This window comes from Adiantum capillus-veneris, chromosome 1 (genome assembly GCF_014529385.1).
Source record: "Adiantum capillus-veneris isolate H3 chromosome 1, ASM1452938v2, whole genome shotgun sequence".
Lineage (NCBI taxonomy): Eukaryota > Viridiplantae > Streptophyta > Polypodiopsida > Polypodiales > Pteridaceae > Adiantum > Adiantum capillus-veneris.
The window spans coordinates 97,905,203-98,049,381 of NC_140931.1; the positions used below are offsets into that span (position 1 = coordinate 97,905,203).

Sequence of the window (144,179 nt, forward strand, 5' to 3'; positions counted from 1 at the left end):
GAATATGGTCCATTTTCCTGTAATGAATAATATGTACTCCATAATTGCTCAAAAAACCCAATCATTATACTATTACTTCTCGACAAGCAACCAGCTGTCTTCCAAAAACTTGACCATATATCTTTACAGAACTACCTAATTAAGACCTGCATATGATCGGGTAAGCATGACCCAGTTTTAAATACATATCCCTCGGTTCACCCACAACAACAAAAATAATTTCTAATCAGATTATGTCTTAAAGACTGCAACCACAAAACTCCTCCTACCAAAGTGTTACACTTATGTTAAAAAAGACTTCCGGACTTTTATGCGACTTCATGCAATGCCTATCATTAGAAACCATCAAAGTCCAGCAATATACACCACCATTACTTTTCTCTATATGCATTCCCATTTGTTGCTTAGGTAGTAGTGCAAATCTGAAAAGCAACCAAGCAACCTTAGTATCATCCTTTTTATTTAATTATGACAATTGATCAAGCATGTGTATTCCCATCAACAATCCTGCAACTGGTTTTCGCAACCCTTTCTTTTAAATTCATATTTTATGTTGTTTTTTAAGACCAGCTAATCCTGTCATATTATATCCAATAAGCAAGCACTATTGTATGTTCCATCTCCCATTCCTTAGACCTTTACTATATTATATTTTCGGATCAGAAACTATAATTTCTAAAGGATATCCCAAGTTCAGTTGATCAAGTACAGGTTAATAAGTTACCTATCAGATGTAAGCATACATTATTGGGGAATATGAGAAGAGGGCATATATATCTTTTCAAAGACACTCAGAGTTCTTTAGGCATTACCCATAAGATGAGCAAGTAAAGACCAGTACTTTGCTTAGTAACCCTATACATTATGGTTTAGTCATGCAAAGTGGTCCTACAAGTGGTTTTTATTATACAAAGTTGCACCTTATACACCATAATAAGAACAATATATGAAATCCTTTAAGCTCAACAAACCAACTTTTCAAAAGTGGTATAACCTCAGCTTGGTAAGGAAAAATCATAAGAGCAACCAAACTTAAGCTCCTACCAACTTGCTTGTAGTAATCTAATAAGCAAGATAAAATAACGGCCCTGTTTTAAGTTAGAAGTTACTAAGCTTGTAAAAAGTCATGCAAAACCAGCAAAAGGAATGCCTTATTAGTTAGAGAGGCAAAAAGAGCATAAAACAATTCAGCAGTGGGCAGAAACCCGAGAGCAAAAACTAGACAAATAATTATATGCAGACAAAAGTCCAATGCCAAAATCCACCATCTACTTCTCCAAAAGCACCTACAATAAAAAAACAAAACAAGTAATCTAAACTAACATAATATGGCGGAAGGGGGAGCCCTCTACACGTGTCAAAATCTGCAACATGAAGGCTAAACTCCAAAACTAAAAGAAGCCCATGTGCACACGATAAAGAGGGAGAGAGAAAGAGAGAGAGGCTGCCGAAGGCGGCCGGCCGTACTAGTGATAAGATAAGCACTAGGTAACAATGAGATAGCACACCATCCATTGCTTAGATCAATACAATATCCTCTGTTATGAACAAGTAACCCATAGTGCTAACAAAGAAGGCGGTAGCGGTTTTAGTGTCAACCAAAAATGAGAAGAGGAACCACTGATTCAATTCAGTATAGCCAACTTAAATCAACTCAACTTTGCCAACTTATAATATCCCAAGTAAATAGTATGACACACCTATATCTGAGTAGTAACCATATTCATCCTAGGCATACTAAAAAATCATTGGATTTTTATCAGAAGCAAAAGCATCACATACCAACTTCACCTATAAAAGATTTTTATGAGAGTAAGACCTTAGCAATGATTACTTATTCAAGTTGTCAATAATCAATATCAATAAAAAAACAAAGAATTATATTGTATTCAGTCAAACTATCAATTAGTTTCCAATCTGATGTATGAATTCATGACCATTATATCACCCACAAAAAAAATCAGAAGCACATATGAGAAGAACCTGTGTGTTTAGGCAACATGGTAGAGCCCTTTTCAATTCAAGCTAAATATTCAGTTAATAAGCATATCTAGTGAAGGAAAAGAAACCTGATACGAGGAAGCTATCTTAGCAAGTTCCATATAAGCAGGGGGATTGATATTCTCAGAGTCTCAACAATTGCTACTTTACCACATCTCTCTCTCTCTCTCTCTCTCTCTCTCTCTCTCTCTCTCTCTCTCTCTCTCTCTCTCTCTCTCTCTCTCAAGAAAAACAAAAACCAAAAATTGTAACCAAGCTAAGTGAGGGATGAAGAATCCCTCACCTTGTATATTAAAGGAGAAAGCTCCTCGATCTTTCTAGCATTGTAGTACCCCAATCATGCCAAAATCCAATCAGTAACAGTATGTGCGAGAAAGAACCTGCAAACATAACGAACCCAAGTAGTATAGCCATCAAGGTTATTACAAGGGGAAACCCGCAAGTCTAACCCATAACAACAAGCATTGAATGCATGTGTGTGTGTGTGTGTGTGTGTGTGTGTAGCATTGAATCCTGAACCAGGTGTGGAAAGCAAATTAGATCAGTCATCACTTTTAGGACACCAATCGACAGTGCTAAGGGGTGGGAAAGAAGGTAAGTGGCCAAGCAATGCCCACCAAGCAGACGAAATAGGGGCACAAGCAGACGAACTAGGGGGACAACTAGGCAAGAGACCACTGCAACGAGGGCGTAGGATGCAGCAGAACGGATGCTCACTTTTTTCCAGGAAACGAGAACTCACATTGTATCCTTTATTACTATTTTTAAGTAAGGGAAGGTCCCACTACGGTTAGATTGTGAGGCAAGGAGTACCATTCAAGGAGGTCACAAGTCTTATAAGACCAATCCCACTAGAGGTACCAATGTGCAAGATAAAAACCCTTGGTAATCATCCACAAGCCAATAAATCCATTAGCTCAATAAGCAAAACAGATTCAGCTTAATAGTAACCATCAACTCCATGCCAGATCCATCAATATAGGAAATTGAAAGATAATTATCCACGATAGGGAGAAGAAAGAAGACAAGCCCAGATTCACAATTGAGGCAAGTGCAAGGTAAAGACACATGGTCATCCTTAAGATGATATAACCATCTACTCCATTAAGCTTAGCATAAGCCAATTGCAAGGAAAAGATTATTGGTAATTGCCTGCAAGACAATATACTAATCAAATTCATCATGCACAATATAAGCAAGCCACTAAAAATTGTTGAAAGATAGCAAGCTGAAGCCACTTTTTAGCACAAGACCAATGCTAGAAGAGCGAGAATTTATTAGTATGCAAACACTAGTATCATGCTTGAGCCAAATTAAGCCAAGGCCGAGATTTTTTTTTCAAACCATAAAACGTAGCAGAGCATATTCTGGGATTTTTAATAGTCTAGTAAGTTTTTGTAGAGCTAAATAGTTTTAGATGGGGAAAAGTATGATCAAAGGAATTCAAGGTCACTCCTTCGAGAGGAAGGAAGTGCCAAGTAGAGACTTATAGTAATCACTGATCATTATCTAAAGAGGACATTAAAAGGCAAGGGTTATGGTGAACATCCCGATAAATAAATTTATCAACTTCATCATGCATATCATGAGCCAAAATCACTCATTGAAGAAGTGCAAAGTCACTACCCAAAGTAACCCTCCCCCAGACAATAAAGCCATCAGCTCTACCAGTAGCTCAAGTGTAAGTGTGTGTGTAGCTAGATGTATCACTCACAGTCGGATGAAGTGACCAAGTGTGTGTGTGTGTGTGTGTGTGTGTGCAAGATTGACTCCACTAACATGTTTCTTCTACCTCCATGTAGTAAAAGAGGAATAATCACTGAGTAGAAACCAAATTCTCATGCTAGCTATCTTGTGCATATTCCCAAACAACACATGTGTGTGTGCGTTGTGCATGCATGCACGCATATCGCACCCCCTCTCTCTCTACTTCAAGGATCTTTGGCTTGCTTATGATGTTAAGCTTCACATTATTGATGCCTATGACATGAAAGGAAGAGTGCACAATTTATACTTGCCATGAATTAAACTCTTCACGTGGAGATTGACAAAAGGAGATTAATATAAGAGCAGCAAAGAATAGACTTTTTTTTTTTACTTTTCAAAATTATAATGTCCAACGTGTGAATAGCTTGTGAATATCTATTAAATTTTTAAAAAAACTTTTATGATGGAATGAAGTAAAAATCTTCTTTTTGGCGTGTCCCAAAGGGTGAGGCCTTAGTGATGCCTCCCCTTTTTACTAATGAAAAAGAGGTGGTTATTTTTTTTTAAATGTAAAGTTTTTGATTGGTTAGAAAAGATAGAGGATGATGTCATGGCTCGCCACAAGCATGGCAAGTTCTTGTAATTTTTTGAGATGATTAATTTAATTCACTCACAATTGTGAGTTTTGCAAAAAAAAAAAAGATAGAGGATACTCATTACAAGAACAAAGGAATATATTCACATCGGAATAGAATCATAGAAATGAGTCATTAGGCATACTTTAATTCTATAATTGCAGGCTGAAAGGTGCGCATAGAGGCGTGGGGGGAAGACCAAGGTTGAGGGTACACGGAGCGATTGGGAGAGAGAAGAAGGACAACCATCGATGATTGCAGAGATTGCATGGACCACTACAAGAAGGAGGCCACATGGGTCATAATGGAGATGCGATGTCTGGCCTGAAGGCCACACTGTTCAACCTTCATATTAATAAGCGCAAAGGACTGAGAGGCCCGAGGGCCATTTCAAAGTTCATTGATTGCCTAGATCTACCACAATTGTGAATACAAATTAAGATGGTTACAATTCACTTCATTGGTGACGGATCATGGAGGTCCAAGGATCGTCCAAGGATCTCTCACTCTGTGTCTCTCTCAAATCCTCTTGATCTTTTCAACATGAAAACGGAACAATGCAATCACTGTAAAGGTGACCATCATGGGCCGTTGCGAGGATGCCTTGGGCTGGGCATGCCCTCTTTTGCATCTCTGTGAGCTCATGGTTTCTTGCCTATGATTACTGGACCTTTAAAGGCGTTTTCTATCGAGCAATGAGCATACCATAGTAGGTGGACATACCACAAGGCATGGGTGTTACGTCTCTTAATTGAGGTGGTCGTCGTTGTGAGGAGCTGCATTTTCAATGCCCCCCATATAACCTATGTAAAGCAACCAACACAATCAACCAAAACAACATAAACTACAGAGAAGTGAGGTTTTTGCCTTATAAAAAGAGAGTTTATCAGGTCACCCACATGTACAGATACTAACGAAGGGTGCTTGATTGTTGTATCTCTACTCTACCATCCACAAAGGGCTATGAAACTATACATGTCCAACCGAGGCCCGTTGTGGACGGGGATGCAAATTTAACAAATGAAAGGCTGGTAAGGTCTAAGTATAATAGTGGGTAGGGCTAGAACATTGCATGATATTGTTTCTTGATGAGGCTTTAACAAATGAAAGGTTGGTGATCTAAGTATAATTGTGGGTAGGCCTGGAAATTTGCATGATACTGTCTCTCAATGACGCTTTTGTTAAAGAATTGGTGATTCGAGTGGGTTTAATTAACTATCCCAACTTGGCAAGTTGATGCTAGGGTCTCTCTCTCTCTTTCTCTATCTCTCTTAGACCAGCCATCGAGTGTACTACCCTTCCATCAAAGTGAGCTAACCCATCAAAGCAACATTTTCTGTGGCAGGTTTACTTTCACCCTTATGGCAATCTAAGGGTCCTTATCATGCACGATTGTTAAACCCTTATGTGTATGCATGTGAGAGAGAGAGAGAGAGAGAGAGAGAGAGAGAGAGAAGGGGGGGGGGGGGGGGGGGGGGGGGGGGGAGGTCATAGAAACAATCCTAAGAGACTTCAATGCCCTCTCTAACCTCAAAAAAAGAAGTTGCTAATGAAGTTCCTTACCAAAAAGCTGTGTTTTGGACTCCAATGTTTATAAGATATGCACAAACAATGGTAGATCTAGGAAAGATACCTTGAGCTCAACAAAACACTAGACTTAAATTTTATGTAACGAGACTATGGTAGCTGAGTACATTTACAACGGAAACAAAATGGATCATTGTATGCCATAAGGGTAAAAATTAGTAGTGTCTACAATCAAGGGGTAAATGATAGAATATGGGAGGGCAATGGGTCATCCCGCATCGAACGTATGAGTCTGGCTATACACGTGTACTTGCATTTACATAATCGAGACCTGCCAAAAGTGATGGGAGCATGTGGACAAAAGCATGTGCTGATACAAGATGATACCACGGTCTTAACTCATTACATCACAATGGATGATACAAGATGTGCAAGGGCCATCTTTAATAGGGTGAGAAATATCATCTTTTACAACAATATATGAAGCACGATAGACAATATAATGCTAGATATTATGATGACTAATATGCCGCTAGATATTAGGACAACTTAAGGGGTTGCCAAAAAAAAAAAAAGATTAGAAGTTTAGATGAGAGAGAGACACACAAAATAAGATGTTGTAACTTGTAGAGTAGATGAGATTGTGTGCAAGAAAATATTAATGTTCTATCAATTTAGAAGAGAGGCACACGTGTGTGTGTGTGTGTGTGTGTGTGTGTGAGAGAGAGAGAGAGAGAGAGAGCTCATTTGAGCACTAGATCTATTTTAAAGGATCATTATCTATACACATACTATTTTAATAATGGATGACTTCCTGTACATATTCTTGAGACTAGAATCATGGAGGATAGAGCAACCTAAAAGGCAGAGAGCCATGGTTATAATGGCTAAGTCCCCCCCCCCCCCCCCCCCCCCTTCCTCTCAGCACTAAAGGGCACGGGAGAAAAGAGATGGGATCCGCGGTGGGGGTCCAAAGGGGGAATCTCGAGGCGGATGGATGGTGGAAAAAAAGGGCGTCGATAGCAAGCTCGGAGACTCGAACCCGCACGATCGCAATGAGAGCCCAATGCTTTAACCGCTACACCCGCGACGGGGAAGTTGACATATGGGCAAACCAAATAATGATAAATAAACTCGGACAACTCCCCCTGCTTGTCCAAGTTTACCTTTTCGTGTCCTAGTTTACCTCAGCATCCTACGGTTGCGCGCGTCTCGATCGTCGTGTCTTGACTTTGTTGCCGTGGATCCCATCGCTTGAGCTTCAAAAATTTCCCGTGCCCTTTAGTGCTGAGGCTCCCCCCCCCCCCCAAGAGAGAGAGAGCGAGCTCAACCATAAATAGTAACTAGTACGGCCGGCCGTCTTCGGCGGCCTCTCTCTCTCCCCCTCTCTCTCTCTTTATCGCGTGCAAAGGGGCTTTTTTTATAGTTTTGGACTTTTTAACCTTCAGGTCGCAGATTACAACACATGTAAAGGGCTCCCCCTTCTGCCAGTATGTCCCTACAATTTTGCTTTCATTACTTTTGGTAGAATCTATGGAGATTCTTGCATCCCTTGGAGGAGAAAAAGGGCAGACAAGGCACGTGTGTGGCGAGAGAGAGAGAGAGAGAGAGAGAGAGAGAGAGAGAGAGAGAGAGAGAGAGAGAGAGAGAGAGAATCATTCAGATTTTTTTCTAATCACGAGATTTGCAGCATCGTGCAACTGCTGTGGATAGCCCAGTGTGGCAGGTCAGGTGAGCCTGGCGAACGCAGGTGGCAAGGATTCATGCGCAATGGAGGTTGCGACCAGGCGCAACAAGCTGAGGCAGGGAAAGGACCCGGAGGTGTAGGGATGAGATGGTATGTACTGCAGAGGACGACAAGCAGGGTCCGAGTCTGCTGTGCGTTCGTCTGAAGGTGGGAGAGAGAGAGAGAGAGAGAGAGAGAGAGAGAGAGAGAGAGAGAGAGAGAGAGAGAGTTGTAGGCTATATATATATTATATATATATATATATATATATATATATATATATATATATATATATATATATATATATATATATATATAGAGAGAGAGAGAGAGAGAGAGAGAGAGAGAGAGAGAGAGAGAGAGAGAGAGAGGATCTCCCGTGGGCAAACCAAGGGCAGACCCAAGTTGGTAGCAGTCTTTGTGAGAGCCCGTCGATGAGCAAAGAACCCCGGCTTGCTTCTTTAGAGAAGGAGGACAACAGAAGGCGAAGATGAGCACAAGCTGGCAATCAAGAGAGCCATACGACTGTCAACCTAAAGAAGGTAGATAACAATGGCTAGTGGTGGGAGAGGACATCTCGTGCGAACGATCGCTTGGGTGATGCGAAGCTCAGAAAAGTTTAAGGCAGATGGAATCTTCATGATAAATTAATGAATGAAGTTCAATCGACCCAGCATGAAGGCGTCACTAATTATTGAGTTTGTAAAAGGTTTTCTAGGAATTGAAAATAATAATGAATTATAAATAACTCTAGAGGCAAGCCTCATGATTTTATCATTTGTTTTGGGAAAAAAATAAAACTTCTCTCAAAGTGCTCGGCTTCACGCCTTCACGGGATAGTTTTCTTCATCAAAAGTATAACTTACTTTTCCTTTGATAAACAAGAGTTTGCATTTTATGTTGTCACTCAAAAGGCAATCTATTTTCCACTCCAATGACCTTCTTTTTCACACGCTCGACCTTCATTTACTAACCAACCTTCACAAGAAGGTTTGGATAAATTCTCACAAGAATTCCCACATTGTGACTTACCTCAACATCATGAGCTTTTGTGAGGGAGACACCGTATACCTAGCTAGGTACGATTGGGGGCAGAGGATTGTCGGCCCGATGGAAGGGATGGTGGTCCCCTGCCCCCAATCGTACCTAGTTAAGTATACGATGCCTCTCGAGCAGAAGCTCGTGATGTTATGCATTGTATGAAAAACACTAATTTCCCACATGAGAAATTTTCTAAATCTTCTTGTGCTTAGATCAACGCACAAAGTTATAGTCATGTCTTTAGACACAAAGAATGTGTTTTCAACTTAATAGATTTGATCACATTCTAACAATGTACTTTGTGTGTGTGTGTGTGAGAGAGAGAGAGAGAGAGAGAGAGAGAGAGAACGAACCACACACCATAGTAAGAGAAGAGAGGTTTTTGGGGGGTGGGGGGGGGGGGGTGGTATATGTAGGACGAGCATGTTTGTCTATTTTCAAGCACATTGTTATAGATTGAAAAATTAGAATGATTCAATGTTCTTTATATTTTTAGAGGTTTAAAAGGAAGCTTTCACTTTGTAGAGCACATAAACCTTTTAAAAGTCTTTAATACTTGTTTAAATCACCCAAAGAAAATCTATTATATATAATTAACTAAATCATTTTGATAAAACTTGCTCGATTTTTTCTTTGCTTGGAAAATCTTGCTCGGCTTTTGGCGGAGCTCTCGTTTTCTATCTCTCTCATTGGCCAAAATAGCTTTGAGAAGCGGCCTTGCCACTCAAATCATTTCAAACTCTCCCTCTCTCTCATTGGCAAGGAGGCCTTGACGAACAAAGCCATCTTGAATAATTTGAATCCCTCTCTCTGTCTAATTGGCAAGGAGGCATTGACGAGCAAAGCCATCTTGACTAACTTGAATGATCAATAGGCCACATTAGCTTTGAGAAAATGATTAGCTTTGCTGGAAGCGCCCTTGCCACTCAAATCATTCAAAAGCATTGTTCACGTTGCAGCCTCTCCCCTCCCCCTCTCTCTGTCTCTCATCGGCAAGGAGGCATTGACGAGCAAGCCATCTTGCGTAATTTACACTATTGTTCTTGTATAGCCCAAGCATGGTCTGGTTGGACGAGTACATGCAATGCCTGTCAAGCTTGATGACCGCTGGAGTCACCCACATGCGTACCCTTTTGCAATCATCTTCAAAGGAAGGCGGCCGCTCTGTGCTGGATGACAACTACCTCGCCATCACTGCCATTGTCACTGTGAGCTCAAAGATCTTCTCTTGCTTTTCTTGTTTATTCTTGTGCGGGGCTTAGACGACATCGTTGCAGTTCCCTTCCTTGTAGGTTTCGGCAGCTATGCTCCCTTTTAACCCCTGCATTTTTGCGTACTCCCTTTTCTGTCCAGGTTCTTTACCAGTTTTCCTTCTTCCTCATCGCTGCTGGCTGCAAGTTTGATAAAGTGACCGATTTTGCAGGTGAGACTACCTCTTGGCTGTCATTTGCTTCTTAAGCTTCAGTGGTTTTTCTTTGGGCTGTTAAGTTTCTGGCTAGCGTTTTATTCCATGTAGGTCATCATTATGCGTCCTCAACCTGTTTTTGGGTCGCCAAGTTTCTTCTCTTTGCGCAGGCTGTCGCGAGTCTCACCAAGTTTTTGTTCACAAGAATTATGGGCGTCCCACTTTGGGCTGATTTGTCACTATTTTGCCCCTCGACCCCCATGTTGCAACAGAAGTCTGTGTGCATGAGAGCACAAGGAGGGACAGCGGGAGAGAGAGCAGAAAGAGTAGAGAAGCAAGAGGCTCCACAAGTCGAAGTTCAGGAAGGACTAGAAGAGATGTAGAATGAGCTAGAAGAAAAACTGAAAAGGCTAGGGATGGTGAATGGGATCTTTGAGTGCGACGAGGCTATGGGCTGATCTACTATTGCCGATGTTGGCGATGGGCTGAAAACTGAAGAACGCTGGTTGATTTGAGGCTGAATCTGAAAACACTGGCTAATCTGTCTTGGGCTAAAAACTGAAAACGCTAGTACTGATGGCTAGATCTCTGATGGTGCATCGAGGTTATGGCTTAAAACTAAAAACTCTAGTGCCAATGGGTTGACTTGGTGCAAACACGCAAGAGATGCTAGGGTACTGCGGGTACTGAGGGTATTGACTTATGCGTGAGAAATGACCCCTAGGGTCACTTATATAGGGAATTAAAGCTGGGTCGGTCAATGCAACTAAAAATCCCACGGATTCCTTAAAATGCCACTTATTAATGAGTTAATAAACTCACTCATAGGAGGTGCTTCACACGCAGATAACAACATAGACTACATATTAATGCAATTGTATGGGAACACTCCCCAATGCTTACACCTAGCAGACTCATATTGTGCTCATGTGCAATCAAGGGGTATGCAACTATCTACAGTGCCTGGACATGCACGTCTTGCGTACAGGCTCACAAGGGTGATAAAACACTCTCTAGGCCATCCTAAATTCTAGAAATAGTTAGCTTGTTGACATGCACATAGGATTAGAGTGCACGTGACACTCATACACCTTACTACACAGATCTAGTACATGCACAAAGACGAGAGTGACTGAACGTTTACATCAAATTCACATCAGTATCTTTGTTGATGAAAATCATGATCATTGTATTTTATTTAGTAGTCACCTCCAGACCTTGTTGATCTCTTCACAGATGTCTTAATGTACTAAATCTCGTACTATCACATTCATATCACCCGTCAGGTGAAAGAGATAAAATGTTGCAATCTGCTAATGCTTGTGCTGTGATTGTTTTAATAGCCTCCGTGATTTTCGAAAATTAGGGTTTGCAAGAATTTTAGGGTTTTTGGCAGAAATTAGGGTTTTTGCTGTCCGTAGCCACGTCATCACTTTGTGACAGTGCCCACTCTCCAGACCTCGTATGCGTCTGCTCGTTGACCCCCACCAGAGTCATGAGTTCTTTCACCTCTTCCTCGACATTATCTTGGTCTCTGAGGCCACATATCCTTACGTGTAAGTCCCGCACACATCTCCTTTGCTCCTCTTCTAGTGTCAAGTTGATGATGGTTGGTGTGGGGGTGGGGTTATTTCCTTGCCTTTCCCTTTCTTGACAATCTCGATCCATTTTTCGGCCTTTTCTGCTTTTTGTTGGGTCTTTGTGATGACATCTACCCACGAGGTCGTCATTTCTTTTTGTTGCTCCCCACCTTCTTTGATGGCCCGTACTTGTTTCTTAATCGTGTTAAGCTCTTCAATTACTGAGGATTGAAGCTCTCCCTCTTCGAGGACATTCTGCGATCGCACCTCTACAAGCTCTTTCTTGAGTAGTGCGATTTCCTCATCTTGAGAGAGAGAGAGAGAGAGAGAGAGAGAGAGAGAGAGAGAGAGAGAGAGAGATTTTATTGTCGTCCTCGGAGGTCAAATATGACCTATGGGACCAAAGTTACATGTGATGTAGTATGTGTATGGCTGATGAGTGACTCTCGATGCTCCAAAATTGTAGTGATGAGAGTGGCAATGGAGAGCCCACACTCTGGCTGGGAGAGGAAAGTGTGTAGGTCTAAGTTATGGCTGAAAATGTGAGAGAAGCAAGTTCGGATGTGATCAAAAGCTGAGCACTCTAATAGTGTGTGGTACTCAGACTCTCGAACTTGCAGTGAGCATAATGTGCACAATCGATTTGACTCTTCTCCATTGCCCCAACGCCCTATCTCGCATCGAAGGAAATGGGAGCTAAGCCGAATTGCTGCGATAGTGCGTATCGCAGACAAGGGAATAGACTCAAGCATGTAAGTGTGAGTACGGTTTCCTCTCTCAGCGAAGAACATGGTTTTGTAGTTGGGGGCAGTATAGGTGGTGTAATGTATGAAGCGTGATACACCGGATTTCTCCCAAGCCGTAATACATTGGCGTTGTAGAAAAGCTTCATTCACTTGAGAGTCAATTGAAGCATCATGTAGCAAGTGTAATGCATCCCATCTTCCAAACCACTTCTTTATGTCTTGCATCCATCCCGTGCTCAAGATCTTGCTTTTATGCGTCTTTTGAACTTTTTTGCTTGCTTCCCATGCAATTGTAGGAAGTCAATGTGAGGGGTTTTGACGCATCTTTATCATGTACTCCACAACCCTTTCCATGCCCATAACCTCAATTGGAAGAGATCCCGACTCAAGAAGTAGGAGCATATATGGTGTTTGTGTCTTAACTTGGAGAAAGTTTGTAAGAAAACGCTTTTGGACATTCTCAAACTCTTTCCAAGTAGACTTTGAGATGCTCCCGCCCCACATTTCAACTCCATAACGAAGAACCGATGTCACCAATGCATCAAAAAGATACTTCTTGAGAACCAAACACTTGATGTTTCCCGCATTACACATGTTCTCAAATGCATAATATGCTCTCTTTCCCGCTTCCAAACGACGCATAGCACATTCATGCCACTTGTGATTGGATGGAACCTCAAGGCCAAGGTACTTAAAGCTCTCAACAACTTCAAGTGTCTCGTTGTTGTACACAATGCATGGCTTCTCCTTATGGTTGGTTTTCACAAGCATAACCTTTGTTTTGGATTCATTTACAATCAGCCCACTATGCAAGCAAAAGTTCTCAAGGACAACCATAAGCTTTTGTGCATCTTCTAAAGTGTGTGCTAGAAGCACTACATTATCCGCATACAACAAAAGCATGATTACCGCATTGCAAATAGTGACCTCTTCAATGCCTTCTTCTTGCATAAAGTCAAGTACCATTTGTTCCAATTGATCGATGCATAGACCAAAGAGAGTTGGTGACAATGGACATCCTTGTTTAACCCCAATAGTGCTTACAAAAATTTCTGAAATTTCTCTTTCCATGCGTAATTGACAAATCACCTTCTCATAGATTCGAAAAACCGCAAGCATAAACTCACTTGGCACTTGGAGTTCTTCCATCCTTCTCCACAAATTGTTACGTGGAATCATATCAAAGGGTTTCTTAAAGTCCACAAAACAACAATACAATCGCTTGCCTTTCAACCGACTTTCCTCCATGAGAACACGAAGAGTGACAAGATGATCAATGGTGCTATGGCATCGACGAAAACCCGCTTGTCCCTTTGTACGCTTGTCATTCTCTTCAGCCCAATCACTCAATTTCATCTCCATTATGCACCCAAACAACTTTGCCATAAGAGACCCAATCATTATAGTCCGGTAGTTGCTTACATTCTTTACATCCCCTCCTTTATGCAAAGGCTTAACCCAATTAGTACTCCAATGATAAGGCATACCATGTTGAAGTGCAAGGTTGAACATATCACACATCCACTCATGGGTAAAATCTCCCGTCCATTTGATCATCTCCGGCTTGATACCTTGAAGATCTGCCGCTTTGCGAGTGGCCAACTTTTCAAGCCCATCGCATACATCCTCAATAGTAAAAAAAGACGGCATACATGGGAGTGAACAATAAAATGGCATTTTTTCAGTATTTGCTTGCTCATATAATTGCCTACAATGTGTATACATATCCACTAGACTCAAGTTACCAAAATTCTCAACCCGCTTGACTCTCAAGTTTCTCCAAAATCTTCCACATGCATGTGCCTTTTCTTGGACTTGAAATTCTTGTTACTTTACTTCCCATCTTCTTCTCTTCTTTTGAATCAATGCCTTGTATGTATGCAAATGACTTTGATAGTTGTCTTTGTCCATAGTTGCATCAAGCTTTATCAAGGACTTTCGAGCATCTTGACATTCTTTATCAAACCACCTTTTGCGTGATCTATCTTTGTTGATACCATGAAGATGCTTTATGGCAAAGCATTCTTCCGCACAAGAACACATAGCTTTCTTGAAAGCTTCCCATTTAGTTTCCAATGGTGCATCACATTGAAGCTTTGTCATCCATAATTTTTGCTCAACCATTTCAATGTACATTGATGCCCGTTTGAAATCCATACATATTGATAACTTCTCTTTCCTTTAGCTGAGATTATTATGCTTAGTTGCTTCTCCACATGAAAGGTCAATACATAAGGTGCGATGGTCAGATTCCGGGGTCCTTTGACCAAACATAAAACTCTTTATGCGATACATGATGGCTTCAGAGAGTAGCATATAGTCAATCACACTATCCCCATTATGTCTCCTACATGTAAATCCATTGGTTCCACTCCACAAAGATACACCATTGGCAATGAGCATACCCGTGCTATTACACATGTGTAAAAGTAACTTTCCATAGTGATCCGGCTCTTTCTTATCCATTGAAGTACGATCATATAAGTGAACTTCCTCCAACTCCCTTGAAATATATGGCATATCAAATTGTTGAGTATCATGTTGCAATGTTTTTGTGCGAGCATTCATATCCCCAAATACAATAACATCACCTTCACCTTTGAAATAAGCAATGTCCTCTTCCAAATCAGAAAATGGTTGATCTCTATCCATGCAAGCATAAAAGGGAGAATCATGATGAGGAATGTAGCAACCGGCTACAAAAATGGGTGCTCTTTTTGGTGTCATAATTTTCAGTCATACATAACGTTTGTACTTGTCATCTTTCACAATTGATACAAAATCTTCCAATTCTTTCTTAACCATACATGCTAACCCTCCTTGTCCTCTTCGTTGCTTGAGATTCTTTGACCACATCAATGAATGTACATTGTAATCCTCCAAGCCGTTAATCCTTTGTGTATCATGCTCCCAAGTTTCAACAAGAAGTATAACATCGGCTTTGCTTGTTAGTTCATCAATGCCAACCCCCGCATTCCATGGGTATCCATTACAATTCCAAAAGCATATTTTCAATTGTAACTCGGTCTCATAGGTCACACATCCCTATTTGCTTGAGAGACTTGCCTCCTCCTTGGGCACATTTTCTTCATGAGAGATCTCCTTGTTTTTATTATTCTTTTCCTCATATGCCTTGCGACGCATATTTTGTTGCTTAATAGTGCGATCTTCACATACAAAACATTTTGTATCCCTCAAATAGATCCAACTATTATCAAGGATAATCTTTCGCTTGGTCTCATCCGGCATGGTGCATACAATTGGCCGTTCTCCCGAGCGAGGAGCTCCTTGCTTCCCCACTCTATGTGCTCCATAGACCATAACTCCGGACATGCCAAAGTGGGTTTTGAAGAAATCTTCAATAACAATGGCAAGAGAAGGAGGTGTCTCTAACTTCTCTTCGGGAATTCCACGAATAACAATGTTTTTGGAACGTCGCTCCCGTTCCTTCAACTCCTCCACATCCACATTCTCAACATTCTTTGTTTGAACCATAGCTTGCATGAGTGAGGAATTAGAAACCACATTGCTACCACATACATCAACCCAAGACTTGTTTGTGCATACATTTTTCATGTCGCATACATCCCGGCTCATAGTGTCAAATTTCTCTTCAGGAAGGAATAGCTTATCTTCTTCTGATCGTGATGCTCTTAGGAATTTTCGTCGTGATTTTATAATCTCTTACATAGATAAGTGCTCTAATAACTTTGTTGTTACATGCAGAAAGTTCTATTTAGACAAATGGATGTGAAGACCGCCTTTCTTCACAGGGATTTTGAGAAAGATGTTTACATGAAGCAACTTGGTGAAGTAAACTCTAAGACTTACAATGGTTGTGATATTTCGATGCAAGAGGTTATCTTGAAATATCAAGATTTTTGTAAGTCTTTTGGTTTCAAGTGCAAGCCTAAATTACCTTTTTTATATACAGTTTGGAAGTTCCACAAGAACCCTATAAAGCCTAGATTTATAGTTGCTTCTTGCAACACCTCTTTGACCGAGGTTTTCCAATGGCTTCGTTATTGTTTCAAAGCCATTTTACCGAGTGTAAATCAATTGTGGAAAAATTTGCTAAAGGAAGCAGATGTACCTATCGATTCAAGTTGGATTTTAAATGATTCAGTAGGTGTGATTCTTGTTATAAAGTTTTTGAACTCTTCAAGAAGCCTTAGGGAGAAATCTTCTCCTTAATGTCTCCAAACTTTTGACTTTACAACTCTATATACGAAGCTAAATTTGGAGGACCTTAAATTCAGAGTCAAGTTTCTTATTTCAAAAGTTTTTGCGTACAAGCTTGAGAAGGATAGGTACAAGGCATTGCTAGTAGAAAAGTCAGCCTTGAACTTTGACTTCTTGTGGTTAACAAGTAAGAATGTAGATGTAGACAAAGGAAAAAAGAGATTCACCAGGATTGTAGGTGACATTGACATCATATCTTGGTTTGCTTCATTATGGCTGAGTCTGCCCTTGATCTCCGGAGTCATGACAGAAACTCAATACGTTGAACTTTGTGTTGATGTATGCTCATGTGTGTGTGTCTGTGTGGTGTTGTGTTTGGGAGCATATGTTAGTACCTAGTTCTACACCCACTATTGGGCACTGACGACGTTAGTGGGGATGTCGTGGTATTTAGTCAATACTATGCATGATGAAGCTGATGGTTATATTGTCTTGTGGGTGACTACCATGGGTCTATACCTTGCACTTTCCTTTATGGGTGAATCTGGGCTTATCCTGGATTCATCTAGGTATGATTCTCTTTTGGACAATTTATATATAACCGTCGGTGATCCTCTTTTCAAGCAAACAATTGGTATCCCTATGGGCACCAATTGTGTTGTTTTTCTTGCTAATTTCTATCTTTTTACTTATGAGTTTGATTTTATGGAGCATCTTGTCCTTGCTAACACTTGCCCAATATTTTTACACAAGTTATGCAGTGTAAGACGCTTTGTAAATAATCTTTTTGTTCCCGACGTTCCTTCTTTTCAAGATTTTATGTACTTGAGTTCGAGTTTTGTGGGTGGAGGAATTTATCCCAAGGAGTTTTGTGAACTTAACTGTACCACAAATAATAGTGATGTTGTGCCTTTTTAGACCTTAAGATTTTTGAGACTCCCTTGGGATTAGAGGTAGATATCTATGATAAGCGCCTTGAATCAGAATATGTCAATCTAAATATCATCCGTATGCCTCACATCTCTTCAAACATTTCTCTTTTAGCTAAGTACGGTGTCATTTGCTCTGAGTTATTTAGATTTTCTCGTCTTTGTTCTAGTAAATCTGCTTTTGTTGTTCAATCGTGCCATCTTATTTCTTTACTCGTTGAGAAAGGATACTTGTTCAAAAGAATCATGAAAAACGTTCGTTCATTTTTGCATCGTAGTAAGTTTATTTTTAGTGTTTCTACCTTTGGAATGTTTAAGATAATCAATAGTAAATTCAATAAAAGTGGGGAACTTAAAAGCCCACTTATTGTTTGACTTAGCAACACACTATTTTGTTGTTTTGATCTCTAGCGCTTCTAGTATTTTTACTCTAGCTTAACAAATGCTAGCCTTCATCATGGTTGAGTATGCCCATCACCTCCGGAGGGTGATAGAAACTCAGCTCGTTGATTTTGTAGAGTACGTTCAAAGCATGAATGACCTCTTTACAAACTTGCACTACTCTTGGGCACTGACGACGTGAGTAGGGATGTCATAGCTGTTGTCCAAGCTATGCGTGATAAAGGTGATAATCTTATTCTTCCTATTTGGACAAGCAACAAAGTTGAGGTCACATTTTGTCAAGTTTGGATCTTTGTACTTCTTTGGTTATTTGCAGCCTCTTCTTTGTAGGTTTGAAGTAGTATTCATTTTTTTATTTCGTATTTAGCTTACGTTAGGACTTAAGAATATCTTCCTTTAGAAGTTATTGTGTGAAGTTTGATTTCTAGGATTAAGGTTTTAAGATGTCTTTTCCTTTTTTGTTTAAAGTTGAGTACTTGTTTTAAGTTTTAGCCAAGTAAGCTGCGTCAACTTATTTTACGCATCACTCTTCTAAAAACATTTTTACGTTAATAACGTTCTGTTTTATCTAGTTTTGTTTCATAGCAAATAAAGTGATTTACCTTTTTTTGTTCTCTTTTCTTTTTTTGAGTCCCTTGCTTTTATAGTTTTATGAGTACTTTATTACCTCTTAGAATTCGTGAGTTCAGACTATTCTGAACTTATGAAGTCATATTACTTTCTTTTGATATTCGATTTGTTTTTCAAGACTTAACCAACCGCCTATTATTCCTTGAGCAGATTTTTCATTAGGTATCAACATAGGGTCTTTTTGAGTTTTCGGCTTTTCTTTATTATCATTAGTAGGTGAAGAGTTATGTGCTTTAGATGTAGTGGAAGATTGAGAAGGAGAGGTGTTGTGGTTGCTACCATTCTATTGATTTTGTTGGCTCTGAGGGGCACTTGACTTGTTCTTCTGCGGCTTACCTTTGTTGTGCTTCATTTCTTGTGCAAGAGCAATTTTGACGGCGTCATTGTAGTCCTTAGGATGAAAACGTGCACATTGTATTTGGTGTATTCGTTCAAACCAAAGAGGAAAGCCTCCTTGCGATCAAAGCTACCCGGAATGGGAACGGGGACCTCCGAAACGTTTTCGGAACGCGTCCCCCCCACCCCCCCCCCCCAAAAAAGCGGAACGGGAACGGGGGCCGGAATGGTAAGCTTAGAATATGCTTAAATTAGGTTGGATTTAACCCATATGTTAGTAGAGAGCCATCCACACCCATTAGTTCAAGTAGAATCCTATTTAGGCATGCTTTGCAATGATTCTTCAGTCTTAAGGCTTACATGCGATTGCGCACTACACACAACACATGAATTGGGATCATCCTTCACAAAAGCATCTTGATTCTTCATAGATAGAACATCAACTCAAAGTTGAATAGAGTCCAGACTCCACACAAAAGCTTGGAGCAAAAAGATGATAGATCATAAAGATGGCTTACAAGGCCAGCCAAGGCGCTACAAAAAGATATGTAGAGGCAAGAGTGCTAAATAACAAGTGTAAGAGTCACTAGGTGACATGTCAAGATTCAATCACTCATGTGGTAGTGCAATACAATACAAAAAGGGGGGCAAAGCCGGCGGCCACAAAGGAAACAAATATCAACAATCTGTAGTGGAGTCCTTGCGTCGTGCATATCATCCCAATCCTCCTGCATAGGCTCATCCTCATGCGTAGATCCTCCTGTCTCTCCAAGCACCTTGCCTCTGCCTTTGCCTCCGTCTCCCAATGTAGAAAAGGATCTGTCACTTTGGATGCTGACTTGCAAAGCATTCTTAAGTTTGCAATGACAAAAATAAGTTTATTGGCTTTCTCCACTCCAAGTCGGTTTCTCTTTCTAGATGCAATGTGGCTATATACACTCCAGAATTGCTCCAAGCAAGAGGAGCTAACCGCTTGGTTGAGAATGCGGACGGCAAGTCGCTGAAGAGTAGGACCATCTGAACCATTTTCTTGCCACCACAAGACGAAGGAAATCTGGGTGCGATCAATTTGGGCATAGGTTGTTCCAAATGATCCTCGCATATCCTTGTAAAATGCAAGTTGATCCTTGATTTTGCGCTGCTTGTCACGATCAGGGTGAAGTTTCTTCAAGATGGTGTTCTGATGTGTGTTCGAATGATGCTCCTACCCTGCACCCTGGAACTCTGGGTCCAACACAAAAGCTGCACCATGAAGAGGTGAACTATAGGCATTCCACCTGCTACTGCAAAGGTCTTTGATTTCTTCGAGCCTATCTGGGTCCTTTTCAAGATCTTCAAGTGCCTCGACCATAGACCTTGCCAATGCAAGGTTGCATACCATCCATCACTCTAAGCAAGTGGATGATTGGTTTCACCATTTTGTCAATAGTCTTTAGAGACTCTCAGAACTCAAGATCCTCTACCTTCCCTGTACAAATGATCCTTGCGACTTTACTTGCATGGAAAGTCTCAGGAAACTCTGTACTGATGAAGAGTTGCCGCACTGCACTCAAAGTGGCTTACCATTAAATAGTTATAGGCGAAGCGGGTCTCACAATACTTTATAAGCACTTTGCCCCCGACCGCTTCAAGAACTCGGCTCGAAGTATGTTGTGTTGTTGATGAAAGCAACCACTTTGGACGTGGATGCAATGAGAGGCTCTATTCAAGGTAGTTTGCCGAAATCCTTCAAGAGGTTATTAAGGCATGTGCCATGCAAAAGGACACGGTGATGTGAGGATAAGCGCTTTTTAGAATAGCTCCGGCTGCCCTGTTTGATGCCTCCCCATCGGTGACTAGACCTATCTCAAGGTCCGACCAATGGTCTCTATGGCGGAGGCCCACTCACCTGCAAGGACATCTATTGATTTTCTTGTCTTCGTGGCGTCATGGGAGTCGGCAAAATACATCTCCCCTTTGGAATAGACAACAATGCCATGGATGGACCTCCTCCTAGTGTCGCTCCAACCATCCGCAATGAGGGTCACCCCATACTTCGTCCATTGCCTCTTCATGTTGAGGGTTGCCATCTTCACAACGGCCTTCTCTCTATCGAGTAGAGTAGTGCAGAGGGCCTCGGAAGAGGGTGGCACATAGCGTGCCCCATACTCTCCAATCCTCGTGCACAAGGTCTTGAAGTACTCCGACCTACACAGTGCACACAAGAGGTATTAGGATTTTCTATTTAGATGAGAATGAGAATCGAGATGATTGATTGTGAGAAAATGATAGTAAGTCTTACCGAGCCTTTATGAAGGGGATGTGATCTTGATAGAAAAAACGGGCAACACTTGCATCCACATCCTCCTTCTGTTTTGGATCCCAAGTGGTATGTAGGGTGCGTTGGTGAGATTTGGGAGTGGAGACCGGAGTAGTAGTAGGCATTGAAAATGCCGATTGAAATGATGTCGCTGCCGTCTCCATCGTTGCCGCATTACTTTCACCACAGACTGATGAAGAAGGTGTAGAAGAGGGAGAAACCAAGTCGTTGGGGTCGATTGCGGGACGCTTTGGCCTTGCCGCTTCTTTCTCTTCTTTGTTGGCTTTGATGGGTGGCATCCTTGGCTTCAAATACCGTCAACAATTGCTTATTGACTGCCTTGCATATTGCTACTTGTTGTCCCTCTAGCTTAAGGAGGTGAGCACGGACTTTGGTTGTGCCGGATTGTCGTTCAAAGCCATGTAGTTTGCACTTCCATGCACGTCCACCACCGGCCTTTCCCAACACTCGAGAATGCTCTTCGCCCCACCATTAAGCTTCATCCTCCTTCTTCTTCGCACCCAAGGGCACACGTTCACTTGATGCGGAAGCTTGGGCCATGAGACTCGAGAGAGGGAGGGAGCTTGAGAGAGAGAGAGAGAGAGAGAGAGAGAGAGAGAGAGAGAGAGAGAGAGAGAGAGAGAGAGAGAGAGAGAGAGAGAGAAAGAAAGAAAGAAAAGAAAGAAAGATTTTTAACGTCTATGTCAGGCCGAAATCGGCCTATGAGACAAATCAAATGTACATGGCGTGTATGTCATCCGTCTATCGGAAAGACAAATGAAACAAAACTGATACAAAACTGAACTGAATGTAGGTAATGGAGTATCTGAGGAGGGATGGGGCTCTATCTCTAGGGGTATATGCATGTCTATATGCTCAAGGTAGTACAATCATGAGAATGCATCAAGCTCTCTAGCTCCATCCTGTACAAATGGGGGGATGTAAGATGTGGTACATGGGCGGGGCTGGTGCCAAGGCTACCCGGATGGAAGCTGTCGGGTCGGCCCTCATCTGAGCTACTCGCTCCTCAATGGCACGGCGCTCCCGGGCTCGGATCTCCTCGATCTGTCGGTGGTGGGAGCTCACGCCCCTGTAGCCTGTGACTCGTGGTCGTCGTCTAGCTCGGTTCACCTCCGCCTGTGGGAGTGTCACTCCTCTCTGAGTATCTGGTGAGGTAGGGGTGGCAATCCTCTGAAAGAAGTCTGTGAGCTGCGACTGTCTCCCCTCTGTCTGTGTATCTGTGCGTGGCTGTAGTAGTGTGTCCCGATGGCTCTGTATCTCTAGTAAGAAATGTCCGAGCTGTCTCTGATCTCGAGAGTCCATGATCTCTCGGAGAGTGGGCTGTCCTCTGAATAAGGCCTCATACCTGCCTCTGATCTCAGTGTATGCTCTGCATCTACATACAAAGTGCTCCTCACTCTCCACCTCCTCTGTGCAGGCTCTGCAGACTCGCTCCTCCCTGGGAACACCAGTATGTCTCCCGATCTCAATCTCTAACCTGTGTGAAGCCACTCTCAGCTGACCAATCGCCACCCGTGAGCTATGTGGCATATATGTGTCCATATAGCGTGGTCTCTGTATGAACCCCCCAGACAATATGGTGAGAAACTGGTCTCTGTAATCTGACATCCTCGTCCCCAAGCCAGGTGACTCCCAGACTCTCCTAGTGTATAGCTGCCACAGATCCTGTCTCAATACCAAGTTTCTCTCACTACGAGAGAGGTGAACAGATGGTGAGTGGGGGTCGTACTGGAATGGTGGTAGGCTCTCCATGTCAAGACCGTGTCCCTCAAACCATGCTCTGACCTGTGAGTACCAAGCTCTCGCATGCCCACTCTCTGATAGCTGTATAGCTGCCTCAAATGCTCTACGAGTGAGTCTGTCAGGAGGTAGCTCTCTCATCCTCTGGATGAAGCAGACTGTCTGGAATAATGCCTCTACAACCATAGGTGGTGTGGCGAGCTCGGCTCTAATAATGTCATGTGGCACTGTCTTCTTGCTGCGGAGCAAGCGTGAGATCATACATACCTGTGGTCTCTCAAGCTGTGTCCACTGGTCATCTGTCAATCTTGGTGCCCATACTGCCGCCGAGTACATCAGGGCCGGGGTGACTAAGGTGTCAAAAAGCCAGCCCTTCGTGCGGGGCTCCTGAAAGTGTGCCTGGTGGCATCTCCGCTCTAGCATGGTCAGAGCTGCATATCCTCGGGTGAGCCTGTCAGCAGCAGCCTGCCTCATAGTGAAGGGTCCTGGTAGGCTGGTGAATGTGATGCCAAGATAGACATAGGAGGTGACTACATCAACCTGTCCTCCTGCTGCTGTGAAGGTGGCAGCGCTCCTCACTGCACTGGATGTGTGAAAGATCATGACCTTGGTTTTGCCAAGGTTCACAGTCAACCCCTTGTGTGTGCTGAAATCGTCCAAAGCCTCAAGATGGCGTTGCAAGCCCTCGGGTGACTCTGAAATCAACACAATATCATCAGCATATAACATGATGTGGACCGGAGTACCTGCCAAGTCGCTCCCCTCTCCCCCTGCTCGTAGTATGTAGTCGGAGATCTCATCGATGTAGAGCCCAAAGAGTGTCGGGGAGAGTGGGCATCCTTGCTTAACACCAATGGTGCTAGCAATGGTCTTTGAAAAGCCGCCTGGGCAACGAACTCGACCCGTCACCCTCTCGTAGAGAGTATATATGGCCCAAATCATCTCTGTCGGTACCCCAATGCTGTGAAGGCGCTGGAAGAGTCTCTCGCGTGGGACTGTGTCAAAGGCCTTGCGGAAATCCACAAAGCAGCAGTAAAGCCTCTTCTTCCGCGCCTTTGCCCCATCAATGAGGCAGCGCAGAACGAAGATGTGGTCAGTGGTGGAGAAAGCTCGTATGAAACCTGCCTGGCCTGGAGCTCGTAAACCCTCGGTCTCTGCGTAGCAGCTAAGCTGTGCCTCAAGTACTGCTCCATATAGCTTGGCCATCGTGTGGCCAATCATGATAGTCCTGTAGTTCCCTGGGTCCAGGGTGTCGCCAGATTTGTGGATAGGCACTATGGTGTGCTGTGTCCACTCCTCTGGGAAGCCCTCCCCTATAGCCCGGTTGAAGACATGTGCAATCAACAGGGCTATAGTGGAGGCCGCATAAATGATGTGCTCACTCTGTAATCCAGTGTGGTCAGCTGATCGTCTGTGCTGCATGCGGCGTATGGTCCTCTCTACCATCTCTGCTGTAAAGAAGGAGGAGCACGTGGGGCGTGGCTCATGTGGCTGTGGGATAGGAGGCTGCCCTGGCACCTCATAGAGGCGCTCTGCATAATCATGCCATATCTGTGGATCCTCAATAGCTGTGGTCGGACGTGGCTCGCGCAGGGTGCGCCATGCCGTCGCGCTATCTATGCTCATGAATAGGCGGTATAGCTCAAGCTCCTGTGCCTCTTCGAATGCTCGCCGCTTTTGGCGTGTCAGCGTCTTCATATCTCGTCTGGCCTCTCTCTCTGTGATCTCTCCTAAGGCTCGCCGTGCACGGAGGCGTCGGTATAACTCTCTGCACTCATCATCATACCAGCGGTTCTGAGGCATAGTCCCGGGGGGGGGAGTGCGTCCTGTGTGAGTGGTGTGTGGAAAAGAGCTAATAGCTGAAGTGTGGAGAACGGAAGAGATATGTGATGTGAGAACTGAGAGTGGTGTGGATGGGTGGAGGAGGCATAGGCCATGCTCGACCTCGGCTGAGTAAAGAGAGGCTAGCTCAGGTGTGAAATGGATGGTGGTGTGTGGAGTGTGTGCTGTGGAGCTATGTGGGATGGTATCTCCGGTGATGGAGAAAGAGAGGTATGTGTGGTCGGCTCCGATGGGTATGGGTGGAATGGTGAAGGATGTGATAAGGTGTGTAGCCTCCCTGGGTCCCAGAATATAGTCGACTGTACTCCCCCCTCCCTCTGTAACTCCATGTGGCATACAAGTCAGGCCCCCTGAGGTGGGCCACTGGGCCATCCCGTTATAAATAACGAGACGGTGCTGAGAGCCAAGTCGAAGTAGGTGTCGTCCGTAGGCTGTGACTGGAGCTCTGTCTGCTGTATCTCTCATAGTAGCCTCCTCATCTAGAGTGTGTAGTGCCTCTGGGTCCTCGTGGTCATATGTTTCACACTGCTCACTGCGCGTACGAGCATTGAAGTCTCCCATAAGGAAGACTTCACCCAGTGTGGAGTACTCCATAATCTCCTCCGTGAGGCATGCGTACGGTGACTCCTGCTCAATAGGGGCGAATCTGGAGCCTGTGGGAGCAAAGTAGCAAAGGGCAATGTAGACGATCCTGTCTCGTGAGAGCTCGAGGCGAATCCACATGTATCGGGCCGGTGGGTCCCGGGCAACAATCTGTAGTCTGCTGTGAAGCCCCTGTCTAAAGAGTATAGCCACTCCTCCTGAACCGCGAGTGGTGTGCTGGCGCATACATCCCCGATGTAGAGACTCCCATTGGAAACCATGTATCCGTGGTAACCCTCTCTCTGGGCTCTCGTGTGTCTCTGTAAGTAGAATGATGTCTCGACCTCTCATCACCTCCTCAAGTCTCTCTGGGTGTGTCCATAGGTCTCCATTGCAATTCCAAACCGTGACATGAATCTCCTCGTGTGTCCCACAGGCCGCGAGTCCCTATGCGATGGTCTTGCCATCAATGATAACCCTACCATCTCGATATACTGCCTTCTTCCCTTCTTTGCGGGCCTGGTGGACTCTAGGCATGCACGTGCGGCGGTGATCTTGTTGCATCTTTGTGAGGTCATCATCAAGATAAATCGGGGGGCCTTCTAGCCCTCTCAAGATGACCCTCTTTCGGAGGAAAGAAGTTCGAGACTCCTCGGAGGCGAATTGGAGGATGAGAGCTCTCTTCTTTGGATCTTTACCGGCTCTCCAAACTTTGGAGAAAGGGATCTCTTCTTCCTTGTATCCCACTTTCTTGCACAAGGCTTTCCCATCGCTCTCGGGTGTGGACCCTTCTTCTTCTTTGATGCCGGTCACTCACACATTGAGACGGCGAGCTTGTCGCATTTTCTCCTCCTCGATGGTTGTGTGTACGATGAGTACCTCATCTTTTTGGGCTTCCTCTCTTGCTACCTTCTTGATATTCTTTTTGACCACTTCGACCCATCCTTCTTTGGTGGCTTCTAATTTGTCCTCAATGCTTGCGGTGAGGGCTTTGGTGATCTCCTCCTTGAGGGCTTCCTTAGCCTCCTCTTTAATCTCTCCTTCCTCGGGGGTGAGGGATGTGATGGAAGCATGAAGGAGGTCGATTTGTGCCTTCATCTCTTCTTGCTCTTTCCTCCATCTCTCCCTCTCCTTCTCGTTCTCCCGTGCCCTTCTCTCCTCCTCTTTGAGGTTTTGGATTTCCGCTCTCATGTCCTCTTTTTCTTCGTTCCATAGCTTGATGAAGGTGGCTTTCTCCTCCCTCCATATCTCTCTCTCCATCCACCATTCTTTCATGTCCTTCTCCAATTGTGCAAGCCTCTTGTTCGTGAGCATGAAGGTTGTCTTCATTGTCGATTTCGGCGTCTTGATGATGGGGGAAGACATAGTTGTATTCGGAGCTACCCTCTCTTCATATTGTGAAGAAGAGGGGAGAAGGGGGGGGAGTACGTGTATGTATGCGTGTATGTGTGTAGTGTGTGTGTGGGTATGTATCCGTGTGTGTGTGTGTGTGTGTGTGTGTGTGTGAGAGAGAGAGAGAGAGAGAGAGAGAGAGAGAGAGAGAGCGGGGGGGTGGAGTGGTTGCGGCATGGAGCTTGAAATTTGAGCCTTGAGCAAAAGAGGGAGAGACTTGAAGCTTGCGGGCTTGACTCTTGAGCCTTGAGGCCCAAGAGAGAGGGGGAGAGACCGTGGACGAGACTCGAGAGAGGATGGAGAGAGCTCCAAGACTCAACCTTGAGCCTTGAAGGCTTCAGGCCCAAGGCATGCGGAGAGACTCGAGAAGAGGCTTGAGGGAGAGGCTAGAGCATGTGAGGCTTGAGGCTTGAGCGACGTTGCGGCGAGCCTTGGGGTTTGAGGTTGAGAGCTTGAAGCCTCGAGGGACTGATGAGCTTTCAAGGAGGCCTTGAGCCATTATATAGGATAGTCCCCCCCTCCCTCCCTCCCCCCCAAAACGTTAAAAAACGCTACCCCTTAACGGCCCAAATTTTTTAAAAACCAGTCAGAAATTTAAATTAAAAAACTGCCGTTCCGGCCAGCCCGTCGTTCCGCGTTTCAAATGCTCATTCCGGCCCCGTTCCGACTGCCCGTTACGGTTATGCTTCCGGCGGAACACCGTTCCGTTCCCGTACACGTTTCGGGTGCCTGGCTGGGGTGCGAACGCGTTCGAAGAACGGAAAGGGCCCGTTTCGGTCGTTCCCTGTTACTCTGCTTGCGATCCTCATCCGACTTACACAAGTGAGCACCAATCTGCAAAATATGGTTAGAAAAAGATATAACGGGAGTCCTATTCCTCTTGAGGCCTCGCAAATTCTTTTTCAACCGATCAAGTTAATGCGGTGGCATAAAGCGAGCCTTGAGCTTGTCTTGGAAGTTGACCCAACTATAAGATAGTGGTCCGCTATCGTTGCATGCTCAAGCTGTGCGGTCAACTATGTCTCTTGCCAGGCTTGATACTAATAAATGGCATCACGCGACAAATACATGGTAGCAATCAAAACTTTACTGTTACTGCTTTTCTTGGTAGTAGCAAAGTAATCGTTAAATTGATACAATCGAAGCACAAGAACGGGGCAAAAGCCCATCCTCTATTCTTTCTTTTCTGCTTTTGATTGAGAGAGTGAGAAGAACTACTCTCTGAATACTGAGAGGATTTTCCCTCTGCTGTGAGATTTTGGGAAGCTCTTGGAAGCGAGAGTCCATCTTCCAGAAAACCCAACGGAAGCTCTCGAAAGTGAGAGTCTACCTTCCGCTAATTGTGTCCCTTTATGGATAATCATTTTTGCCATAAAAACAAGGGAGAAACACGCAAAATGCATGCACACATGCTTGCTGTAATTTTCTGCATATAACTTGAAAATGTTAACTGAGCACGTTCCAATGCCAAAATAGAGACCTTTTTCACGATGGAATCGCACCAAACTTTGTGTACGCGTAGTGTAGGTAGAGAAGAACTAGATTCTATAAGTACTTTGCTGAAATTCACCCTAAAAGAGATGATTAGGGGCTGAAAACAGAGAATTTATAGCCACCACACTCTACGAAGAGAGTGCCTGTTGCAACTCTTGCGATGAATCTTCACCAAAAACTGGCTATGGCTATGAGAACCCTTGTTCTAGACAATGGGAGCACGAGGCCACCACATATGTCGCAAGGGATTGCTCTCAAGCTTTCATGGAGGGCTCCAATGCGTAGAGCACTGTAAGGTGCAGCGGAATGAATGTTTGAACTTTGCTCAAGATGAGTGCTTTGAACTGTGCTCAAGGTTCCTTTTGTTCTTATGGAAGAGAGAGCCTTCCGTTCTTAATGAGAGAGTGCAATGATCACTAACAAAGTGAATGGACACTGTGCATGAGAATGTATGAGACTGAGAGATAGAGAAGAGAATACGACACCAGAGACGTTGTAAAACCCTCCTCTGAAGGCCCCACTCTCTATGGCGAGAGCGGTCTACTTATGATTGCACGAATCTCTATAATTGCTTGGACTTGCCGACGATGATGAGGACGACAAGACGGGCTGAAATCTGAAAATGCTAATGGCTGAAATCTGCAAATCTTTATCTGCTGAATCCTGACTTTGTGTCGGTGACGATGTCGATGACAATGATGCGACGATGATGCGCTGAAAACGCAGATGCTGAAATCCGCGTTTTCCGGGCTGAAACTGTAAACCTTGCAGAAACTGACCGTGCGGCGAGGAACTGCTGCGGGAAGGTGAGATATGCGAGGTTCAGGACTTGATCTGCGGTGTCTAAGGGCTGAAAACTGAAAACGCTGGTGGTTCTTGATGTTCCGTCGCGATGATCTGCAAAAACGCTGAGGTTGTGATGCAAACCAAAAACGCTAGAGCTGAAAATCTGCTACTGTTGCCGGCTGTCCCGCAAATGCAAAACGCTAGGCTGATTTGATGTGTCGTGTTGATGCCGGGCTGATATGCTGTGCACAAATCGCCAAGGCTAAGGTTGTGATGCAAACCAAAAACGCTAGGGCTGAAAATCTGCTGCTGTCGCCGGTTGTCCTGCAAATGCAAAACGCTAGGCTGATTTGATGTGTCGTGTTGACGCCGGGCTGATCTGTTGTGCACAAATCGCCAAGGCTGGTCTTGTAGATGAAAAACTCTAGGGTTGTCATGCTGATGCAGAAAACGCTAGGCCTCTTGGGTTCTGCTAAGAAGTTGCCTGTTGAGCGAGTGCTCCTTCTGCCTCTTCTGCCAGAAAGTGCTAGCGCTAGGTTTTTATTTATACAAACTTAGCAAAATTGCCCTACCTACTTTCCAACAAAAGTCATTAAAAAATAATAAGTGAAAAATGTCAAAAATAGGGAAAATAGGTCTATGCACTGTAAGAATGCTACTGATGGGAATCTGATGGTCATGCTGTGTGCAACTAGAGGATATGCATCTAATCTAAGTGTCTGGACATGCACGGTCTGCGAACAAACTCACAAAAGTGCCAGATCACTTTCTATTCTAGACTGACTTGACGGAACTGAACCCTAATCATGTTGTAGTTTGTCCACGGACACATAGGGTTGGATGTGTCACGTGACATCCCCTCCTTTTCAAAGTGAGGTACTGGTACCGAACTGTATGGCGTCGAGGGAGATCGCCAATAGCATCCAGAATCCTGGAATGGACTCCTCGCCGGCCCACTCTGATGTGTGGGTCGTGCGATACTTGAACTTCATAAAGGTCTGCAACGCTTGCTTCTCTGGGCCGCGCCGAAAGCGACACAAAGTCTTCTGAGTCTCCTTCAATGCTTCAACTTTGTCTATGGACGTAGGTCCATCTTCTTCAAGAATCTCCGAGGCTGAAAATTCCTGAAAGTACTTTCAACACAAAAACATGAACATATCCATTCAATGTAAAGTGAGTGGAAAAAATCTTGTCTTCCTCAAAGACTGTGCATGCAATGTAGATGAACAATTAGACGGAGTGCCAACCCATTCATCCAAGACATGCAAACAATGAGATGGAATCTTTTCTTTCTGATCTAAATCAATCAACTGTGGCAATTCACAATAGAAATGCACATGCTTGGTGCTCATACTTTCTTGTGCTCTTTCTACAAATGTGTCATGCCAAGGAAGAGACATGGGATGTGACTTCCTTGAATGCATACTTTTCAGCTTTTCATGAAAAATCCGCATACATTTGTGCTCATTCATGAGTGAAACATGCTCAACGTACAATATGTCATGCCTAGCAAAAGGGATCACATAAGGACGCTGACTAAAATACATGAAACGATCATGAATGAAACACTCGTACAATGCGTGCTGACTAATCGTGCGAACACATAATACTTCCCGTGGAGGTTCTTTGGATCTAGGATCGAGAGCCAAGATCGGTTCTTCCTGAGGGGGTTCTTTGGACCTCAACTCGAGAGCCAAGATCGGTTCTTCGTGATTGATCGAATCTGTAATGGGGTTAGCTTCACTAGAAAAAGTATCAACTAACACATCATCCTTGTGAACAATCACATCATCCTTATCTAGCAAATCATCATGCTTGTGAGAAATCACATCTTGATCATGCAAATCGGCATGCATGTGAGAAATCACATCTGGATCATCATGCAAATCATCATGCATGTGAGAAACCACATCTTGATCATCATGCAAATCATCATGCTTGTCATTGTCATCCAAATCATCATGCTCATCATTATCATTCAAATCATCATGCTTATCATCATGCAAATCCTGTGTGTCATGCTTTGGAAAAGAAGAGACTGAGAGAGTCTCCTTCTCCTGAATCTCTTGCATCTGTACCTGCACTTGAGAAAAGAGTCGCAACAACTCTTGCATGTGTCGTGCTTGCTCATACTCACGCTCTATGGCTGCCTTTCTTTCTGCTTCTCTTTCTGCGTGTCTGCGATCAAATTCTGCCATTCTTTCTACTCTTCTTGCTTCGCGTTCTAACTTCCTAACCATAAACATCTGCTCCAACTCCTCCATAGGAGTTAGTGCAATCCTTGGCGTAGATGGGGAAGGGGGAGGGTCGGAAAAACCTCCTGGTGGGAAAAATTCTTCTTCGTCTCTCTCATGCTCATCACCTCCAAGCGAAGTATCCATTCCGCTTCGGGTGATGACCATGCACTGTGATCTTTGGTTCTTAAGTTCACGAGGAACTTAGGTTCTTGGGGGTCTTGGGTTCTTGGGTTCTTGAGGGTCTTCTTTTGCTTGCAATCTGTGTTAGAGAAGGATCTTCTCTTCACCCGAGTTCTGCTCTTTTCCGCGGGCGCACCCCTTGGCGGCCTTGCGCTCACACCAAGGTTGCTTTTTCCCACCTCACGTCGATTGACCGGCCGCTAAGTGCACGGTCTGCTCCCAATGAGTGAAAAGAGGCACAAGGGGAGGATGGACAAGCCCTTCTTTCCTGGGATTCCTGTCACTCTTCAAAAACACGATTAGGAATCGACACGCCCAAGCGAACTTGGGTTCGTGTGACCTCAACAAGCAAAAAAAATCTTGTGGTTCTTGTGGTTCTTTCCTTGAGTGATACAGAACATTGCCAAAGCTCTGATACCAATGTAAGGTGCAGCGGAATGAATGTTTGAACTCTGCTCAAGATGAGTGCTCCGAACTGTGCTCAAGGTTCCTTTTGTTCTTATGGAAGGGAGAACCTTTTGTTCTTAATGAGAGAGTGCAATGATCACTAACAAAGTGAATGGACACTGTGCATGAGAGTGTATGAGACTGAGAGATAGAGAAGAGAATACGACACCAGAGACGTCGTAAAACCCTCCTCCGAAGGCCCCACTCTCTATGGCGAGAGCGGTCTACTTATGATTGCACAAATCTCTACAATGCTTGGACTTGCCGACGACGTCGACGATGACGAGACGGGCTGAAATCTGAAAATGCTAATAGCTGAAATCTGCAAATCTTTATCTGTTGAATCTTGACTCTATGTGGGTGACGATGTCGATGACGACGATGCGACGCAGATGCTGAAATCCGCGTTTTCCGGGCTGAAACTATAAACCTTGCGGAAACTGACTGTCACAAAACGGGAGCGTACACGAGCACTTAGAAAATCTGAAAATTATAATGCTTTGCAAACATGAGAGAAGGGAGAAGATCGACACAGTATCGGGGACCAGAAGATGGGCTGGTTCCCCCCCCCCCGTTAAGAGTATTCTTTTATTCAGGGAGAATTCGTATACAAGCACGAGAACCCGAGGAAACCCCTCTGTTCTGTAATCTTAGACCCGAAGGTCTTGCTTTCCCGTAAAGGGCTTGGGCACAAGGCCGTTCCTTCCCGTAAGGGACTTAGGCACAAAGCCGTACTTTCCCGTAAGGGACTTAGGCGTGAAGCCGTACTTCCCCGTGAAGGGCCTTCCCGTAAGACGGGAGATTCCTGCAAACAAACCACACAAACACGCGACAACAATTCGTATGGCGAATCCACAATAGATACCTGTCGCTCTTGCGCGGGAAAAGCGACTTCCGTGCTTCGTAGTCTCGCGATCTCTTGCGGCAGAGTCTTCTCTTGCTGATGTTGGTACCTCCCGTGAGTGAGGGCATGTGGTGCTTTTATAGCTCCCTGGCCACGGCACGAATAACTGCTCGCGTAGAGATCGCGGCCGGTTGTTTTTTTTTTTTTTAAAACCCGAAATAGGGAGAGAGAATTCGCTGGCTGGTTTTGTTGCTTTATCTCCTAAGTGGCTGCCCACTTATTAAGTGGGCGGCCGGCATATTTTAAAATTGGTCTGAACCTGCCCAAAAACTCAATAAAACCTTATAAGTTAAAACCAATGCATTTAACAACACTTCCCAGGCGTCCCTGGATGCAACCACATGCACAAATGCAATGCAAACATAGATTCCTCGCGGGAAAGCGTATGCCTTCCCGCGATTGTTCCTGCTTTTCGTAAAAAGCTTCATTGAACCCATCTTTATTTTTGTGCTTGCGTTCTTACGCGTATTTTCTTACTCAGTTCGGATTTCCTCCTTAGACCCTTAGTGTGTCCCCTTACCGATGAACCTGTCGCCCATCTTGTGACTCATCAGGGACCACCATTACCTGGTCTTCTCCCACCGAACTAACAGGCCAACTCCTTCACGGTGCTTCTTGTCACCCATCGTATGACACACCAGAGTTGTCTGTTTCCTGTTGGTTTTTCTTACAGATCTGTGATTCCTTAACTTATTAGTTAACTTGTGCACATTTCTTATTAAAGTCCTAATTCTAGAAAATAGAAATTAGAAACAAATTAGTCAAATTAGTTTCCGGCCTTGTGCCCAAGCCCTTTACGGGAAAGCACGACCTTCGGGTCTAAGATTACAGAACGGAGGGTTTCCTCGGGTTCTCGTGCTTGTATACGAATTCTCCCTGAATAAAAGAATACTCTTAACGGGGGGGGGACCAGCCCATCTTCTGGTCCTCAATACTGTGTCGATCTTCTCCCTTCTCTCATGTTTGCAAAGTATTATAATTTTCAGATTTTCTAAGTGCTCGTGTACGCTCCCGTTTTGTGACAATGGTATCAGAGCATGGTCTCCTCTCTTTCTCTGTAAAGGAGGACGACTCTGGGAAGATACGGGAAGAAGCCATGACAAGCCAAGAGAGAAGTAAGCAGGCGGAAACCTAAGTCCTGCAGGAAAAGCTCGCAGAGTTGGAAATTTTTTTTTCTCTCTGCAAGAAGGCGACACAAGACTTGGGATTCTCTGAGAAGGCGACAAGAGCATGATGCTCAAGAAACTAGAGAATGTGAGAAGCGGAATGCTCAAGATACTTGAGAACCGAGAAGATATCCATGGACATCAATCGAGAACCATAGCCAAGAAATCCCGTCATTTCGGGAAGGATATGAAGAAGGTCTCTATACCTAGGAACACTCCAGTCAAGCTTGATACTTTTGACGGAAGGGAAGATGTCCTGAAAGCTACTGCTTTTATTCGACGGTTTGAAGTTGCCTTTGCGAACGACAATTTTTGAGAAGTGTCGAAGGTGAGGCATGTGACCAAACACCTCCAGGGGATTGCAAGTACTTGGTGGTATACCAAAGCTCTGCAAGGAACTTACAACAACAATTCAAGGCTGAATTCTCCGACAAATTTTTTTCCTCTACGCTTTGAGGAGGGCATTCAAGAAGATTGGGATTGGTTTGCCCAATAGGAACACGAGCGAGTCAAAGCAAGTAGTGGTTCACTCTTGCCAAGGTAGGTCCATTCTTGATCCTCTCTGAGGAAGGAAAGATGAACAAATTTAACGAAGGACTTTTGCCCGAATTTTGTAAACCCATCTGCAAGATACTTTGTAGTAGATGGTGGAGTCAGCAATAAAAGCTGAAAGTGTACACCTTGATGTACATAAAATACAATCCCCGTAGTGGGACGAGAACCATTGAACACAGAAACAACGAATTTTTGTTACCTCTCCTTGAAGGATACATTACCATCCGGAGAAAGTTTGGAGTAACAGAACTCAATCTAACTCCTGAATTTTTGACCCTCAAACTTTAAGTGAGAGGGCAGATCTTTGATCAAAGTTAAATCTTTGAGGAACTCATAAAATGCGTATTGCTTTTATGCACGACATATGCACGTGTCTAACCAGGACAATCACTCTCAAGTGTTGAGTCGGAACATTGTTTTATACGATGAACTGCTTTGCTTAACCATCGGGAAGGCCCATGATTGATCTGGTATCCGGTAGTTCTCCAACAAATTGCCTGCTAGTGCGGGTAGGAAATTATGAAGGAACCATTCTGAGCTTTCAAGCAAAGAACAACTTTTATCAAGCTTAAGTACCTTACAAACCAACACTCCCTACCCGGTAAGGGAAGACCAATCTTTGCAAGGAAGAGATGTTGCTGCAGATTTCAGCCGTAAAGAAGACGTTGCCGATGATGCCCATGGCTGCCCCCAGTGTACCAGATGTCGTCAAGACCCAGTGCGCGAGTTCCCTTGCGAAGAAGTGCCTACGGAGCGTGTTTTCATCGCAACAAGCTGCTGTTTTTCTCTGTTTTCAGCCCATAAACGTCGTAGACAGGGCTGATTTACGAGAAGGAACCCGAGAACACACCTCTTTTGTGTGTAGGATTGGAAGAGAGGATTTTCTATGCAGAGATCTCTTCCGGGGAATTGCTTTTTCGAGAACCGAGTTGCGTTACGAGCGTCGTGACTTTGAAGGTACGATTTTTATGTTATGATCTCTAAGTATTTGATTGCAGGTGTACTTCCTCTTCGTGAGGGAGTAGGAGCAGAGGAAGGCATGCGCCTCTGCAGGATAAAAGTGCTCTGAGGAACTAGAGCCAGATCAGCCCAAGGGTTTCGTACCCAAGTTCAGGAAGCAGATCCACGGATTGAAGAGAGGTAGACTCTCAAGATGTGATCCGGAAGTTGAAATTCCTAAGGAAAGGACTTCGTGTCCAAGAAAGCGGAGTTACTCTACAGGAACAGGACTCTGGAAACAGAGTCGGAAAAGCGTTGCAGGGATGCCATGCCCTGAGTAGGACGGCAGAAAGGAAGGAACCATTCCGAGATTCCAAGCAAAGAAAAGCTTTCATTAAGCTTGAATACTCTTTAAGCCCACACCCCCTATCCGGTCAGGGAGGACATGGTAGTGCTTTTCGCACAAATGAATGAACACTCTCTTTATGAGAGAAGGAACAAGCGACGACTACGGCCTGTGCTCGAGGAATCCAAGGATTGAAATCCTAGTTATTTAATGAGCGGGTTTTGCTCTAAGATCGAGCCAAGGGATCGTCAAGTTGAGCGTCTTCGCTCTAAGGATCTTACGAAGGGAAGGTAATTTCCCAGGTTCACCAAAACTCTAACACAGCTTAAGAATTATGTACACCTTTGGGTACACCTTTGGGTACATGGATAACACACGAAGATGCAGACCTATGCCAAGGAACTGGACGAGAGTTTGTTATACTCTCTTGAGCGCCTTTTTATGCGCAAGGATATTCCGACACGAGAATTAGATGTCTTCGGTAGAAGGATTCTCTACAGAGAAGAGGTTTTCTGATGGTCGTTGATTATTGAGTACGCTATGTGCTTTTATTATTACAGTAGCAACTTTTGGTTGCGGTATATGTTTCTCCATGAGCAGGTCAAGTAGCATTTACACGCTGCTGGAATAAATTCGAACTATTATGTTCGTAAGAGTAAAATTTGCCAACCATTTTAAAATGGTCAGAATTACCTTAACCACATATGGGAGAACATCCTTGAGATCCAAAGCGGGTTCACCCTTAAGTGGGCCAAGTTTGAACTTATGTTCATAGAATGGTATGGCTAGAATTTTATATGCCTAAGATTTTGCGAGGAATCCTAGATGCTTGCAAGGATGGCCTTTGCAAGGAAGAGACGCTAGTAGGCGTCACGAGAACGCTGCTAGTGGTAATAACTTATAGGAGGAAAAGATTGGAAGGAAGTGCCGCCGTGCACAAGGAATCTTCGGATTGGAACCGCTCGCCTACGTTGAGCGACGGCCCGAAACAAGAACCTTCTTTAAGGTGATCGAAGACCTTGTTTGTGAAGGAAGATATCGAAATTAATACTCTTATGATTTGGGCATTCCCTATGTGGGAGGACACAAGAGGTTTAATACCCTCTGGACTAACAGCGCAGGATTATGCGCAAGGACAGATGCCTAGATTGATTTCTAGGAGGATTATTCTTCTCGGGATTGAGAAGGTGGAATTGAGTTAACAGATTCTCGGATAAGGAAACTTCCAATCTGTTGGAAAGACGCGAATGACGAGTTCTTACATGGCTCGTAAGTTTGATGAATGGTGAAGGATATCCTCGAGGTACTAGAGGAAGGACATGACCGGTAAGGTAAGTATTGAATTCTTGAATTTTATTTAAATTAATTTTTAAGCTCTCTTTTGAGAAAGGATTAGCTCAACTCACCATTGAGTAAGATTTGGAATCTTTCCGGTTTCTCCCCGGCAGTTGAGTTAGACCTCTACAGTTGAGGACAACTGTTTATAAGTGAGAGGGATGAAACTAATTTGACTATTTTGTTTCTAATTTCTATTTTCTAGAATTAGGACTTTAATAAGAAATGTGCACAAGTTAACTAATAAGTTAAGGGATCACAGATCTGTAAGAAAAACCATCAGGAAAAGGAAACGGACAACTCTGGTGTGTCATACGATGGGTGACAAGAAGCACCGTGAAGGAGTTGGCCTGTTAGTTCGGTGGGAGAAGACCAGGTAATGGTGGTCCCTGATGAATCACAAGATGGGTGACAGGTTCATCGGTAAGGGGACACACTAAGGGTCTAAGACGGAAATTCGAACTGAGTAAGAAAATACGCGTAAGAACGCAAGCACAAGAATAAAGATAGGTTCAATGAAGCTTTTTACGAAAAGCAGGAACAATCGCGGGAAGGCATACGCTTTCCCGCGAGGAATCTATGTTTGCATTGCATTTGTGCATGTGGTTGCATCCAGGGACGCCTGGGAAGTGTTGTTAAATGCATTGGTTTTAACTTATAAGGTTTTATTGAGTTTTTGGGCAGGTTCAGACCAATTTTAAAATATGCCGGCCGCCCACTTAATAAGTGGGCAGCCACTTAGGAGATAAAGCAACAAAACCAGCCAGCGAATTCTCTCTCCCTATTTCGGTTTTTTTTTTTTTTAATAACGGCCGCAATCTCTGCGCGAGCAGTTATTCGTGCCGTGGCCAGGGAGCTATAAAAGCACCACCTGCCCTCACTCACGGGAGGTACCAACATCAGCAAGAGAAGACTCTGCCACAAGAGATCGCGAGACTACGAAGCACGGAAGTCGCTTTTCCCGCGCAAGAGCGACAGGTATCTATTGTGGATTCGCCATACGAATTGTTGTCGCGTGTTTGTGTGGTTTGTTTTGCAGGAATCTCCCGTCTTACAGGAAGGCTCTTCACGGGAAGTACGGCTTCACGCCTAAGTCCCTTACAGGAAAGTACGGCTTCACGCCTAAGTCCCTTACGGGAAAGTACGGCTTTGTGCCTAAGTCCCTTACGGAAAGGAACGGCCTTGTGCCCAAGCCCTTTACGGGAAAGCACGACCTTCCGGTCTAAGATTACACAACGGAGGGGTTTCCTCGGGTTCTCGTGCTTGTATACGAATTCTCCCTGAATAAAAGAATACTCTTAACGGGGGGGGGGACAAGCCCATCTTCTGGTCCCCAATACTGTGTCGATCTTCTCCCTTCTCTCATGTTTGCAAAGTATTATAATTTTCAGATTTTCAAGTGCTCGTGTACGCTCCCGTTTTCTAAGTGCGGTGAGGAACTGTTGCGGGAAGGTGAGATCTGCGAGGTTCGGGACTTGATCTGCGGTGTCTAAGGGCTGAAAAATGAAAACGTTGGTGGTTCTTGATGTTCCGTCGCGATGATCTGCAAAAACGTTGAGGTTGTGATGCAAACCAAAAATGCTAGGGCTGAAAATCTGCTGCTATCGCCGGTTGTCCTGCAAATGCAAAACGCTAGGCCGATCTGCTGTGTCGTGTTGACGCTGGGCTGATCTGCTATGCACAAATCGCCAAGGCTGGTCTTGTAGATGAAAAACGCTAGGGTTGTCCTGCTGATGCAGAAAACGCTAGGCCTCTTGGGTTCTGCTGAGAAGTTGCCTGTTGAGCGAGTGCTCCTGTTGCCTCTTCTGCCAGAAAGTGCTAGCGCTATGTTTTTATTTATACAAACTTAGCAAAATTGCCCTACCTACTTTCTAACAAAAGTCACTTAAAAATAATAAGTGAAAAATGTCAAAAATAGAAAAAATAGGTCTATGCACTGTAAAAATGGTACTGATGGGAATCTGATGGTCATGTTGTGTGCAACTAGAGGATATGCATCTAATCTAAGTGTCTGGACATGCACGGTCTGCGAACAGACTCACAAAAGTGTCAGATCGCTTCCTATTCTAGACTGACTTGACGGAACTGAACAGGAAGCATGCTGTAACTTGTCCACGGACACATAGGGTTGGATGTGTCACGTGACAAGCACACTCACAATAGGGGGGGTAGGAGCACTGCCAACACTAAGAAGAGGGGGAGAGGCTGCTCTCTTACAGACTCCAGCAAGAAGGGGGTGCTAGAAGAGAAGAGAGGGTGAGAGTGAGAGTGAGAGTGAGAGAGTCACTTTGCATTGGTAAGTGTGGCAAGTGACACACTTACTTAATAACTTAAAAACTATTCAACTTTCACATTTTAAAAGTCCTTAAGTTATTAATAAAATGTGCAAATTAACTCACAACTACACACATGGATACTGCTAATAAAAGCGTTAGCTGCTCCCCAGTACAATGCCGTACCGGCACTGCTCTTGCATTACTTGTTCGCACTTATCAGACCACTCGGTCCGGCACAAACAATTTAAAATATTTTAACTGACTTATCCTAAGGCCGTATAAATAATTCAGGCCTTAGGGTTACTGTTCTAAGAACCCCATCTCATTCCTGTGCTTGCATTGACGCGCGTAATTTTCTGAGCTTGAAATCTGAGGCTACTATCTACCCCTTCATTGAAGACCCGATTTCCCAATCACTAGGGCTTCAGGGTATTTTGTGCTAGGGTCTCCTTGAGGTGCTCTTGCCCAAATTTGGGCGCACCTAAGGCCCTAGAACTGCTAGTTCTATTATGATGTGCACACAACTAATTAGATAATTTATTTTCTCGTAAATAAATTAATTATTTACAGAGTCTGACATTGTTACAGAGTCATCATCTCTACCTGGTATACATGAGGACTCGGCGACCTCCTTGAGTGGATCTCTCTTCGAAGAGAGCGCACGCATGACCAAGTCTTGCATGCGTTATTCTCGGAGCGCCTCACACTCTTGCTCCATAGTTGCCCACTTTTCTTCTTTCGCTATGCGTTGAGCTTCGCGTGCCTGTTGACGCTCTAGTTCCATAGCTATCTTTTGCTCTTCAACAGCTACATGTTGAGCTTTGCGTTCCCTTTCGACAACGGCCTATTGAGCCTCCTTTTCCCTTTAAAGCCACAACTTTGTTCGAGGTTCCTAAAACTGGACCTGCAGACACATCTTCTCCAATCCTCCCAGGCTGCATAAGCTCTCGTCAATCTAGTCTCTATTGCTCTCCTTAATGAGAACGCCGGTCCATTGACGACTACCCCAAGATAGGTGTATGCGTTTGTATACTCCACCATCTCCTGGCATATGTAAAAGTGGGTGCTGACCTATTGACCCACTGTGGTGTGGTGTTAAACACCATAATCTTGGTTTTCCCAAGGTTAACAGACAATCCGCTATCGTGGGCAAATGTGAACAAAGCATCTAAATGATGCCGCATCCTCTCCGGGGAGTCGGAAATCAACACAGTATCAGCATATAACAATAGTGGGATCCATGTCCCTGCCAAGTGAGCTCCTCTATCACCATTCCTTTTCAATGTAGTCAGCAACCTCATCCACATACATGCCAAATAGTGTAGGAGATAGCGGGCAACCCTGTTTCACCCCAATAGTGGAGTGAACCAAATCAGAAATCCCGTATGGAGTATATATGTGCCCCACTACTAACTTTTATAGAGCCATGATCCCCTATATCAACTCTTCTGTTGCAGTCTGCGCATCAATCTAGCTCTGGGCATTGTATCGAAGGCTTTGCGGAAGTCCACAAAGCAACAATAGATTCGTCTCCCACGTGATCTCCCCTCCTCAATAATGGTTCTGAGTGTAAGAATATGATCAAGAGTAGAGACACCTCTCCTGAAACCCGCCTGTCCTGCTGCCCGTACACCCTCTCTCTCTGCCCATCTACTCAATTGTTGCTCAAGGATGGATGCGCACAACCGTGCCAATGTGTGTCCAATCATGATAGCCCAGGCTCCACATGGTCCCCTGTCTTGGAGATAAGTACGATTGTGGACAAACTCCAAGTATGAGGTAGGCCCTCGCACATGGCACGGTTGAACATCACTGCTAGAAGCTCTGCAAGAAAATCTTTGGCCTGTTTAAAATGCTAGCAGAGTTCCTAGAGCTTGTACTTTGTGGAAGCAACATAAAGAAATACTGAAAGGGACGCCAGGGTTTGGAGCCAGCGCCATCTAGGAGTGGAAATCCTCCGCTCTCTCTCTCTCTCTCTCTCTCTCTCTCTCTCTCTGAGTTACACAGGCATAGAGAAACTTTATTGAGGAGAGCTGAAGATAGACAACCCCAGAGACAAATCACAGATTTCTTTACACTAGATATTGTACACCCAGAAGAACAGACAGAGGAGCAGCCAACAGTGGAGAGGTCTACCCGCACTACTGGCATTCTCATAGACTGAGCATTGGAGCTAGGGAGATCTAGACGACCCCGATGGAGAAGAGGAGCTACACAGTTTCGAAGGAGGCTACAACAAAGGATTCAAGCCATACTTATTCGTCGTCCAGAGTGCATATGAAGATGGATCTCTACTTCCCCTCCCATATTGTCTTCACATTGTACTGCTTAGTTCACACATTTCACGCCTTTCACCTTTCACTCCTGTCAGCTTAGTTTAGGATTCCGCAGTATTTATATTTTGTTATCCTAGTTTAATTTATTTTGTTAATCTGACTTTACACCGCATTGTAACTTTTTGGTCTCATAGATCACTTTGGCCTTTTGAAGACGTTAATATAACATTTCATTTCATTTCTCTCTCTCTCTCGTTTAGTTCAGTTGTTTTGAAGTGCTAGAAGTCTGTTCATGTCCGTTCTTTTTAGTTGGCATGTGGTGTTGTCTTGTTACAATGGTATTTGAGCTTCAGGCGTGTGCTTTTCCGAAAGCATACTAGTCCATCAAGAACAAAGCCATCTCTATAGGATGACCCTCTTGCTTTTAATCATTCTGCTCTATTAACTTGGCACTAATGGCACATAGTCACATAATCTTGTACGTCTTTATGCAAGTGTGGCCAGTAGAATTGACGATGCACAAGTGCAAGTGTTTTCAGTTTTCAGCCCCTAGCCTTGCAGATCCAAGCACCCATAGCCAGATCCCATCAGCATCTTAGCATCTAGGACCATTGTATTAGCATTTGTGCAATCTAAAGCAAATACCTCTCTAGCAATAGAGAGGAGGGCCCTTGGAGGGGGGTTGGGACCCCATTGTTCGTTAGTCTTCTCTCTCTCTCTCTCTTCACTCATAGAACCTTCACTCGCAGCATCTCTCTCTTCTCTCTCTAGTCTTTTGCACATCTCATGGAGTAAAAGAAACTCTCTCATGAATTATTACCATAAATCACTTCCACTACACATTACAAGAGCTCCATCCCCAACCCTCCTCAATATGTCAACCGTCACTAAGATAATCACTATTGTAATTGTTATGTTTTCATGATGTTTAGAAGCTTTTTTGTTCTTTTATCATGGATTCACTGCTGCTCGTTTCAGAAAAGCAACATTTTAATACAGTAGATGTTAGGGAGAGTTCTTGGAGGAGAAAGCGACCACCACATTAGGAGTGTGGCCCTAGGTGTGCCTAGTAATCTCTCTAGGGTTTTCTAGCAATGAATCTTAGGGTTGGTACATGAGAGGAGTAAACAAGTTTGGCTACTATAGGAAACCCTATCTCAACCCTCCTCAAGATGCCATCTGTCTCTTAGCCAATCACTATTTTGTATTTTTTTGTGTTGGGGGGGCGAGGGGGTAGCAGTAGGTGTCTATTCTCGTGGATATACTGCTGCTTGTTTGACAAATACAACATTTTGACAGAATATGTGTTAGGGAGACTTCTTGAAGGAGAAAGTGACAACCACATTAGGAGTGTGGCCCTAGGTGTGCGTAGTAATCGCTCTAGGGTTTTCTAGTAACAGATCTGAGGGTTGCTACATGAGAGGAGCAGTAGAAAATTTTGGCTATTATAGGAAACCCTATCACAAATGACCCTTTGCAATTAAAGAAAGGGTTTTCAACTGCAAGATTTTAAGAATATATGAATAAAATGCATTGCGAAAGCAATTGTTTAGCATGGAATTGCGCAGCCAGATCAAAGATGGATGCTGGATACTGTCATGACTGCCTTATTATGTGATTGCATGATCTTCTACAGCATTGGAGGTCTGTGGGATTATCTTATGCTTTGTTAATCAAAGTCTAAAATGTACCGAATCGTAATGCGCTCACAGCATGATTACTACATGACTATGTAAATGCTTGGTGAGTGAAAGTGGACAATGCACCAACACAGATAATTTATTGCCCATGTGGATTATTTGCTTTGTGGGTAGCCAAGGTAGGCAACAATGTTGTGACTTGTGACAGGCTGCAGACTTCAAAGGTTGCCCCTTGCGTAGATAAATGGGCTGTGCCATTGCAGATACCCATGCACACAGTGAAAGGGATTTGAATAATCCGGATTTAGTGCGGGCTAGTTGCATGATGAATTGGCGAATGTTAGTTAGATTAATAACAGACCATTGTGAATAAGAATGCTGTAACTTTTAACTGGTACAGTTCGGATAAGCTATCGTATTTCTTGTCTTGTTGATGCAACAGGAAGCACCAATTTTGTAATTTTAGCTCTCCTCACAGCAATTTTACACAACACATGGTATTTTCGACAGGTATGACACTGCAAGATTACATGTTTGCTTGTTATTCTCAACATGTATGAGCTGTAAGATTACATGTTTGCTTGTTGTTATTTTCAAGCGTTTGCATTCACATAGCTTGCTTTCTTTTTTCTGAAATGCTGTAAAAGAATCACTTTCTTGTGTGTACATAGCTCCATGCATCATTTCTGAATGTTCCAAGCTGTATGATGTTTTTTTTTCTAACGAAAAGGTAATAAAAGAATGATCAACCCTAGAATGTTATTACTGGAGGTTTCTACCATGTAATACTACTTATACTGAGTGGGTAATGCAAGGTCTTCTTGCTGAGGATAAAACAATGCTAGATACAAGAGATAATTTTGTATTATTGGCTTCTCTATTACACTAATATTTGCTGTCTAATGCACTTCTTATCAGATTGTTTTGACAGTCTTGGTTGGGATTTGGGGTGTTCGATTGGCCCTCTTTCTGCTGTTTCGGTAGGTTTAAAACTCTTTGATTCCTCCATCTATTTGTGCAGTATAGCCTTTTGAATGTTGAAGCTTGCAAATTGATTATGTTGGATATGACTGAGTTAAGAAAGCTTGACTAAGTAATCCCATGCTGGTCCAATATCCCTAGTAACAACATGCTTTCAAAGCATGTTTTCCTTCATGTGATAGGATGCACTCTGATGCTTGGTGCTCTTAAACTCTTAAAAAGGTTGGGACTTTGTTGGATTTTCTCTAATGATTGCCCCCCCCCCCCCCCAAACATTTAAAAAAAAAAAGAAAAAGAAAAAAAAAACGATGCACATGCATATACATTGTACGTATGTAAATATATTTACTTCTTTAATTATATCTTAGTGTTGGGGGAGGATAATAATGGCGAGTCGATGGTTGCCAATCGGCTGGTATTCAAATTTACATATGAAGTCAAGAGAAAATGCAGAAGTTTGAAGATACTTCCAGCTATGTGAAGCCTTTAGAAATGTTGGCATATTGTCAATAAATAGCTTGTCTCTTTGAACTGCTCAGGATTTTGCAGTGGGGTGAGGACCGGCGATTTGATGATAAACGAGAGAATCTTTTGAAGTTTGCTGCTTTCTGGATTATACAGGTGCTGTCCTCTTTGCACTGATTTTATGTATATTCTGCATGTCCCTTGATGCCGATAGATTGGTTTAATATGCTGGCACTGATTGTAATCCTTCTTCCATTTGGGAGTGTGTACGATCAGGCTGTTTGGGTCTGGACTGTGAGCCTTCCGGTCACAATAGTGAATGCAAGCGATAGAAACCCAGATATTCAGGCAGCGGATATAGTTGGTTGGGTTCTATGGTTTGTGGGAGCTCTAACTGAAGCAGTGGCAGACCAGCAAAAACTGGCATTCAAGAACAATCCTGCAAACAAAGGGAAATGGTGTGATGCAGGACTTTGGGGATTTACTAGACATCCAAACTACTTTGGTGAGGTGAGCCAAAAATGATTTAAATACCTTATAATGCAAGTGGCTATCTTTAAAAAAATTCCAAACTTCATGAATTTATGTACTTGGTCATGTTGTATTTTCAAGGGAATGCAAGCTGCTTGAAGTTATAAGGCAATGCACGTGGACATCATTAGTGTTAAAAAGTATATCTGTTTCCAACCTGTGTGTATAAGGTCATTGTTCCAGGTATACTCATGGTCTACTGTTCCGTAGTGCTTTAGGAGTACCTTTTTGCAATTCTAAGGAGTACTGCAGTCATGGTAGTATGCTGTTAGCTACTTAAAAATACCACAAGCTCTTCTAAGTCAGTGGTGTCTGTTATTTAAAGTGGCTATCTGTGGGTATTGGGCGTAGATTGGTATCTCTTCTTTAAATATCACAAGCTGTATCTTTTTTCACAAACATATGCGTGTGTTGGGAAATGGGGGCGAGGCTGTCCAAAAGAAATTTGCCGTTGATAAAGAGTTGCCCATTTCTGCTTCTTTGCAGCTCTATGCTTGGAGTAGTCCAGAAAGGAGGGGGGGAGGGAGGAGTTTATTAGTTTGGGCCATGAATGGGTGTGGTCAGATGTCCTCTCAGCCCACATTGCTTCCACCTCCTGTCAAAAAGTGTGAATAGTGATGAGACTCCGTCAAATTAGTGTGCCCGGCCATTGCTACATGAAAATTCGAATTTAATGTTTTGGATGCTGAAAGCTACTGGCCTTTTGAAGACGTTAATATAACATTTCATTTCATTTCATTTTGTCGTAAAAAAATGCACACACAGTACTACAAAGCCTACTGACTTCTATGCAGATACTTCTATGGTGGGGTATATTTATTGCGGCGACTCCTGTTCTGAAGGGAGGTCAATGGGCTGTTATTGCTGGGCCTATATTCATTACAGCTGTTCTGCTGTTTCTCAGTGGCATCCCCTTGCTCGAGGTAAGTACTTTTGCTACTGTCTTGCCATATCCTTTTGTTTTCTCATTTTGATAATCCTTCATGCAATAATGTATGTGGTGTTTTAACTCTCTGTAGGCATCTGCAGACAAGCGGTATGGTGGTTTGGCTGAGTACAGAAGATACAAAACACGGACAAGGTAGCTCATTTGAAAGTTGACTCAGAGCTGAGTGGTCCTTTTAATGTGCTGTTAAAACGGTGTCTGTCGATAGTTAAGTCGTGAACAAATGTTGAAGATAGTGTCAAGGGGTGCAATGAGGATCTTTTTTCCCTGGCATCAAGAAAGAGAGAGATGCACTCAGCCGGATGGCAAGAGAGTGCAATGAGGATGATTTGGGAATAAGCTCTGCAGTAGTGATGAGCAGACCTTGACGCTAAAAGACCAGTTTTGATGGGGCAGTGCCTGCTCGGGAGGTTAGCTTCACCCTCTGCCTCCCCCCCTCACCAGCACATTCTGCACCCCACAGCCCACCGGCACCCCACAGCCTGTTGTCGGCAGTATCCAGCCTCCAGTACACACCTCACAGCCCGGCCATCAAGATTCAGCCCTCTGTCGGCAATATCCAGCCCCAGTCTTCACTTTAAGCCCCAAGGTGAAGATGTTCACCCCCGGGACACCGATGACTCGCCCACACAAGACCTTCCTTGCTGTGGCAGCCAGGAAGCTCTTGTGTGCAGATGATAGATTCTGCTGGAAGACATTGCAGTAAAGTCATGGGGAATGCAGAAGTTTATACAGAGCTGCAAGATTCAAAGCGGAGCCGAGCAAAAACTTTGATGAGGCTTATTGGTGGTGTGCTCCTCTTACTGTCGTCTGTGTTTCCCTTTTTCAAACTTATATCTAGGCTTCTATTGCTGTCTGCAAACAGCAAGAGAGTGCAGCAGCAATGAGCTGGTCTTTGAATTTGAGACCGAACCCATGAGAGAGGCTAGATATGGGAATGTACTGGACAGAAGACAAACCTTCTTAGACCCTGGACCATTGAGAACCAGAAAGATGAAACACAATGTCTATTAACAGATCTCTGTAGTTCCAAGGATTGGGATAAAAGGCTTTCAAGGTTTTTGGTCATAACATATCTTAGAAACCAAGTGCACCACCACCAAATTACAGGTGATTGTTGGCTGGAAGCATGCTCAGCAGTTTAGAGGGCAAAACCTCATTTCTTTCCTGCTCAATCACAGGCCCTGGGGACACATAGCTTTGCAAAACAAGTATAAATTGACTCCAGTTCTATAGAAGTAATCTGAGCCCACAGGGGTCATTGGAGCAGAATTTGCAAAATTTGACATTGCCATCAGACTCAAAAGGGTGGATTTACCCCAGGAGTTTTGGAACCAAAATCCTGAAATTTTCAGTTCTTTGTCTGTCTTGGTGGGTGGTCGATTTTTGATTAGTATATGCGTGATGTATTTAATGAAAATCTGATCACATAGGAGCTGAGTAAAAATATAAAAGGGAAATGACTCTTTACAAATTTGTTGTTTTGAGCCCAGTATATGAAAATCTTAAGTTTTGCTTTGTGTGTTTTTCAGCCCTCTTGTACCACTTCCTCCGTCAGTATATGGGAATCTTCCAAGCTGGGTCAAGAAGTTCTTGCTTCTTGAGCTTCCCCTCTACAACAGCAAACTTACTGGTGAGGAGACTGTGCAACAGTGATATACAGAAATCCACTCAATGACTCCCAGCGTATGCTATTCAGACTCTTAACCCTGCCAACCAGACTAGCATAATTTGTGTGATTATTTCTCCTCTTTCAAATCACTGCATCACCGAAGTGCTGCATTGTGGGTTTGGCAGATTGATGCTGGAAAAGCAGAAGTTTGGTATGTGAGGATAAGGCATCGCTTCTGCATTCAGGAACTCGTTGGTGGCAGCAACCAAAACTCATTTTGTTCGAATGTTGTACAGAAGTCGGTTGTATGTGTGGCTGAAACATTTTCAGTGTAAGAATTCTTGATGTACTAATAGATGTGGATAGATTCTATGTGTTATTGAATGGGTTCAGTCTTCGACTATTTGCGATGCTTGTTTCTTTATAGATATTTGAGTGATACCTTATATGTTTGGACTGTGGATGTAATTTTAGATAGGTAGCTCATTTCATTTTCTTCATTGTATGTCTAAGTGATTTGGTCCACATAGGCCTTTTAGGGACGTTAATACACTCTTTCTTTCGTTCTTTTAGGCAAACTTCTCATTTTGTCTCCTCTACTTTCTTTGACTTTTCATATCCTTCATCAACTTTTAACCTTCCATCTCCTCTACACTCTTGACTTTCCATATCCTTTACACTCTTGACCTTTCACATCCTTGAGTCCATCGATCTTCTTGACAAGACTTGGCACTTCCCATAGTATTGTTCTTCTAAGTTTTGAGACTGTCTCATTCTCTTGTAAAGAATTTTTCAATATAAATGAATCGGGGGCACCTACCGGCCTTTTAAGAGATGTCAAGACACTCTTTTCTTTCTTTCTTATAGGCCTCGTTGTGTTAAAACTCATCCTCTTGTGTTGTAAAGTTTGCTTGATTTGGTGTTGGACCTTTTTGAGCTCTTGACAGCACCAACAAAGATCTGCATACAGCTTTTATAAACTCTGCAATGAGGATTATGCTGAACGTCTGTTACAAATTCGTAACTCCTGTCACCGTCTTGTGAAGTGCATATCAATGAAGAAGGTGGCCACAGTTTCATGTGGCTATGTACTTACTGTTAGCTTTGTGTCTTTTTTTTTCTTTTTTTGGGTGACCAGTTGGTTGCAGCACTTGAAAGAATCGATTCCTTGGTCACGTTTTTAAAGGGCAAATTAGTCAAAAAACGAAGATTTATGCGGTGGTATTCTTTATGATTTGTAACTAAAAATGCCTAATTTTTTTACCTCGGGAATCAAGGTCCAATGGAATTACAACTAGGGATTTTCATTTTCAATCCGGAAATTTACACTACAAACCGGGATATGGGAACACTGGTAGGTTGAAAGGCATCTTGTACAGTTGAAAAGGTGTTGAAGCTCCCTAAGCCATTTCTTAGCCGCTAAGTAACAAATTTCTGCTCGCTGTAATTATCTGACTGGCCACATCGGTGCCTGTAATTTCTGTGGCTGTAATTGTTTGACTCTTCCAACTGTCCTCTGGTCAAAGGCCATTGCTGGCACCCCTCCCCCCGGCGCTTGACGGGGTAGGGAATGGTCATTTAGTGACCATTCCCCATAATGTTGACAACCACATGGCGACCAGCGGAGGCCAGGAACCATGTGGGAGTCCACAATATGGGGAATGGTTACTAAATGATCATTCCCGGTCGTCAAGGGTCGTGAGGAGGGGGGCCATGAGAGGTGTGAAGTTACCCACCAAGCTCGGAATCGCTGTGTCTCCTAACAAACTTTCCGCCGGGAGCCATGTGGTCGTCAACATTATGGGGAAATGATCACTAAATGACCATTCCCTACCCCGTCAAGGGGTCGGGAGGAGGAGGGCCATGAGAGGCGTGAAGTTACCCGCCAAGCTCGGAATGGCCGTGTCTCCTAACAAACTCTGCAGCTTGCTCGCCACGGTAGTCGATGACGTCTAACCCACCTACTGCCGCTGCTTGAACTGCTCGTAAACCACGTTGCTGCTTCCTGCTGCACGTTTTCGTACTGCACAGCATGTTGCATCGTCATATTATTGCTACTACCATTATTGCAGCTGGAGCTCATCGCTAGCGGGGCTGCCATTGTCGTGATCGCGGAGCTTGTGGCACCACTCATGTTGCTACCATAGCTGGTGCTTAAAGGTAGCATCAGAGCGGCTGCTGATGGAGTGTAGAGATCTGTTGCATTGCAAGGTTATTTGATGTGAGATCAAGAGCCACTGTGGGAAACAGTTCGGATGCAGGAATTGTCGCCGTTGATGCACGCAGAGAGAACCGACCTTCATCCACAATATTACGTGTGCTGAGGTGGCAACACCTCATCCCATTCCAGTTGCTGAGCTGCCATATTCCCAACGCTGAGGTGGAGAGACCTGGTTGAGCTGCAGTCTGTGCATAGCTCTTGGACATTCTGCATGCTGAGAGTTGGAGAATCCTGATTGGTGTGCAGACTGAACGTAGCTTCTGGCAATTCCGATCGCTGAGTTGTCCACCATCTGACGGTAACATCCGATTTTCTGAGCAGGAAAGGCAAGGGGATGGAGGGCGTAGATCTGTTGCCCCCCGACTCCCGACCTTGATGGGAGGGAGTGGAGGTTGGCTCCCGGTTTCCGCCGGTCGCCAACTTGGCGCCGTGATTACGAGGAATGGTAACTTGGTGACCATTCCCTACCCCATAAGTTCGATTAGCACCGCACTTCTTTGTGCATATATTGATGGTGTGTGAATTGCAAACTAAATGTTTGATGTGCTGGATCCCCTTGCTAGTGAGGCACTAAAAGAATGAAAATCACGTCAAAAGCAGACATGATATCTTAAATTTTGAGATTTCATTAGTGAAATTTTAGTACCAGTTGGCCAATCCTCTTCCCAAGACAAGATCTTGCTACACCTTTTGTTGTTTAATGATTATTCCATTTGAAAAGACACCATGATTAACTCTTTCTTACATGTTTGGCCTATGGCCTTTTTGTCAAATAGGACACCACGTTGCTCCACGTCAAATCTCACCCATAGACTAAGGCTGGGTTCACATTGAGGAGGCGGAAGAAACACTCCAAAAGGTTCTTTTCCGGGTGGAAGAGTTAAAGAATGCACATTTCCGTCACTCATTTGTTCACATAGAGGGTGGAAGAAAAAGTGACTCTATTTCCTTCTGCCGTCTAGTATGAACATTGGCCGACGGCGGAACAAAGAGTGAAAGGAAGAAGTATTTACCAATTGCATCAATAAACCATAGCACAAAAATTTTATTAAATTGAGGCAAGTATATCTAAAAATTATGAAGCAATTCATCTCCGAAACCTAGCCAACTCAAGTTCTACTTCTAGCATCTTGTATTGATAGACAATCATTCTTATGAAAAGCTAAGACTTTTTTTTATTTTTGGAATCTCATAACTAGAGGTGTTCTGGGAATTTTGGAAAGTTTGAAGGGTATTTTGGGAAATTTAGAAGAAAATAGAGGGTATTTTGAGAATTTTTTGAAATTTGAAGAATATTTTGGGAACTTTCACAAAAATAGAAGGGTATTTTGGCCAATTTTCCTTTTTTTTTTTTAACGTTAAGCATGAACATTGGTGGGGTTGGGGGGGATGGTGGTGTCTTTTTTTTTTTTAACGTTAAGCACGAAGGGGGCTTAAAATTGAAGGGTGCATTGCCAACTCACGCCTTTGAAAGGTTAAGTGGAGGGTGGAAGTGCTATTGCCAGGGGGTCGGAGTCGGGGGTCGAAAGCAAAACGACCTTTTTCTTCCATGCGTCGGCACTTGGTGCAGCTTGCTTCCGCTGTGCATTATGAGCAGACAAGCTGATGTGCCTTCATTTTACTGGCTGCCAACACGCAGGGAAAGTCTTCCGCCGCCCACTGTGAACCCACCCTAACTCATTCAATCAAACGTCGCCTAGGTTGCATGGCCACCAAACTAAAGAACATGGGGTCTTCAATCAAGACTACGTCATGGGATCTACAGTGGGTAGACGCACGCACAAATCTTGAGGATGACGGATGTCCAACCAAAAGCCATTGGTCAAACCCCCCCCCCCCCCCCCCCCCCCCCCCCCCCTCCCTTTTGAACCCGTCACTTGACGCGTAAACATATATGTGCATTGAGCTGTCGTTCATCTAACGCTCGTACAATGGTGCTTAACTGACCCACGACCTTGATGGTAAGGGAGGGGTGGGAAGGGAAGAGGGTGAGTAGGTGTGGCCACATCAAGGAGTGCAAGGAGAAGAAAACGAGGGCCAAGGTATTGGTCATTGAATCAAGCATGGTAGGGAGCCTGGAGGGAATTAGTATGTTTCACAAAATATTCATTTTTGTTTAGTAAAACCTTAGCAAGCAACATCCATAGTATCCTATTTCCATTTTAACTAGTATGACTACACTTGACACATTTACCTCCATATATCATTGACCACTATAACAAGGCCACAGGCATTCTTGACCAAGTAGACTAACAATCGACCATTGGATTTACAAAGCTTGCAGATGGTTGGAATTTCATGCACAACAGCTTGAATGGTAAAACATGTAAAGCACGGTCCTACACATGCACTTGCTTTCTATCCACATGCTCACAACTTTGTACAAGATGTCATGGGTGATCTAGCCTTTCAAGCATACATGATCCCCTTGTTGACTTGATTCTAAGTGATCCCGCCCAATTCTATTTGCCTTGGTGGAATTCCTTCGCCTACACCGTCACAAGGTGCATGCCGTTGCATGAGTGGCATGCCGACGGCTATCGAGGTGATGACAAGTGCCTCACAATGTGACATGATTAGTTAAATAGTAGTGGAATTATCAGAAGTGTCACAAGAAACATCTTTTTCAATTGACTACGTTGACTCATACTATGCTAGTGTTCACCAAAAACTTTTTAGCAACCGATAGGAAACAGGGGAGCGTTGGAAGTCTCTTAGATTTTAGAGAAAATTTTAGGGGTTTTATCGTTTTTTACACTAAAATCCTCCAAATTTAGCCAATTTCTATCAAGATGACCCTCCAAATTAGATGGGAGTTTTTTATTGTTGTCCTTTAAAAATGAACTAAAGGATGGTTTTCTGTGAACATGCTTTTGTGATCGCCTGTTTTAAGTGCATTGATGACAATGCACTCGTTTCATGGCAGAGTTGACAGAAGATTAGTGACAAGGTGAGGCTCATTAACCATCAACCACAAGCCTTCATGGCATGGAATGAATATAGTTGTCGACAGTTTGGTCCTCCATGTGTGGGGGAAAAGGAGCATTAAGGGGCTCTCTGCACTTGTCTGTGTTGACTATGCCATGGCTTTTGCAACCTATTGTAGCCATGCCGACCCATTGGGTCCTTTAAAAAATCCAACAACACAATTGACACCTACAAAAGTTGAGTCAAATATATGGAAGTTATGGAGAAAACCTCCATTCTGCTGGTTTCTTTTGCTTGAGCATGAGGCTAAGCTCAAGGAAGAGGAACAACACGCGAGGAGTTGTGATGATAGACATGATAGTAGAAGTGAACATGATTGGATGGCAAAAGTCATAGACCCAAAGAAAGGGCAATATTTTTTAATAAGGAATCTAACGTTTTGAGTATTAATCAACGCTTTTTGGGGTTATCATCACAGAGGAGGATGAAAATGGCTCTTCTAAGCGACCACTAAAGAGAATGAGTTCATAGCACCAGAGGTCTTGGATGTGAGGCATTACCCCAATATTGAGGTTATAGAAATGGATTCTTGTATCAAGACAAAGGCATTCAAGAGGAGCTTGAAATTGAGATCAATGAGGATGAACTAGCCTTTCTTAGAGGGCAAACAAGGTACGCCATTGATTTGTCAAGTGTGAAAATCGTACGAGATCTAGACGATGCATTTCAAAGAGCTACAATAACACAATTTACTTTGGCCAAAGAGGAGAAAGTTACAAGAGTAGCAGCAAAGGAACATGCTTGATTCTGTCCCAAACGATCTAAATTCTTGGAAAGATCCCACGGGAAAAACAGGAGAGTGGTATCTTACTTAGGGAAGGCCTTTTGCCAAACGCAATTGCTTATGCTTGCGCCTTAAGGAGTGGCATCTTGCTCAAGGAAGGCCTTTTTCAAATACAATTGCCTATGCTTCCATCTTAAAGACTTGTAAACTTTTGCAAAACCTTCACATGGTTGAGAGAATTCACTATGACATTGCTATAATGGGAGAAACATGTTGCACTTGACAATGTTTTTTTCGATATGTACTGAAAGGGCGGTGGTAATGCGTGTGCTAGTCTCCACCTATCTTATAGCCTCCCCCTAGCGTACACACTGTCCGGCCATGCCGGTGGCCTTGCCCATAGGATCCATGTCCTTACATTACCCCCCCCCCCCCCCCCCCTTGGAGAATCGTTTTCGTCCTCAAAAACGAACGTAGGAAAACGTTCTTAAGTGCGGAGACATTCTCCCATGTAAAACCTTCTTCAGGTCTATCTAGCCATTTTACCAACACCTGTCGTCTGACATGATGTCTGGTGCGAAGCTCATGAGAATCCAAAATCTTTTTGGGCTCATGAGGAATGCTTGGCGGTTCAATAAGGTCAACTGACACACCTGTGTCAATGACCTTATCATTCTGTCCTAGCTGTTTTCGTAAACGGCTAACATGAAAAACAGGATGAACTCGTGAGTGCTCTGGGAGAGCTAACTTATAGGCCACTTGACCTATACGTTTGAGAATGGTAAACGGTCCACAATAGCGTGGTGAAAGTTTAGCAACTTTTCCCGTCTTCAGACTTTTTGAATGCTCCGGAACTTTGAGGAAAACCTTGTCTCCTTCTTCGAAAGTAGCAAGACGACGATGCTCATCTGCGTACTTCTTATATCGATCTTGAGTTTGCTTAACATTCTGTCGAGCAACTCGAAGCATGTCAAAATGGTCTTGGAGAAAATCCTTTGCTTGTTGTATCTTCTCCTTAGCCAACCCCACTGTAACGGGTGATCTAGGTTGAAATCCATATAAAAGTATAAATGGACTAAACCATGTAGTCACATGCTTTGAACTATTATAAGCAAATTCCAATATAGGTAAGTAGTCTTCCCAATTGGTTTGCTTCTTGCTAACGTACGCTCGTAGCATATCCTCTAGCACTTGATTAACTCTTTCTGTTTGACCATCCGTTTCTGGCTGATCAGCCGTACTTAGATTAAGTTTAGTTTCCCAACTTTTGGAACACAGCTCTCCAGAAGTGATTATCGAACTTTTGATCTCTGTCACTAATGATACTAGCTGGAAGACCGTAGAGTTTATATATATGCTCTACAAATAGCCGTGCTAATTCCGGTGTCTTAATCGTAGTCTTAGTGGGAATGAATCGACCCATCTTTGTGAGACGGTCTACAATTACCCAAATGGCATCATGGCCACGAGTTTGTAGTAGGTAGTCCTACTACAAAATCCATCGAGATACTCTCCCACTTACCTTGTGGAATCTCTAAAGGATGTAAAAGGCCACCTACCTTGAGGCGCTTTGCCTTATTAACTTGACATTGTTGGCAGTTTAGTATGTACTCTTGAACATCATGATGTAAGCCCGGCCAATAAAATTGCCGTGTAGCTAAGGCATACGTCTTACAAATACCTGGATGACCAGCACTTGGACTATCGTGACACTCAAATAAGATTTGGCACCTAGTGTCTGAATCCTTTGGCACACATACTCTACCTTTGTGGAGTAAGTAGCCATCATCAATGGAAAAATTCTTCCATCACTTAAGCTCCTCCTGAGTAGGGGTGGAGCTCTTTGTGTTGGAGTTTTTAATCTACGCGTGCAGAGACATGTTGATCTGGCTGTTCAGAGACATGTGAGTGTGAGGGATCCCTTTTTAAAACTCCACTCCACACTTTAGCATATGATTGAATGTGTGCACACTTGCCACGTAATGACTCCAAAAATCCACTCTTTAGTTTCGTGAAAGCAAGTGAATTAATCTGAGGCATCCAACTTAGTGCATCCGCTACTACATTATATCACCCCTTGCGATATCGTAGCTTACAATCATAATCTTGAAGGATTTATGCCCATCTAGCTTTACGGCCCTTCAAATTTGTTTGAGTAGTAAACCATTTAATACTCTCATGGTCAAAGGCTATAGGTCTCCCTCCTGAAAAAGTACCGCACCAATGGCTTTATCACTAGCATTAGTCTCTACCACAAACGGCTTAAGTGGGTTGACGATTGCTAGGATGGGAGCAGTGGCTATAGCTACCTTGAGCTGTTCAAAACTGCGTTTTTGGGCTTCTTCCCAAGAAAAGGTCTTACCTTTTTCTTTAAGTTGATCCGTCATAGGAATAGTGATTTTGGCATAGTCACGGATATACTGTCGATAAAATCCAGCCATGCCTAAAAATATTTGAAGCTCCTCAACCGTGTTGGGATGTGGCCACTGAAGAATGGCAGCGACCTTGTCAGTGTCCATTTTGATGCCATAATAAGAGATCACATGACCAAGGTAATGTATCTCTGTTTTAAAGAAATCTCACTTGATTTGCTTAGCATAGAGCACGTGAGCTTGTAGTTGTTCAAACACTAATCTAAGTGTTCTATGTGCATCTTCAGTCTTACTGTAAATAAGAATGTCATCAAGGAAAACCACAACAAATTTTCCAAGATAGGGACGTAAGACACTATCCATGAATGTCATAAATATAGCTGGAGCATTGGTTAGACCAAAAGACATAACCAAAAATTCAAAATGCATGAACTGTGTTCTAAAGGCAGTGTTGGATATCTTGTAAAAGGATACGCACCTGGTGATATCCTAAATGAAGATCTATCTTTGTATAGTATCTTGCCCCATGGAGTTGATCAAACAACTCATCTACTCTTGGCAGAGGATACTTGTTCTTGATGGTTATGATGTTTAATCCACGATAATCTACGCACATGCACGTAGTACCATCTTTCTATTTTACCAATAGAATTGGTGATGCCCAAGGCGAAGTGCTAGGCCTAATGAAACCACGGGCGAGGTAGTCATCCAACTGACTCTCAACCTCCTTGTCTTCTTTAGCACTCATACGATAAGGTGGTTTACTCACCGGTTTAGTGCCTGGCAAGACATCTATGCCATGTTGCACATCACATGTAGGGGGTAAACCCGGTGGTAAATCACTTGAGAACACATCACTATACTCCGTGAGTAAGTGAGTCAACATTTGCCGTGCAAAAGGAGAAAGTAAACTAGAGTTATGCTAGGATGGAGAATCTTGTAATTCCTGTGATGTTTGTTTTACAATAGTTGCACGTTGCTCTATAGAATTAAAATTGAGAGCACTTTGCTTGTTAAATTTTTTAACACTTTGTTTATGAGTAGAATTTATTGCACTTTGCATACCATTACTAGAATTCACCGCACTTTGCTCTTGAGAATTCACAAGACTTGGAGACAAGCAGTAACACAAAAAGACTTCATCTATTAAATCTGCTTTCTGCAAAATAGAAAACTCGGCTGTACATATAAGAGGTGCAGATGGTATATTTTTCTCACCAAGCAAAAGCATATGTTTACCATTGGCCATAAAGGATAAGGAGTTGTGTTCATAACTAGTGTGCAATGTGTTTCCTAAACCATGCAGCCACTCCCGTCCTAAAACTACATCAGCACGGTCCATGTTCATAACCTAAAAGTTAAGGGTCATCGTATGATTTTAAACAATAAGCTCAACCCCTTGAACTACCGTGTCCCATACTTCTTTATCATTCCCAAACATCTGCTCCACCACATTATTGTGAGAGCAAGGAGGATGTGTAAGCTTCAATTTCTTGACTAGCTTATAGTTCAAGAAGTTATGAGTTGCACCATCATCCACTAAAATACGAACATGTTGTCCGTTGATAGTGCCATGCATGCAAATCAAATCATGGGGGCCAAAGGTGGGCTGCCACATTAAAGCAGGCACACAACACTTTTGCTTTTCTTCTATATGAAGAACCTCTATAGCATAATATTTAGGAGATGAATCTAATGTAAGGTGTTGCACCGTGTGCATGGCCTTTACTTGCCTTGCAAAAGAGGACAATCTTTCTTGTTATGTTGGTCCGAAAGACATCTAAAACAGAAAATGTGTTTCTTTACACGCTCAAAATCAACAGTGTTGAGAGACCCCCGTGGAGTATCTCGTGAGTGCTTAGGCTTCTTAGCCTCTTGTGGGCGTGGAGAGGTAGATTGTCTCTTATTCCTCTTGGAACGTGTGGGAGATCTACCTCGCCATTGGCTCTTAGCCACATTGCTCTTAGAAAAATTAGTCTTAGTGTAGGGAACATTTCCTTTCCTCTCTTGGTCATCATCATATCTTTGGGCATGATTGATGGCTTCTTCCAAAGTTTTTGGATGTTGGGTCTTGACATGAAGACGATAGTCTTTGTCAAGACCCCTATTAAAACTCCGTATCTTTTGGAATTCATCTAGACCTTCTTGTTTTAATATGATTTCCCGATACTTTGAAAGGTATTGTGTGAGAGAGAGGCCAAACATGCAGCATGCATCCCATGCTAACCAATTCTTATCTTCTTCATTGGAGTCCAAAAACTCTTTGGAGAAAGAAGCTTGAAACACAGCCCAAGACGGAGGACGAGCATCTATTGGAAATGTCATCCACCACTTATAGGCCTTGCCTTTAAGAGATAGACTTGTTTCCACAACCGTCTTTATATATGGGGTGTGTCTCAATCGATGAATATCACTCCATTTGTGTAAGAACATATTGATCGCATCCTTGTTGCAATCATGCTCTTCCCCGTGAAATTAGGGAATGGTGATATTCTTAAATAATGCATTGCTACCTTCTGCATCTTCTGCAGCACTTGTCTCTTGGACTCCTTGAGTCGTGCGAGCTTGGTTCCCTTGAACCATGCCACTTGTGGCTCCTTGAGTCGTCTGTGAATTCATAAATTTCACAAGTAACTCTGTAAGATTAGTAACATTTGCATTGAGTATAGAGAGGTTGCTTTCAAGTACTCTTTGGCGATGTTCCAAAGTCTTGAAAGAAGCCATATCTACAAGCCCATGATCTCCTAGATCATCATCAACATGCATATTAGTGTCAGCAGCACCCGTGGTGCCCTGATTTTGATCTATGTGCTCAAAATCAAACGTGTGTGTAGGTGGGATATCCTCATTGGCCATGGTAAACACACACTAATGCAAAGAGAGAGAAAAAAACGACAACTTGTACCTTGAGAAATTGAAGTCTTTGTGTTTTGTATGCTCCGCGATTTGCGTTGCATGCGAACCTCACCTTGCAAAAATTTGAGCGCTTCACTTGTTGTTCGGTGTAAGAACACCTTTGATGATTCTTCACAAAAACCCGTCGGCTTTTGTTCACTTTGAAGCTACCTCCTTGATGAAAAAATAATTTTTGGAGGAAAACTTGCCTTCCTCCAAGAAGTCAAATGGGAGAGTGAAGCTACTTCCTTGAAGTTTGAAGCTTTCCCTTTCCTTCTAGTTTTCCTTTCAACATAAGTAGGCTATCTTTCCTTGTTATACACAACAAGGGTCAATAGCTTGATGGTAAAGTGTTGGCCGCTTACCCTCCTCGGGTGGGTTCAACCCTCCTTCATGCAAGGGTTAAGCGGGCCTTCCTACGCACGCAGCCAACGGCGCCAACGAAACCCTTCGGAGCCTCGGTGTCATTGAGTTGCCGGTCCAGTTTGCCTTGGTCGCCCGCCTTGGTTACCCACTGTGGAGGGCGTAGATGGGGCGGCCGCAGTCAGTCTTCGCTATCTATCCACGCGCTACGCACAGGAAAGCATGTCTGTCTTCTTTTGTTGCATAGCGGAAACGTCGTTGTCTGCAGGACGTGGGAGAGAAGCAGAGCGTCACACGCACATGCAACCCGCTTTTCGCCTCCTTTCAAAAATAGCTCGGACATTAGTGAACGGGCAATGGTAATGCGTGTGCTAGTCTCCACCCAACTGTGCTAGCCTCCCCCTAGCGTACACACTGTTCGGCCATGCCGGTGGCCTTGCCCATAGGACCCATGTCCTTACATGTACTTTCGTGGCCTTAGAAAAACACATAAAGTTCTTAAGAAGAATCCTATCTGAAATGTAGGCTCTCGGAACATGTTGATTGCAAGATATGCCCCTCGTAGAGGTGGCAAGGACTAAAATACAAAATTACAAGAAAAAATTTCATGTGGCCATGGCAAGGACTTAAATACCAAATTATTAAAGAGAAATTTAGGTTTGCGCTATCTTATAGCCTTCCCCTAGCGTACACACTGTCCGGCCATGCCGATGGCCTTGCCCATAGGACCCATGTCCTTACATGTACTTTCGTGCCCTTAGAAAAACACATAAAGTTCTTAAGAAGAATCCAATCTGAAATGTAGGCTCTCAGAACATGTTGATTGCAAGATATGCCCCTCGTAGAGGTGGAAGGGACTAAAATACAAAATTACCAGAAAGAATTTCATGTGGCCATGGCAAGGACTTAAATACCAAATTATTAAAGAGAAATTTAGGTTTGTTATCTTGTTCTTGAATACCATGACTATGTAGTAGGAAATGGACTACGGGGCAAGAGACGGATTTTGTTTCTTATATATTTTGGAGAGATACTGTGCCGGATCTCCATCATACTTTTGTATGACATTCACATGGATGTGCACTATCTAGTTTTTTATTTTACTTTTATTTTCTTCGTATGAAAGGTTTAACTGGTGTTTTCTTTTTCTTTTGTAGCTCCTCAAAGGCGAAACTTTTGCCATATAAACTTGTTCAAATGAAGACATTACTCATAAGGTTAGTGCTCTATCCTAATGGAGAGATTGTATGTGTGCTTTACAAAGAAATGTTGTTTTGATTTCACTGTTGTGTTTCACAAAATCTTCTATGTTTTTTTAATTTATTCTTTTTGCTTAGGAAAAAGTTATCAAGCAATCTACCCATGGTATCCTATTTACACATAAACTACTATGAGTAGGTACCCCTGTTTGATTTCAATTGCAATATCAGTTTCATATACATGAGAAGGTTGATGACAGAAAAGGCTTTGAACCTTAGGGGAAAGCTAGGTTTTGTGATAGAAGGTAGAATGTTGCAAATAGAAGCGACTCTCTCTCTCTCTCTCTCTCTCTCTCTCTCTCTCTCTCTATGTATCAAGCTAACACACAAGGAGAATAGGTGGTGTTTGGTGTTTGTTGCTATGTTGTGGTCAATAACAGTTGGCCCTAAGCTGCCAATGGTAAAGGATGCAATAATGGTAGACAAGGGCCCAAGAATGGGAGACAAGCACATCCGTGGAGGCTCATTGGGTTTGCTTGGGGGTCACATATTTGGGAATGGAAAGGCAATGTGTGAAAGGAAAAAGGCTGCAATAAAGAGATGGGGGTAGGGGCCTTATGCACTTTTTATGACGTACGACTTATTGAAGGAATTTTAAGGAGCATTAGAAGTAGCAATCTTGGGATAATCGTAAAAATTTTATTAGAAACGAGCCAATAGGTAGTATACACATCATTTCCATTTACAAAATAACACCATTTCACACATTAACTACACAAGGCCAACCAAGCAAGACTAGTTTGCGTACACAAACATGAGAGAGAGAGAGAGAGAGAGAGAGAGAGAGAGAGAGAGAGAGAGAGAGAGACCAAGCACTTTGATGAAAAAAATTTAGCTTGTTCATGCTTCTATTCAAATATATGACAAAAATAAACTTTGATTGACCTACAAAAGATTCAAAGATTGGTCTTTCTATGTTGTTGAACCTAATGAATGTTCTGCATAATGTGACATTCTTAGGCAAACATGGATGTGTAGGCACAATTGCCAATGTAAAGAAAAATGATAGCCCCTAAATCTAAATCAAATGTGGTTATTAACATCAAGGAAACTTGCCATCTAGTGATACCATCTGATTCCTCTGGTGTGTAGAGTCCACTGCCACCTTGCATGGTCAATTTGGATCATTGGTTTGGTCAAAACTTAGATTTCCTCATGCTAGAAGTCTTGTCTACTAAGCAAGCCCTAGTTATGGTTTTGCGTTTGTGTTCAGACCATCCCTATAGCTTCCTATGATTACTAATGAGCTTGTGGAGAGTTGGGTTGTAAAATTTTGACCTACAGGCTAGCCAATTTCCCTATTTTTAGAAAAAAACGCATTGAAAACACAATTTATGATAGTTGAACTCAAACCAACTTTTTGCTCTATTTGTTTATGGTAATGGGTTCCTTACGGTTAAGTGGAACTTATGGTCCAAAAATTTGCGACTTTCGCGCAATTTTTGCCTAGTTTTGCGAGGTTCCTGGCTCTTGGACTATGAAACCTGTAAATCTGTGTGGAAAGTCCCTATTGGTACATTTTGATCAAATGAAGTGCCTATAGACTCCTCTTCACCTTTAGAACTTACTCACCTTATCATTTTCTTAGTCTAAGCCATGGGACAGCAATCGCGGTTGGTGCCAAGTGAGGCCTTTTTACACAAAAATCATATGGCTGGATTTCCCATGTTAAGGAGAACTTGTTGGGAACCTACACCTGTAATTTGGCGGCCTATATTTCATGTGAGAGCAAATTTTGAGTTCCTGGGAACTTTGGCTATTCCTGGAGAATTTAGGTATCCATTTGAGGTGTTCATAGCCTCATTAGGACCCTCTGGAGGTGGGCTACCTGCTGGTATACCCTGTCATTGATTTGGTGCTTGATGGCAGTGTGACTGCGGTTGTTTACATTGACAATTGTTGCAGACCTGGAGCACATCATTGCATTGCCCATGCCTGGAGGTCCTTTTGATGCCGTGCACCACTCATTTGGACTTTCCTACTCTGTGCAATGCTAAGGTTTCTATGTGAGGTGCCTATACCCTGATTTGTGTTCTTGGTGAGTGGGTTAGTATTTGGCATGCATGCCAATGTTCTATAAGCATCATAGAGCTCACTGCTAGCTCCGCTCGCCATGGGGATTCCTAATATGTGCGTATGGACTCTTTGAATGTCGCGCGTACTCACCGTTTGCTCTCTCCTGCACGGTCGCTATGTGGAAATGACTAGGAAATCCCCCTAAGTTAGTATATGTGCTTAGAGCTTCCCGAAACTCGTTTTTCTTCTTGATCCCATCATTCCCTGTGCATACCTTAAATTTTCAACAGATCTTCAATTTTCGTACTTGGACGTTATATGTCCCAGATACGACAAGTTTATCTTTTGGGTCACCGTTGTATTTAGGTCGACACTTTACATCTTCAATTTGCTTCCCAAATTTTTCGGTGAGTCCCTTCTGGTATGGTATTTTGTCGTTTGGCTTCAAATTCTCCATTGCTTTTTTGAGTTTTTTATTAGATTTTTAGAAAGAAACTCCCAAAAAGGTACTTAAAATTTTGTGGTAAATCCCAAAATTTAGCAAAACAAAGCCAAAAATCACCCAAAATTAGGTAAACTATTCTCGACTAAGAATATAATCTTTCCTACTATATACAAAATGTTTAAGCCAATATTGGTCTATTTTTGTGCCTTTTCTCAATTTTTGACCAAAGTTGACCATATAATTAGAGACAAAATAAGAAAAACTTCCATGTATGGAGTATATAAAAGAGTATGGGGTTACTTTTGCCCGTGCCATGATGTGATCCCCCTTTACATACTTACGGGCATTACTTAGCATTTATTGAAAATCAAATCGCAATAAAACACAACAAGGTTTAAACCATTGTAAGATAGTGCCCAATAATAGTTGCCATAGGTTTCGTACGCCTCCCCCCTCCTGTGTCTGAGTCCTCCTAGATGAATTGGAAATTATAGGTACAAGGTGGGTGGAGCAATATTTATTGGCCCGTATAGCTTTTGTTGGAGTAGTGCAACACAAGCTTTCATAGGTATCTAGAAAAACTTGAAAGGACCTATCGTGTTGTTAACTTGCTTGAACTGTTTTGCCCGCCATACTTGTTGTTTTGGCATCTCCTTACTCGACATATGGTTTTGATATTTGCCTTGTGTCATTGCCACTAGGATTCAGATCCAAAGCTGATTTTTTTGTGCTTGGTATAACTCTTTGGCTACATAGACTTGCTTTGTTGACTGGGTTGGTCTTTGATTCGCTAAGTGGTGCTTGGTCTATTGGTTTGGTCTCTTAGAGAATTTCAACATAATGCGCTTAGGAATCCAAATAAGTTCGTGTTGTTTTTTAGCTTCAACCAACTTCTTTGGTACCCATCCTTTTGTGATAGATGCATGAGTGGGCCGTATGGGTTTGTGAGACGGTACCTGAGTCTATGCCAACTGATGGTTTTGGAGTGTTTCTATTACATATGTCCCATTTTTCTTAACCCAAACCTACTTGCTGTAGAGCTAATGCTTGGGTATCCATTTTTTCCCTTTTTTTTTGCATTTGTTTCGTCGGAATTTTTTGTCGTTTTTTATGTGGATGAGACTAATGTCATCTTTAATTGGATTGTTGATTTTTGTGGTGACTCTTTGGGAATCTGTTGCATGCTTCCTGTATGAAAGGGTACTTTGCCCTTGTCAGTCATTTGTTCCATTGCTAGCCATGTTTCTGTAACTTTAGTTAATGGAGCCGTTTGACTCTCTGTTTCAGTCTGAAATACTAGATCAGACTTCCAATTTATCTGAACATTGAATAATTTGTGTTGGTTTTGATGTTCTTCTTCAACCACATAAAATCTGTGTGGGTAGACATATTGATTGATTTGAACTAATAAGGTTTCAACCCTAATGCTTTGATATGGTGATCACGGTAGCTCTGCATCTTGTGTGGTGTCATTTGAAGCTCAGCGTCTTGACCAAGCTGTGTATATAAGCTGAGGGAAATGACATTTCTTGGGATCCTGTATCAAGTAGAGCGGTAGCTTTTACTTGATTGTTGTCAATCTTGACTTTGATCATTGGATCTACTTTGTCTTCTTTAAATTATTTTATGGAAATAGCGTTGACCGCAATGGTCTTTCATGTTTTTGTTGTTGTTGTTGTTGTTGTTGTTGTAGAAGCCTTCGTTTAGCCATTCATTCTTTAACTTTGTTTGTGTTGCTTCAACAATCGGTTGTTTTTCTTTTGTTCGTTGTATTTCAATATGAATCTGATGTAGCATCTCTTGGGTTAGTGGACGGTGGACAGTGATACTTCTTCAATGTGCATCCACTAATTAAGTTAGGCATTTCTTCTCCTTCTAATGTCACAAGATTGACGGCTCCACTTGGTGACAATTTTTTTATCACAAAGGGTCCCATCCCTCACTTTTTGAGTTTTTTTGCATGTTGTTTTAGGGTATACACCAAGATGCAGTCCCTTGTTTTAAGTTCTTTTGACCGCACATGCTTGTCAAAGAACTCTTTTTGGCGTCTTTTCTGAGCATAGATAGATGCTACAGCTTGAAGGCATAGCTCATCTAACTTTTCTAAGTCGTCTAATCTCGATGATAACTCATGACATGTCCACTCTAATAGCTATTCTCAAAGTTGGAATTAAGAATTCAATTGGCAGAATGGCATGAAGACCAAACACCATATTGTAAGGTGTTGTTCCAATGGATGTCTTATAGGCCACTCTATATGCCCATAAAGCAGAATGTAACTTCTGGTTCCAATTTGCTCATAATTCCATCATTATTTTAGTCAATATCATTCAAATTGTTTGTTAACCGACAAGTAAAACAGCGGAGTCAGCACTGGGCGAATAGGAATCTTGGGGACTACCCAATGCTTCCTATCGCTTGGTGTTGACCTTGGTATTAAAATCATTACAAGAGGCAGTTGAGTCAATACTAAGCGAATAGGAGGCTTGGAGATTGCCCAAAAGCTCCCTATCGCTTGGTGTTGACCTTGGTGTTAAAATCATTACAAGAGGCAGTTGAGTCAATACTAAGCGAATAGGAGGCTTGGAGATTGCCCAAAAGCTCCCTATCACTTGGTGTTGACCTTGGTGTCAAAGACATTACATGTGACAAAGAAGTCAACACCGTTATGAGAACATCCCCCATGAAGGAACCATTGGGCTTAAAACTAGGATAGCTCGGCTCATTTCCTATGCTTATAATCATGCACACAAGCATTACATCTCCTTCAAAAAGTTCCCATCCACTTGCATTTTTGGCAATTGGTCTAGTCAAGAATAGAAGAAAGGCATATCCATTGCATTTTTGGCAATTGGTCTAGTCAAGAATAGAAGAAAGGCATATCCATTGCCAAGCAACAAGCTCTTTTTATCAACACTAGGCTCATAGACAATATGATTGTCCAATGCAATGGGCGTACCAATAGACAAATGAATAGCATACCTATGGGATTAGCTTGTTCTGCAATATGGTGCAACCTCTACCTACACTCCCTTGAATATAAGTATATCTCAATCACACTACAAGACAGAACCAATAAACAAAAACTAACATCATTACAGGATGTCACCATTTCTTCTTAACAAAAAACCCAATTTACCCCCCCTGTTTGACAGTAGATCATAATGCTACATCCTTCAAGGATGGATTTGCTATGAAAACCAATTCTCTCAGCATGAAACTTGAAATTACAAAGGGTAGGATAAAAGGACCAAGATACAAAAAGACAATAGCTCTTCAATTCAATTATTCAAATACATTCACAGAGGCAGCAACAGACCATCTGAATGGGCTCACAAAGTAATATTATCCCAAATAAAACCCATCCTCTTCTCCAACTCTTCACCTTGGTCAGCAACCCAAGATATTAGAAGGCTTGTACAAGAATTTTGTGCCAATGATTTCGAGAGAGTGAGATTCTCACGGTTACTGAAGAACTATTTGGCCAAATTCACATCAGAGTTTCATAAAATACCAAGGTCCTTCTGGGGGCCAAGTGCCCCCTCTGGGACTTCTTAGTGCGGGAAGGAAGGAGGGCCATCTTTACACACAAGATAGCATAGAAAGCATCACATGTGGGATCATTGCATTATTCACTTGGGAGTAATAATCCTAAAAGATTTGGTTTAAACCAAACCCAAGCATACCATCATGGGATTATATGGAGAATATAATAGTACACTCATGTGCGCATTAGGTACCCACTCCCTGCATGGTGTGCCCAACTTCTTCTTTTCTACCTCACTCACCCATAACAGAGAAGAAACCGATAGCTTCTCTCCCATGGACCCACCCATTCTATGCTACTTAAGAGCATGTGCATGGAATCCTCTAAAACTAAGATTGGAGGACATTCTTCTTGGCCCCTACGTCACCACTACAACCTCTCCAACTATGGCTAACCAGATCCTCGCATATCCTCAATCTCTGTATATGGACATCTGTAACATGTGTATTAATCTATAACACTTGTAGTACATAAAATAAGAGACTAATTGGTTTTTTTGGTTTATGATCGATGCAGGTACCAAAATTAATACTTGCATAAGTTGGGTTTGTGGATAAAAGTTGAAGGGGTTACTCAATTTTCCAATTTATTATACTAAATAACCTGTCATAATAACTAATATCTAATTCTCCTAAATGATTTTCTCATGTTAAACTGGTCATTTAATATGGGGAAGTGCCAGGGGAGAAAAAGCTAGAATATTGGCTAGGCTGGCAGACCCGCCATAGTAGGGATCCAAAGGGGGGGGCATCTGCAAAAGAGCAAGGGGCAACAATGGGCTCTAAAGACCCTAAGGTTCAGCCCAGTAAGACTTCCAAAATGCTAAGGTTCCAAAGATCAAAGGTTGTGTCCAATGGTTAAGCTTAGGAAAATTGGATGCTTTGTGTGTGTGTACAAAAGTCTTCATGAATCCTACAAAGGAGGGGGTGAGCCTTGCAAGTAGGGGATGAGAGAGAAACACACACACACTCACAAGCCTCCTTTACACAAAGGGAATGAGGGACACATGTCAGGTCCCTAGCCCAGATGCCCACAAGGTGTACTCAAATCCTATTGGATGGCCATGGAGGTGGACCAATGAGAATTAGGCTAGAGTAAATCTAGTTTAATTAATTTAAGAACACTAAATAAAAGAACCAATAAGAATTAAGCTCTCTAGAAGACTATTGGATAGTCTCCCAAGGGGTCCAATGAGCATTCAGCAGCCCAATGGCTTGCCTGATTCCTATTGGCCATGAGACAAAGGGGTCCAATGAGAGTTTAGTTGCATTAATTAATTACCTAAAGCTCTCACAAAAGGGGAAAGGGGGACACATGTCAGAAGGCTATCACTTATGCTGCTTAAATTTCATTGGCTAAGCCTAGCATGGGCCAATGGGGTGCCTGCATGAGTAAAACGGAAGAGGGGTCGACCAAGAGAGAGAGGGGGCTGAATTTTCAAAGGCATTATCTCACACACTCACATACAAGCTCATGTGTGAAGCAAGAAGACTCTCTCTCTCCTTCTCAAGCTTTAATGGAAAGCTTATCACCTACTCCAAGCTTGTGAGAAGGGAGGCCTACACCAACAACTCTTGGCTTTGTGATGCAAATCCAACCAAGATCCAAGCTTCAATGCATGCTCATCTCCTCTACCATGCTAATTACTAAGCTATGCTATGCTAATATGAGTGATTATGTGAGGAGATGTACATCTTTCTCGTAAGACTACTCCTTTTTCCTCTCAATCTACTCTCATACCCTGCTAGCTCTCACCATCTTCGAAGGTGTGTGAGGTCTTGGGTCTGAGACAATGAGGGAATTGATGTTGTGTTTTATAAGTTTTTTGCTTAGTGCTTGAAGCTTCCATCTTCATTGCACTAACTAGTATTGAAGGAACACAAAGAATTGTATTGTAAAATGTCTCTCTTGATGGGAGAAACCTATAATACAAAGCCTTTTGGAGGGGGGACCAACTCCATGTGAATCCGGTCCTCAATTGTTGTCAATAGCTTAATTTCTCTAGCTTTTTAAGTATTGTTCATGCTATCTAACTAGGTGTTATGCTTTTTGTTGCTCTCTCCACCCAAGCACTCTTGTTATGCTCATTAGGAACCTATCTAATGAAATGCTCACTATGTTCATGTTATTTTCCGCTACACACAAGTTACTAGGCCATTAAATGTTACATAACCTTTCATGGATGCATCAATTTCCCTAGACCAATGTCTTGAGTCACGATTGATGTAGTTATGTAATATTCATTGCTTACACACATTTATGGTTATTGTGGTAATTATACCATCCACAACCCTTTAATCATGCTACATTAATGAGGCACCATGGCGTGCAAGAAATTGTGCGGACATGGGATGTTGCATTATAGTCCTTGGGATATGGAGATAAGCTACCCGCATTCCCCAACCTAATACAAGGGCTTTTTCTATTCATTAAGGACCCTGCCTTTCACAACATCATTCTACAACATGATCTCCAAAACACTTTAAAAATGATGAACACTGTGAGCTAATGTTGCTAGCTGTGTTAAATATCCCCACTTGGCTTAAATTGTATGCCATGGCAAAAGAAAATCCACCTACTGTTGTTTCTAGATTACATGAGTTGATAGCTAACATTAATACTATTCTTGAGGAAGATACCAGGGTGAACACTTCCCCTCTATCATGTGGCATTGGAGATGCACGAGAGAAAGATGGGGAACAATCCGCTTATGAGGCAACGAAGACTGAGCATGCAACAGGGCGCTCCGGAATTCCCATTGTCCCTCCCCCCTTTATGAATACTACAAAGAACCTAATCCCTGAAGAGCTTGATGCGGATGAGGCCAAAGTCATAAGGCAAGAATTCTCTGATGCCTTTATGGACAAAATTACCCCCTCAAATGATACATACACTAACTCTTTCATACCGGATCGCCTACTGGAGGTTATGCTTCAAGACACAAACCAAAGGGTATGCTAGCCCCCATCAATGAAGGTTTCTGCTCACTTTATTGAATGAGAAAGACAAACCTGCTACAAAGCTTGGGTTGAAACAAATCCTAACCACCAACTCCTCTAATATTTTGGAACCCTTTTTGATGGGTTGCCCATTCACCATGTCTATTTTTGAGACCCAATGGTGTTCAAAAAACCTAGGGTATTTAGTTGGATTTCACTAGCCAATTGTGGAATAAACATAGACCGTTTATAAAATGTGGGTGTCATTTCATAGGGGAATCATGCAAGTACGGTAATTTTCTATGGTTCAAACCATGCTTTATGGCTTGTGATACATCAGGTACAAGCCTTCTTCTTGGCTGACTCCTTAAAGAAATCAACACTCAAATTCCTAAACTAGGTCTCCACAAAAGGTCAGGAAGCTATTAAGGCTCTCCTAATTCATGTAATGTATAGAGAAACGTTGAAGCTCTACATCAAACATGCAACTCTCTTCCACTAACCTCCACCAAACTCACAGGGAGAAGAACTGGAACTATTCTCAGTAAAGGCAGTGCTCCCTATAGGGCAAGATAACAAAGGAGGAAAAAGGATCAGACTGAATGCAAACACCTTGGGAAGGGGTGGAAAACCACGAAACCAGAATTCCAAATATCTAACCCAACCTTTCACTCCCTCTTGCACCCCTATTGCCTCATTGTCAGAGTCCTTTGGAAGTTACTCCACCATCAACCGGACCTCCTTGACTCCCAACAAAACCCCACCCTCTACATCTAACATGCATATCACACCATCCAACCCAACTAATGCTCGTAGCAAATCTACTTACACTCCAAGGTGTGCCCAATAAGCTAAAAACCTTTTGTATTTTTGAATGATAAGAGCTCATAATCAAAGATGAAGTCGGGAGAAATCAACTGGCTCCACGACCACATATCAATTCCCCCCTACTATATCACCTAAAATATATGAATGCATGTTTAGATGTTCCCTCTATAAGTGGCTTCATTTGTCTTTTTGTCACCTATGGAATCTAGTACTCACCTTGCTAGCCAAGAAGGTAATTTCTATTGACTATCCCATAAATACCATCAAGAAACTATTTTGGGATTATTGTCACATCAACGTACCAAAGCAAAGGTCTATAAAAAACATTCAAGACCTAGTACTAGAAATAAAACACGTAAAAGAAAACTTTTTTGTTACCTCCTTGGACAAAGCACCCAATAACCCCGTCTTGGTATGTAAGCATATATGATAACTCAAGTTAAGCAAAGGCTAGCAGAAACAAATTTCATCCCTCACAACGAAACCCAAGAAAAAGCTCTATAAAGGATATACCTTACATGTGAGAAGTTCCTCATTACCAATACCAACACTTCCCCTCTTCCCTACTTAATGGCCAACTAAGGCTCATAAGAAAGCTTTTAGATTTATTAAGAATAGAGATTTTTGCTTAAACCAAGAAGCAATACTATGCCACAATATTAAAACCCAGTCTTGGTGGATAGTAGACTCACTATATGATGTGGTATTGAATCTACCAATTGATGCTACCGCCATTTTCTCAGCTGACATCAAGAAATGTTATGAGAACATCCCCCATGAAGGAACCATTGGGCTAAAAGCCAGGATAGCTCAACTCATTTCCTATGCTTATGATCATGCACACAAGCATTGCATCTCCTTCAAAAATTTCCCATCCACTTTTATTCTTGGCAATTGGTCTAGTCAAAAACACAAGAAAGGCATGTCCATTACCAAGCAACAAGCTCTTTTTATCAATTCATGGCTCATAGACAATATGATTGTCTAATGCAATGGGGGTACCTATATATATATATATATATATATATATATATGTGAATGGCATATCGATGGGATTATCTTGTTCCCCAATATGGTGAAACCTCTACCTCCACTCCCTTGAATGTGAGTATATCTCAATCACACTACAAGACTCAAACAATAGACAAAAACTAACATCATTACAGAATGCCTTCCAATATTTTGATGATATATTATGGGTCAACAACCCTCACCATTCCTTCTTCCTCAACCAAATCCCAATTTACCTCCCCTGTTTAGATCATATTGCTACATCCTTCTTCTAGGTTCATTGCTCTTCTCCATCTTTTGATGTTGTTTGTTTTGATCCAGATTCTTCTATTAGGGCCTGATATTGTTATTCTTTGGCTTGCATAATCATGTATGGCTCTTGCATTCCTTAGCCATGGCCTTCAATAAGAGCATGCTATATGCACCTTGGACATCTAAAACCAGAACACTGGTTTTAAACTTCTATGATCTTGATACAAAGATTCTCAATCAAATCACTAGCATGGACAATAATTTGGCCTCCCATTTTGATTTTAAAAGGGGTAGGTTTCATCTCTTGAATTCCTACTATTTTTCTGACATGATCCCAAATTGTTCTCCCATCCAAAATCACCATTCACAGTGGTTCCCACTGTTTTTGGACCTTGTAGTTGAGATGGATGACTAACACTTTGTCATCTTTAATTTCAAATAAATCTACTATCATTGCATTTGATTCTCTCTTCCCCTGCCTTTTGTCAAGCAGGCAGCTTCAAGTAACATTTTTATTATATCATCAAGTTCAATAGTCAGCTTTTGGATTCACTCACAAACTAAGACATATATCTGATCCTACTCATGCCCAAAATTGCTATTTGAAGTGGATAACCTCCCCTCGTAAAAACTATTTTCGTAGTGCCATGCCTCTACTTGCCTCCTGTATCTCTTAGCTAATGGATCCTTTTGTGGGGATTCAGATTGTTTGCTGAACTTTTTCTGTCCCCGGATCCACTTTATCAACTTTGGCCAAGTCCACCTTGACTCGGCCAATAATTCTTTGATTTCTATGCCACCACTATCCTTACTAGATTCCCTAGCTGGGATTTCTTTCTCCAGCTCTTCTAAAGCTTTTAGGAAAAGCCATTGAATGGTTCTAGTATCTGAGCATTTTGGCTTTTCAATTATATGAGCCACGAGTGCCCTCTGCTCCCTTCCCCTTATCCACTTTGTAGATGGCTGAGACAGTTTCACTATGTGGGAACCAACTCCTGTGAGACGGGCAGTGGATCAATCAGTAATTACTACGGTAATTACCATGGTAAACCCAAGGCATATAAATAGGACCCATTACATTGTAATCGGGTTGGCAGTTGTTGTCTGCATTTACGGGCATAAGTTACAGGCAGGCATTAAGTCATTTGTCGGTTGTACTCTGCTCATCTTTTTGTCCATAAGCCACATCATCTTCATTGTAATCTTTCATCTGTAATTCCAATTACAGTAGATCAGTATATTCCAATTATCCCTACTCTGTACTCAGTTACTCTGAATCTGAATCTGAATATCATTCTCAGTATTTAGTCTGGTTCTTATTCCTGTAGATGTATTCTAGTTCAGTTTCTGTTCCTTTATCTAGTCTACTGTCTGAACTAATACATCACCAGTAGTTGTAAGCTTCTAACACTGGAATTAGCTATCTCAAGAGATCAGCTCCAATTCCATTTTGGCGATCACGGTGGTTAGAGTTGAAGCTCGTTGACTGGAACACTCTTCTCCCAGTTGAAAGTTCTCAGCTATAGCAATGGCACCCAAAACCAGTCGTTGTCGGAAACCAACCATCTGTGTTAATCCTATTCCTGAGGAGTCGGGAAGAGAATCTGACCCTAAGCATGAGAGGGTGATTGACACTGAGGCCCATGAGGAGCACAGTCAGGTTGATGAGACGCAGGACTCACAGCATTCCAGTCACTCTAGACGTAGACGGGTAGAAAGGGAAGCACGTAAGGCCAAAAGTTCTCGGTCCAGGCAGGGGAATGAGGGTACGAAAGGTAGTAAAGGCAGTCGCCACACTTCTAGTAGACAGGCCAGAGAGGACACTGACACAGAGACAGAAACAGATATTGATTGGGATGCAGATACTGACAACTGTAAGAATACTCCAAAGCGGCGTTCCAACTCTAAGAAGAGAAGCGGCAGGACCAGCGGTAATCGGCATGATTACACATCCTCACTGAAAATCTCTTTTCCAGTATTCAAAGGGGGCAAGAAGGATGATCCGGATGTTCACATATAAGCTTTTGAGCAGTATGCAGAGCTGAAGAATATTGATGAGGATGACTGGGGTGAATACTTTCTGTAAACCTTGAAGGAGGCAGCGAGAAAGTGGTACTACCATTACCCCGCTTGTCAGCTTAGATCCTATAATAAACTACTTAAAGCCTTCAGACTGGAGTATTCCGACAACAAAGGTGATGAAGATATTCTTTGTGAATTGGATAAGATCAAGCAGAGGAATCTGTCAGTCCGAAGCTATGTGGAAAAAATCAAGGAGTTGACAAGGCAGTTGTAGGAACCGCCGTAAGAAAAGCGACTGCGTGCATGGTTCCTGAATGGCTTTTGTAGCAAGAAGCTTAGAGAGCAGGAGGTACCAGCACCAACGAAGAAATTCAATGATCTGGTACAGTGAGCACTGAAGTTGGAACAACAGGCTAAGAAGGAAAAGGGCCATAAGAAGAGAAGATCCAGCAACAGTAGTTCTTCTACTGAGAACTCTGATTCTAGCGAAGTTTCCAGTAGTTCTGAGAGTAGCTCCAATGAGAGGTCCAAGGATAAGTCAAAAAAGGGGTCCTGGACTAAGAAGATTGAAGAAATGGCTAGGCAGATTGCTGAGATTAGCCAGACCAGACAATGAGTGAGAAAAATGGAGACTTGGTGTTCAAAATGTAAATCCAAGGACCATGTTTCCAACGAGTGCCCACAGTGTATTTATTGTAAGGCCTTTGGCCATTTATGGAATAATGGTGGCATTAGGATTCATCATTTCAAAAAGGGCAAAGACTTGTCGGTAGTAGCATATACTAAACCAGTAAGAGTGGAAACCGCCAAAGCCTTCTCAAGAGAAGAAACCAGGTACCAGTGGTACTGGTCCAAGGCGCGGCAAATACCAAGCGGGTATTGGCCGAGGCCGGGGGCGACCGGGGGCGTGGTAACTTCCAGAGCCGGATTTCGAATTGCTATACTTGTGGAAAGTATGGGCATTTCGCGGCTCAATGTCCAAACACACCTGCACCTGCTGCTATTGAGGCAAAGACACCAGAGCCAGTTCCAGTACGGGCAGTAACACGGAGCAAAGGAGTAGTAATTGAAGAAATTCCAGAGATTCGAGGAAAACCAGTTAGTATTGAAAGCAGCAAATGGGCTCGGTAGAGAGAGGTATGGAAGGCCAAGGGTAAAGAGAAGGGGGTTGATGAATGGCACGAGCAGAGAGAACTAGCGGCAAAAATCACGGAGGATTTAGCCAAGAAGCTGCCAGAGCAGCCAAAAAGTTTGAAGCATGCATCATGCAGAAGATACCAGACCAATCTACTAAGAAAGATCAATCAAAGCCTGGCATACCTGAGACCATGCTAGCTGCAGTACAAGGGATAATTGGAGAACTAGGAGTTGATAGAAGAACTGGAAGCACTACAAAGGGGGAATGGCATTGTGAAGATACGACCAGTTCTTCGAGCTCCGACAACCAGTCTGATCAGGAGAAAGAACAAATCCATGTTAAGATCTGTGATAGAATTCAAAAACTCACTGTAGAGTTGGAAGATATCAGAAGAACTTTGCCTGAAGTGGCAAAATTCATCAGACAGCGAAGGAAAGCTGAAGCGGAGGCTAGAACAGTTGATTTGACGGCTGTCCGAGATGATGAAGTACCACTCATTAAGGTGGATTACAAGGTTCGGAAGCAATGGGAACCACTTTCAAGTGTCATCTTGGATGGAGGAGCAGGAGTCAATATAATTGGAGTACATCTCCAGCAGAGGATGGGCATCACAAATCTAAAGCCAGCACCATTTAAAGTGAGAATGGCAGATCACAAGTAGTACAAGCTATTGGTATGATTGAAAATATGCAGATACGAGTAGGCAAGGAAAAATTTAAAGCTAGTTTCCTAGTTCTTGATGTGCAAGGGGCATATGGAATGCTGCTAGGGCACCCATGGTTGAGAACAACACATGTTGTTCACGACTATGCAAATCAAACCCTAACTATACAAGGGGCCAGTGGGTGGCAGAATTCAGATCCAGACGAACAATACTAGGAGCTGGAGAAAAGAGATGAGGCCTAAGGAATTATGCCAGAAGTATAAGGCAAAGAAGATTGAACGAATGTTAGCAGCTCTAAACATATTTCCTCTAGCAGAAATTGACCTGAATGCGGTTTTACTGAACAAAGAGCAGGCCGACAAGCAGAAAAAGCAATTCCCAAACCAGTTTACTGAAATCAATACAGGAGAAAGATCAGTTCAGCTAACTGGGAGGTTGGAAGAATCAGCTGAAACTGGCATGGCAAATGAGCCAGTGTGTTCTGGAGAGCACATAGTGAATCAGAATGCTGATTCAGAACTTAACGGGCCATCTTGGGATTATGCTGAGGAATTGACCAAGAGAAAAGGCGGTGGGCCTAATTGGTTTCTTCCAAACGACCAAGAAGTTGAAGAATGGAACCTAGGCTCTGAGGATAGTCCTGGGATGATCAAGGTTATTAAGCATCTCAATTCTACAATGAAGGAAAAGGCACAGAGGATGTTCCAGAACTACAAAGACGTATTTGCCTGGGAACACACAAACCTGAAAGGGGTGGATCCCGAAGTATGCCAGCACAAGATACCGTTGAAGCTAAACGCTCGGCCAGTAAGACTGCAAAGATACCGAATGAACCCCAACTATGCTAAGAAGGTCAAGGAGGAGATTGACAATCTTCTCAAGGCTGGGTTCATCACAGAAGTGGCCAGTAGCGATTGGCTATTTCCTATAGTAGTAGTTCCCAAAAACAATGGGAAATTGAGAGTCTGTGTTGACTATAGGAAACTCAATGCCCAAACTATCAAAGATCCATTCCCATTGCCTTTTATTGACATGTTGCTTTATGAGATTGCAGGATACGAAATGTATAGTTTTATGGATGGTTATAGTGGCTTCAAACAGTTACAGATCGCTCCTGAGGATAGAGAGAAGACCACTTTCATCACAGAGTGGGGAGCTTTCATGTATCTGGTGATGCCCTTCGGCCTATGCAATGCACCAACTACTTTTCCGCGGTGTATGATGGAAATTTTCAATGAGTTTCTTCATCGGTTCCTCGCCATCTTCATGGATGATTTTACTGTATATTCAGATGAGGAATAGCACTTACTATTCGTGGAAATGGTTTTCAAACGCTGTCAGGAGAAGCGGATTTGTCTGAATCCATTTAAATCCGTTTTCCTAGTCTGGAAGGGACAGCTACTGGGACATGTAGTATCCCGCAATGGAATAGAAATGGCCAACGAAAAAATCCAGTGTGTTCAACAAGCCAAAGCACCCAGAAATGCATCTGAGTTAAGCTCTTTCTTGGGTTATATTAACTTTTACAGAAGGTTTGTGCATAAATTTGCCTCTCAAGCTGTACCATTATATGAGCTCACAAAGAAGACCCATAAGTTCAATTGGACTGCTGAGTGTGAGGAAAGCTTTTAGAACTTGAAAAAGGCTATTATCAGTAAACCAATCCTCAGGCAACCAAACTGGGATGTTATCTTCCATGTACATATGGACGCTTCGGGACTGGCAATGGGGGTGATATTGGCTCAGCCAGATGGAAGGACTGATTATCCTGTTTATTTTGCCAATCGCAGATTCAGTCAGGCTGAACAAGGTTATACGACCACTGAACGAGAATCCCTAGGAATGGTTTTCAGTGCTACAAAGTTCAAGCATTACCTGCTAGGCAAACTGTTTCATTTCTATGTGGATCATCAGGCTCTTTTGTTCTTGATTAATAAAGTCATTATTCAAGGCAGGCTAATACGGTGGATGATGTTCCTCATGGATTTTGAATTTTGGATTTTTCATAAGCTTGGCAAGAATCACTATGGCGCTGATTTTCTATCTAGGAGTACAGAGGGTTATTCAGAAGCATCTTTAAGGGACGAACCAGTGGATGCTGAATTATTTCAGCTGGAAGCAGGAGAATCAGTTGATCCTGAATGGTATGATGTTTATCGGTTTCTTTCTTAGGGTGCTTTCCCAGATGACTGGAAGCAGAACCAGAAGAAGGCTTTGGTCATCAAGAGCTTGAAGTTTACCATCATCGGGGGTTCACTCTATCGATTAGGTGTTGATGGTATTCTTCGGCGTTGTGTGCCTATGGAAGGGAGAATGCAAGTCATCTCAGAGGCACATAGTGGCGAATTTGGTGGACATTTTTCCAATGAGGTTACCTACAAGAAGATTCTGCAAGCTAGTTTATGGTGGCAAACATTGATTGCTGATGTTAGAAGTTTTTGAAAAACTTGTGACATATGCCAAAGAATGGGTAGACCTACAGCTGCATACATGACTCCTTTAACGCCATTACAACCACTAGGTGTTTTCATGAAATGAGGCTTGTATTTTATGGGACCTTTTAAGAAGGTTACCCCCAGGAAGAATAAATATATAGTGATGGCTACTTGCTATGTCACTAAGTGGGTAGAAGCTAAGGCTCTTCCTGACAACACAGCAACGTCTACTGCAAGATTTCTATTTGAGAATATTGTATGTCGCTATGGATGTCCTGTGGAGATTGTGTCGGACCAAGGGACACATTTTATCAATGACACCATGGAGATTCTACTGGATATGCTTTCAGTCAAGCATCGAAAATCTACCCCTTATTATCCCAGATGCAATGGATAGGCTAAAAGTAGTAACAAGACAATTAAGACTATTCTCACTAAGGCTGTGCAGAAGAAGCCAGACCAGTGGGATTTGAAGCTCCAGACTGCTTTTTGGGCGTATAGGACAGCTTACAAGGTCACTACAGGATTAACACCATTCAGAATGGTGTATGGCACTGAAGTTGTTGTTCCTATGGAGTTTGTTATCCCAAGTCTCAGAATGGCTGTGGAATATGGGTTAGACTTCAACCACAATCTGAAAAAGCTCATGGATGAGCTTACCCAGTTAGATGAACTCAGGCAACTGGCTATGCTGGAACAAGAGATTGTTCAGCAACGAAGGAAGCACTGGCATGATCGCAGAATTAAGGTCCGGGAGTTTCAGAAAGGGGATCTGGTACTCCTATATCAGTCCAGATTGGGTCCTAAGAAGCCAAACCTAAAGATTGCCTGGGCAGGACCATTTGAGGTAGATTGGGTTTTCCAATGGCACAGTAAGATTGAAAGACTTATCTGATTACTGCTGCCAGGGGTGTATAATGGCGCGAAGATCAAGCTCTACTATTTCGAAGCTAGAGAGTTTGGCCAGGAACAGGGTACTAGGGGGTTGGGAACTGAAGATCAAGAGATACCAGAATCAGATATTTTTGGGCTTTTTCATGTGCAGCCAGTTCGAGTTTCAGAACCAGTGCCTGTAGGACCAAGCCAGACGGGTACCAAGGCCAGTACCAGTGCGATCAAGCCAGACTGGGACCCAGCCCAGTATCAGTGGGAACACGATTATTAACTTTTAAGCGCCCAACGGTCAGATGGCACTCCAGTAGTAATCATTTCAAGGATGGGTAGAAGTCTTGTCCAATGCATGTCTGCCATGACAGTTGCGATGCACAAAAGTCTAGGAGCGGTAAGTGGTGGAGCTTTTATGGTGCGAACGCGTATAACAGTAAGTAGAGTCGGTATTTTTCCTCACAAATCTTTTGCGTGACAATTCCCTCCTATTGTCCATTCGCCATCGCCAAGCTCTGAGCTATCTTCGCTACAGCCGCAGACTTCGTCTTCTGAGGAGACAGTGGTCTGTCGTCTAGCTTTGCCAGCAACACCTGGGTACGGCTTTGGAGAATCAAGTAAGTCTTCCTCTTCCTCACCTGTTTCGTCATCTTCACAGTGTATGGGTAGGAGGAGACGCTCAGAAAAGATGCAAGACTCTCTCAATGAAACCCAAGCTATTGTCAATGCTGCCAAGGCAAGCCTTCCCCTCATCCCTTACAACAAGATTCAGCGTTATGTGTTCACTGACCAAGCTATGGCTCTACTGCAACTGTGGGATTTATGTGTGGTTCTGCAAGCCACAAGAATTGAATTTGACACAGCCATCATCAAGCAGGTTCTAGACTCTTTTAATGTTGAAGATGGCAGTGCTATGGTATATGGCAAGAAGATGTCTGTCACACCAAACAACATAGCTTTTGCATTTCGTATGCCAAATGAGCCATCTGTGGCAACTCCACAGCAGATCAGCACAGTCTTGAAGGAGGATGATGCTGCCAAGCGAAAAAGAAAAGCCGATTGTCAAGGAATTCCAGTGGCCGGATTGGAAGCTCCCGCTGCTTATAGGTTTGTAGCCGAAGCTGTCATCAGTCTTAAGAATAATCCGACATATGTGTCAGAGAAGGTTTTTACTATGCTACTAGCAAAAAGACTGGATTTAAAAGTTTCTATCAACCTTTGTCAGATCTTGTCACATAATGTGCTTCAGCAAACTGCCAAACTGAAATCCCAAAGTGTATTCAAGGCCTGGTATGTTTGGCAATGTTTGTATTGGGCAACTGCTCCAAATGCCCATGACCAGGTAAGAATGGCTTGGAGTGAGAAGCCATTTCCAGTGTCAAAAAATATCGATTTGTCTTCGGATGAAGAAGCAACAGACAGTCAGACCACTCTAACTGGACTGAAAAGGAAGGCTAGCCAAAATGAATCTGGCACCTCAAAGACACCGAGGAAGACACTGACGAAGAGCAGTGCTTTTCTGACGCAGTTGGAGAGCCAAGTCAAAACAGTGACTACTGCCACGACTCAAGTTAGCCAGGCTGACAAACAAACTGCTCAGACCATTGAAGTCAACCAGTCAGTAGGACAGATTACAGTCACTACCAGTATTGGCAAAGATCAGGCAAAAGCGACTACTTCTGAAAAGTCAGCAGAACAGTTGCATAAGGGCAAAGGTCCAGCATCTCTAACCATACTGGGCAGCGTCTCCATCCCAAACAATGAAGAAGCTCTGCACCTAATGAAGAAGGACAGGTTACAGCAGCTGCAGACCCATCCACTTAAAGGGCGTCTCTTTCTACAAAAATCTAATTATGTTGCTTTACCCTATATGGCTCTTGTTATAGTGTATGAGCCAACTGATTCTGACCCAGCAATAGTCAATGATGGATGTTCAGTCCTCATGGAACCACTATTGTTAACTGTATGGGACAAATGCTGGACGTTGCACGGTCAGAAGATGAACTGAATAAGGTTAAAGCTGAATTGAAGGAGGCTGAGGACCAAATTGAGAAGCTGAAGGAAGCAAGAGAAAACCAGAATCTGCGCCACAAGCTACTTGAATCTCATTCAAAGAGATCCATTAAGCTACTGGAAAGTAAGCTATCTAGGGTGGAGTCTGCTATGCAGATTATGAAGGAAGAAAAGGATGAAGCACAGAGAGATGCCGATCGGTTCAAAACTATGCTGAGAATGAAGAGAGTTGACTTCAACTCCTTGATGCTTCGTCATAAAGCTCTGAAGACTACCCTCACTAAAAGATATATTTATAATAACTTGGCTGAGATTTTAAATCCATCAGGCAATGCTGTTTTTTATCTGGATAACTTGAAGTCTCTTATGGAGACCATGCAGAGTGACTTGCAGGACAAAGTTGCTGAATATAATAATGCTCTGACAAATCAAGCCATCCTAGATTATATTGAACAGCAGACTTCCCTTGAAGAAGAAGAAGAAGATAAGGAAGAAGAAGCAGATAAGGAGGAGGATGACCACGACGAAGGGCATACTAATGATGATGATGATGATGCTTCTCCTCCATCTCCACCTCCAAGACCTGGTACTGGTGGCACAGGGCCAACTGGAGGAAATCAGCCCTCACAGGCAGACCAGCCAGACCAGTATGAAGGGTAGAAGTCAGGCAATCAGCAGCCAAAAGAACAACGACCCAGTAACACTGGGGGTCCACCATCAAACCAGTCCCAACACAGAAGGGAGGATAAAGGGAAAAGTAAAGTTATGGTTGAGGGTCTAGCAACTGATAAGCAACATTCATTACAGCTTATCACACTAAACAGGAGATTGAGACATCAACAGGCTCCCATAACTAGGCAATATCTGGAGGATGATGATCTCTTATCTGATCTGGAACGCTTTCAGCGACTGTATGTCGGAGCTAGGGAAATGGTTGAGCATTGGAAATCAGTTGCTTTTCATGATCAAGAGACCTGCCATTTACCTGTGCATCCCAGCACAATCCAGCTGTTGGAAAGGGTGCATGAATGGATAATACTGCTGAAGAGAGAGTGACCAATCCACATTGGCAACGACAGTCTACTGCATATTTTTGCTCTCTGGCTATAGAATTAGAACTTCTGTTGGGAAACAAGCCAACATACAAATGTATGAAGGATGTCAGGAATCAGTTGAAAGAGGTTTTGGTGCAGATGCAAATTGCTAGAGGAGTTTTGGATCAAAGGGTGTGGGCCATTCTTGAGGATCAAACGGCCTCCAGCAAAGGATCTCAGACTAGAATGTCAGTTGGAGAACAGGAAATTGCTCTCGAGAAACTGTTTTAGTTGGTGAGAGTAACCAAAAAAATGATGCAGCAAGAGAACCAGGCTGTTCTCAACTTCTTAGAATTTGTGTATGATTCCCCAGTTCTCTTGTATGCTTTACCAGTAAGAGAGACATAATTGCCAATATTTTTTCCAGCACTTTACCCTCAACATCCAGAACCAGTCGATCGCCTTACATATTTCAAGATTATTGATGAGCTCTAGGATTGGTATGAGCAATCAATTGTGGAATGGAAAACTTGGCAAACACTGTTCAATGATGCTCTCCGACTAAATGATATTCAGGAGCTGAAACAGGAGGTGCAGAGGATCAGACTGTGTATGGGTCAGTGGAAGATTCAGATCAGAGGCCTCACCAAGATCACCAATCAATTGCTGCAACTTACTGTTGAGTCCTCTAAACTGCCTGAAAAGGATATTACGGCTAAACCAGGCCTAGGACCACAGTATAGAGAAATGGCAGAGATTCTTTTTGAAGCTCGGGTCAAAACCAATCAGCCTCTCCCAGAAGGATGGATCCATACAGCTTCACATTGTCACAAACTGGCCAGAACTAGGATCACCAAAGGCAGACGCACGCTCTATGATCCTGACACCAAAACCTATCATCCTCTTACGCCTTATGAAGTGGAGATGACCACGGAAAGGCGGGATCAGCTTGAGCAGGAGGCCATTTACAGACTCATTCAGAAGGAGAATGCTGGCACTGGGACTTCTCAGACGCCATCCAGGCGAAAGGGCAAACGGAAGCTGGTTCAATGGAAGGATACTGGGTAGTTCCATCTCCGAATTCAGTCGAGGGCTTTTTCCTTCTCAATTGAAAGGTTGATATCAGTCTGTGTAGATGATGAGAGCTCTACACTGGCCTTTTCAGCTGGCTCTCTATCATTGGTCAAGTCCGGTCTCCAGAATTAGAATCAGACGGTGGATTTTTTCTCTTCAAACCAGAATTAGACGGGGGAATTTTCTTTTCAGAAATTTTGGAATCTTGCCAAAATTCAAGAAAGGAGGGAAGGATGTAGATGGATGAGACAGTTTCACTAGTGGGAACCGACTCCTGTGAGATGGGCAATGGATCAATCAGTAATTACTACGGTAATTACCATGGTAAACCCAAGGCATATAAATATGACCCATTACATTGTAATCGGGTTGGCAATTGTTGGCAGTTGTTGTCGGCAGTTACGGGCATAAGTTACATGCAGGCATTAAGTCATTTGTCGGTTGTACTCTGTTCATCTTTTGGTCCATAAGCCACATCATCTTCATTGTAATCTTTCATCTGTAATTCCAATTACAGTAGAGCAGTATATTCTAGTTATCCCTACTCTGTACTCAGTTACTCTGAATCTAAATCTGAATCTGAATATCATTCTCAGTATTTAGTCTGGTTCTTATTAGAGTAGATGTATTCCAGTTCAGTTTTTGTTCCTTTGTCCAGTCTACTGTCTGAACTAATAGATCACCAGTAGTTGTAAGCTTCTAACACTGGAATTAGCTATCTCAAGAGATCAGCTCCAATTCCACACTTCTTTGGCCTTTCCTTTGGCCTTCTAGATACCTCTCTGTCCCACTTTTGGGCCTCTTTGCTTTGCTTCATTTGATTGGATGGCTTGTCTCAGAACTCCTCAATGACAACTCCAACACTCCTAGTGATCACACACACTAGATTTGGCTCACCACCTTACCCTCTGTCACTTCAGCTTTCAAATTATATGGATAGTGCGGGGGAAAGTGTTTGTATTTTCCATGGGTGTAGTAGTTGAAGTTACATTTGGTAAAATTATCTCTACCCATACATCTACTAGAAAAAAACCTGATGGTGTCCCCTTCTAACCATATTGCTAGTGTTGGCTTCATTGTCCATGTTCTTTGGTATCCTTTCTTGCTTATCTTGTTTTGGATTCGTCATAGTTATCATGTAAACATCTTTACCTTCCATGAAATGATGCATTTTGATTTTGCAATTGTTCCATAGGCATCCAAAAGCTTTTACAATAGGTGCATTTCGCATTACTCATCATACGTATGCTCCTTTGACTTGCATTTTGTGCACCAAATCTCTAATTTTTGTATTGAAGGTCTGGTCTTGGATATCTCAAATATATGCTTGAAAAGCGCCTCGATGTTTGTGCCCAAGCTCCCTTCTTTCTACTATGGGACGTGTCCTCCAAATCATTGTTCGAAGAGTTGGAGCTGAACTAGATACTTCAGCAGATGATTCACTATCACTAGAACTTTCCCTTCTTTTGTGGCCCTTCTCTTTCTTGGCATGTTGATCTAATTTTGAAGCTCTTTGCAACCAAATCGTTAAACTTCCAAATCATGGTGTTGGCACGTCATGTTCTCTTAACTTCTTGCTTATGAACCCACTCAAAAACCATGCTCGCATGCGTTTTTTTAATGGTGGTTCATTCAGTTGTCTGGTCAATTCCTTACTCTTTTCCACAAAACTCCTAGCCAATAGCTTACCCTGATAAATTTTATCCAAATTGCAAAGGATGTCCTCATCTCGGCGATTTTCACTATACTCTAGCAGGAATGTCTTCTTTAGCTTACTGTAAGTTCATAGCTTACATGTTGGGTGATGGTAGTACCGTTTTCTTGCTGCGTTGTTCAAGGCTTGTGGAAAGTATGGTCATCATCTTCATCGATGTCCTTTAGATCAACATATTGTTGAAAGGATGATATATGGACATTTGGATCATCCTTTCTACTGACCTTGAAGGTAGGAAAGGTGATTTTTAGATCATTGGATTGTTCACCATATTTGGATCTATAATGATTTGATTCCTTTTATTTTTGTTTGGACTTCTCCTTGTGATCTGATTTCCTCTTCCAATGTTTGTGCTTGCTATAATGATCCATGTCTACCTCCCATCTTTCATTGTGATTATCATCGATTTCTGTAACGTGTGAGGATCATTCCCTCGACTAGCTTTTGTGTGTGATGCTGTTATTTACTATGCCTACTGGCATCACTTCCATACATATGAACCTTTGCTTTGCCTCTCCCATCTAAATGTTGAGACCCCTGTGAAATGAGAATGTCTCTCAACTCTCACTAAAAGGCATTATCTTGCGTGTAGTGAATGTTGAAAAGCTCAATGATGTTACCTACTCTTCTCCTTGGTTTAGTATCAGATTCCTCATTTTGAGAGCATGGTTCTTCATTAGAGCCTTACCCTGATTCCTCGACTACTGTGTTGATGTAGTCTTGGTCTTTAGCAAACAAAATAGTAACTCTCCTTTCTCGTGCCAAACAAAGCATTGTGAATAGTAAATTGACTCTGAACTCTTAGTAGCACATTGTTTCTTATCAAGAGCTTAAATCACCACCGTGATTGCCAAAATAAAATGAGTTGGTCACTTGATAGCTATTCCTCGTTTCGAATTTTAGAGTCAAATAACGGATATCATATCAGATGATATGAACAAAATCAGACTTTAGAAGACCAGATGGGAGTACATGTGGAGTATAGTTCTAGAAGTACAATTGATGATGTACTTAATGCTCAATTACAAAATGGTACAAGAGTTATGACAACTTTGTGATTGATACAAACAAGCTTACATAACGACCTACAAATAGATGGGTAGACTCAAAATGAAAGTGACGGACCCTATTTTTAGGCACTTGTACTAGGTTTTGACTGACTAATAGTTACATACTAGTAACTATTGGTCACTAGTGATAACTCTGCTAGGTGATTTGTAGACGCCGCTTCTAGAGGTTGGTTCCCACTATCTACACTCTCTCTCTCTCTCTCTCTCTCTCTCTCTCTCTCTCTCTCTCTCTCTCTCTCTCTCTCTCTCCCCTCTCTCTCTCTCTCTCACACACACACACAAACCAAAAAAAACAACGTAGGCACACACGCACAACACATGCGTGCACATCATATTCTTGTTTATCACTTTTCATGGTCAATGAATATCCTTTAAGCATCACGATTTTGTGTCCATAGAGTGGCTAAGGGAGGGATCTCCACTAGATGCAATCACCGAAGCTTTTGCCTTCAAGGTCTATGGCCTTACGTATGGCATTGATACAGGTGAACCCTATTGTATTTGGTGGTGCTTTGTTGATGCTATTGACACCGATGAGAGAATCCATGATGAGATTGCTTACAAGGGTTTGTTGGAGGTAGATGTAAGTGGTACATTGGTCAATGTGTAGGGGTGATAGGGGAAGAGAATGGGAATCTTTCCTACTAATGATTTTATTTGAAGTTCTCGCAGTATGATAGTATGAGAAAATATTTCACCACTCAGTGACCTACCTATGTGCTTACATGTTTTGTATAGTTCGTTGTGCTACATGCCAATAGTACCCTCTAAATCTACAACAACCTCTTAGAGCCAAGTCCCCCCTTGCTCTAGATGCTTTCAATTCTTGGCCATATAGTAGAAACTCCCCACTAACCACAAAAGATACATGAGCTCCTGGTTTAAAAGAAAAATGACTTGAGGAATATCATGGTAGTGATCATGTAGTGCTAGCAAACTTATGGAGATAGAGACTCTTACATGCAATTGTGCATTTGAACACTGTAGAATTGTATTTCATTTGCATTTCCAAGTGGTCGTTATGATTATTGCAAAGTTCATTAGTAATGTTTAGTTCGATCAAAAAGTATTTGTGCTAGGATAAGAATTCCCCCATAAGAGCTTGATGAAATAATTTCATTGCATAGGTGAAAAGAACTTGGAACATTTGTTCAAGAGTGAATGTATGGAAAAAAATCAAAATTTGAATGCATGGCATTTTTTATCATGTTGACTAAACATTCGTTAGAGAGTGAATGTATGGAGAACAATCAAAATTTGAATGCATGGCATTTTTTATCATGTTGACTAAACAATATCTACGGTGAAAATTTTGACTTACCCCACAATACTAGGTACAATTGGGATTTGCACCAAAAACGAACATAACTATCAAAGTCTATGGGTACAATTCCCTCATGTTGCAAATGAAATCATAAGCAAAAATTTACACTATGAATGGGGATAACTTACAAGGTGATTGTCTCTTATCTGTAGACACTTAAAAACATTCATTACTTCAGAGATTCCTTGGCATCTTCCCAAAGGAAATATAATATTGAGCACCAAGGGTAGGGAAGTTTCAAAACACTAACGAGAAAACAAGACACGAGGAAGACTGAAAGTATAAAAATTATAATGTATTCAAACAGAAACTCTATTGCTCATCGTTTTTAATCGAGTCACAATAGTGTTTAGCCTATTCAGTTTCACTTTCAAAAAGGTAACTTACCTACGTAAACATTGGACTTGCTCCTCTAATTGAGAGACTTTAACATTTGTGACGTTTATTTCGTAATTTTTTATCATTCTCATTATTCTCGCTATGAATCTACTGATGGAAGTTCTAAGTGGCATAGCATCCTCCCAAACATCTCCACGTAGTTGGTGGCACATTTGCACAATTATCTCTTGAAGCCTCTCCATCAATGCATCCTCCTCAAAATCCCGTGCTTTTGGGGGTTGTGTCTCTTCGTTCTCCAACGATCGAGAAACAGTTCATGAGGACTTTTATACATTATTCTTTTTTATATTAGGGTTGAAAAGATGCACACACAACTTGGAGAAGATGAAGAATCTCAAAGCACACAATAGAGAGTGTATTTCTTAGTGTGCAAATAGAAAGATAAGTTAGTCCTAAAGTGATGGGCGTATATACAGTGCATGAGGGGGAAAACCTTCTAATGAGGGAAAAAGTGTCCCAAGAGTCCTATGTATGTTCACACACATCATTACCACATATATGTTAACAAATCCCCTTTGGCAGTGATGCGGCCAACGAGAGATAGCACATAGTGTGTAGCCATGCCCTAAGGACACGATCAATCCACAAAGGGAAGAAAGCCCAAACTTTGTGAAAAGCTTCGAACTTCTCATGTGGCAATGCCTTTGTGAACACGTCTGCAAGGTTTTCTTGGGTCGGCACATAAGCCAAGCTAATCTCTCCTACTAAGGGTCTCTCTCTGATGTGGTGATAATGCACCTTGATGTGCTTTGTGCGAGCATGAAAATTTGGGTTCCTCGTAATGGCCAATGTGATGTGGCTGTCAATGTAGATGATGTTGGCACAATGTCGTGCCCACCACTTAAATCAACCATAAATCATCTAAGTTATACACACTCAACCATAGTCGTGAATAATCCCCTGTACTTAGCTTTGCAACTGGACATGACTACATTAGGTTGATTATTGCTCAACCATGATATGCATGAACTGTCAAGCATGGCAAGAAATTGCTTGTGGACACTCGTGTGTCATAACTAGCACAATTTGAGTCCCAAAAAGCATGCAAACCTGATGGCGATGATTGCCTCTTGGGATAAAACAACCCAAGATATAAAGTGCTGCTCAAATAAAAAAATATCCTTTTAATAGCTTTCCAATGCTTAGACCCTGGCTGAGCATAAATCTATTGATCTATGACATTGCAAATTGAATATGCCATCCTATAGCAGTATGATAAAAGAGTGGCATCCGTAAGATTGTCAGCATCATGAAGACTCAATTTCAAACTTGTATCCATTGGAGTAGCAATATGTTTGCAGTCCTTGAGCCTAAACTTACATAGTAATGTCTCTATGTATCCTGCTTCACACAAAGCAATTGCTTAAACTATATGCCCAAGTAATGATGCAAAAGTCCTAAGTCTTTCATCTTGAAATTAGCATTCAATTCAACCTGGAATTCAGCAATGCGTGTCCCATTTAGACAAATAATCAACAAATAATGTACATAGAAAACAACAATGAGATGTACAGCACTCTCACGTTTGACATCCAAAGTGGTTTCAGTTGGACTATTACAAAAGCCTTGTTTAACCAAATGAGTGTCAGGTTTCTCATACCATGTACAAGGAGACCACTTCAACCCATATAAAGCTTTATTACATTTGCACAATTTTTTTTGTTGTCCTTTCTTGACAAAATCGTGAGGCTGTGTTACATATGTTTCCTCAAATATATCACCATTCAAGAAAGTAGTAACAATGTATGAGTGACGTACATGCCATGAGTAAGATGCCAATGCACATAGAAAATGAATAGTAGTCGTATGACAAGTGGGAGCAAAAGTCTCTTCACAGTCAGTCTCTTCATAGTCAACCCCTTTCTATTGTGCAAAACCTGCTCTAACAAGTCTAGCCTTGTAGCGATCAATCTCACCATACTACTTATGTTTTAACTTGTAAACCCACTCTGTACTAATGGCTATTTTGCCAGGAGGCAATCACATAAAGTCCATCTTTCATTTTCTATAAGTGCATCATATTCTGATTGCATTGCAATCATCCAATTTTTTGAATTTTGTGCTTCATCAAAAGAAAGAAGTTCCTCTGCATCACATAAACTAGAAACAACCAAAACATAACAATTTGATGCATATAATGCACGGCAAGAATCTGAATGAGTATGGCTAGACATAGGTGCATCCAATTTACTGTCACGCAAAGTATGCACCAACCATTTTGGCACACCTCTAGCCTCTTCATTCTCATCCCTTTCCGCATCAAGTACATCATGTACATCTGCATCAATACATCTGCATCAGTACACCAACCATTTTGACACACCTCTAGCCTCTTCATTCTCATCCCCTTCCACATCACGTACATCTGCATCAAAACCCCCCATAGGTTGTACATTTGCTTCATTAGAACTTACATTTAGGTTTCCACCATTAAAATGTGTCATAAATGTACTAGGAGCTTACATTACTATCTTTGGTTTATGATAACAAGGGCCTTCCACAAATACACAACATCTTGTGAAACAATGATACATTTTGTTTGTGAATGGTATAACATGTAACCTTTGCTTTCACGACTTTCAAATAAAATGCATTTGACAACCTTATCATCCAATTCTTTGCACTACTTTTGTGGCACCAAAGCATAATCTAAACAACCAAAAACACACATGTGATCAATAGATGGCTTCTTATCATGCCATGCTTCATAAGGAGTCATAGATTGCAAGGCTTTGGTAGGACAATTGTTTTAAGTACATAAGCACCACACATGGCAGCTTCAAGCCAAAACACATGTGGTAAAGCTTGACTCTAGACCATATATCGTGCTATCTTTGTAAGCGACCTATTTTTTCCTTTAGCAACACCATTTTTTTGAGGTGTATACGACATTGTACATTGGTGTTTTATCCCACGACTAGCCAAAAAAGTATTTAATTCATGAGACTTATTCTCGCTCCCTGATTTGAACGGAGGGTTCCCATAGGCATTTAGAGACACTTTCAACCATAATAAAAAATTGCTTGAAACACATGAACACTTCGAGACTTATCTTTAAGTGGATACACCTATGCATGCGTGGAATAATCATCAATGAAAGTCACGAAGTACAGTTAATTATCCAAGGATGGAGTTTGCATAGGCCCACAAACATCATTGTAACCTACATGTAGCTCTTACTGAGCCATCCTTTGGAAATTTTGAACATTGCATCTTACCCAAAGTATTGTTACCATATATGTGGTAATGAAGTGTGTGAACACACTTAGGACCGCCGAGGTACTTATTCCCTCACTAGGAGGTTTTTCCCCCCATGCATTGTATATACACCCATCACTCTAGTCTTAACTTATCTTTCTATTTGCACACTAAGCAATACACTCTCTGTTGTGTGCCTTCATCTTCTCCAAGTTGTGTGTGCAGCTTAGGACCGCCGAGGTACTTATTCCCTCACTAGGAGGTTTTTTCCCCAGTGCATTGTATATACACCCATCACTCTAGTCTTAACTTATCTTTCTATTTGCACACTAAGCAATACACTCTCTGTTGTGTGCCTTCATCTTCTCCAAGTTGTGTGTGCAGCTTTACGACCCTATTTCCGTCGATTGGTATTAGAGCATGTTGTGATGTACATCCACCTTATGTGGACACAAGATCTATTGAGGATGTTGCAGGCTCTAGCAAATTTGTTGTTGCTAGAGTTGTTTTGCCTACAAGTGGGCAATCTCGTCGAGATGTAAGAGATGCGCATGCTCATGCATTGATTGCACACTATGAAGCACACTATTACTCCTCACATTTGCTCAACAAAATCAACAAAACATGCTCGAGATGCACTGGCTTATCTTTATGCAAGTCGCAATGAGGCTAAAATTGCATTGCTATGTAAAGAGCTGGAGTCAAAGATTATGCAAGAGGAAGATGACATGGATATTTTTCTTGATGGTATCAAGGATCTTAATGAGAAACTCATTTCTACACGTAAAGTTATTTCTAATAGCTCACTTGTGCAAATTGTTCTTGATGTGCCCTCAAGCTATCAAGTTTGATGCATTATGCACATTGCTATTACAAGAGTCACTTTCAAGAAAGAATAGGGCTAAATATTGTTCAATTGGATAGGCTTTTGTTGTTGCTCAAAGAGGAAGTGGTAATGGTAATGCAGCCACTTCTCGAGGTTCTTCTATGACAAGCACCTGTGTGTAGTGCTTCAATTGGGAGCAACTTGCATGAGAATTCTAGTGAAAAAGTCAAGAAGAAGATGCGTAGACTGTATTGCTAGGCTAATGATCACTTGATCAAGCAATGTCCTAAGTTCAAGGGAAAAAAAATATAAGAAGGAAGAGGCCGGATCTATTACTAGTATAGCTGTTTCAAAATCTTCTGTAAATGGAGATTGTGATGTTGGTGTAGATGTAGAGTGGGCATTTAGTGCATAGTGTACTTATGCATGTAAATTAGTTATTTTAGAGTCGAATGTTTAGTACATTGATAGTGGTGCTACAAAGTACATTGAGGTGCATTGTCACTATGTCAGGGAGAGACTCTTAGCAGGAGAGATAAGCTTGACTTATGTGCCAACATAGGACAACCTATTCACAAAGGCATTGCCTCATGAGTAGTTTGAAGCTTTTTGAAAAGCTTTGGGCTTGCTTCCCTTTGTGGATTGATCATGTCCTTAGGGCATGGCATTTCAGTAGGGATTTGTTACCACATATGCGGTAGTGACGTGTGTGAACACACTTAGGATTGTTGAGGCACTTTTTACCTCACTAGGAGGTTTCCCCCCTCGTACATTGTATATACACCCATCACTCTAGGGATAACTTATAATTCTATTTGCCCATTAGGCAATAAACTTTCTCCCTCGCTAAGAGGTTTTCCCCATTGTGCATTATCTATACACCCATCACTCTAGGGCTAACTTTATATTTCTATTTGCACACTAAGCAATACACTCTCTGTTGTCTGCCTTGAGCTTCTTCTGCTTCTCCAGGTTGTGGGTGCATCCCTGCAACCTTATTTACAACAACTATATCCTTCACAAACATGCTTAAAAGGTGCTTCAAGAGGCGGCAAAGAAGCAACCATATCAGATTTCTACAAACGCAGCAAGCTAGAAAAATTCATATGACCAAAACGTACATGCCAAAGATTTGCATTTAAAAAACCTTTGAATCCACAATTGCATTGGCAAAATTCTAACTTGTTATACAAAGAGAGTTTATACATCCCACGACACAAAATGCGAGTTGCAACAATTTCATCACAAAAAGCTAGATCATGAACTGTACATCTCTCATGCACTAATACAACAAGACCAAGTGTTGTAAGTGCAAATACAAACAAACGGTTTTGTTTTATCCTTGGTACATAAAGTGCATCAACAAGTGTGAAAGGACACCCATTTGCAGTAATTAGCATAATCTTATTAGCTCCCTTGATTGGACAAGAGGCATTGTTGGCACAAGTGACCGTATGCTAGTGAGGGATAGTCTCAAGAGAGGTAAAAAAGTCACGATGCAAACTATTGTTGCTTTGTAGCACCACTATCAAAGTACCAAACATGTGAATCTGTAGCAACTGACATACTTGCATCATCGACAAAAGGCTCATAAGTAAACTTTGCACTAAATGCCCACTCTACATCTACATCAACATCACAATCTCCATTTATAGAAGATTTTGCAATAGCTGCACTATTAGTAGATCCAAACTCTTTCTTTTTGGCCTCTTTTGCCTTCAATTGAGGATATTGCTTGATGAAGTGATCATTAGCCTTGCAATAAAGGCTATGTGAAGGTGAAAAACAGTCCCGCCACGCTCAATTGAGCACATGCCAATGACAATCTCCTCTTTAAGGAAAGATTTCAGCCTTGAAAACAAAGCTATGTCTATATCGAACAATGCGACCTAATATTCTAGTTGCACACAAATGCCCTCACATCCTCTTTCACCAATGCCAGCAACACCTTGTTGTTTGAGGTGCTGTTTGAGAAGGCGTTCAACTTGTTTGTGCTAAGCATTCATGCTTGTAAGAGGCGCATTCATGCATTACAAACAATAAATTACATTAGTCTTAGGATTCTTTCAAGATTCCCTTTGCATCACCTTGGTCACCCTCCCCTTGGTGTCCGTTCCTGTCAACCTCTTGCCCAGCTCGCCCTCGCCTCCTCCTACCCTGGTCCCCTCACCCTTGTTGCCCCTTTCCTTGCAGCATCTCCATCCCCCCCTTCTCCCAACGTTCAAGATATATGTCGATCAAAGCATTGCCAAGCATGCAAACACCTTTCTCCAATAGCCCTTGCCTTCTCTCAAGGTGTCATGCCTTTTAAGCATGACACCTTTCTCTTACAACCCCTTCTCCCAACGTTCAACACAAATATCCACCAAAGCATCTCCAAGCAATCTATCTCCTCACTTGAATCTCTCATGGGCACAAGCCTTGAAGGTTGAAGTAGAGGTGATTGCTTCTCTTCCCCCCCTCACACTTGGGTGCCGTGAGAACGCAAAGCAATGGCTTCTTCCGCCACGATATATATATATATATATATATATATATATATATATATATATATATATATATATATATATATATATATATAGAGAGAGAGAGAGAGAGAGAGAGAGAGAGAAGAGAGAGAGAGAGAGAGAGAGAGAGAGAGAGAGAGAGAGAGAGAGAGAGCATTTGACTTCGCCGCATAGACATATGTATGTTGCACTTTGCTCCAACTACCACTTCGTCTTTCTTAAAAAAATCATTAGAAAAACCTACATGGAATTTCGATAGATTCCACTAAAAAAGAAATTGAAAAATCTACCCTTATTGGCAGCTTCTACATTTTATTACACACACGAATCTTCCTAAATTCGTTCACTACTTGCTAGTGGCACACATGGAGCAACAAAAGAAAGTGACCATGTTTTTAGATTCGAACCCAAAAGCATATGTAGAAAATTCCTACCACTAACTACCTCAACCATGTGTTTTCGATGGTGGGAAGTGAGAACTGCAGTTAAAAAAAATCAATCCTCAACCACCTCCCAACCCCTCGTCTTCCTACGTCTGTCACTTGCCGCTCAGGTCCCTTCACTCAAAACTTGCATCAACGACGACCGATGTAGACTCTTTCATTTGACCTTAGCTCTTTCGTTCCCTACAATAAAAATGCCAGATTCCATTAACATTTTGTTTTTTCCAAATCGTAGGCAACATTTGGGGAGAAAATTTAGGTTTTAATCCTTCGTTGCTCTCGTATGTAAAATAAGAGTAGTCTCTCATTTACCTCTACGCCTCCTTTTGATAGCAACTTTCTAAATAGTAGCTCGTTCGCATATCACGCACAGGACGAGCTCGCATACTGGAAATTGGCGTCGCTTCATCGCTCCGACAGAGAGCAACGGACTAGGGCTTTACAGCCCAAGTGGAGCATTCTAGGGTTTTCTTAAGTGGAAGAGGATTATCTGACAGGCGGAAAACAGAAAACAGGACTTGTTTAGGGTTCGGCAAAGTGGAATCTGCATTCCAAACAACGGAGGGATGCTGTAAAGCATGGCGTGAATCGCACATCATGCCTTGATTTTGCAGGTACGCATGTGTGTGTTTCTCTGTGCGCACGCGCGTGTGTGTGTGTTTGTGTGTGTGTGTGTGTGTGTGAGAGAGAGAGAGAGAGAGAGAGAGAGAGAGAGAGAGAGAGAGAGAGAGAGAGAGAGAGAGAGAGAGAGAGAGAGGCACAAGGAAAACTTAGATAAAATTGTACTTGTTGAAATTAGCTGAGCTTTTGTCATCATCGGTGTTGATATTTCTCCTGGTTGCATTTCAGAAGCTTAAGGCTATGGCCACATCAGGCAATCGGACAGATGACTCCGGTGGTCCTTTCCGGCTTATTACTTCAGCCCCCAGTAGGTTCCCTTTCTCATCGATTTACTTTTTCCTCTTTTTGTCCTTGTTTATTTTCATTCGTCAAAAACCTGTGCATTGTAATCAATGCATTTGTTAACATTTGTATTTGCCAGAGTATGAGTTATGTGCATGCATAGCGCATATCTAGTTTTGTGAGAATGATTAAAATGAGCTCTTAAAGAACAGAAGCTATGACATTTATGCAAACAGATCTTTAATAAGCTATTCTCACAGATGAAGTTAGAGAGTTTCATAGTGTTCTAGGCTGCGTAGATCCCTTGTGAAGAGTTTAGTTGCTTATCAAGGAAGCATTTGATACACTGTTTTTTATGTTTTATCTGTCTTTTGTCAGTCTATTGGCATCTTTGTCTGTTTGCTTCTAGATGTAACTTTTGGAGATTGAAGAAATATGATGTATATTTTTTTCTTCAAATGGTGAACGTTGTTTTCACCACAAGTTGATTTGATACAGGAAGCCGAGAACTTACAGGAGCGGCAGACTTGCTCAGCCATTACGGTCTAAGGGAATTGCATGAGAAGTTTTGTCAAAAACCTTTGCCTGTTTCAATTGGGGAGTCGAACTATTTGAGAAACGTGGTTGGTGATTTTGATATTCGAAGGGGGGAAGGAATGGAGTTAGGGCAACTGCTTGGCCCTGATATTGAGGCTGGTGGTGTGCATATACATCCATTTGATATTGATGTATTGCAGCAGGCGTTCACTTTGAGAGAGTCGGGCTCCATTTCGTTGACAGAGGCAAGTCTCAATGCAATTTATGTAAATTTTGCAATGTATTTTGTGTTGTTTTGGATGTGTTGTATTAATTGAGCATAAAGCATTGTTTCATGGTTTGTCGAAGGTGTATGACATAATATGTACTTGTAACCATAGGGAAATCTGTGAGATGATAGTGAAGTTTTTATTTACTTCTTGTGCTTTCTCTCATTTCCATCTCTTTTGTAATTCCATGAATTTTGACTCATGAAGTGTATCTAATTAGTTGTTGGACGAACTTCCACTAGATTCAAGGCTTGCTCTTGAAAGGATGGTTTTTTGTGAAACTCTTCCTCATTCACACCTAGAAATCTGCCATTCATCTTTCAAGCAGGAACATTGCAGTGTGATAAAAGCACGTCATATAGCTGAGCTTTTAGGGGTAGAAGGTTTGTTCAATGGATTCAAAGTGTCAAACTATATTGAAATGTCAGGGTTAGTGTGCTACATTCAAGCATGGCAGGTTGAACAAGAGTATAGCTGAGCTTTTAGGTAGAAGGTTTGTTCAATGGATTCAAAGTGTCAAACTATATCAAATGTCAGAGTTGGTGTGCTACACTCAAGAATGGCAGGTTGAACAAGAGGTTTCTTCTTCAACCTGAGGTTTCTTCATCTATAGAAGGGCTAGATAGAGGACTTTTTATGAAGGGAGACTAGGGTAGAGAATTGACAATAGGCCCTTCAACATAAATAAGGCGTGTCTGTATGTGATGCTTTCATTGAGCATGTCTTAAGTCTTATTAGAAAACAACCATCTTTTTTGAAAATTTGACACTTTGTCAAAGCCTAAGGATTACAAGGAAATGCGGTGCAACAATAGTGAAATTTGGAACTGAACAAGGTAGGCTGAAAGCTTTGGCATTCACACACCATTTAGGTGCAACTTATGCATGTGGTTTCATTGAGTCGTACAAAGTGCACAAGGTCGTCAAATTTCGTGAAGGTAATGCATTAAAAGAGTGGTACACCACGTTGTTGATGCAAGTGAAGGGGAAGAAATGCATCCTTTTCAAAGCTAAGTATACAATAATATGCGTCATTATGGGCATTTTTGAGTTTTGGATAAGATCAGGGATGTAGCTTATTGGTGAAAGCTATCAAAAGAGAGCTTTTGTCCCTTTCTCGAGTGCTTTCGATACTTCATCATTACATTGATTTTTTGTTCCATAGCGCATGCAATGTCCTCTTCCGCCAGAAGGGAGCGCTTCTTATGTGACTTCGGCTTTGCTTTGATATTTGTGGCTGATTTCACAACCTTTGAACTTCATGAATTTTTGGTAATGCCTTTCGGATTGACCAATGCTCCCGTCACATTCAACGAATGATGGATGGAATTTTCAGCCCTTTTACAGGAGTGTTCTTTGATTCTTTGATTACATACTCGTCTTTTCGAAGACTGAGAGGAGGAACATCGGAAGCACTTGGACATAGTGTTTTAGGAATTGCGAAAGCATGAGTTACATGTGAATGTAAAGAAGAGTGAGCTCTTTCTCACCGAGATTCACTATCTCGGCCATATGCAAAGATCCAGGTCATACAAGATTGGCCAACTCCCACTACGGTACATGATCTGCGTAGCTTTTTGGGATTGTGTTCTTACTATCGAAGGTTTATCCGAGGCTTTGCTCAAGTAGCAGGACCACTCCATGACCTAACAAGGAAGAAGATCCCTTTCAAATGGGGATTGAGACAACAAAGTGCCTTTGATAGGCTAAAGTATCTATTGAAATCTTATGTGTTAGAAAGAGAGTGACTGGAAGAAGTATTTGCCCCTTGTCGAGTACGTGTATAACAATACCGTACATTCGTCTACGAGAAAAGCACCTTTTGAGATTCTTTATGGTAAGCCTTTGCTTCCATCGATCCTTGTCACTAAGGATAAGATTTTTGCAGCAGATGAGTTTGTCTGAGATTTCGATATGGCCTATGTGCAAGTAAAGAGAGCAATTTTGCGCTCTCAAGAAAAACATAAGAAAGTTGCGGACAAGCACAAAACTTAACAGTTGGTCAATTAGTCTTACTCAAGTTTGAGAAGGCAAGACTAAAGAAACAAGCGACTCATATAGGGAAAGTGGTAAATCTTTCCAATCGTTATTATGAGCCATTTAAGATAATTGACCAAGTGAACGATGTGACAGGAAACCTGAACTGGAAAAAGAAATACGCATAAAGACGTAAGCACAAGAATAAAGATGGGTGCTGAGAAGCTTTTTGAATATTCATAAGTATTATCTGGGAAGAGCGAATGCTTTCTCGCCAAGGAATTTGTGTTTGCATTGCATCTGTGCCTGAGAATTGCATCCGGGGACGCTTGGAATGTGATTGCTTAGCGTAAATTTAAGCTCATTGAGTTTTATGGAGTTTTGTCCAGGTTCACAATTTTATAAAAGTGACTAGTTGTCCACTTAAACAAAAGCAAGAACTAATAAAATAATGAGCGTTGGCTACGATTTCTCTCTCTCCCCCAGCGTTGTCAAAACCAACTCCGCAACCCCTTTCTCTCTCTCTTGCACTACTGCTTCTCTATTCCAGCCAGCTCCGCACTGGATATTCTTGCTGTGTGCGGGAGCCTTTAAAAGCAACCCTCTTCCTCTCAATTTCCCAGAAGTGCCAGCGCTTGCACCAAGAGTTTACCAGACGGAGAACTTGCAAGCGATCGAGGGAAGCCAGTACACAGGAGTCCGTACTCGGAGTGACAAGTATCAATCATGAATTCGCCATACGAGTTGTTGCTTCGTGTTTGTACTTTTGCAAGTACTCCATCACGGAGAAGAAGCAATAAGCCCTTAACCTATGCACAGAGGATTCCGAGAACGGAATTGGGAATAGTTTGTAGAGCTTTTTCGCTCTGGGAAGAGAAGAAAACCGAATTGAGAGCTTGTCTCTCGAGAATTCCTCGCAAGGGAAGGAACTGACCTTCGAGTTGGACGATCTAGAACGGAGGGGTCACTGTCACAAACAGATGACGTGGCATGCTGATGTGGCAACCTGTACGGCCTTTCACAATTCGTGCTGACAACTGATGACGTGGCAGCCTGTACGGCCTTTGTAACAGACTTGGACACTTCAAGTCGAGATTCTACCGCAACATCACAAGAATTCACTTCAAAACAGTTCACAGTTCACAATTGATTCGACACTTGCCCCGCGGAGTTCCGTGCCTAGAGCTATTGGCCCCAAAGTCTGGCGTCCCTTTCGGTATTTCTTTTTGTATTAATCTGCAAGTGAAGGCTCGCTCTCAGACTTTGCGTCCAGATGCTCTGAGAAGTGGGAGGCCTACCCACACTTATGAAGATTACAAGGGATGCCAAAAGCATAGCCCCAAAAGTTGTATATCAAAAGCTGGTAGAAAATAAAGCACTTTCAATTTTCCTCTCACAAGCCCTCTTAGGGAATTAAAGCAAGGCTTAAAATTTACCTAACCAAAAGTTCTCTCTCTCTCTCTCTCTCTCTCTCTCTCTCTCTCTCTCTCTCTCTCTCTCTCTCTCTCTCTCTCTCTCTCAAGTTGTGCATAGAATAAAGCAGCTAGCGAGCCAAAAGTTGTTCACGCAAAAGCTGCCGTACGTTGTTGCCACGTCATCAGGCCGTATGGTTTTCCGTAGAATGCGTTGCGTTTTGCAGGGACTGTCGTACAGCCATGCCACGTCATCATTTTCCCCGAACCTGCTCGGGATTGTCCATGCAAGGGGAAGGTGTGTGTGTACTGGGCAGCCACGTCACCAGTTTGTGACATACCCCCCTCTTGAAAGCATCGTAATCGCCCTCCATTACGCCTGCAAAATAGACAGAAGCCATAAATTGTCTTAGCAGACATTGACTATTAGTACCGACGCACCAGTAACACATATCTAGCACATGTACCAATCGAGAGTCACATCACACGATATCACAGGACATCACTTGACATCAAAGGACATCACATGACAAATCACATTCAACATTCATCTCAGACCATGATTTTATCGGTAATGCAATTAGCAATCGCATCTAGATCCACTCAGGACCTCATAGATGCCCGATTGACTAATCCCTATTGCAACCATGTCTATCGAGATCATTCAGACCAAAATGTTGCAGTCATTTCGTTTATCAGTTACTGCACTTCAACAAGTAAAGAACAAATCAGTATCATATTATCGGGAATTCCAGTTCATAAAGTCATTACAGCAGAATAGTGTTAGCTCCCAGTATACCTGAAGCTCAAAGAGACATCAGTGACTCTAGTATAAAAAATCGAGACATCCGTTGACAAAGGAGCGGAGTAACTCCCCTCTTGTGCGTACCCGTTGCACCAGATATCCGGCCAAGCGGAATTCGGGGTTCCATTTGGAATAGACTATGCTACCCCAAAAGCTTCAAGGTAAAGATTCACAATCTTAGGAGTATCTGCTAATGCAGGATAGTTATTGAATTTAACCAAGAACCGCCTTATCACTTTACCCTTAATCTTTCTCTCTTTATGTGCCAATATCTGTTCTGGAACAAGGATCTCCTCGTTTTCTTTCACTTCGGGTTGCTCATCAAGCTCCCCATCTTCGGGCACATCGCCTTTAAAAGGCTTCAGGAGACTCACATGAAAAGCATTGTGAATCCTCCCTTTTTCTTTCTCAGGCATGCCTTCTTAAAACGTAAGAGCACCCAATCGTTCTCCTTCAATTTCAAATCGCGACGATAGTGATCTGCTGCCTTTTTCTGTCTTTCTTGAGATTTCTGCAAAGCCTCGCGGACCTTGGCAAAAACCATGTCCAAGTCGCGTGTGTACTCATCGTTTGCAAAAATCTTATCTTTGGTGCTTAGGAAGGGTGGAACCTTCGTAGCACCTTCAATAATCTCAAATGGCGCCTTCCGCGTCGAAGAGTGTATCGTGTTATTGTAGGCAAATTCCACCAAAGGTAAATACTTTTCCCATTGAGTCTTCGGATCCAAGATGTAAGACTTCAATAAATCTAGTACCACTGAATTGGCATTCTCGGATTGTCTGTTAGTTTGCGGGTGGAAAAATGATGAGAACTGCAACCGCGTGCCAATGTTCTCTCAAATAGCCTTCCAAAACGAACTCGTGAATCTGGGGTCCTTGTCGGAGACAATCGTCTCGGGCATGACATGTAATCTGAAGATCTGCGCCACAAACAATCTCGCTAAGTGATTCGGCTTTATTGTTTTCTTCACTGGAATGAAATGAGCTTGCTTGCTAAATCTGTCAATAACAGTCCAGATACCATCGTGACCACTCTGTGTTCTCTGGAGATCAAAAATGAAATCCATTGCAATACTTTCCCAGGGCCGGGTGGGTATGGGTAAAGGCTGTAACAATCCCTGTGCTTTATGCTTGTCAAACTTGACCTTCTCGCATACCAAGCAACTGTGCACAAACTCGTCCACATCCTTCTCGAGTCTCAGCCAAAAGAAGTATCTCTCTACCCCTTTCAAGGTGGTAGCAATGCCGTGGTGACCTGTAAAAGGCGGACAGTGGCATTCGGTCATAACCTTTTTCCTCAACGGCTGTGTAACGCACAACATGGTTTTCCTCATCAAGTAGCCATCCCGAATGGAATATCCCGCTACTATCTCCCCATTCCGTATCCAAGTGAAAATATCTGCAAAATCTGTATCTATGGCATAGTGATCAACCATATCCTCGAAGCTCCTATTGTCACGTGACACACCCAACCCTATGTGTCCGTGGACAAGCTACAACACGACAAGGGTTCCGTCAATCGAGTCAGTCTAGATTAGCAAGTGATCTGGCACTTTTTCGCAGACCGTGCATGTCCAGACACTTAGTGTAGATGCATATCCTCTGGTTGCACACAACATGATTATAAGCATTCCCATCAGAATCCTTTAGGGGAATTTTCCAGTGCATTTAACCTATTTTCCCTATTTTTGACATTTTTCACTTATTATTTTTAAGTGACTTTTGTTGGAAAGTAGGTAGGGCAATTTTGCTAAGTTTGTATAAATAAAAACCTAGCGCTAGCACTTTCTGGCAAAAGAGGCAACATGAACCGTAGCGTTCAACAAGCACCTTCTTAGCAGGACCCCAAGACAGAAGACCTAGCGTTTTCTGTTACCAGGAGGTGCTGCCTTCAATAAATAAGTACTAGATATTTTTATTTATTTTTATTTTTACTTGTTTCCCCGCGACCCTTGAAAAGGTGCAAGTGGACATTGCATGGCCAGTGTGAAACGGTTGCGGCCGAATAGGTTTCACATCGGGAGTCTGGGTCGGTTAGTCTGGGACTGGTCGGGCCAGTTAGCACTGAATTCTGATGAGTATGGAAGCTTGTGCCCGCCAAACGAAGTCTGGGCCACTCGGAAAGTCACTTACAACTTTATAAGTGAGTGGGAACCAGGGAATTAACTCAAAGGGGCAAACTGGACACTTGGCAAGAGAAGGTTAATCTGCAGGACACCTCAGCAAGAGGAGGCGCCTAATTTGAGAGGGGCTGAATTTTACACACTAAGTGACCTACAGTGTGTGTGTGAGTAGTGGGTGCAGGTCTACAGCTCTAATGGAAAGCTTGCCTTCTCCTCTGTCTCATGTAGCGCGATGATTTGCTCTCGTGCATCTCTCTCTCCTCTTTGGCACATATGGTAATGCCCCACTAGTTGGGCTACTCATATGAACATGTACAGTTCTGGGGGTTTATGCGCGTTTGCCAAGGCAAGAGCCTTCTGAACAGGAACCGGATTAGCTAATTGCTAATCCCCCACAGGTACGCACAGTTCCATCGCGAAAGATTGCAAGTTTGGAGAGTTTTCTCGTGTGAAAACTCGTCCAATTCACATGGGAACTGTCCCATTGTGTGCGGGAGCCCTTGGGACACGTGTAGGCGTGTTCGCTCCACTAAAAACGATCCGAAACAGCGAATTACAGCCTGCTGTGTTTTTCTGCAGGTTCAGGGTTTCGCACCTAAATTGCAAGGGAACCCCGGGGGAGCCTCGTGAGAGCCTTGGGATGCGTGTACAAGCTTTTGGGCACCTAACAGTGAAAAACAGAGAATTACAGCCCGCTGAATTTTTGTGACAGCTCACTAGAAAGCTTCCGGATAGCGAGGGAATCCGTCCTAGACAGGTGCTTTTGAGCTACAGGGGTTTTTGCGCCGTTATTTTGCCGAAATCCAGTCGGAAACCTGCGTTTTCAGCCCTCGCCAGGTTTGGACAGCTTTGTGAAAGCTTGTGCTAAGTGGTCGGATCATCTACCTTAATTTGAATAAAGAAATACCGAAAGGGGCGCCAGTCTTTGGGGCCTACAAGGTGTCGGTCTCGTGTGCGCAGTGACATTCTAGTCGCTGGACGCAATTGTGTTCTCTTCCCTTCTCAGTGCTCTGTGTAAAGTTAACAGGTAATTCAAATAGTACCGCCCTCTACGTTGTATAGGCCGGTTATATTTTCTGCATCACCAAGCCTAGCGTTTTTTAGCCTTGCAAAGCTTTTGGCGTTTTTGCATGGCAGATCAGCATCGGCGACCACAAGACACAGCAGATCAGCCCTAGTGTTAGCAGATTCCACAACAACACAATAGATCAGCCCTAGCGTTAGCAGATCTTTCGCAACAGACTGTTTAGCCTAGTGTTTTTGGTTTGCAGATCAGCCCCGGCGTTTTGCAGATCCTCGTGACAGATTCAGCCCTAGACTCAGCGTTTTCAGATTTCAGCAGTTTGACATCGTAGAAGAAGTCCCGAACCTCGCAGATCTCACCTTCCCGCAGCAATTCCTCACCGCACGGTGGGATCCATCGAAGTTTACAGATTCAGCCCGGAAAACGCAGATTTCAGCATCTGCGTTTCAGTGCGTCGTCGTTGCATCGTCCTCATCGTCGTCGTCATCGACATAGAGTCAGAATTCAGCAGATAAAGATTTGCAGATTTCAGCCCTTAGCATTTTCAATTCTCAACCAGTCTCGTCGTCGTCCTCATCGTCGTCGACATTGTCGGCAAGTCCAAGCATTGTAGAGATTGTGCAATCATAAGTAGACCGCTCTCGTCATAGAGAGTGGGGCCTTCGGAGGAGGGTTTTACAACGTTTCTGGTGTCATATTCTCTTCTCTATCTCTCAGTCTCATGCACCTTCATTCATAGTGTCCATTCACTTTGTTTGTGTCCATTGCACTCTCTCACTAAAGGAACGGAAGGCTCTCCTTTCCGTAAGTAAAAGGAATCCTTGAGCACAGTTCGGAGCACTCATCTTGAGCAAAGTTCAACATTCATTCCGCTGCACCTTACATTGGTATCAAAGCTTTGGCAGTGTTTTGTATCACTCAAGGAAAGAACCACAAGAACCACATAATTTTTTTTTTTGCTTGTTGAGGTTGCACGAACCCAAGTTCGCTTGGGCGTGTCGATTCCTAATTGTGTTTTTGAAGAGTGACAGGAAACCCAAGAAAGAAGGGCTTGTTCAGCCTCCCCTTGTGCCTCTTTTCACTCATTGAGAGCGGACCGTGCACTTAGCGGCCGGCCAATCGATGTGAGGTGGAAAAAAGCAACCTTGGTGTGAGTGCAAGGGCGCCAAGAGGTGCGCCCGTAGGAAAGAAAAGAGCTCGGGTGAAGAGAAGATCCTTCTCTAACACAGATTGCAAGCTAAAGAAGAACCCCAAGAACCAAGACCCCCAAGAAGTTAGAACCCAAGTTCCTCGTGAACTTAAGAACCCAAGACCACAAGAACCACAAGAACCCAAGACTTCAGTGGATGGTCATCACTCGAAGCGGAATGGATACTTCTCTTGGAGGTGATGAGCATGAGAGAGGCGAAGAAGAATTTTCCCCACCAGGAGGTTTTTTCGATCCTCCCTTTTCCCCATCTACGCCAAGGATTGCACTAACTCCTATGGAGGAGTTGGAGCAGATGTTTATGGATAGGAAGTTAGAACGCGAAGCAAGAAGAGTAGAAAGAATGGCAGAAATGGATCGCAGACAGGCAGAAAGAAAAGCAGAAAGAGAAACAGAAAGAAAGGCAGGCATAGAGCGTGAGCATGAGCAAAGCGCGACACATGCAAGAGTTGTTGCGACTCTTTTCTCAAGTGCAGGCATAAATGCACGAGATTCGGGAAAAGGAGACTCTCTCATTCTCTTCTTCTCCAAAGCATGGTACACAAGATTCGCATGATGATTTGCATGACAAGCATGATGATCAAGATGTGATTTCTCACAAGCATGATGATTTGCATGATGATCAAGATGTGATTTCTCACGAGCATGATGATTTGGATGAAGATGATGTGATTGTTCACAAGGATGATGGTTTAGTTGATGCGTTCTCTAGTGAAACTAACCTCATTGCAAATTCGATCAATCACGAAGAACCGATTTTGGCTTTCGAGTCGAGGTCCACAGAACCCCCACAAGATGATTCAATCGATCACAAGGAACCGATCTTGGCTCTCGAGCATAGGTCCAAAGAACCCTCTCAGGAAGTACTATGTGTTCGCATGATTAGTCAGCACGCATTGTACGAGTATTTCATTCGTGATCGTTTCGTGTATTTCGTCAGCGTCTTTATGTGATCACTTTTCCTAGGTATGACATATTGTATGTTGAGCATGTTTCGCTCATGAATGAGCACGGATGTATGCGGATTATTCATGAAAAGCTAAAAGGTATGCATTCAAGGAAGTCACATTTCATGTCTTCCTTGGCACGACACAGTTGTAGGAAGAGCACATGAAAGTATGAGCACCAAGCATGGGCATTTCCGTTGTGAATTGCCACAGTTTTAGATCAGCAAGACAAGATTTGATCTCATTGTTTGCATGTGTGTGGTGAACGGTTTGGCACTCCATCTCTTTGTTCATCTACATTGCATGCACAGTTTTTGAGGAAGACAAGATTTTTTCCAGTCACTTTACATGGAATATGTATGTTCATGTTTTTGTGTCGGAAGTGGTTTCAGGAATTTTCAGCCATGGAGATTCTTGAAGAAGGAAGAAGCATGACTATAGACGAAGTTGAAGCATTAAAGGAGCTACATATGATTTTGTGTCGCTTTCGGCGCTGCCCAAAGAAGCAAGTGTTGCAGACCTTTATGAAGTTCAAGTATCGCACGACCTACACATCAGAGTGGGCCGGCGAAGAGTCCCTTCTAGGATCTCGGATACTACAGTTCGGTACCAGTACCTCACTTTTAAAAGGAGGGGATGTCACGTGACACATTCAACCCTATGTGTCCGTGGACAAGCTACAGCACGACAAGGGTTCCATCAGTTCAGTCAGTCTAGAGTAGGAAGTGATCTGGCACTTTTTTGAGTCTGTTCGCAGACCGTGCATGTTCCAGACACTTAGTGTAGATGCATATCCTCTGGTTGCACACAACATATCCTCTGGTTGCACACAACATGATCATAAGCATTCCCATCAGAATCCATCAAGGGAATTTTCCAATGCATTTAACCTATCTTCCCTATTTTTGACATTTTTCACTTATTATTTTTAAGTGACTTTTGTTGGAAAGTAGGTAGGGCAATTTTGCTAAGTTTGTATAAATAAAAACCTAGCGCTAGCACTTTCTGGCAGAAGAGGCAGCATGAACCGTAGCGTTCAACATGCACCTTCTCAGCAAGACCCCAAGACAGAAGACCTAGCGTTTTCTGCATCACCAAGCCTAGCGTTTTTCAGCCTTGTAGAGCTTCTGGCGTTTTTGCATGGCAGATCAGCCTCGGCGACCACAAGACATAGCAGATCAGCCCTAGCGTTAGTAGATTCGACAATAACACAATAGATCAGCCCTAGCGTTAGCAGATCTCCCGCAGCAGACAATTTTCAGCCCCGGCGTTTTTGGTTTGCAGATCAGCTCTGGCGTTTTGCAGATCTTCCCGACAGATTCGGCCCTAGACTCAACGTTTTTAGTTTTCAGCAGTCAGACATCGCAGAAGAAGTCCCGAACCTCGTAGATCTCACCTTCTCGCAGCAGTTCCTCGCCGCACGGTGGGATCCATCGAAGTTTATAGATTCAGCCCGGAAAACACAGATTTCAGCATCTGCGTTTCAGTGCGTCGTCGTTGCATCGTCCTCATCGTCGTCGTCATCGACATAGAGTCAGAATTCAGCAGATAAAGATTTGCAGATTTCAGCCCTTAGCATTTTCAGTTTTCAGCCCGTCTCGTCGATGTCCTCATCGTCATCGACATTGTCGGCAAGTCCAAACATTGTAGAGATTTGTGTAATCATAAGTAGACCGCTCTCGCCATAGAGAGTGGGGCCTTCGGAGGAGGGTTTTACAACGTCTCTGGTGTCGTATTCTCTTCTCTATCTCTCAGTCTCATGCACCTTCATTCCCCATGTCCATTCACTTTGTTTGTGTCCACTGCACTCTCTCACTAAAGGAATGGAAGGCTCTCCCTTCCGCAAGGAAAAGGAATCCTTGAGCACAGTTCGGAGCACTCATCTTGAGGAAAGTTCAACATTCATTCTGTTGCACCTTACACCTATGATGTATCGCGGAAATAGCTAGAACCAACGGCTTCCGGGACAAAGCATTTGCCACCAAATTCTTCTATCCCTGCACATGGACAATCTGGAAGTGAAACTGTGATAAGATGTTCGCCCACCGCATTTGCTTTTTCGATAGGTGCTTTTGTGACAAGAAGTAGCGTAAACTCTGGTGGTCTGTGAAGACAGTAAAATCCGCTCCGAGTAGGTAATGTCGCCACTTAGTAAGAGCATGGATAATCGCCAAAAGCTCTTTCTCATAAATCTGTGCTGTCAATTCTGGCCTTGAAAACAATCGGCTTTTGTAGGCAATGACATGGCCTTCTTGCATTAAGACCGCACCCAGACTACGACCACAAGCATCACAATATACTTCGAATGACTTCTGTAAATCCGGCAAAGTCAAAATTGGTCCTTTAGTCATTTTCTCTTTCAATGTCTGAAAGGCAGTCACCTCTGTGGGTCCTCACGAGAAAGGGACTCCTTTCTGTGTCAAGATATGCAAAGGGGAAGCAACCTTTGCAAACTTTCTAATGAACCACCTGTAGTACAAACACAAGCCTTCTTTAAATCGGGCCAATCACGGATAGTCTCTATCTTGGCCGAGTCCATCTGCACTCCTGCTGCTGACACAATGTGTCCCAAAAAGTGTATCTCTGGTAGGAAAAATTCACTTTTCTTCGCATTAATCACCGACTTGTGATCTCATAATGCTTGAAAGACCTGAAGTAGATGTCCTCTATGTTCTGCCTCATCCTTGGAGAAAACAATGATGTCGTCAAAGAAAGTGTTAGCAAATAGTCTGTACTCTTAAAAAATCCTGTCCATCATTCGGTTAAATGTCGCAGGAGCATTGGTTAGGCCAAAAGGCATCACCAAAAACTCAAATAACCCAAAAGTCGTCCAAAAAGTTGTCTTGTAGATGTCTTCCGACGCGATTCGTATCTGATGATATCCACTTTTCAAGTCGATCCTGCTAAAGTACGAGGATCCCTGTAGTCGGTCTAGAATATCATCGATCCTAGGAATCGGAAATCTGTTCTTGATGGTGATTTTATTGAGAGCTCTATAATCGATGCACATTCTCCAAGATCCGTCTTTCTTCAAATCCAACAACACTGGAGAGCAGTACGGTGAAGTAGTAGGCCGGACAAGACCCTTTTCCTTTCACTTGGTTCATAATTTCTTCGTTTGGGGCTCGGCTTACTTGGTAAGGTGGTCGGTTTAGTGGTGTGCTTCCAGGTATCAGATCAATGATATGATCCTCAGGACGAGTGGGTGGTAACTCGCTTGGCAGGCCCTCTGAAAAGCAATCGGCATGAGTGTGGAGAAAATCTTGGCGTTCTTTATCAAGTTCAGACTTATTTGTCCTATTCTCATGATTCATCTCTCTCAAGAAGATCGAGTAAACAAATAGACTGGATTTCATTAATTTTGAAAGGGCCCTTGGGACACGCGTAGACGTGTTCGCTTCGCTATAAACGATCCAAAATAGAGAATTACAGCCTGCTGTTTTTTTCTGCAGGTTTAGGGTTTTGCACCTAAATTGCAAGAGAACACAAGGGGAGCCTCGGGAAGGCCTTGGCATGCTTAGATAGGCTTTTGAGCACTTGGCAGTGGCAAAACAGGGATTTACAGCGTGCTGAAATTCTGTTACAGTTCATGAAAAAGCTTCTAAAATGCGAGGGAATTCGTCCTAGAGGTATACTTTTGACCTATAGGGGTTTTGATGCCGTTATGCTACCAAAATCAGGTTTCCGTTTTCAGCGCTTGACAGGTTTGAATAGCTTGGTGAGAGTTGGATCTAAGTGTTTGGATCGTCCATTTTCAATTGAATAAAGAAATACTGAAAGGGGTGCCAGTCTTTGGGGCCTACAGGGCGTTGGTCTTCGTGTGCGTAGTGACATTCTAGTCACTGGACGTATCTCTGCTCTCTTTTCTTCTCAGTGCTCCGTGTCACAAGATAGGCACCACGTGCCAATAGAAAAGAACAGACTGAATAGACTTTTAGTAACTCAGAGAGAGAGAGAGAGAGAGAGAGAGAGAGAGAGAGAGAGAGAGAGAGGGAGAGAGAGAGAGAGAGAGCACACATGACACGGAGTGGCAGAATTTCACCCCAGAGAGTATTGGCCCCAAACCTTGGCACCCCTTTCGGTATTTCTTTATATTACTTGAACTCAGTACAATGCTAGTACTCGTGCTCTGCACCTTCTCACTGAAGCGTGCCAGAGAGTGAGCCCTTTGCACTTATTTAAAGGCCCTTGGCCTTGAAAAGCAGTTACATGAAAAGCAGTCAAACTCAAAAGCAATTGGTCCCAAAAGCTGGCGCTGAAAGTTGCCCAGCGTAAATCATGGAAATCCGTACAGGCTGCCACGTCAGCAAGTCATCGTAAAATCCAGAAATCCGTATTGTTGCCACGTCATCAACTTCGAGGCTTCGAGGTCTTTTGTGAGTGTGAGAGTCCAACTTTATTTTAATGCCTTTATGTCACTTGGGCTCTATCGGACGGGGTTCCATAAGTTGGTAGTACTTCTTCTTCTGTTGTTGCTTGTTCTTCTTAGGGTTTAGGCCCCTCGGTCGTGATCTGAAGGTTGGCTCTGTTCTTCAGTGACTTGACACGTCAACAATTTGTGACAACTCTGTGTAAAGTTAGGAGGTTATACCACATGCCAACAGAAAAGAACAAATTGAAAAGACTTTAGATGCTTCAAAACAACTGAATTGAAAGAGAAACACTACACATGAGACATGGAGTGGTGGAGTTCCACCCTGAGAGAGCACTGGTTGAAACGATGGCACCCCTCTCGGTATTTCTTTATATTGCTTCAACATGGTACGTCTGTGGTTCTGCTCTGCATCTGCACTCTAGAATTCCAGAGAGAGCGCCCCCAACTCATATTATAAGGCCCTTGGCCTACTAAAAGCTTAAGTCCCAAAAGCATTTGGTCCAAAAGCTAGCGCTGAAGAGCTACAGCTTGCCACGTCAAGAGCCTTTACACAATTTATTGTGTGTGTGTGTGTGTGTATGTGTGGTTGCTTTATTTTGGGCCCCATCGGACGGGCATACCATGTGACTCTCCAGCCTGCCACGTCAAGAGCCTTTACACTTAATTGAGTCTGTGTGTGTGTGTTTGCTTTATTTTGGGCCCCATCGGACGGGTATACCATAAGTTGTTGGGGACTAGGATTAGTCCTAACCCTATTTTAATAATTGGGCCACTCGACGAGAATCTGGAAGTTGGTGATAACTTTATCTTCTTCTGTTTCTAGGCCCCTCGGTTGAGATCTGCATGTTGGCTAGTGTTAGGGCTATGGTGCCCGACCCTCTTGGTCTTCAAGGTCAGTAGTTGGTATAGAAACTTTCTTCAATAGACACTGACTCTATGTATCTATGCACTAGACTCCACCAATCCAGCACTTCTACAAAGACATCAGTCATTGATCAATCACATTTCTGTCGAGGGGCTCAAATTCAAGTCATGATCATTGCAAATCACAACCAGATTGCATTGATCTTTTCATGGATGTCTCGATCTACTAAATCTTGTTGTTACTATGAGATTCATATCCTTTCTTTTCACATTTTAAGCAAACTATGCCCATGTCTGCCACAGAAACAGAAGCGTGCACTTGATACTTAAAAGTTAATTCACTATTTCATGTAGGATTTCGCACAACATAAAATTGAGAAAGCAATGCAAAAAAACGATAGACCACAAGGGACCAGGAGATGGGTTGGTTCCCCCCTTCCCCCTTGAAGGAGATTTGTATTGTTTTTTGAACTGTTACAAGCACAAGAACCCGAAACAATATTCACCGCTCATGTCTCGAACACTTTTTTGATGCATAAAAATGCATGGATTTGTGAGCATACTGGTTGAAGTTCATCATACCTGTAGCCGAGGATGGCTATATTTGCTTCGTACTAGAATTTCTTGTGCGGGAGAAGCTTCTACTGTTTTAGCTAGCGCCTTCACGAATACTTCTTGGTTGAAAACGGCTTCTAGACTTCGTCTTAGTGCTGAAATTTGTGTGGGCAGCCAGTTTTGCGCTTGTCTGAGTGCGTCTATTCTCGGCAAAGACGCACACAAGCTCTATGGGTTGCTCTACACATTCACCACGCTGTCACAAGACGGGCACCACGTGCCAATAGAAAAGAACAGACTGAATAGACTTTTAACACTTCAATAACAACTGAACTGAAAGAGAGACGACACGCGACACGGAGTGGCGGAATTCCACCCCAGAGTGTGTTGGCCCCAAACCTTGGTGCCCCTTTTGGTATTTCTTTATATTGCATCAACACAATGCAAGCCGATACTCTAGACTCTACACCTTCTCCAGAAGCATGCCAGAGAATGAGCCCTACCTCATATTTAAAGGCCCTTGGCCTAAAAAGTAGTTTACAGAAAAAAGCCTTCAAACTTAAAAGCATCTGGTCCAAAAGCAAAGCCAAAAAGCTGTCAGCGTAAATCACGGAAATCCGTACAGCTTGCCACGTCATCAGCCAACGCAAAACGTGGAAATTCGTACAGCTTGCCACGTCATCATGTCAACGCAATTTTCGGAATTCTGCCACGTCATCAGTTTTTGTGTGTGTGCGTAGGTCCTACTTTATATTAATCCTTTGTCACTTGGGGCCCCATCGAACGGTGTCCCCATAAGTTGGTAGGACTTCTTCTTCTGTTACTTGTTCTTCTTAGGGTTTAGGCCCCTCGGCCGACATCTGCAAGTTGACTCCATTCTTCAGGGCTTTGACACGTCAACAGTTTATTACACGCACTTCGTGGCCTCTGCATGCCCTTCACGGACACGAGAGCAGGAATCGCTAGGAGAGAGAGAGGGCTGAACTGAGAGCTGAGAGGAGGCTTTGTGTGTATAAACTGTTGCAGAGCACCCCCAAATGGTAGTGCTATCCCTTTTTGTAGCCTTGCAAGAAAATTTTAGGCCATCTGGTGTTGCATGAGAGAGAGAGAGAGAGAGAGAGAGAGAGAGAGAGAGAGAGAGAGAGAGAGAGAGAGAGTACAATTAGAAGCACTGGCTGTTCCAGATTTCTCATGCTATGATTGAGTTTTTTTAAAAGCTTAAGTTTCGTTTTATCAAGCTTGAGATGATTAAATTGTCCTTCAGCTAGTTTGAGATCACGACGATGTTATTTGTTGCTTTCTTATGCTTTTCTTGAGATTGAAGGATGGTGCGCTTATGAAAGTAGATGACTTCGTGATGCGGAGCTTCATGCTTCCATCTACGAGAAGAAACTCATGGCAGTTATTTATGCTTTCTTAGTTTGGAAACACTACCTTGTAGGAGCCAATTTTATAATCAAGACAGACCATCAAAGTCTTCGGTATTTTCTCTCTTAACGTAAGTTCTTTGAGAAACAGATGAGGTGGGCTCCATGTTTCACTTTCAAATACTACACACATTTGGAAGCAAGAATGTAGTTGCAGATGCTGAAACCGGCCTGTACTTTCGAAAAGGGCGGTAGACTTTAGACTTAAACCTTATTTGCTTTCACCCATTTAATTTGTCGCCCACTTTACCTGTACTTTCAAGACAACAAAGGGGAAAGGGATACGGGCTGCTAGAATGCACCTGTATGAGAAGACCGACACCAGATTGGCCCAACTTAGGCGCCCCTTTCGGTATTTCTTTATTGTTTAAAAGAGGGAATAAATGTTGTGGTTCCCTGCAAGCTGCCCCGCACCAGCTTGGCTGAATTTCAACTGTTCCGGCCCGATTCGGCAGCATAACTGTACTAGGACCCGTCACAGTCAGTATTCCCACGCATTGAATGACTTTCCCGACACATACGGGCACTTTGCAAAACCTGGCGAGAATCTGCAGCACACTGAATTCTCTGTTTTCAGCCCCGAAAATGCGCCAGATCACCTGTACTGCGGTCTCCTCGTGTCCCCGAACCTCCTGGGGGTATTAGGGTCCGTTTAGGGCCAAAACCCTAAACCTGCAAAAATACACAGCAGGCTGTAATTTACTGATTCGGGCTCTGTTTCGCGTGCCGGTCGCATCCGTAGCAAGTCCTCGAGCTCCCGCACCTATAGGGCTACTTGCCCTTTGAATCGGACGAGATTTCGGACGTGAAACCTCTCCGAATCACCTGTACTTGCGGGGGATTAGCCGCTAGCTAATCCAGTACCTGTGCAAGAGGCTCTTGCCTCGGCAATCGCGCATGAACCCACACAATTGTACATTGGTCAATTGAAAAGCCCATTAGAGGGGCATAACATACTGCCATAGGGGAGAGAGAGGGCAGTGCGTAGCGTGCAGGGCATCACTCCTGGCACCGCACTGTACATAAGAGGGAAAGGAAGCACTCCATAGCTCTTAACTTGTGACAGGAACTTGCAAAATGAGCCTCCCAGCTATAAATTCAGCGCCACTTCTTGTTGCATGAGGAAAGTGCACAGAAATGTGCCACTTGGCGCATTTACAAGTTATTTCCCGTTTCGGGGTTGCCGCCTAAAAATCTCCCGACTGGTTGCTCGGTTGACTTCACTGCAGAGTAATAAAATGTTCCCCTTGTCATTCCGGAGGTAATGACGCGAACACATTTTCAGGTCCCAAAATAGCAGTTCCCTAAATTTTAGGAGATCCATTGTATCTTTCTAGGTCATCTGACCCCCTTTGTACACTGCAGCCACACCCAAAACTGAAATGTAGCCTCTGTAGCAAAGGATTCCACTTTGGCTAGTCAATGATCCCACTTTGGCTAACCATAGTCCTTGTCCAACCTTAGTTCTCTCTTGCCCTCAGGCCTGGACTCCTCTGAACAGTTCCACACTAGCTATGCAATGCAGGGCAATTAGATTTCCCGAGGGGTGTTTCCAAAAAGTGAAAGTAAATAAATAATAAGAAAGAAATCAACAAAAAGGATAGATAGTAGTCACACGTCGGTGACATACCCCCCATTTGAAATCTCAAATGTCCTCGTTTGCATCTATGTCGTACATGCTCACACTCAACACTGATGTATTCAACACCTGTCGACACATGTATGACACATACATGCTCATTGTCAACCCTGGTGTATTCAACACCTCGTCGACACATGTATTGCCTGCGTGTGAACCCTGTCCCAATGACATAGTGGTAGCTTCGCACTCTGTCATTGCTTTGAGTCACTAACTTTCCAATGACAAAATGGTAGCCACACATTTGCCACTGTTTTATAGTACACGTTGGGCCCAGTAACACTTTCGAGCATACCCAAACCGACAGTTTAAAAATGCAGTTACACATGTACGCTTTAATAGAAGTAATTACTGTATCCTTGACAAATTGACAAGAAATACTCACTTCTATAGCACTTACCAAAGTTTTGGACATTCCATAAGAGCAATTGCCAAACTGACAATCTGTACAGCTCTAAGATTCATGTAACAGGTATTTCATTTGAGCTCACTTTAAATACCATGTACATCATTTCTTTCAGAAGCCATTGTCACACTGACAATCCATGTAGCTTTGAAACTCAAGGGGTCAAGGTAGGTTGCAAATCGAAGGCTTCAAGGTAAAGTGATAACACAGTTGGTGACTCTGCAAGTTCACCTTCTTCCATCCACTTACCATCCATTGGTGGATAGTTTCTAAACTTTACCAAGTAACGCCTAGCAACCTTGCCTTTCACTTTTCTTTCTTTATATGCCAAAATCTGTTCCGGGACCAAGATCTCGTCAAGTTCCTCGACTACCGGCTGATCTTCAACTGGCATATCTTCTGGCACATCACCCACATAGGGTCTGAGAAGACTCACATGAAACGCATTGTGAATCTTCCAACTGTCAGGCAATTTCAGCCTATATGCAACATCACTGATTATGTCGCATACTTGAAAAGCCCCATAGTAACGCATGCTGAGCTTTGGAAACAGTCTTTCCTTGCCCTTCATCTTCTTTAACCTTGCCTTTTCAAAGCGTAGAAGCACCCAATCACCAAGTGAAAATACCACTTCACGACGGTGACGATCAGCTGCTTTCTTTTGCTTTGCCTGAGTCTTTTCTAAGGCCACTTTGACCTTCTTGTACATTTCATCCATGTCCTGAACATACTTATCTGCTTCAAATATCTTGTCCTTTGTATGCAGTATGGGAGGAACTTTCTTGCCACCTTCAACTATCTCAAAAGGTGCCTTGCTAGTTGATGAATGCATTGTATTATTGTATGCATACTCCACCAATGGCAAATACTGCTCCCACTTTCCTTCATGCTCTAACACATAGCACTTCAGCAGATCTAGGACAATAGAATTTGCCTCTTCTGACTGCCCATCTGTTTGAGGATGAAATGACGAAGAGAATTTGAGCGTTGTGCCCATATTCTCAAACAAGCCTCTCCAGAACAAACTTGTCATGCGTGGATCACGGTCGCTAACAATCGACTGTGGCATGCCATGATACTTGAAAATATTGCTCATAAACAAGCGTGCCATCTGATCTGGCTTTATCTTCTTCTTGACAGGAATAAAATGAGCCTACTTGTTGAATCTGCAAATGATGGTCCAAATACCATCGTTTCCTGTTTGCGTTCTAGGAAGATCAAAGATAAAATCCATAGCAATACTTTCCCATGGTTTATCTGGAATAGGTAGTGGTTGTAATAACCCTGGTGCCTTTTGCCTGTCAAATTTGACCTTTTGGCAAATTAGGCATTCTCGCACAAAGGCATCCACATCTCTTCTCAATGTAGGCCAGTAGAAGAATGTCTCAACCGCTTTAACTGTAGCATCGATTCCACGATGCCCTGCATACGGTGGGACATGACTCTCTTCCATAACTTTGCGTCGCAATGGTTTTGTGACACACAATCTGCCATGCATCTTCATGAACCCATCTTTGAGAAGATAGTGTTCATGACGTTGTCCATCCATTAGCTGCTCGAAGACCCTTGCAAAATCTTCATCATTTGCATACCGTTCCCTCATATCATCAAGTTCATGATGATAAGGAATTGACACAATTGGTATCCCTATGGGCACCAATTGTGCTGTTTTTCTTGCTAATTTCTATCTTTTTACTTATGAGTTTGATTTTATGGAGCGTCTTGTCCTTGCTAACACTTGCCCAATATTTTTGCATAAGTTATGTAATGTAAGATGCTTTGTAGATGATCTTTTTGTCCCTGACGTTCCTTCTTTTCAAGATTTTATGTACTTGAATTCGAGTTCTGTAGGCGGAGGAATTTATCCCAAGGAGTTTTGTGAACTTAACTGTACCACAAATAGTGATTGTTGTGCCTTTTTAGACCTTAAGTTTTTCAGACTCCCTTGGGATTAGAAGTAGATATCTATCATAAGCGCCTTGAACCAGAATATGCAAATCTAAAAATCATCCGCATGCCTCACATTTCTTCGAACATTTCTCTTTTAGCTAAGTACTGTGTCATTTGCTCTCAACTATTTAGATTTTCTCGTCTTTGTTCTAGTAAATCTACTTTTGTTGTTCAATCTTGCCATCTTATTTCTTTACTAGTTGAAAAAGGATACTCATTCAAAAGAATCATGAAAAAAGTTCGTTCATTTTTGCATCGTAGTAAGTTTATTTTTAGTGTTTCTTCCTTTGGAATGTTCAAGATAATCCGTAGTAAATTCAATAGAAGTGGGGAGCTAAAAAGCCCACTTATTGTTTGACTTAATAACACCTTATTTTGTTGTTTTGATCTTTAGCGCTTCTAGTAGTTTCACTATAGCTTGACAATTGCTAGCCTTTATCATGGCTGAGTATGCCCATCACCTCCGGAGGGTGATAGAAACTCAGCTCGTTGGTTTTGTAGAGTACGTTCAAAGCATGAATGGCCTCTATATAAACCTGCACCTACTCTTGGGCACTGACGACGTGAGTAGGGATGTCATAGCTATTGTCCAAGCTATGCATGATAAAGGTGATAATCTTATTCTTCCTGTTTGGACAAGCAGTGAAGTTGAGATCACATATTGTCAAGTTTGGTTCTTTGCTCTTCGTAGGTTTGTAGTAGTATTCATTTTTCGATTTCATATTTAGCTTACCTGAGGACTTAAGAATGTGTTCCGTTATAAGTTGTGTGAAGTTTGATTTCTAGGATTAAGTTTTTAAGATGTCTTATCCTTTTTTTGTGCTTAAAGTTGAGTACTTGTTTTAAGCCAAGTAAGTTGCGTCAACTTATTTTACACATGCCTTTTCTAAAAACATTTTTAAGTTAATAATGTTTTGTTTTATCTAGTTTTGTTTCGTAGCAAACTAAGTGATTTAGTTAGTTTGTTTGTTTGTTTTTGTCTTTCTTTTCTTTTCGTGTGTCCCCTTGCTTTTATAGTTTTATGAGTGCTTTATTCCCTCTTATTATTCGTGAGTTCAGACTATTCTGAACTTATGAAGGTATATAAGGAATTGACACAGCTGAAATTTGTGGCTTCCTTGACAAGGCAACGTTCTTCTTGCCTTCCACATGTACAATCTGAAAGTGGAACATGGACAAGATATTTGCCCATCGCATATGCTTCTCAGATAACTTTGCCTGTGTCAAGAAGTATCGCAAGGTCTGATGGTGTGTTTGGACAACAAAGTCTGCACCTAGCAGGTAGTGTTTCCAACTTAAGAGCGCATGAATCACGGCCTGCAGTTCTTTTTCATAGACTTGCATTGTCTTTTCTGGCCCTTGCAAGATTCTACTCTCATAGGCTACTACCCTGTCATCTTGCATTAGCACTGCACCAATGCTACTACCGCAGGCGTCGCACCGGACCACAAATGACTTCCTAAGATCTGGCAACACAATGACTGGATCTGAAGTCATCTTTTCCTTTAAGAGATTAAAAGCTGAAATCTCTTTCTGTGTCCATCTAAAGGTGACTGCCTTCTTTTGAAGAGTATGTAAAGGTGAAGCAATCTCAACGAAATTTCGGATAAACCTTCTGTAATAGGAGCATAGTCCCAAGAAACTTCGGACATCGTGCACCGTCTTCAAATCTGGCCATGACTTGATCGCTTCAACTTTTGTAGGATCCATTCTGACACCATCCTTTGAGACAATGTGTCCCAGAAAGTGAATCTCTTCCAGAAAAAATTCACTTTTCTTTGCATTGATGAGCACCCTATGACTGCGTAGCTCTTTGAACACAATGGCCAAGTGATGCCTATGCTCCTCTTCATTCTTTCAGTAGACTATCATGTCATCAAAGAATGTACCAACAAACTGCTGGTGTGGACGGAAAATTCTCTCCATCATCCTATTGAATGTAGCAGGAGCATTTGTGAGACCAAAGGGCATTACTAAAATTTCGTAAAGGCCAAACGTCGTTCTAAAAGCAGTCTTGTGCACATCCTCTGATCTAATGCGGATTTGATGGGACCCACTCTTGAGATCTATCTTGCTAAACATAGCTGCTCCTTCTAATTTGTCCAGAATATCATCAATTCTAGGTATAGGGAACCTATTCTTGATGGTATTCTTGTTCAGTGCACGGTAATCGATGCACATACGCCATGAGCCATCCTTTTTCTGCACCAACAACACTGGAGAACAGAATGGGGATGAACTAGGCTGAATCAGCCCCTTTTCTAACAGCTCCTGTACTTGGCCCATTATCTCTTTCTGCTGAGCTGCACTAACCCTGTACGGAGGCTTATTTGGTGGGCTATTGCTTGGCACCAAATCTATCACATGGTCCTCGGGTCTCTCTGGCGGTAATTGAGACGGTAATGAATCGGAAAAACAGTCACTATACTGTTGTAACTAAGTCAGACTTTGTAAATAATTAATTTATTTACGAGAACAGAATCATCTAATTAGTTGTGTGTACACCAGAATAGACCTAGCAGTTCTAAGGCCTCAGGTGAGCCTAAATGCGGGCCACAACACCTCAGAGGGACCTTAGCAAAAATTACCCTGAAGCCCTAGTGATTGGAAAATCGGGTCTTCAGAAAGGGGTAAGCAGTAGCCTCAGATTTTAGGCTCAGGAAAAATACGCGCGTCAGTACAAGCACATGAATGAGATGGGGTCCTTAGAAGAGTGACCCTAAGGCTAATAAAGCTAATAAAGCCTTAGGGTAAGTTTCGTTAAATTAAATTTAACGGTCCGTGCCCGAGCAGGCGGCCGGACAAGTGTGAACAGGTAAAGGCGGTGCAGTGCCAGTGCGGCATTGCGCCGGCAGACCTTTGGTGTTCTCATAAAAGAATCATTGGTAGCATTTGTTAGTTAGTTGCGCATGTTTAATTAATGAGCTAGAAGTTTTTAAAGTCAAAAGTTGAATGGTTTTTAAGTTTTTAAAGTAAGTGTGCCAAGTAACTCTCTCTCACTCTCACTCTCACCCTCTCTCTTCCTAGCGCCCCCTCTCCCTGATGGCTATTTAGGAGCCCCCCTCCCCCATTTTCAGGGCTGGTAGTGCACCTACCCCCCTAATGTGAGCGTGCTCTATGCGGTGGAGCCCTCCATTGAAGCTTGAGAGCAGCCCCTTGCGACATATGTGGTAGCCTTGTGCTCCCATTGTCAAGAACAAGGGATCTCACAGTCAGACACCTTGTTGCCGTAGACGCTCTCTTAGCAGAGTGCGGCTGCTGTAATTCTTTGTTTTCAGCCCCTAATCACCTCGATTAGGGCTGTTTTCAGCAGATCAGCCATAGAAATTCTCTTCTCTCTCCTTATCCTAAGTCTACATCAAGTTTGGCGCGATTCCATCGCGAAGAAGACCTCTGTTTCGGTGTAGGGGTGTGCACAGGTAAGAATTTCAGGTTATGTGCAGAAAATTACAGCAAGCATGTGCGTGTGCATTTTGCCCTTTTCTCTTTTGTGTTCGATGCATGAATGAATGAGCATGAAGGCAACACATAACGGAAGATGGACTCTCCTCTGTGAGAGCTTCCGATGAGCTGTTTCGGAAGATAGACTCTCTTTTCGAGAGCTTCCAACCAGTCTCGCAGAAGAGGGGAAATCCCCTAAGCAGTAAGAAAGTGGAAACACTTTCTCAGTCAGTAGTCAGAACAAAACAGAAGAAAGAATAGAGGACGGGCGTATGCCCCGTTCCCGTGCTTGTAAAGATTCTCCCTTAGTAATAAAGATATTCTCTTTATGGGGGGGGACCTGTCCATCTTCTGGTCCCCAATGGAGTGTCAAGTTTTCTCTCTCCGTCTAATTCTCTTGAGTATTTGAAGTGCAATTAAACGTCAGTTTACGCTTCCGTATTTTTGTGATAGTGGTATCAGAGCAAGGTCCTCTCTCTCTTCCTGAAGGGATTGACGACTCTTGGCAGACTGCAGAAATGGGAGGACGCGAGATAGAGTTCTCTCTCCTTCAATAGCAGGTGGAAGAGTTGCAGAAAGCTCTCTCCCATCCAGAAGTCCAAAAGATTCTCCATAGTCTTGAAAAAGGGAAGGAGAAAATGCCAATGGGGTCGGGAGAAATCCCGCAGAACCCAAAGGCGCCACAACCAAGGAAAGATCCTTTGATTGGAACCTCCCGCATGCACGAGAGGCAGAAGAAACCTCCAGAACGTCATGTGCGGTTTAATCCAAAAGTTCAAGAGCAGGATCCCCCTGATTCCCCTCAGTTCTCTTTCATGAAGGATCTGGATGACATAGTTGCTCCGGAAGACATGTTTCTCGACTATCCGTCGCAGCAAGAAGTGCATTCAAGGGAAAGGACTCCTGTCCACAAGGAGTCTAAGCATAGAAAGAAGGAGCACCATAAGAAGAAACACCATAGGCAGAAAACATTCAAGTCGGGAGATAAAGATGTGAAATTCGACACCTACAATGGACGGCGTGATAATGACAAAGCTTTGACTTTCATCCGTCAATTTGAAGTTGCATTTGCAGAAGGGAATTTCAAGGAAAGATCCAAGCTTCGCCATGTCAGTTTGTACCTGAAAGGCACCGCGAGCAATTGGTGGTTAACCCTTATCCTGGAAGATCGCAAACCCCAAGATTGGACTGCCTTCAAGAAGGAGTTCTACGCACAGTTCCTTCCTCCAGACTATGAGGAAGAGGTAAAGAAAGAATGGGATCGACTTTCACAGTCAGAGAACGAAACTGTTCCACGCTATGTGGATAGGTTTTGGGACGTTCTCTTGAAAGTCACTCCTTTCAAGAAGATTGACGATTCGGAGAAGATGCGCAAGTTTGAAGCAGGTTTGCATGAAGCCTTGCAAAAGGCTATGAAGCTTTACCCTCGAGGTAACTTGCAGATACTTATGGAATCAGCCCGCATAGCTGATGGAATACATGACAAGCGTACTCCCAGGAAGATGGAGCAAAGCACTTACCATGCCAGGCAGAAGGCTCTCCATGAGCAGCCTACCTCTTCTACTTCTTCTCAAAAGAAGAAAAGAACCGCCTCCGAAGTAGAATCAAAGCCAAATCAGCCCAAGAAAGGGAGATATCTCTCTCCTGCTGAGTTGCGAACCTACATTAGTGAAGGAAGATGCTTCAAGTGCGGACAAGTTGGTCATATGAAGGGTGACTGTCCAACCAAACCTCCACAACCACCCTCTTCCAATGCAGTCCCAGATGTACAGGGAAATACAACCAAGGATGGAAAAGAAAGAGCTCTTCTCAAAGCATGGGGTAGTATCAACAACCAGCGGGCTCTTATTTTGTTTGACCCTGGTAGTACAGACAACTTAATCTCTACCAAGCTAGCTGACGACCTGAACTTGCAGCCCAATCGTTTTGGAGTCTCTATTCAAGCGCAATCTGCTTTCAAAGGGCAGAACTCAAACTCTACTCCAATCATAGGGAAGTTGAATCTAAAGGTCGACGACTACAAGGATCAAGAGTCTTTCTTACTAGCTTCACTTGAAGGATGCAATGTTATCTTGGGAATGCCTTGGCACTACAAGATGCATCCCATTCCTGACTAAGTTCAGAAAACCTTATCTTTTGCTCATAAAGGAAAGGAGTATCTTGTACTTGCAGATGCAGGTGATTGGCGTATTCCTATCGCCAATCACATTGCCATCAAGAAAGAAATGAAAAAGTGTGTTTCAGCGTACTTGATTTTTGCAAGAGAGAGAGATGTGTCTGTTTCACAACTTTCTTCCTCTTTAGAGCAAAAAAGACTTAAGTTAATAGAAAGATTGTTTTGCAGATGAACTTCCAAATGAACTCCCACCTTCGCGACCTGAGGATCATACAATTGATTTGATCCCAGGAAGTTCTCCTCCAAATCAGCCCCCTTATGGAGTTAGTCTAATGCAGCAAGAGGAAATTCTCAAGCAGGTTAACGAACTTTTGGAGAAGGGCTTAATAAGGCCTAGTACTTCTCCATATTGTTCACCTGTCTTGCTAGTACAGAAAAAGGATGGCACATTCCGCATGTGCATAGACTATAGATCTCTAAACAAGATCACAATCAAGAATCGATTTCCAATCCCTCGGATTGACGACATTCTTGATAAGTTACAAGGAGCCAGTGTCTTTAGTCGTATAGACTTGAAGAGCGGTTATCATCAAATCCGCATAGCTCCTCAGGATGTGCATAAGACTTCATTTAGAACAACCTTCGGGTTGTATGAATTTCTAGTGATGCCTTTTGGGCTCACTAATGCACCAGCTACATTCAACAGAATGATGGATAGAATCTTCCACTCATACAGAAGCTTTACAGGCGTTTTCTTTGATGACGTCTTAATCTTCTCAGAGACGGAAGACGAACACTATAAGCATCTCGCCTTAGTGTTTGAAGAATTACGCAAACACAAATTATTTGTGAATTCTAAGAAGAGTGAGTTCTTTCTAAAAGAAATCCACTATTTGGGCCATATAGTATCTCACAACCAGGTGAGAATGGACCCTGATAAGATTCAAGCAGTTGTAGAATGGCCTACGCCAACTACAGTACATGATGTACGAAGTTTCCTTGGCCTCTGTTCTTATTATCGGCGTTTCATTCGAGCTTTTGCCGCGATAGCAGGTCCCCTCCATGACCTGACAAAGAAGCGGATTCCATTCCATTGGGGGTCTGGACAAAAACAAGCTTTCGAAAAGCTTAAGTATCTACTCAGTCACGGACCTGTTCTCACCGTCCCTGATCTTCGCAAACCTTTCGAGGTATACTGCGATGCATCTGGAGATTGTGTAGAGGCAGTTTTGAACCAAGAGGGTCACGCGATAGCCTATGAAAGTCGGCGCCTTAAAGATGCAGAGTTGCATGCCTCCATATACGAAAAAGAGCTAATGGCAGTAATTCATGCTCTTTCCATTTGGAAACACTATCTATTAGGAGCTGATTTTATTATCAAGATAGATCATCAAAGTCTTCGCTACTTTCTCACACAGAGAAAGTTATTAGAAAAGCAGATGAAATGGGCCAACTTTCTTTCAATGTTTCATTTTCAGATTTTACACACTTCTGGAACAAAGAATGTAGTTGCAGATGCTCTCTCGAGGCGTCCAAAGATCAATGCACTAACAACAATTTATCATGAGGAACTAGAATCTCTCAGCGAGATGTATCCTTAAGATCCAGACTTCGCCACAATTTGGGCAGATCTTCAAGCTGGTCACTCAAAGCCACCTTATTCTATCAGGGATAATACACTCTATCGTCAACAAGCAATATGCATAGCTCAGTCCTTACGACAAAAGGTGATGGATGAAGCACATAATTCTCCTTATGCCGGGCATCGGGGAATTGTTTCCACCACTAGTGCCCTCGAAAGGTATTTCTTTTGGCCAACACTCCGTGCGGACATTGAAAATATGTACGTGAGTGTTTAGTCTGCCAAAAGGTAAAATATGACAGACATAAAGTTTATGGCAAGCTTCAGCCGCTCCCTGTGCCTAACACGCCATGGGAAAGTATTGCCATGGATTTTATTACGGATCTTCCTGGATCCAAGAATGGAAATGATGCAATCTGGACTATAGTAGACAGATTCAGTAAGCAAGCCCATTTTCTTCCAGTAAAGAAGACGATCAAAGCTGATTACATGGCTAGAATATTTCTAGCTCAGATTTTTAAACACCATGGATTGCCAAAGACTATTGTGAGCGACAGAGATCCCCGCATGACTAGTCTATTTTGGCAGGCATTGTTCGAAAACTTGGGAACTAAGCTTGATTTTTCATCAGCTTATCATCCTCAAACAGATGGTCAAAGCGAAATCGCTAATGCCACTGTTTTAGATCTCCTCAAGTGCTATGTTTCGGAACAACAATCCGAATGGGAACAGTACTTACCAATAGTTGAGTTTGCGTATAATAATACCATACATTCCTCAACTGGTAAAGCCCCTTTCGAAATTATTTATGGGAAGCCACTCTTACTTCCTATTATGGTGACCAAAGAAAACATCTTCGCCGCAAATGAATTTGTGCGTAATATTGATATTGCCCATCAACAAGTAAAGCAAGCGATTCTTCGTACTCAAGAGCAAGAGAAGAGAAAAGCAGACAAGCACAGAAGAAATCTGAATCTTGAAAAAGGACAATATGTCCTGCTTCGGTTTGAGAAAGCTAGATTGAAAAAGCGGGTCGGCAAAGGGAAAGTTGTCAAACTTTCCCATAGATTTTACGACCCTTTCAAAATTACAGATAAAGTCAATGATGTGACTTTCAGATTGGATTTGCCTTCTAACTGGCGCATCCACAATGCTTTTCATGTCAGTCTCCTCCGACCATATGTTGGACCTCCTCCAGTGGCGCCCGTACAAGAAGATCCTCCAGAAGTCGAAGAGACTGAGGAAATCCTTCAACCTGAACAGATAATACACCACTCAGAGAGACAACTCAAGTCGGGGAGTCTACATCGAAAGTATTTAGTCAAGTTCAAGAATTACACTCCTTTAGATGCAAAGTGGATGACTGAGTCCGATCTTAAGGACTACCCTGACATCTTGCACAGTTATGTTGACGCTCTACAGTTGAGGTCAACTGTTTAGAACCAAGAGGGATGTAACTAAGTCAGACTTTGTAAATAATTAATTTATTTACGAGAACAGAATCATCTAATTAGTTGTGTGTACACCAGAATAGACCTAGCAGTTCTAAGGCCTCAGGTGAGCCTAAATGCGGGCCACAACACCTCAGAGGGACCTTAGCAGAAATTACCCTGAAGCCCTAGCGATTGGGAAATCGGGTCTTCAGAAAGGGGTAAGCAGTAGCCTCAGATTTTAGGCTCAAGAAAAATACGCGCGTCAGTACAAGCACATGAATGAGATGGGGTCCTTAGAAGAGTGACCCTAAGGCTAATAAAGCTAATAAAGCCTTAGGGTAAGTTTCGTTAAATTAAATTTAACGGTCCGTGCCCGGGCAGGCGGCCGGACAAGTGTGAACAGGTAAAGGCGTGCAGTGCCAGTGCGGCATTGCGTCGGCAAACCTTTGGTGTTCTCATAAAAGAATCATTGGTAGCATTTGCTAGTTAGTTGCACATTTTTAATTAATGAGCTAGAAGTTTTTAAAGTCAAAAGTTAATGGTTTTTAAGTTTTTAATGTAAGTGTGCCAAGTGGCACACTTACCAATGCAAACTAACTCTCTCTCACTCTCACTCTCACCCTCTCTCTCTTCCTAGCGCCCCCTCTCCCTGATGGCTATTTAGGAGCCCCTCTCCCCCATTTTCAGGGCTGGCAGTGCACCTACCCCCCCTAATGTGAGCGTGCTCTACGCGGTGGAGCCCTCCATTGAAGCTTGAGAGCAGCCCCTTACGACATATGTGGTAGCCTTGTGCTCCCATTGTCAAGAACAAGGGATCTCACAGTCATAGACACCTTCTGGTGAAGTTTCATCGCGAGAAGTTGCCGTAGACGCTCTCTTAGCAGAGTGCGGCTGCTGTAATTCTCTGTTTTCAGCCCCTAATCACCTCGATTAGGGCTGTTTTTAGCAGATCAGCCATAGAAATTCTCTTCTCTCTCCTCATCCTAAGTCTACATCAAGTTTGGCGCGATTCCATCGCGAAGAAGACCTCTGTTTCGGCGTAGGGGTGTGCACAGGTAAGAATTTCAGGTTATGTGCAGAAAATTACAGCAAGCATGTGCGTGTGCATTTTGCCCTTTTCTCTTTTGTGTTCGATGCATGAATGAATGAGCATGAAGGCAACACATAACGGAAGATGGACTCTCCTCTGTGAGAGCTTCCGATGAGTTGTTTCGGAAGATACTCTCTCTTTTCGAGAGCTTCCAACCAGTCTCACAGAAGAGGGGAAATCCCCTAAGCAGTAAGAAAGTGGAAACACTTTCTCAGTCAGTAGTCAGAACAAAACAGAAGAAAGAATAGAGGACGGGCGTATGCCCCGTTCCTGTGCTTGTAAAGATTCTCTCTTAGTAATAAAGATATTCTCTTTATGGGGGGGGACCAGCCCATCTTCTGGTCCTCAATGGAGTGTCAAGTTTTCTCTCTCCCTCTAATTCTCTTGAGTATTTGAAGTGCAATTAAACGTCAGTTTACGCTTCCGTATTTTTGTGACAACTGTTGTAAAAACATTGACCTTTCTTTATCTAGCACAAATGAATTTGATTCATCACAATCTGACACTTCACGTGCAAAAACCAAGTACGCAGAAAGATCCTTTTTCATTACAGAAGTAATAGCAGAAGCTGATACAGTGGGAATAGACTCCCCTTTAAGCTTTACATCCAGAATGTGAGTCTTTCCCCTGCTCTGTACAGTGATCTTTTTGTTGTAGGCTTCCATGATTCCTTGTACACGAAATAACCAAGGAATACCTAACAACACATCACATCCGTCCAGTGGCATGATGTAAAATTCTTCATCATCTACATAGGACTGGATATGTAGGCGCAACCTTCGATGATGGGTGTCACAGCCTCTGTATGGCGAGGACATGCCAAACCTGCCTCTGCTGTATACCCCATCTCTTCAGGTCTGATTCCCAACTTGGAAGCCAATTCTGGGGAAATGAAGTTGGCTTTGGCACCTTGATCAAAGAAGATAAGGACTGTTTGATCCCTGACCTTTGCCCATGCTCTGCAAAGCTCACTTGCATCTGAAGTTGGCTTGTCGCCCACCATATTTGGCACTCGACCAGCCATGAGCTTCTTTCCTTTCCTGTCCTCCTTGTCTCCAGAATCAGCTGGCCTTTTCTTTGTAGGACAATTGTAAGCAATGTGGCCAGGTTGCTCACAGATGAAGCATTTGTTCTCTGACCTCAGGACCTTCTTTTGCTCTTCCGACTTGCGAGGAAAACGTCTTTTCCATTTCTTTGCTGGTCCCTTTCTTGATTCAGCGGTAGCTTTGCCTTTCCCTGCGTTGGCTGGCTCCTGAGTCCCTTTAGGAACCTCATTGGGAACGTGCTTCTTCGCTGAATGTTTCTTGGCTGATCCTTCCTTGACGACAGTATTGAATTCACAATCTTCTCCCTTGAGCAAACCATTGCCAGTGTTTGCTACCTCGATGAGCTGCGTCAAAGTAGTGACTTTGGTCTTCGTACAGTACTTTCTCAATCCTTTGGGTAGGCCACAACAGTATTTTTCAATCTGTTTTGTCAATGGCACAAACCTATAGGAAGTTATTGGAAGTAGAGCTTTCAAAAACTTCGGATTGTAGTCATCCAGATTCTTGCAAGTGGCAGCATTAAGCTGGCGCCATTCTGCCATTCTGTCATGACATCTGCTTCAAAGTCATTAGATAACCATGCTGTTGCAAAAATCTGCTTGAAGTAAATCCATGTTGATGGACTTGCCCTTGAAGCAATAAAGTTGTCCACCATTGTCCCGCATTCCCTGTCAAGAAAGTGGCTGGCTGAACTGGTACAGCTTGAAAGACTGGCATCTCAGCCACCTGTTCTTGCACCTTAGGCATAGGTTGTGGAGACTGCATGTTCTCCGTCAAGTGTACAGGTGTTTCCATTGACTCTGTAGTATGAATCACCTGCGTTCGAGCCTTAACAGGCTTTTGAATATGATCCAGTGACCCAACTTGCTGAGACGGAAGGGGAGGTTGCAGAAAGGCTAAAAACCTCGGGTTCTGCATTACTTGTGTGAACATAGCCACAACAGTAGCCAACTGGGTCCTGAATATATCATCATCCGTCTGTCGTGGTCTGGAAGACTCACCCACTTCATGTGTCTGTTGACCTTGTGAAGAGGAAACCTCTTTAGTCACATCATATGGTTTGTTAGCCATAATTGCAATTTCCTGTGTCTGGTCTATGATCCCCTGTGTCTCCAGGCCCAAACTGACCAAGAGCTCACTTTTATGGGAAAAAGTAATTTAATCCCGGCGATGGAACCATGAAACCGGCCTGTACTTTTGAAAAGGGCGGTAGACTTTAGACTTAAACCTTCTTTGCTTTCACCCATTTAATTTGTCGCCCACTTTACTTGTACTTTCAAGACACAACAAAGGGGAAAGGGATACAAGCTGCTAGAATGCACCTGTATGAGAAGACCGACACCAGATTGGCCCCTAACTTAGGCGCCCCTTTCGGTATTTCTTTATTGTTTAAAAGAGGGAATAAACGCTGTGGTTCCCTACAAGCTGCCCTGCACCAGCTTGGATGAATTTCAACTGTTCCGGCCCGATTCCGGCAGCATAACTGTACTAGGACCCGTCACAGTCAGTATTCCCACGCATTGAATGACTTTCCCGACGCATACAAGCACTTTGCAAAACCTGGCGAGAATCTACAGCACGCTGAATTCTCTGTTTTCAGCCCCGAAAATGCGCCAGATCACCTGTATAGCGGTCCCCTCGTGTCCCCGGACCTCTTGTGGGTATTAGGGTCCGTTTAGGGCCAAAACCCTAAACCTGCAAAAATACAGAGCAGGCTGTAATTTACTGTTTCGGGCTCCGTTTCGTGTGCCGGTCGCATCCGTAGCAAGTCCTCGAGCTCCCGCACCTATAGGGCTACTTGCCCTTTGAATCGAACGAGATTTCGGACGCGAAACCTCTCCGAATCACCTGTACCTGCGGGGGATTAGCCGCTAGCTAATCCAGTACCTGTGCAAGAGGCTCTTGCCTCGGCAATCGCGCATGAATCCACACAACTGTACATTGGTCAATTGAAAAGCCCACTAGAGGGGCATAACATACCCCCAGTGCGTAGCGTGCATGGCATCACTCCTGGCACCGCACTGTACATAAGAGGGAAAGGAAGCACTCCATAGCTCTTAACCTATGACAGGAACTTGCAAAGTGAGCCTCCCAGCTATAAATTCAGCGCCACTTCTTGTTGCATGAGGAAAGTGCACAGAAATGTGCCACTTGGCGCATTTACAAGTTATTTCCCGTTTCGGGGTTGCCGCCTAAAAATCTCCCGACTGGTTGCCCGGTTGACTTCACTGCAGAGTAATAAAATGTTCCCCTTGTCATTCCGGAGGTAATGACGCGAACACATTTTCAGGTCCCAAAATAGCAGTTCCGTAAATTTTAGGAGATGCTGCCATTGTATCTTTCTAGGTCATCTGACCCCCTTTGTACATTGCAGCCACACCCAAAACTGAAATGTAGCCTCTGTAGCAAAGGATTCCACTTTGGCTAACCATAGTCCTTGTCCAACCTTAGTGCTCTCTTGCCCTCAGGCCTAGACTCCTCTAAACAGTTCCACACTAGCTATGCAATGCAGGGCAATTAGATTTCCCGAGGGGTGTTTCCAAAAAGTGAAAGTAAATAAATAATAAGAAAGAAATCAACAAAAAGGATAGATAGTAGTCACACGCTGGTGACAGATGCTCTCTCCGATCGGCCCCAAGTAAATGCTATAACAAGCATACATCATCAAGGGTTGGAATCTCTACTCGAGATGTATCCCGTCGACTCCGATTTCGGTGAAATTTGGCAACAGCTACAAACCGGTAGTGAAATATTTCTCTAATCTTTTAAAGATGGGTATCTTTATTTTTATTAGGCTCTTTGTGTGGCACGTCCACTTAGAACAAATGTCACGTGACACATCCAACCCTGTGTGTCCATGGACAAGCTACAACATGACAAGGGTTCCGTCAATCAAGTCAGTCTAGAATAGGAAGTGATCTGGCACTTTTGTGAGTCTGTTCGTATACCGTGCATGTCCAGACACTTACATTAGATACATATCCTCTGGTTGCACACATCATGACCATCAGAATTTATCAGAATCCATAAGGGGAATTTTCCAGTGCATTAAACCTATTTTCCCTATTTTTTTGACATTTTTCACTTATTTATTAAGTGAATTTTGTTGGAAAGTAGGTAGGACAATTTTGCTATGTTTTTATATAAGCAAACCAGAGCTAGCACTTTTTGGCAGAAGAGGCAGCTGGAGCACCGCTCAACAGTCAACTTCTCAGCAAGACCCCCCCCCCCCCCCCCCCCCCCCCCCCCCCCCCCCCCCCCAAATCAGCAAGGCTAGCGTTTTTGCATTAGATCAGCCTTGGCATTTTGTGCACAGCAGATCAGCCCCGACGTCATCACGACACGGCAAATCAGCCCAGCATTTTGCATTTGCAGAACAACCGGCGACAATAGAAGATCATTTCAGCCCTAGCGTTGTTGGATCTGCATCATACCCCAGCGTTTTGCAGATTCACCGTGACGGAACATCAAGAAACCCCAGCGTTTTCAGTTTTCAGCCCTTAGACATTGAAGAACAAGTCCCGAACCTTGTAGATCTCACCTTCCTGCGCAGCAGATCCTCACCGCACGGTCAAATCCCGCAAGGTTTATAGTTTCAGCCCGGAAAACGCAGATTTCAGCATCTGCGTTTTCAGCGCGTCGTGGTCGCATCGTCGCCATCGACACCGTCACCAACATAGAGTCAGAATTGAGCAGATAAAGATGTGCAACTTTCAGCCCTTAGAGTTTCCAGATTTCAGCCATTGTCGTTGACATCATCGGCAAGTCCAAGCATTATAGAGATTAGATTTGTGCAATCATACGTAGACCGCTCTCGCCATAGAGAGTGGGGCCTTCGGAGGAGGGTTTCACAACGTCTCTGGTGTCGTATTCTCTTCTCTATCTCTCAGTCTCATGCACTTCCATTCACAGTGTCCATTCACTTTGTTTGTGTTCATTTCACTCTCTCATTAAGAATGGAAGGCTCTCCCTTCCATAAGAACAAAAGGAACCTTGAGTACAGTTCGGAGCACTCATCTTGAGCAAAGTTCAAACATTCTTTCTGCTGCACCTTACATTGGTATCAGAGCTTTGGCAATGTTCTGTATCACTCAAGGAAAGAACCACAAGAACCACATAATTTTTCTTTTTTGCTTGTTGCAGTCGCTCGCAACCCAAGTCCTCTTGGGCGTGTCGATTCCTAATCGTGTTTTTGAAGAGTGACAGGAAACCCAAGAAAGAAGGGCTTGTTTAGCCTCCCCTTGTGCCTCTTTTCACTCATTGAGAGCGGACCGTGCACTTAGCGGCCGGCCAATTGACGTGAGGTGGGAAAAAGCAACCTTGGTGTGAGCGCAAGGCCGCCAAGGGGTGCATCCGTGGAAAAGAGCAGAACTCGGGTGAAGAGAAGATCCTTCTCTAACACAGATTGCAAGCGAAAGAAGACCCTCAAGAACTCAAGAACCTCAAGACCTGCAAGAACCTCAAGAACCCCAAGAACCAAGACCCACATGAACCCAAGTTCCTCGTGAACTTAAGAACCCAAGACCACAAGAATCCACAAGAACCCACAGCTTCACTAAATGGTCATCACTCGAAGCGGAATGGATACTTCGCTTGGAGGTGATGAGCATGAGAGAGGCGAAGTCTCCACCAAGAGATTTTTCCGACCCTCCTCCTTCCCCATCTATGCCAAGGATTGCACTAACTCCTATGGAGGAGTTGGAGCAATTGTTTATGGAAAGGAAGGCACGGCCCAAAGAAGCAAGCGTTGCAGACCTTTATGAAGTTCAAGTACCGCACGACCCACATATTAGAGTGGGCCGGCGAAGAGTCCCTTCCAAGATTCCGAAGGCTATTGGCGATCTCCCTCGACGCCATACAGTTCGGTACCAATACCTCACTTTGAAAAGGAGGGGATGTCACGTGACACATCCAACCCTATGTGTCCGTGGACAAGCTACAACACGACAAGGGTTCCGTCAGTGAAGTCAGTCTAGAGTAGGAAGTGATCTGGCACTTTTGTGAGTCTGTTCGCAGACCGTGCATGTCCAGACACTTAGATTAGATGCATATCCTCTGGTTTTACACATCATGACCATCAGAATCCATCAGAATCCATCAGGGGAATTTTCCAATGCATTAAATCTATTTTCTCTATTTTTTGACATTTTTCACTTATTTATTAAGTGACTTTTGTTGGAAAGTAGGTAGGGCAATTTTGCTAAGTTTGTATATAAGCAAACCAGAGCTAGCACTTTCTGCCAGAAGAGGAAGCAGGAGCACCGCTCAATAGGCAACTTCTCAGCAAGACCCCCCATCAGCAAGGCTAGCGTTTTTGCATCTGCAAGGACCTAGCGTTTTTGCATCAGATCAGCCTTGGTGTTTTGTGCACAGCAGATCAGCCCCGGCATCATCACAACACAACAGATCAGCCCAGCGTTTTGCATTTGCAGAACAACCGGCGACAGCAGAAGACCATTTCAGCCCTAGCGTTTTTGGATCTGCATCATACCCCAGCGTTTTGCAGATTCACCGCGACGGAACATCAAGAAATCCCAACGTTTTCAGTTTTCAGCCCTTAGACACTGCAAAACAAGTCCTGAACCTCACAGATCTCACCTTCTCGCAGTAGATCCTCGCCGCACGGTCAGACCCCGCAAGGTCAGACCCCGCAAGGTTTATAGTTTCAGCCCGGAAAACGGTCAGACCCCGCAAGGTTTATAGTTTCAGCCCGGAAAACGGTCAGATCCTCGCCGCACGGTCAGACCCCGCAAGGTTTATAGTTTCAGCCCGGAAAACGCAGATTTCAGCATCTCCGTTTTCAGCGCGTTGTCGTTGCATCGTCGCCATCAACATCGTCACCGACATAGAGTCAGAATTCAGCAGATAAAGATTTGCAGCTTTCAGAGTTTCCAGATTTCAGCCCGTCTCATCGTCGTCGACATCGTCGGCAAGTCCAAGCATTGTAGAGATTTGTGCAATCATAAGTAGACCGCTCTCGCCATAGAGAGTGGGGCCTTCGGAGGAGGGTTTTACAACGTCTCTGGTGTCGTATTCTCTTCTCTATCTCTCAGTTTCATGCACTTCCATTCAGTGTCCATTCACTTTGTTTGTGTTCATTTCACTCACTCTCTCATTAGAATGGAAGGCTCTCCCTTCCATAAGAACAAAAGGAACCTTGAGCACAGTTCGGAGCACTCATCTTGAGCAAAGTTGAAACATTCTTTCTGTTGCACCTTACAACATAGGTGATGGGGTCATAGAGGTGTAATGTCTACCACACAAGCCTTAGAAAGATATTTTTATTGGCCAACACTACGAGGTGACATAGATACATATGTTAGAGAATGTGTACCATGCCAAACCATAAAACTCTTGGCTTACTTCATCCCCTATCGGTACCTCAAGTACCCTCGGAAAGTGTGCCATGGATTTTATATTGGATTTGCAAGGAACCTGAATGGAAATGATGTAATCTGGACTATTATAGACGAATTCAGTAAGCAAGCGCATTTCATTCTAGTAAGAATGACCATCAAAGCTGATCACATGGCCAATATCTTTCTAACCCAGATTTTTAAGCATCATGGTATGCGCAAAACGATTATCGGTGATCGTGACCCATGAATGACCAGTAATTTCTGGTGAGCATTTTTTACAAAGTTAAGAACTTAGCTGAAGAAAACCATCTCCACAAGACAATACATTCACAGAGCATGCAACTCACAAATCACACACTTAGTTCAACAGTGAGCACCGTGTTTCAATCATTCAATCTAGCCATGTAACAAACTTGGGCACCACAAGTCTAGAATCTGTCGCGACACGAGAGAGATTCACTTAAAATACTTCACCACTTTAAGATCACATTTCAATTTGGTCGACATGGCCCGACGTAGTTCTGTGCCTAGAGAGATTGGGGCCCCTTTTGATATTTCTTTATATTAATTTGTGAGCAAAGTACAAAACCCGCAGGGTCCTCCGCTCTCAGACTCTATGTCCAGATGCTCTGAAGAGTGAGGCCCTTAGGGCTCTTTTATTCTTACAAGGGATGCCTAAAAGCAGAGCCCCAAAATCAGTTAAACTCAAACGCAAAGGTTCCAAAAGCTTCAAACTTAAAAGCAAATAAGTTTCAAAAGCAACTAGTCCTTAAAAACTGGCAAAAAGAAGCCATCACAAATTATAGAATTCTGTACAGTTGCCACGTCAACATGTCAGCGCGAATTGCGGGCGTACGTACAATCGCCACGTCATCAGCCAGTCAGGGTAATTTCGGCTTGCCACATCAGTAGTCAGCGCGCGTGCATGTGTGTGTGTGTTTGTCTAAGGGTCTGCCACGTCACCAGTTTGTGACATACCCCCCTCTTGAAAGAATTGTAAACGTCCTCGATTACGCTTGCAAAACAGACAGAGGCGATAAACTGTCTTAGTAGACACTAACTGTTAGTACTGACGCACTAGACACGACACATGTTACGAGGACGTGGCAATTGCTAACTTGAGTTGTTGGTTTCTTTCTGATGATTTTTGTTGAATTTTTGGGACCCTCGTTTTGAAGTTGCAAATGGTTGGACATTGTATGGCCAGTGTGAAACAACCGATGGTTGAGAGTTTCACCCGCAGTCGGGAAGGGCAGGTCGCCACGAGATGGTCGGGCCAGTCGGCACTAGAATCCGAGCAGTAAAAGGGTGTCTAGGCTCAGTTCAAAGTCATTTAAGCCCTCACGACATTTATAAATTGGTGGGTACTACGAAATTAACTCAAAAGAGGCAAACTGGACACATGGCGGCTCCAGATGCAATTGCTAGAAGCATCGGCAAGAGGGGGCGTCCATTTCAAGATGCTGGCAGATCTGCAGAAAACGCCAATGCTTTCTGAAAACATTGGTGTGATTCCTTGGGAGGAGAACCTTTGCAGAAGCGTTGGTCCCATGGAGAGCCTAAAGCTGCTGATACTATGTGGGAGTGCGCATGTGCAGAAGCGTGAGAGGAGAGGGGAGAGAGAGACAGTAGACACAAAATGCTGAGGTAGGGGAAGAGGGCGATTAGCCCCCCATGACTACCAGAACATAAGACCCAATACACAATGATCAGATAGTGTGGAAGTGGGTATCCCCCTGGCCCCATAAATAGGTGCCGAAGGGGAGGTAGGGCAATGCCTGGAAAAATCCCCCACGACCCAACAAGAAATAAATGAAATATGAGGGCGCCCGGACAAGGTGGGCGGCTGGCCCAAAAATGGGCGGCCGAACAGCGCAGTCTAAATGCATATGCAAAGGGTGGCCAGCCCGGAGGCACACTAGCCGTACATGTATGCCCTAGACTTGTGAAGCAGCAGAGTCGTGTAAGTCAAACACTCTCTTGGGGTGGAACTCTGCCACTCCCCGTCTCATGTGTCTTCCAGTTTAGTTGTTATTTGAAGTGCTTAAAGTTGCTCTTTTTGTTCTTTTCCATCGGCACATGGTGCTTGTCCCCGTGTTAGTCGTATGAGAGCTTTAGGCGTGTGCTTTTCTTGAAAGCATACCGGTCCTACCAAAGAGCAGACAGAGCAACAAATGGACTAGGTTCTCTCTCTCTCTCTCTCTCTCTCTCTCTCTCTCGCTCCTCTCTCCATTTGCGTCTGCAAGAGTGTAGAGACAGAATTAATACAGATGCTGTTTAATTCCTGCTTGGTGGAAAATCATTAAGATTATGATGTTTTCTAATAATCACCGCTGCTATATACAAAAAATCAGGTCTAAAGGTGCCGTTTTTATTAGAAATTAGCATTAGCATTGCGTGATAAAACTGCTAAAAAATGAGTTACCGTATGCTGACGGAGCAATTAGTCACTAGTTCATGTCTTCGACCCGCAACAAGAGCTTATATTAGCAACCTTAAACATATTCTGGGGTAGCATAGTTTAAATTGGCACAGCAATGCTTTAGGGTTCTCGAGACTGACATTCTCATTCTCATTTTTTACTTGAAGCTAGCAATCACAAGTTTTATTGACGAGATTGTTAGCCTGCAGATGGGTCTTGTCAAAAATAGCAAAATTGAGGCAGCTATATTGGTCTCATTTTCAGGCAGGTATGCTGCGTGTCTTATGAAAGAGAATGAACCTGATAAGTGCAGGTACAGCTATTGTACTTTGTATTGTATCGAGGATTGGATAGCCTCAAACTTATGTTGCCAGTGAAAAAGGCTTGGCAAAACGGTTCAAGGCTTCCATGGATATAGTTTTGGTTGATTTATCACTACAAATTTTTTGGGGGTAAGGGTTTATGAAAAAAAGTAATGGATTGCTTCAACAGCTTTGCTCGGCGGCAAACAGTTGACTTCCTCTTTGGTATGCATGTATGATTCCATTTTTTTTTCTGTTTTTTCTGTTTAGGAAGGTTTTTTTTTTTTTTTGGGGGGGGGGGGGAGTCGGTATATATTTCTGGTGAAGAGCAAGCCCACTGTTGGGGGAGGAGGTTTTGAAGGTAACCTCAAGGCACACCTTAAACCCGTCAGTGTGCTCACATAAGGATTTTCGCCTCGTCACGTGTGCAATTGTTGTTTGTATAATGAAGAGGATGTTTTGTACCAAGTCCTGTATCATGGGTCTTATACAGGATTCAATGAGAAAATGCATGCCATTTCTTGTACGAACCAAAAGTTTGTTTTGTGTGGTTTATTTTTTTTGTAATAATGGATTTTCTTCAGGCTGATCGAGGTGTACCTACTATCAGTTGTAAAATGAAAGAAGAGTTTAAAGACAAGGACAGGAAGCACAAGAAACACAAGAAACACAAAGATCGCCACAAAGATAAGGAAAAAGATCGGGACAAGGACAAGGAACGACACAAAGACAGGGACAAAGACAAAGAAAAGGACAAAGACAAAGAGAAGAGCCGAGATAAAGACAAAAACAAGAAAAGGGAGAATGGGGAGGACAAAAAGCACCACAAGAAGGTAAATTCTTGTTTCTTAAATCTGAGTTAGGTGTTGCAGTTGGAGGTGTCATTATGTATTCAACTCTATTCTGCTTACATGGTTGTGTTGGATATTAGAAACGGAAGCATGATGGTGATGAAGAGGAGGGGGATGGACATAATAAGCACAAGAAGAAGAAGGTAAAGTACCACAGATGGAGTAAGGATTTACTTTCTTTCTTGATTCTTTGTGTGCTTCTTGTACGCATGTAAATATATTTTTCTTTTCCTACAGCATAAGCATTCTTCCAAAGCAGAGGTACCAGAACAGTTGATGACTAGATAAGGCCTTTTTCTATTCCGCATTATTCTCATACAATATGAGGGCAACCATTATCAACATTGACAGCCTCTTGGTAAGCAAAGATAAATAGAAGGATTACTGAGGTCGTATTATGGCTAGCTGTAATCCAAATGCTGCTTCCCATCGACAGATCCCTGGATACCAAGTTGGTTACCTGAGCAGAAAAGGTCCAAGAGGATCCAGCATGCAACTGAGCAGATACAGATTGGCTGTGCTCAACATCACCTGTGTATTAAAATTGATGGCTGTTTTTGCGGAACCATAGGTTGTCCTCGAGGTCGTTCTTGACCCGGCATTCACAGGTCTCTGTGGACCCCAATGCAACCATTACAGAGGAGTACAAAAACATGCAAGCAGGAAATTGAGGAGGTTGAAATAAGAGACTAATTTTGACAGCATTGTAGCTTAGCCTTGCAGTTAGTGTGCTAAGATGGACTTACTGAAATAGTGCCAAAAACTTTTTAAGGCTCGGCTTCTTATGCTTTCCATTGTAAGCAAACTGTACACAGAGTTCCTAATTGGTCAGTTAGTACCCTTAAAATAGTACCCTTCAAAGTTCCAAATGTAGAAATTGTAATTGGGTATAGGGCCAGGCTTCCTCTTATGATGCAATGTGAGCTGTGTGATAGGGCTGCCATACCTAGGAAGTAGAGTAGGTCCTTGAACCATGGCCCCCATTCGACATAAACTTGCCTTGGTTTGTAATCTAATCTGGCACCCTAAAATGGCCAAGTGGATCTGACTTTGGGAAATTGTCGCTTGTTTTCACACTGGCACTAGTTTTTTCAGAATTGACTAACCATTCATCACGACGGAGTCTAATGTAATGAGGACAGTATTCTGATCCCAAGGAAAAAAATTGTTGTACTTCGGCATTCAATGAGTGTCTCTTTGTCGATGAGAATATGATTGTTTCCTGGCTGTTCTGGCAAACTGTAAGAAATAGCGATCTCTACAAGTTGATAGTCGTGAAAATCATGTTTTTTAAATTTTTAATGTGTTAATTCGAATCATATGTTATTTCTGAGATTATTTAACTGTTGAGCTTTTTCACTGTTTTGAATGCCAGAATTTCAGTAATGGCAATCCAGATTGATATTATGACGTGGATGAATAGTCTTTCACAAAAATGTGCCTGTTGCAAGTTCGGTTGGCTTCTAGGCTAGTAAGCTTTGGTAAGTTTTGAGTGTAGAGTGTAGAATGTCTCAAGCAAACCAGGGGTCGTGAATGCTTATGGAAGATCATGAGATATTGGAGAAAGTGCCAGGAGTTTAGAAAAGCCCAAAAGAGACTTCTTCCGATGGTTTGACGGATGTGCGTGGTTTTGAGAAGATTTATGATTTGTGGTACATGCATTTGCGTATGCCCGAAGCGCTTAATGTTGATAAACTAGATTGTATGATCATCTCTCTCTCTCTCTCTCTCTCTCTTTCTAGAACTGAAATTTCGTTCCTGTAAACTAACCAGTCCCAAGGGCAGCTACAAGTGAGCCCGACAGCAAGAAGTGAGCACAAGACCAAGAAACAACAAATTGGAAAAGTTTTGGGCGTTCTAATGGCACAAAATTGAAAGGTGGCTGTGTAAGAACAGAACCTCTCATGAACTGTGAACTGTAAAGTGCCTTCAACAAGGACACTTGATAGCTTTTGGAAGATTGGCATTGTTAACCAATTGAATCGAGAAATTCTCTAGGTAACAGAAAGGGACAAAGAAAGGTCCCATGTTGATGTGGAAGATGCGAAGGAAGGAGAGACTTGTCAAGCAGATGTGGGCGAGAACAAGCCACCGAGGGAAAGACAAAAACCTGTGGAATGTGCAAACCAGGACAGGATTACTTGAATCCGGTTTCCTCTCATCCCTTCTTTGCTGTAGCTTGGTTGAACCACTTCTCAAGGGCTCCATTGGCAACCAACTTTAGCAAGGGGATTGACCTATTGTTAGATCTTCCTCTCTAGGCTTGTAACCTGGTGGCTACATCTTAATTATGGTGTTGGGTTGGAGTGGAAGAATTGACGTGCATAGCTCAACCAAAAGAAGAAAAATGAGTTGAAAAGCAAAAAATTACATAAATGTCCCCAAGACAAGCATCTCGCGAATACGAAGCACTCGACCATGCTTGCCTCCCACCCACTCTACACAATGCTTACATGCAGAGAGAGAGAGAGAGAGAAAACAAGAAAGAATTCCATACAAAGAAACAAGAGAGAAGAAAGAGGAAAGACAAGAAAAAGGACTAGGCATGGAGAGAGAGAGAGAGAGAGAGAGAGAGACGTGCACACACACACACACACACACACACACGAAAGAAATTTAAACAAAGAAACAAAAAAGGGGAGGAAAGACAAGAAAAAGGACGAGGTATGCTTGGGTGGCATTGCTATAATGCTTTAATTGTCATAGCATTTGTTTCTATATGTTCTTAAATTATAGTCACTTTGTCACAAAAAGTAGAAGCCTGCAACAAAATTGATCTTGGTACATAATCGAAGGATTGTAAACGCATATGAGATAGGGAGAAATTTAACAAGAAATACACGTGTTGAAAAACATGTACTTTAATTAGTCGAACAAAATGTTTCTCGAGTAAAGAGAGCTTAATTTTTATATAATTTTATAATAATAAGATAAAATCTATGCAATAGTACGCAAATCTACTTTATTTCACACAAAGCACCTACATCACAATGCTTAAAGTGAATGCAAGAGTCTAAATTTGACATTATTAAAGAGAATCTCTAAGTGAATAATATGCTTAGTTGACATGGTTGAAACAACTCCTCCAAAAGTTCGATGGAGAGAGTAGTAGTTTGCTATTAATTTATGTGGCTAGATTATTGAATCACTGTGGAAGCATGCAAGGTGGTCCATTTAAGGTCAGCAAATGCATTGGCAAAGTTGACTATAAATTGGATTTCCAATCCTCTTTAATCAAGCCGTCTTCCATGTTAGTCATTTGTGGAAACAAGAGGTGCGAATGACAATGTTGTGGAAATAGATGTTTTGATCAATTTTATTGAACCACCAAGTTTGCCTCTGGGTTCTCATGTTTTATGTACAATGAATCATGAATGCCATCAAGTTTTGACCAAGTGCAAAGACAAGCCTAAGGAGGGTTCCACTTGGGAGAACATTATTTGTGGTTAGAAATGAATTTTCCACTTTTTTTTTTTTATAGGACAAAAACTATTCTCCAAGGGGAGTATAGTGTGAGGACAAGGGACCAGGCAAGGGCCTAGCAAGGGGCTATGAGCTAGATGGCATGGGAAAGGGGCCATATATAGATGACTATTGTTGGGTGGTAAAGCCCAATGTGTCATGCCTAAGTGTTGGGCAACCGGGCACTAATTAAAAAAAAGCACAAAAAGAGGGGTAAGAAACAACCCATACTTGAAGCTGGTGGGAGCTCACGATTGCATAAAAGACAAAGTAACCAAAAAACCCTCAACGCCTCCTCAGTAAAGTAATTTGAAACCAAAAAAGCGACAAACAGTGAAAATTCCCAAGGACGTGTCTAAGAAAGTTGATGTTGCCAGCGAGCCTCGATGGACAAAAGTTGAGCAAAAAAAGAAATATAGAGAATTGAAACGAACATTGAAAGAGATGTGGACGATAGAGATGGGAAGTGAAAACAAAAACAGGAAAGAATATGAAAAGGATGGATTGAGTGTACCATCTCATTACAAGAAGTACACGATTCAGGATTGCAAGATCATTGATGAAAATCCTTTTGTGTTTGATTCATCATCGCAAAGTGATATTTTACCAATATACACAATGAAAACCCTGATACAAAAATGACTTGACCATCTGTTGTCATTGTTATGTCATAGACGGTACATGTGACCATTTGTTACATGATTTTTAGGTTAATGCTTTCAGTGATGACCGATGGACGCCAATTACAATGGCATCAAGCTCATGGAAGTTGGGATTTAGCAAGTTAAAGCATGTTGATGTCATCTACGCTTGTCTCTACTCTACCTGTGTCCTCACGTTGTAACTATTATAGGGCAATGTTGTATGACACATGTATGATTTATGAGTACATGAAATCGTTGTCGAGCTATCATTGTAGAAACCCCAATTTCTTGCGTCGTTGGTTTTCTTTCTTGAATGACTATCAAGAAGTTCAATATTGTCGAGTCCTCGGCACTTCTTTGTGCAAGGTATGACATTTGGTGAAAAGTTACATGTAGCCAATGGAAAGAGCTTGAAATGTGATGTGTACAAATTTTAGTGACACGCTTACATATTGGAGGTAATCGTGCAAGGTCACCAAGCAAGATGACAGATTGGTTAATGAAAGGAGTGAACATTGTCTTGCTGGCTATGCCGATAATATGTCGCATGACAAGATCAAAGGTCATTCATGTGAGCATCAAGAGCTCATTAGTCATTATCATGCTGGGATCTTTCATAGGCATGTTCCTCTCATCTATCTCCTTAATGGACAAGGCATATTATTATTAATTTCTTATGGGTATCTTAAATTGGTAATGGATTATTGCTTACTCCTATGCTGCTTAGCCTTGTTGTGAAAGTAAAATTCTTTTGTTTGGTTTCACATATTTGTATCTTAAATATCTGATCAAATATATTTTGTAACTTCCCAGTGTGCTTGTTACAACGTGCAAGCTGCTTTTCACTAGAAGTAGCTAGTCGTACATATACATGTGCTTTGTCGTGACTGGCATGTTGGCTACAATTGTGAAATATTTTAGTAGAGGCATACCTTTAGACTCTTGTTATTGATGGCAAAATTCAAAATTATTTGGAGCTCTAACATCCCCCCAAGAAGTCTTCCTTACTTTAAATAATCTATCATAAAGTAGTATGAGCTGGGAAAAGTTTCTCAAAGCCAATCCAAGAACGGGCATTTGTTGTAGATGCAAAAGACCTGTGGAAGACATAGCCCACCTGCTTGTTAATCCTATTTCAAATAAACCCATTCTGAATTCAATATTTAAAGCCTAGGTTTTTTTCCAACCTAGCAACAACCAATAGGCGTCTTTTCACTTGCTTGGAATAGGCTAAGAGCTGAATTTTTTTGATTGATATGGAGGCAAAGGAGCATGCCGTTGTTAGTTGAGCTTGTCATTGTTGTCTTTAGAGTCTTCATAATGCTGTCTTTTGAATGATTATATTAAGAAGTTGGTCAAGTTGGTCAACAAATACTAGCATATTCAAATGTGTGTACAATGTGATGTTCATGTATAAGTCCTCATTCTTTGGATCTAGTTCCTTATTTGGTACTTTAGAAAGTAGGATCTTGATGTATTCCCATTGGCGAGTAGCTCAGCTAGCCACCAATAAAACTTCGTTGTACAAGCTAACTATTCCATTGCATAGGGACAAATTTATATGTACAACAATCAAGTGTTGTGGAAAAAAGCCTTTGTATGGTATTGTATAAACATGATAAGTCTTTTGCAGTGTTCAAAAAATCATTGTTTGTTTCTAGCAAGGATGAAAACTGTTTGTGTGATGATGAGCGTCATCAACAGATGTGACTCTTGTGTTAGCTAAATAATGTCAAATTTTGAAGGATTTTTACAATAGCACAATACAAGATGCATCAAACTTTTCTTAAATTTGGCCAAAATTTGTCGTATGAGATCAATGAGCAATGAGGAGTCACACTTTGGTTGATATTACATTTACTTTAATGATTTTGAATCTAGAATTGGTTGAGATTTCAAATGAATATTATACAAAAAGCTATACTTGCATGCGACCATTGTGTTAGAAACATGAGACCAAAATATGCATTTGCTTCTTCAAGACAAGGTTGGCACTTCCAAGACTTTGGGCACTGTGAACATTAGGTTGAAGTGGTTGGCCTTTGATGTGGTCTCAGGAAATTGGGACTTCCCTAAAGTATGACTGTCCATATGGCAAAAATCTCAAAATGATAGTGCTTGAGCCCATGGTGAATGATCCAATCTTTCTAGTCTAAACCTCAATTGCTCATCTTTTGGCAGGAGGCCTATCCATAGTTTGTTCTTCATTTCTCTTGAGAGATTTGAGCTGCTTTTCTATCTTTCTCTCAAGATCCTTTACCTTGTAGTCAAATTGGTATGGATGATCAAAAGTGCTTCCATGGGTAGTGTGGTTGTTGGCCTCTCTTTCCTTGTCACTAGTTCAATTTCATCATCTATCACCTCCTTCTAATATATTTTACTTGTTATTTCTCTTTTCAATCCTCTAGCACTTGGTTGTGCACCAAGGAATCCTTCAACAATTTTCCTTTCTATTTTGTAGCCATTGGAAGCATGAGTTGAGATGCTTGTTATGGGTATTCTTCCACACATTGAGATGCTTGTGATGGGTGGCCTTCCACATGTTCCTTTGGAGGTGCCTTTGTGGTT

General features: G+C 42.8%; 2 protein-coding genes and 1 pseudogene across 4 annotated transcripts; all 3 read left to right on the forward strand.

The window, feature by feature from the left end:
* The first annotated feature begins 9,542 nt into the window (after positions 1 to 9,542).
* On the forward strand, positions 9,543 to 48,242 carry LOC147465235 (uncharacterized). Of its 2 annotated transcripts, none has more exons than XM_086518987.1 (10): positions 9,543 to 9,845; positions 9,991 to 10,060; positions 43,747 to 43,814; positions 44,223 to 44,284; positions 44,825 to 44,906; positions 45,027 to 45,260; positions 46,076 to 46,204; positions 46,301 to 46,362; positions 47,760 to 47,860; positions 48,025 to 48,242. In XM_086518987.1, exons 1-10 carry the CDS (start codon positions 9,696 to 9,698, stop codon positions 48,027 to 48,029), a joined length of 963 nt encoding a protein of 320 aa, XP_086375113.1. In that variant the 5' UTR covers positions 9,543 to 9,695; the 3' UTR covers positions 48,030 to 48,242. The 2 variants fall into 2 exon arrangements, with proteins under 2 accessions (XP_086375113.1, XP_086375108.1); XM_086518982.1 differs by having other exon boundaries at positions 9,547 to 9,845; positions 47,760 to 47,913.
* Positions 15,388 to 18,049, forward strand: LOC147465236 (uncharacterized; annotated as a pseudogene).
* Positions 48,243 to 94,765: 46,523 nt separating the features above from the next.
* On the forward strand, positions 94,766 to 138,691 carry LOC147465237 (uncharacterized). 2 transcript variants are annotated; one of them, XR_015189001.1, is made up of 7 exons: positions 94,767 to 95,059; positions 95,295 to 95,373; positions 95,847 to 96,130; positions 137,239 to 137,487; positions 137,586 to 137,648; positions 137,743 to 137,863; positions 137,942 to 138,691. XR_015189001.1 is itself a non-coding variant. In XM_086518992.1 (6 exons), exons 2-6 carry the CDS (start codon positions 95,307 to 95,309, stop codon positions 137,791 to 137,793), a joined length of 714 nt encoding a protein of 237 aa, XP_086375118.1. In that variant the 5' UTR covers positions 94,766 to 95,059; positions 95,295 to 95,306; the 3' UTR covers positions 137,794 to 138,691. The 2 variants fall into 2 exon arrangements, 1 of the variants encoding a protein (XP_086375118.1); XM_086518992.1 differs by having other exon boundaries at positions 94,766 to 95,059; positions 137,743 to 138,691.
* The last annotated feature ends 5,488 nt before the right edge of the window (positions 138,692 to 144,179 follow it).

Coding starts and splice junctions, on each gene's coding strand:
- LOC147465237 (XM_086518992.1), top strand. CDS start 95,307: ATGGCCACATCAGGCAATCGGACAGATGACTCCGGTGGTCCTTTCCGG. Junction 137,488..137,585: donor ACAAAAAGCACCACAAGAAG/GTAAATTCTTGT, acceptor GTTGGATATTAG/AAACGGAAGCATGATGGTGA. Junction 137,649..137,742: donor ATAAGCACAAGAAGAAGAAG/GTAAAGTACCAC, acceptor CTTTTCCTACAG/CATAAGCATTCTTCCAAAGC.
- LOC147465235 (XM_086518982.1), top strand. CDS start 9,696: ATGGTCTGGTTGGACGAGTACATGCAATGCCTGTCAAGCTTGATGACC. Junction 43,815..44,222: donor ACACATGGTATTTTCGACAG/GTATGACACTGC, acceptor ACTTCTTATCAG/ATTGTTTTGACAGTCTTGGT. Junction 46,205..46,300: donor GTGGCATCCCCTTGCTCGAG/GTAAGTACTTTT, acceptor AACTCTCTGTAG/GCATCTGCAGACAAGCGGTA.